This window comes from Oncorhynchus clarkii, chromosome 16, assembly GCF_045791955.1.
Source record: "Oncorhynchus clarkii lewisi isolate Uvic-CL-2024 chromosome 16, UVic_Ocla_1.0, whole genome shotgun sequence".
NCBI lineage: Eukaryota > Metazoa > Chordata > Actinopteri > Salmoniformes > Salmonidae > Oncorhynchus > Oncorhynchus clarkii.
The window spans coordinates 50740619-50873017 of record NC_092162.1 but is presented as its reverse complement, the minus strand read 5'-3'; the positions used below and the strand labels follow the sequence as shown (position 1 = coordinate 50873017).

At 41.2% G+C, this 132399-nt stretch overlaps 4 protein-coding genes across 9 annotated transcripts; all 4 read left to right on the top strand.

Moving 5' to 3' along the window:
* The first annotated feature begins 12376 nt into the window (after window positions 1-12376).
* LOC139368665 (succinate dehydrogenase [ubiquinone] iron-sulfur subunit, mitochondrial-like) lies at window positions 12377-16958 on the top strand. The gene is made up of 8 exons (XM_071107832.1): window positions 12377-12539; window positions 13705-13838; window positions 13971-14056; window positions 14254-14390; window positions 14566-14682; window positions 15054-15155; window positions 15393-15515; window positions 15740-16958. Exons 1-8 carry the CDS (start codon window positions 12474-12476, stop codon window positions 15842-15844), a joined length of 870 nt encoding a protein of 289 aa, XP_070963933.1. The 5' UTR covers window positions 12377-12473; the 3' UTR covers window positions 15845-16958.
* An 87-nt stretch (window positions 16959-17045) lies between these two features.
* On the top strand, window positions 17046-54574 carry LOC139368663 (ATPase cation transporting 13A2). Of its 2 annotated transcripts, none has more exons than XM_071107831.1 (29): window positions 17046-17220; window positions 26533-26615; window positions 26760-26927; window positions 27012-27070; window positions 27339-27411; window positions 27536-27615; window positions 27754-27831; window positions 28013-28082; window positions 28368-28502; window positions 28731-28797; window positions 28996-29127; window positions 29359-29520; window positions 31026-31136; window positions 31305-31351; window positions 31507-31695; window positions 31958-32164; window positions 32286-32396; window positions 33068-33224; window positions 33407-33518; window positions 33671-33795; window positions 35609-35793; window positions 38476-38568; window positions 38711-38790; window positions 39064-39216; window positions 39347-39443; window positions 41328-41551; window positions 47873-48024; window positions 48364-48536; window positions 53560-54574. In XM_071107831.1, the coding sequence occupies exons 1-29, from the start codon at window positions 17193-17195 to the stop codon at window positions 53725-53727; spliced, it is 3519 nt and encodes a 1172-aa protein (XP_070963932.1). In that variant the 5' UTR covers window positions 17046-17192; the 3' UTR covers window positions 53728-54574. The 2 variants fall into 2 exon arrangements, with proteins under 2 accessions (XP_070963932.1, XP_070963931.1); XM_071107830.1 differs by having other exon boundaries at window positions 17062-17220; window positions 32289-32396; window positions 53560-53963.
* A 12523-nt stretch (window positions 54575-67097) lies between these two features.
* Window positions 67098-75021, top strand: LOC139368662 (transmembrane protein 82). Its single transcript, XM_071107829.1, has 6 exons — window positions 67098-67501; window positions 67667-67739; window positions 68175-68376; window positions 68504-68918; window positions 69086-69270; window positions 69394-75021. Exons 1-6 carry the CDS (start codon window positions 67417-67419, stop codon window positions 69475-69477), a joined length of 1044 nt encoding a protein of 347 aa, XP_070963930.1. The 5' UTR covers window positions 67098-67416; the 3' UTR covers window positions 69478-75021.
* A 2418-nt stretch (window positions 75022-77439) lies between these two features.
* LOC139368660 (spen family transcriptional repressor) lies at window positions 77440-126800 on the top strand. 5 transcript variants are annotated; one of them, XM_071107827.1, is made up of 15 exons: window positions 77440-77732; window positions 86468-86788; window positions 93243-93836; window positions 104955-105112; window positions 105910-106110; window positions 106283-106434; window positions 106551-106676; window positions 106808-106921; window positions 115134-115247; window positions 115377-115477; window positions 115585-123412; window positions 123583-123921; window positions 124081-124275; window positions 124473-124631; window positions 124810-126800. In XM_071107827.1, the coding sequence occupies exons 1-15, from the start codon at window positions 77650-77652 to the stop codon at window positions 124939-124941; spliced, it is 10617 nt and encodes a 3538-aa protein (XP_070963928.1). In that variant the 5' UTR covers window positions 77440-77649; the 3' UTR covers window positions 124942-126800. The 5 variants fall into 5 exon arrangements, with proteins under 5 accessions (XP_070963928.1, XP_070963926.1, XP_070963927.1 ...); XM_071107825.1 differs by having other exon boundaries at window positions 105910-106125; XM_071107826.1 differs by having other exon boundaries at window positions 104952-105112.
* Window positions 126801-132399: the final 5599 nt, after the last annotated feature.

Here is a 132399-nt window from a genome sequence, read left to right as displayed (position 1 = left end):
TAGTCAGAATAAGGGTAAAGCAATAGATCTGTCCAAATGTCTTTATAGTATCTTAAACACAGGCTGTCTTAGCAGAATCCGGTGCCGACCTGGCTAGGGGCCTCTGAGAGATTGGGGAAAGGACGGGAAGTACTTCCCACGGTCTCCCTATATTGAGGGAGGACGGGGAGGGATTCTCATGGCCTCCCCTAATCTTTGTCGGATGGGTAGTGGGACAGTATGTGCGTAGGATACCTTCTGTTTGGGTGTGAAAGTATTTGTGTAAGGAGTCTGATTGTGTGCAAAAGTATGTGCGTAAGGAGCTAGTATAAAATGAATGGTTTTGTACAACGAACCAGCGTTCTCGCATATAAACATTTTGACTATTTAGCTGGGCCTCTGTCTGTTTCATTCAACCAGTATCTTACAAATTCTGGGTTGCAGACCGAGTAGTTTAATTGAATTGGGTTGTGAACATTAAGAACATAATTCTCGTGATAGGGCTTTAAAGGGATATTTAAAAAAAATTCAACTTCATATTCATTATCTCCACCCAAACATCAACATGAGTGAAAATGGTGTGTTTCTATGATTTGTAGTAAAAAATATAGAGGAAGATAACTGTTTCCAATAACATCATCAACCAATTAGTAGACAATTAGTAGGCACTGCCTACTCATAATTGGTTAAAATCACACGATACACACCGTTGATGTCATTGGAAACACTTATCTTCCTCTATCTTTTTTACTACAAAACATATAAATGCACAATTTTCACATGTTGGGGTGGTGCTGGAGATGATGAATATGAAGTTGAAAAATTGTGACATTTCCCTTTAATATTGCAACTAGATTGTGGGTTCTATCAATTTAATTGTCTGCATCATTTCACACCCATAGATCTTTACATATGGCTCTGATTTGTGTCAATGAGTATTCTGTAGATTTAACTGTAGATTTAACTTTTATTTATTTATTTATTATTATTTATTATTATTTATTATTATTATTTTATTTTTTTTACCCCCTTTTTCTCCCCAATTTCGTGGTATCCAATTGTTGTAGTAGCTACTATCTTGACTCATCGCTACAACTCCCGTACGGGCTCGGGAGAGACAAAGGTTGAAAGTCATGCGTCCTCCAATACACAAGCCAACCAAGCCGCACTGCTTCTTAACACAGCGCGCATCCAACCCGGAAGCCAGCCGCACCAATGCATCGGAGGAAACACCGTGCACCTGGCCACCTTGGTTAGCGCACACTGCGCCCGGCCCGCCACAGGAGTCGCTGGTGCGCGATGAGACAAGGACACCCCTACCGACCAAGCCCTCCCTAACCCGGGCGACGCTAGGCCAATTGTGCGTCGCCCTCAAAAGGAGGTCCTCCCGGTCGCGGCCGTAGATTTAACTTTTGACATTTAATATGACACAGTGCTAAGTGGATGAATGTCCTACCAAGCCGGCTTGTGCTGGTCAAGTCAAAGACCTTGTGCATGGCCGTGGCCCTGTCACAGCCTTTGGGGGCTACGTCTCCACCTGTCATGATGGCGTAATCCATCCCAGAATGGAGGGCCAATTTCTGCAGGGCAACTTAACGTAACAGACCATCGGTCTGCATTCATAGTGGATGTAGAAAGTGTAACCCTGTTGACAATAGACCACTCTTGTGGTGACTGTACTGTATGTTGCCGTGAAGTTAATATCCTGCACCTAACCAATACCATTTAAGAATGTTAAACAATTTTTCAGTATTCTAGTAAAGCACATATTAAACTATACTAACAGGTTTATACTAAGTGTCATTCAAAAGCATTATAAAGCATATAAATAGGTCTATGTCTGGATTTGATTAGAGCTTTGATTGAAAATTCAAGCCTGATGATACCTGAGCCGGATAAGCCATTAAATACATTTTATGAGCCCTATATGAAATACATTTAATGAGCCCATGCCCACAAAAGCCCAAATGATTGTGCCGTTATCCAATACACATATGATATAGACTACTGCACAGAAAAAAACAGGTCTCTATTTTACGAAATTTACTTGTACAAAGATTTCTGATTGAAATGCCGTTTTTTCTGCCTTGAGCTGCTCGTAAACTGTAGCCTACATCTTTCTGGAGTTGGAGCTCGCCGAGTCATGAGCGTCTGTCAAGGCCATCTATCTACTCGAGCGCAGTTGCGCACTGAAGGCCAGGAGCGGAGAAGCGGTTGCCAGATAGAAAAACCTGATGCACTACGTCTACTGGTCGCTGCGCACCTGTGCTGAAATACCTCTAAAAACCGGCATTGTGTATCTGTTACTGTGCCTGCTCTTTACGCAATGCCACCCTAGATTAAATATGCTGAATGATCAATGGGTGAGTGAATTATCTTTGCTTTATGCCCCCTTGGTATTTCTCTTTGCGTTTGTACCACTCCCAAACGCAATTGGACCCACACTTGATGGCATAGCCTACTTCCAAAATATTAAACTATTGAATTAGTTGTCTTTGTGGAAAGCCTTTATTGACAATGGTGCTGGCCCTGCCTAGTCCTCACGCATTGGGCAACTGAGATATATTGTTATGTTTTTATTGTTGATCTCTGGTAATGTGCGACCAAACCCTGGGCCGGTGGATACCATGCAATCTCTACCGACTCCCTATGATTTTAAAAACAGAGCAGGTTTTGGCCTCTTGTATGTTAATGTTAGAAGTCTATTTAACAAAAATATACATTTTTAGAATATGGGCCAATACGAAAAATGCAGACCTAATGGTTTTATCAGAAACTTGGCTAAAGAAATCTATGTCAAATAACTCGATTTATATTGATGAGTACACGTCTTTTTAGAACGAATCGGAAGTGTAAAGGAGGAGGAGTTGCAATTGATGTTAAATCCAAGTTTAACACCTCTGAAATTATCTCAATTACCAAAACCAAACATTTTGAATTGCTTGCGGTTAAAATGAAAGTATATAAGGACTCCCACATCACTGTAGTCGGCTGCTACAGACCGCCCTCGGCTTCGGGAGACGCACTAAACTATTTCTGATGTCCTGCACAAGCTAAATGACTCTGAATTCATTATTTTAGGAGATTTGAACTGGGACATGCTTACATCTGTATCGGACTCTTTTAAATAACTGTGTGACTCTCTGAATCTCGCGCAATTAATGAATGCGCTTACCAGACCGAATCCCAGAGCACCTAACAAAAAACGCCATTGGACATTCTTCTAACAAAACCCCTCACAAATACACATCGACTGGGATATTCTGTAATGATGTCAGTGATCACTGTGCAATTTCTTGTGTTAGAAGTACAAAATGGCCAAAGCCAAACCCCGTTATATTTCTAAAATACATTTTAGACAGTTTGATGAGCAAGCGTTCTTACATGATCTGTACCATACAATGGACAGAGTAAGTCTCATTCCCGATTTTGACACTGCCAGGGAGTATTTTTCTATGCAATTTGTGTCCATTTGTGATAAACATGCCCCTGTAAAGAAATTTTGAATCAGTGGAAGGGGCAATCCATGGTTTTCAGATAACTTGGCAGAATTATTTAGAAAGAGAAATGTCTCTTGTGCTCAAGCTAGACATACAAATGCTCCTGTTGACTGGGCCTCCTTCAGAGTGCTAAGAAACACATGTCCAGGATTTACCAGGAAGTCCAAATCAGATTTCTATCTAAATGCAGTCACAGAAAACCTGAACAACCCTACCAAGTTCTAGACGCAATCAAATCAGTGTCAGGTTCTAATGAATCCTCTGGCGTTCCTGACCATTTAATGAAGTGAAGGATAAAGCTGATAATGTAGTTTTTAAAGCTGATAAGCACTTCATATCTGCTGGTTCAGTTTTTGATAATGGTGGTGCCCAGGCCTATAACGTAAACTCTGTTACAGTAAACTACGGTATATAGGTCCTTATGTGAACCATTTTATCATTGAGCCTGTTTCTTACACGCTGACTAGACCGGACACGTCGCGTGCGCGATCGTCGCAAATTAAATTTAGAAATCCATCCATTCAATTATTGCACCCACACTGCTCGCGCGCGCCAACGAGCGTCTGCGACACCAAGGGCTAAAATAGAACTAATTCCTATTTCTGACGCAGGCGCTGAAAGTCATGCCTCTCCCATCTCCTCATTGGTTTATAGAAGCAGGTACCCACCTGTCATCTCCTCATTGGTTATACCCATGTGGGTGACTGAAAGACGAAATGTTTTGCCTGTAGTTTAGATGCGATCTCCATATAAATTAAACAATGAAAAGGCCTGGAAGGAGGAGAGATGACTAGAAACGATTCGGTTGGCTGTTTTATGTGTGGATTAATTGTCGGAGTAGAGGTCCTTGTGCATTTCAGGTAAAATTACAACTCAATGTTTATATCCCAGGACAAATTAGCTAGCAACAGCAAGCTAGCTAAATAGGACAAATTAACTTTAGCTAGCAAGTGCAAGCTAACAAGCTAAATTGCCATACATGTTTAATGATTTTCGACCTGTCCCCAAATTAATGGCAATGATTCAATTCAGAGTTTGTTTTGATATTTTAACCTGCTTGTCGTGAACGTGTTTGGTGTGGGGGGGGGGGGGGGGGGGGGGGGGGGGGGGGGCAAAATAAAATTATGCACGACGGCGCACGATGGCGCACACACGCAGCCGGTTTGGGTTCCGTGTTATGCTGAGGTATATAAAGCACAAAAGGCAATAGACAACTCAAAAGTCTGCAGTTTCAGACAACCTGGATCCCTACCTCTTAAAGATAGCAGCTGGTATTATTACTGAACCTCTGGTTCACATTTTCAACTTCAGTCTCTTGACCAATTCCACACCCAGCATTTGGAAATCAGCTCATGTCCTCCCACTGCTAAAGGGTGGAGATCCCTCAGATGCCAATAACTGTCATCCTATCTCCAAACTCCCTATCCTGGCCAAGGTCTATGAATCCCTAGTGAACTTCTTAATTGAAAAGAACATACTGAGCGTGGTTCAGTCTGGCTTTAGATCGGGGCACAGCACCACAACTGCAAATATGGCAGTGGCAAATGCACTTGATAAAAAGCAACGTTGTGCTGCTCTGTTTGTTAATGTATCAAAGACATTTGATTCAGTTGACCATGAATTATTGTTGCTAGACTCAGTAACATTGGTTTCAGTGAAGGGGCAGTAAATTGGTTTAGGTACTATCTTTCTGACAGAACACAATGAGTATATATACTTACGATCACAAATCTAGCTTTCTTGAGATTAATAGAGGTGTGCCCCATTTTAGCTCCTGTGTTGTTCTCAATTTTTATGAATGAGTTGGGAAATGGGATACAACCATCAAAGTTACATCTCTATGCAGAGGATAGTCATATATTCATGTGCTCCTTCTCTGGTTCAGGCTGTTGAAGAGCTCCAGACTGCATTTCTGTCACTCCAGGCCTCCCTTTATGGTTTCTAACTGGTCTTGAATGTACAAAAACATCATACAAATACCTAGGTATATGGTTGGATGACAAGTTGTCCTTTAAAGTTTATATGGATAATCTTGTGAGGAAGCTTAAATTGAAATTGGGTTTTTATTTTCATAATAAGGCTTGCTTAGGGAAAGAAATAAGCTTGTTCAGGCCACTTTTTCTCTCTGTAATTGATTACGTTGACTTGATATATATGCATACAACCTCCTCCGTCTTCCAGGGACTGGACTCTGTTTATCATGCATCATTGCGCTTTATTACAAATGCCAAGTCACTCACCCACCATTGCACCTTATACCAAATAGTAGGTTGGCCCTCACTTTATATGCACAGTAAGCTACATTTGTATGTGTTCATCTACAAAGCCCTTTTGGGTAAACTCCCTCTGTAGTCTGGTCTCCTTCACCACCAGCAGTAACTATACCTGGTCTACTAGGTGGTTTCTACCTTACTTAAAGTCCCCAGGATATTCACAGTATTAGTTAAGACTGCCTTCTCTTCTTGTGCACTAGAGGCATGGATTAGTCTACAATCCATGCTTCATCTAGATATGTTAGTGCCACTGAATGAATTTAAAATATTGATTGGAGACTCTGTTATGGAGGATTGTAAATGCTTTTTTTTAGTATGGATCATGTTGTATGTTTTAATTCTCTAATGTATTGATTGTAGCTGCCTATTGGCAAGGTCTCCCTTGAAAAATAGATTTTCCTGGTTAAATGAAGGTTAATAAAAATTTAAAAAAGAACCGTTGCACATTTTGAATGGAGTTGATGGCGAGATAAAGCCTGCAAGAGAGTGCTCACATGTGCACAGATAGGCCATTTTAAAACAATGCAGCTGCAATTTAAAAATATATTATTTTTACAATTAAATAGTGACCCCAAAAGACAGATGGAGATGGGTAAATTAGATGAGCATTCTGTCTTTATATTACTGTAGCATAGACTATGCTGCACCAAATGTTGGCCTACCTGTCACAAGAAAAAAAAGTTCCCATGAGATGATGGTTCTACATCCTGAGCATTGCTGATTCATTATGGAGAAGATGTATAGAAGCCAGACATTGTATATAATTTAACAGTTCCATTTCATGCCAAACTTTATAAAAATAAAGTTGCTACTCAATATATGCTCCCTACAATTTGATGGATAAACCTAATAACCAGACATTTTGAAAGTGACCCACCTTCACTTTACTCTAATGCTCCAGTTGTACCAACTGCTCTCGCATGCTTGCCAGATCAAGTGCCTCTTTCCCATGGCCTATAGAGTTGAGGTGGAAACATGATTAAGACACTTCTCTTTCAGTTTGTAACTTGATACTACGAGTTTGGCTGTTCCTTTGGGGAACAACATTAATTATTTAGCTTCAAGATTTATGGCAACATTTTTGCCATTAATTCACAAACAATACCACTTTTTCTGTAATGAGTCGCAAGCTTTGGACATTTGTTCCTCAAAAGTACTGATTAATGTACACTAGTCTCATTAGCTGGGGGACAAGGTTAATGTACACAGGATGACCGTATGTGCCAAACTGACATTTATTGGCTTAATATACACCCCCATACAGTGGGGCAAAAAAGTATTTAGTCAGCCACCAATTGTGCAAGTTCTCCCACTTAAAAAGATGAGAGGCCTGTCATTTTCATCATAGGTACACTTCAACTATGACAGACAAAATGAGAAAGAAAATCACATTGTAGGATTTTTTATGAATTTATTTGCAAATTATGGTGGAAAATAAGTATTTGGTCACCTACAAACAAACAAGATTTCTGGCTCTCACAGACCTGTAACTTCATCTTTAAGAGGCTCCTCTGTCCTCCACTCGTTACCTGTATTAATGGCACCTGTTTGAACTTGTTATCAGTATAAAAGACACCTGTCCACAACCTCAAACAGTCACACTCCAAACTCCACTATGGCCAAGACCAAAGAGCTGTCAAAGGACACCAGAAACAAAATTGTAGACCTGCACCAGGCTGGGAAGACTGAATCTGCAATAGGTAAGCAGCTTGGTTTGAATAAATCAACTGTGGGAGCAATTTATTAGGAAATGGAAGACATACAAGACCACTGATAATCTCCCTCGATCTGGGGCTCCATGCAAGATCGCACCCCGTGGGGTCAAAATGATCACAAGAACGGTGAGCAAAAATTCCAGAACCACACTGGGGGACCTAGTGAATGACCTGCAGAGAGCTGGGGCCAAAGTAACAAAGCCTACCATCAGTAACACACTACGCCACCAGGGACTCAAATCCTGCAGTGCCAGACGTGTCCCCCTGCTTAAGCCAGTACATGTCCAGGCCCGCCTGAAGTTTGCTAGAGAGCATTTGGATGATCCAGAAGAAGATTGGGAGAATGTCATATGGTCAGATGAAACCAAAATATTACTTTTTGGTAAAAACTCAACTCGTCGTGTTTGGAGGACAAAGAATGCTGAGTTGCATCCAAAGAACACCATACCTACTGTGAAGCATGGGGGTGGAAACATCATGCTTTGGGGCTGTTTTTCTGCAAAGGGACCAGGACAACTGATCCGTGTAAAGGAAAGAATGAATGGGGCCATGTATCGTGATATTTTTGAGTGAGAACCTCCTTCCATCAGCAAGGGCATTGAAGATGAAACGTGACTGGGTCTTTCAGCATGACAATGATCCCAAACACACCACCCAGGCAACGAAGGAGTGGCTTTGTAAGAAGCATTTCAATGTCCTGGAGTGGCCTAGCCAGTCTCCAGATCTCAACCCCATAGAAAATCTTTGGAGGGAGTTGAAAGTCCGTGTTGCCCAGCAACAGCCCCAAAACATCACTGCTCTAGAGGAGATCTGCATGGAGGAATGGGCCAAAATACCAGCAACAGTGTGTGAAAACCTTGTGAAGACTTACAGAAAACGTTTGACCTCTGTCATTGCCAACAAAGGGTATATAACAAAGTATTGAGATAAGCTTTTGTTATTGACCAAATAATTATTTTCCACCATAATTTGCAAATAAATTCATTAAAAATCCTACAATGTGATTTTCTGGATTTTCTTCCCTCATTTTGTCTGTCATAGTTGAAGTGTACCTATGATGAAAATTACAGGCTTCATCTTTTTAAGTGGGAGAACTTGCACAATTGGTGGCTGACTAAATAATTTTTTGCCCCACTGTATATGCAACAGCAGGCCATAGGTCTAGATCAGGGATGGGCAATAGATCAATCAGCCGAGGTCTCAACTTACTGTTGCACGAGGTGCAATTTCGAAATTTGGTTGTGCATCAGCAGTTTTTCTCTTTATGTTAGTCACTGACAGTTATTCAATTCGCCCATTGAGTAGCAATTATTTTTTTTATTGGTAAATGTGTCTAGCGGCCTGCTACCTAAACTTAATCAAGGAGGAATTACTGACCGGAGGGTCCCTATTGATTTTGTTAGTCACTCTTACTCAGATATCATATTCAAAACTGCAAACATTTCTCTCCACCCTATGACAAAATGTGTAGAATAGCAGGAAATTAGCTTTGAAATCGTTATTTTTTAAGCTACATTCCATGGCAAAATGTGTAGAATTCCAGGAAATGTACTTTCAAACTTAATTTTTTTTCTGGCTGCTGTCAAGAGAGGGACCACTAAAATGTTTTGCTTATTGGGGTACGCAGACCCTCAAGCCTATGCGGCCACTCAGTGGTCTAGATGCAGGTCACACATGCTATTTTGCACACATTGACAGGAATGTGTCTTGAACAAGTGGAAGGACAGACAACATCCCCATGAAGAACACCTTTGTTCTTTCAATCACTGACACGCCCATCAAAGCCTGTCGCAGATAGTATGTTGATCCAGTCGACTCTAGTTCATGCCATAGTGTATATAGTTGATTGACGTTAGCTGTATATTTGTTGAGGTAGTCAGTTGTTTCATTGTTCATTTTCTGCAACGATATCGCAATGGTATATTTGCATTAGATTGCAAAATGTACCTCACGCAACACAGTCTGCACGTTACTCATGACATTACTCATATGGAGTCGTCTTCTTGCTCCTCGTGTTGAGGTTGCCTGACGGGTCCAGTTCTTCTACCGCCACTATTCTTCACAGGATCCTATACAGTACACACCTCCACCACTATAGCTCCATGTGTGTCGGGACGAGTCTTCCAGGCAAACGCGACGTGGTGGGCAGGGTTGTCTAAAATACTGCATCCTTATTGGTTAGTAAAGCACTGACGCTCTCTCCCGCTCAAGATCATCAATGTGCAGTGCTGCAACCATACTATATTCGAAATCACTTGGTACCTCCTGAGTTGTATCAGTAACACACCGGGTTCTACTAATCCAACCCTTGATTGAAAACTCTGATTTGGTGATTAGTATGAGATATCTCTCTGCAAGTACACAGAGGGTAAGATTACCCACTCCTCCTAAACTCTTAACAGCCTTAGATTGTATAATTATGTGTATACATAAAAAAAACAAATATCCAGTGCTCTCAAGTCTGATTAAAGATCTAGGCTTGCCATAGCGTCTTTGGATAACTTCACATACACGAACAAGCCTTTGGAACTAGTTTCATCCTTGAGATAAGCGTGTTATAGAGCTCACAGGCTTGTAGTCCTAAAACAATGAAATTATTTACCTCTAGTTCATTCAGCCATTCATATGGGCAAAATTAATGGAGAAAGCATAGGGTTTGGGAATAAACACAGGCTTATGACATGTAATACCTTTTTGTTCTATGAGATATCAGTCAGTTAACATGACCTTTATGATTTATTAAATCTTTGTGCGTGATTACATATCCTTAAATTCAGCTGATTTTAAGATTATCATAGAACAAAACGTTTAAGATTTCCGAAAACTGTGTTTACCACAGACCTAATATTCAGCGTTTATCCAAAAACTACATTTTCCCATAAGCTTTGTTCAACGAACCATAGCGGAGTTAGTGCCTACAAAAAGACGCCATTACTATTGCTCTTTCTGTATCTTTGCCCTTCATTGAGACTGTAACCTTACACTGTGACGTGGTAAGGTTGGACCAAGGTGCAGAGAAGAGACCAGATGAGGAATCAGTGGTTAAGGATAAACATAATACATTACTAAGATTTGGTAGCCACCGGATCACAGTACACTTGAAAAAACAGCAAACACTAAGTCTCAAACTCACTCAGGAAATGAACGCACACAGTAAACAATTCAAGCTTCTGCAAAGGACCACAAAAAGCACACTTATTTTAACAGGGACACAATCATGAAATATGGTGCCAGGAGGAACCATGACACACACTGTTCACTATGTTCATGCTTATCTCTGGTGGTGTGTGGCAATGGCTCTCTCCAGACCAGCCAGAGTGTAATGGGTATCCTTTAAGTAGGCTCTGTTGACAAAATGGTATGTCATGGGGTTTGGGCACAGCATGCCCATGCAAGGAGATGGATAGATGGTTGTTATGCAACCGCATGTAATACAACTAAGTTCATCCCAATGAAAATATTATAATAAGGCACATATTACATTGTCAACCATTTAGGCACAGTGGGCTGGGGAAGTGGAATAGGTCTACCTTCTTGAGGAGAGATTATGAAATTGTCTGAGCACAGCAACACACATGCAGTGATGGTGGTGACCACCAATATAATACAATAAATAAGAATTAGGGGATAGATAGATTTTAGGATGTCCATAATCGCAGGCTCTTTAAACATCCACGATAACCTGAATATGTACAGTACCAGTCAAAAGTTTAGTTATTTTTACTATTCTCTACATTGTAGAATAACAGTGAAGACATCAAAACTATGAAATAACACATAGAATCATGTAGTAACCAAAGAAGTTAAAAGCAAATCAAAATATATTTTATATTTGAGATTCTTCAAAGTAGCCACCCTTTGCCTTGCTGACAGCTTTGTGTATTTTTGGCTTTCTCTCAACCAGCTTCACTTTGAATGCTTTTCCAACAGTCTTGAAAGAGTTTCCACATATGCTGAGCACTTTTCCTTCACTCTGCAGTCAAACTCATCCCAAACTATCTCAATTGGGTTGAGGTCGGGTGATTGTGAAGTCCAGGACATCTGATGCAGCACTCCGTCACTCTCCTTCTTGATCAAATTGCCCTTACACAAGCCTGGAGGTGTGTTGGGTCATTGTCCTGTTGAAAAACAAATGGTAGTCCCATTAAGCGCAAACCAGATGGGATGGCATATCGCTGCAGAATGCTGTGGTAGCCATGTTGGGCCTCCCGAGTGGCGCAGTGGTCTTAGAATTGCATTGGTATACATTTTATATGCATGTGTAGGCTATATGCTTAAGAGGGCAACAAAGTTACCAATGCAAGATATTTTCATTACCCTTGATTCAATTATGTGATTTCAAATTTGACAATGAATGCAGTTAGCAATACATATATATTATATCTGACAATAATAACCTTCTACGGTGAGCTCAAGGTATTAGGACAGACACATTTTCTGTTTTGTCACTGTTCTCCAGCACTTTGGATTTGAAATGATGCAATGACTAGGAGGTTAAAGTGCAAACTGTCATCTTTTTAATTTGATCAGTTTAGAAATTATAGCAAGTTACAGATGCACAAATATCATACCCCCAAGACATGCCATTTCAGAATGTCCCCAGTGAAAGTTGTGTCCCTGAGTTTTTATTTTATTTTTATGGTTCACCGATATGGATGAAAATACCCTCCTATTAAAGCTGACAGTCTGCACTTTAACCTCAGTCATTGTATCATTTCAAATTGAATGTGCTGGAGTGCAGAGCCAAAACAACAACAAAAAATGTGTTACTGTCCCAATACTTTTGGAGCTCACTGTATATAACCTACACCCCGTCTAAGCAATGAGCGTTGTAAAAGAGTCTGACATAATAGCCTGCAGTGAAACGCATAGCTGTCAGTAAGTAGGCTACTCCTGAGTCGTGACATAAACTGACGTCATGCTTGGGGCGGGACAGCGACAAGATACATAAACTGGAACAGGCACCGCGCTGTATCGGTTAGAATATTCAACCTGAAAATATAAGCATGTCGGTCGTGTGCACCTCTTTAGCCCGAAACGCCGTGGCATTACGGAACACCGGGGCGATGGTGGTAAGTAAAGGAGAAAAATAATGAAGTTGGGGAATGGAAAGGAAAGACCTATGACTGGGATAGGTAGACTCATATCAATAGGGTAGTCGTAGACCACCTTCCTGCCTGGCCATGCAACGTGTTTTTACTAGCTGTCAATAGATCCATGTCTGGTTTATGGCATGGCTTCAAATAGTATGATGTTGTTCATATAGCTTACTAGACAGTTCCTCTAAAAGGAAAGCTCACAAACTGTTGTCAATTGGAGGTTTACCTTACATCAGAGTAAAGCACAGTAGAACAATCAAAGAGAAGCTATTCCTTAATTTGAGTGACTTTGTTAAAGTAAATAATATATTCAGTTACGAAATATGATTTGCCTAATCGATTTTGAAATGGAGCATGTTTCAGTTAGGTTTATAGGCCTATGCATCTTTTGAACGACTGTTGCGCAAATTGTGTTTCAGATTAGAGATTTTTTTTCATGTAATTGTTAGTTTTCTTTCATAATTTAGTTTTTATTTGTATTTTTAAGAACAGTGTTACTCTTAACTTAAGGTTTATTTATCCTTATCGAATGTATTGTGGCCAAAATGTTAGTTATGAAACTTGAAATTGAGGGTGATATAACAACTCAGAGCAGTACATATGTCCTACCGCTAGAGGGAAATGTCTACCTTGTTATGAAAGTAGATATTTTCCTTTAGCTTAAAACCCCCATATAAATATACAACTCTGTCTTTTTGACATACGGTAGATATTTTTTATTTCCGACTGAAATACATTTTCATTTCAGTTGATCTATTGTGTAAATCTGGTGTAGTATACTTTCACTCACCCCATGTCTTGCCTATCTATTGATATCAAAGCAAAGCCCATAAACAGCTGTATGAATCCAAATCAAATTGTATTTGTCAGATGCTTCGTAGACAACAGCTGTAGACTAACAGTGAAATGCTTACAGGACATTTTCCAACAATGCATAGTTAAAGATAAGATTAAGAAATATAATAAAAAATGTAAATAGTGAATAAGGAATGAAAATAACATGTACAAATAACATGGCTATATATAGGGAGTAGTATTAGATAATAAAACCAGCATTTAACACCAAAAACAATGTAAGCCTAATTTTAACATTTAAATCCTCCTACATTGATACATGTTGTCTATGTCTCGTCTCCAGATGGTGCGCTATGCACAGACCGCAGCCGCCCCGGCATCTGAGCCCAGGATCAAGAAGTTCCAGATCTACCGCTGGGACCCAGACACAATGGGGGATAAGCCACGCATGCAGACATATGAAATTGACCTCAACAAGTAAGTACAACGACAGAAAGGGTCTTCAGTTGTTTAAAACCTATCAATGTCAGCGTATAGTCTGCATTGATGGAATTGCTCTCATTGATTAATATCTGCATTGTTAACAAATCCTTCTCCCTACTATTACAGCTGTGGCCCCATGGTTTTGGATGCCCTCATTAAAATCAAGAATGAGATGGACCCCACGCTCACATTCAGACGCTCCTGCAGAGAGGGTAAGGCATGAAGAGCAATTTGCAGAGTGGAGAGAAGTGGGTGTCATCATTATAGGTAGAAAGTAGAAATCATAAAATATAGACCTATAGATATAATGTATCCTATTCTACAATGATAGAGCGTCATGAAATATGAAATGAGCCTTGGTGTGGAGTTGTCCTTTTCAGTGGTGTGATATACATGCATCTTGCTTTAGGTATCTGCGGCTCATGTGCCATGAACATCAACGGAGGCAACACACTGGCCTGCTTAAACAAAATAGACATCAATACCAGCAAACCGATCAAAATTTACCCACTCCCACATATGTACGTTGTCAAAGATCTGGTGCCGGTGAGTATTATGGTTACATTTTAGAAGTAAATGAATACTGATTATTATAGCTGCATTAAAAAAGTAACAAATCTAAAAGACAAACACTGAATAAAACAATGCAATGTTTAGTCACCATGTGGTAGCCTATATTTTGTTGACTAAGGGTGTACATGTATTGTGTGTGCCTCTACAGGACATGAGTAATTTCTATGCCCAGTACAAGTCCATCGAGCCCTTCCTGAAGAAGAAAGATGAGTCTCAGGAGGGCAAGGAGCAGTACCACCAGACTGTGGAAGACCGGCAAAAGCTGGTACATATTTCATCTCCTGGCCATTGGCAGCATATTTCAGTAGCTATACTATCAATGCATCATATGCAATTTCCATGTCTAGTCTGAAAAACAAGTACATATACCCATTTGATTAAGCTATCAGAAAGGAACAAGGTACTATTTTGTAGGGTTGAAGTAATCTAGTCAGTTGAACCAATTTAATTTGTTGCATTGAAACCTTGTCTCGCCCTTGAGAAGGAAATAATTTTATACACGTGAACCACACTTTGCCACACCTTTCTGGCATTTCAACTTACCACTTTGTATATTTGAACATATGTTATATTGTTAGAGCGCAAGGAGTTTTCATGACAAAATAAATCTGATCTCTAATTGTCCTCCTCTCCCAGGATGGTCTGTATGAGTGCATTCTCTGTGCCTGCTGTAGCACCAGCTGCCCTAGTTACTGGTGGAATGGAGATAAGTATCTGGGCCCTGCTGTCCTCATGCAGGTATGTATTGGGTTTTTAGTCAATATATGAATCTTTTTTTTAATGCTTTTACTTTTTTGACAGGGAGAACCGATGTCTGAAAACAAAGTAAAGCTGACGTATGAATGCATTTTCAACAGGCATGTAATTGGATGATTGATTCACCTAATGAGTTTTTCTGGCATCTCCATCCCAGAGATTTATGATATTGCTGTATGAAGTAAATTAATCTGATTAATGTGTTTCCTTCCTCAACAGGCCTATCGTTGGATGATTGATTCACGTGATGAGTTCACAGAGGAACGACTGTCGAAGCTCCAGGACCCCTTCTCTCTCTACCGCTGTCACACAATCATGAACTGCACTAAGACATGCCCCAAGGTACACTCAACATCTGAATAGAGTGCATCTGGTTTAGCCTTCATTTGCTAAACCAAACCACCATTTCTAAATACAGTAATAAGACTAGTGTAGAGTTCAGCACAGTGGACTTCAGACCATTTATACAACTCATGCAGCTTAAAGGTAGTTATTGCCGATCCCTTTCTGTCATGTTACTCATCATTCCATCTGTATTTACCTTTTATTTTCTATTAATTCCACAGGGACTCAACCCAGGAAAGGCTATTGCTGAGATCAAGAAAATGATGGCAACATATAAAGAGAAAGTCATTAACCCTGTGAACATTGTGGATAACCACCGGACTTGAAATCCACTAGTAATGACTCTAATGCTGAACTTTCGATTAAACATTAGCCTTTCAACAGTGTCTGCCCCTTTTATTAGACTTCGCACATGAAAAAAGATACAGGCAGCCTAGAAGATACTGCTGATTTTATATATGTGAGAGTGGAATAACTGCTCCTCCTTCTAGAAATGTTTTTTTTTCTTCTAAAAATACATACAAAAGTAATGTTTGATGTGGTGATAGAGCTTATTACTCAGTGTGTGTGTGTAGATTGTACAGCAGAGGTTGGCACCAGGTACTGGCCTATAAGTATTTAAGATTTTGGGGGGATTTTAGTTTTGGGAGAAAAAAATACTAAAACCACCAGGAATTCAGCAAAAAATGTGTTTCGTTTAGGAAATCTGTTCAAGTATTCCCATTAATAAAAAAAGATGTGATCGTGTCTCAATGTAATCAGGGTCTGAAATTATTGCTATTTCAAATTCAATCTCTTTTGGGGCTTAGTTGTGGTCAATTTGCAGTGTGTAAATTATTTTGAATTATGTTCCGGCACCCCCGACTATCCACTCCTACAAAAATCAGCCAACAGCTGATTCTAGTTGCCTACCCATGTTGTGCAGCCTTATAACCACATTATGGGATGAGCTCTGGACCACAATTTGATGTTTGTTCATTGGATATACTGTATGTATATACATAATATTTTAAGGAAAACCAGTTAAATGTTATTTAAATGCTTATCAATAAAGGAAGTAGAATTAAAACAGGCTTTGGAGATGTCTTAATTTACCATTGTAACACATCGATAGGTTTCATGAACGAAACTGAAATGTTTTAGTTGATTTTTAAAAGGATTGATACTTTATCTGGTTAATGGCTGTAAGAATAGTTTTGGGGCCAAAGATCTACTCAGAATGCAAGTATGTTTTCAAAACTATGATTTATCATTGTCCCATGGGGAATGGAGTTGGGAAAAATGTATGTTACATCTCGTAAATATTGTATGGCGAAATTTGATTTCATGTCTAGGTGTGGGGCTCTATTTTGGTGGCAAAGCCCCCGAAAAGATCTCCCCTGTCATTTTCAGATTATATACACTATGCTGACTGATCAAAATAAACAAAAACAAACCCCATTGCATACCAACGCCTATTTATTATTAACTTTTTTTGTTGTTGAATAAACTCTGTTTTATTATTGTCAAACTATTCGTGGGCTTCCGTAGAAATGCGTTTGGTGTCACATGACGGGATAGAGAGGCAAAACGGAAGATAACGGTTTCGCTAGTATCGGGTACTTGTGCTAGTCAAAGACAATTTTGCCAGTTGTATGACTGGCAACTAATTATGGTATCGATTACTAAATTATCATGACTAAAGGAAGGATGGACACGCTTGGTGAGTTTTGCAGTATGGCCGTTACGCCACCCCCTGACAATCCTGCTTGGGGAATGAACATTGAATCTAACGTTAATGTATGTAGCTACCAAATTTAGCCGATTAAACTCAACGATTTATGTTGGAGTTGAGCGGTACCTAGCGTGGGCGGACTGAAGTGCAGACGTCACATAAAATGCATTTTAAAAATATATATTTTTAATGATTTCAGCATCCAAAAAATAGCCCGAAATTACACATAACATTGTTCTGGGAGCTGAAAGTAGTTTCAGATAGAAACGGAATTGTATGACGTCAGAGCTCCGCCCACACCAGTCGCCGCTCAACGCCAACATAAATCGTTGAGCTGAGTCGGCTAGTAACTAGCAAACTCTTGAATTTCTGGCTCCAGCAAATATCTTCTCATACAGACTCAATGAGACAGGATGTGGACTGGTGCCAGATAGGATGGTGCGTTACTTTCACCAACAGAAGAGGTGGTGAAATCACATTTAGAATTAGGAGCTAGGTACTAACGTTAACTAGAATGCTAGATACTAGAATGCTAGATACTGTATGCTATAGCTAGCTAAAGTAGTGACGTGAACCAGCTAGCCTAGCTCGTGTGTACTAGCTAGCTGCAATAGCAACCGTGGTTAATATAACGCCCTGGACCAGATCTGACACCACAAGAGTTTCTAAACCTTGAGCGCATCTGTTTTGAGGTTCGCAGACCACACGGAGTTGGCACCCATAATAAACACTGGTGTTGAGCTACAAACTAATCCAACATTTTGCTTTTGGGAAATGTGCAAAGTCGGTGTTGACCACCTGTAGCAACCGTAGCTGAACCATTTATTGTGAACACAGTTGTAGCTAACTGACACTGCAGCAGGTTGTTTACCTCTGTGTTGTCTAGCTATGTGAGTTGCCGACAACTCACCTGTCAAGGCACAATCAGTTTTATAATAATTAATTAATTTGGAATGAATAGGATTTAGCTCAACAAAATTCAACTATGATTATGATCGAATTATGATTATTTTTAAAACTGCAAGCACAACTAAATCTTTCTCTCATGATGAAATGATCATGGGACATGGTTACAACAGCACAAGCTGAATTTGCTAACATGTGACAACTTCAGCCATGCCTCTCCAGTAAGGGCTGAATCATGATCTAGTCCTGATTCCTTGAACCCTCTCAGTGTAGTGATTGTGGGAACGACCTGTGCCAATTAGCCTGGGCCTCTTGGCAGAGGTAGTAGCACACCTGCAGGGAAGTTACTGACCAACACTTTGTCAGGTCTCCGTGTGGCAATCAATATTTGTTTGCTTTTGACCTACTGTAAGGCACGTGCACAAGACAAAAGTACATTTTATTTATTTTATTTATTTACTTCACCTTTATTTAACCAGGTAGGCAAGTTGAGAACAAGTTCTCATTTACAATTGCGACCTGGCCAAGATAAAGTAAAGCAGTTCGACACATACAACAACATGGAGTAAAACAAACATACAGTCAATAATACAGTAAAAAATAAGTATATACAATGTGAGCAAATGAGGTGAGATAATGGAGGTAAAGGCAAAAAAAAAAGAGGCTATGGTGGCGAAGTAAATACAAATAGCAAGTAAAACACTGGAATGGTAGATTTGCAGTGGAAGAACTTGCAAAGTAGAGAGAGAAATAATGGGGTGCAAAGAAGCAAAATAAATACAGTAGGGGGAGAGGTAGTTGTTTGGGCTAAATTATACATGGGCTATGTACAGGTGCAGTAATATGTGAGCTGCTCTGACAGCTGGTGCTTAAAGCTAATGAGGGAGATAAGTGTTTCCAGTTTCAGAGATTTTTGTAATTCGTTCCAGTCATTGGCAGCAGAGAACTGGAAGGAGAAGCGGCCAAAGGAAGAATTGGTTTTGGGGGTGACCAGAGAGATATACCTGCTGGAGCGAGTGCTACATGTGCAAATGGTGCATAATAAACATAGTCTTGCAGGTGTTTACATGATTTTGTGCATGTGCCAGGTGATTGTACTGACCTGTTGCACCCTCTACAACCACTGATTATTATTTGACTCTGCTGGTCATCTATGAACGTTTGAACATCTTGAGAAACAATCTGGCCTTAAATGGCCATGTACAGTGGCTTGCGAAAGTATTCACCCCCCTTGGCATTTTTCCTATTTTGTTGCCTTACAACCTGGAATTAAAATATTTTTTTTGGGGGGGTTAGTATAATTTGATTTACACAACATGCCTACCACTGAAGATGCTAAATATTTTTTATTGTGAAACAAACAAGAAATAAGACAAAACAGAAAACTTGAGCGTGCATAACTATTCACGCCCCCAAAGTCAATACTTTGTAGAGCAACCTTTTGCAGCAATCACAGCTGCAAGTCTCTTTGAGTATGTCTCTACAAGCTTGGCACATCTAGCCACTGGGATTTTTGCCCATTCTTCATGGCAAAACTGCTCCAAGTCCTTCAAATTGGATGGGTTCCGCTGGTGTATAACAATCTTTAAATTACACCACAGATTCTCAATTGAATTAAGGTCTGGGCTTTGACTAGGCCATTGCAAGACATTTAAATGCTTCCCCTTAAACCACTCAAGTGTTGCTTTAGCAGTATGCTTAGGGTCATTGTCCTGCTGGAAGGTGAACTGCCGTCCCAGTCTCAAATCTCTTGAATACTGAAACAGGTTTCCCCACAAGAATTTCCCTGTATTTAGCACCATCCATCATTCTGTCAATTCGGACCAGTTTCCCAGTCCCTGCCGATGAAAAACATCCCCACAGCATGATGCTGCCGTGGGGATGGTGTTCTTGGGGTGATGAGGTGTTGGGTTTGCACCAGACATAGCATTTTCCTTGATGGCTTAAAAGCTCATTTTTAGTCTCATCTGACCAGAGTACCTTTTTCCATATGTTTAGGTTCTTATATAACTCACGGACACTGGAGAAGCTTAACCAAGTTGAATTCTTCTCAAAAGGTTGACACAGCTGTATTCAGACAAAAAACAAGTATATATACCCCACTTTAGACACTCCTTCTCTCCAATCCTTACATCCTATGGTTCCACAGTAAAAGGGTAACAGGATAATAAACCCTTATTACTCCCTTCAAGGGATCTGGCCTGACCTCTTGACATCAACCCCTCCATCCGCTCCCCTATAGCAATCCTGTGATCTCCTCCCGTCCACCCAACACATTCCAAAGCCATCTGTCTTTCTACAGTAAACCATTATCTTCTGACATAAAACCCAGTCTCTTCCACTCCTTATATTCTATGCTTCTGATCTATCACTTATTTAATATCTCAATGTTCAAAGTTTATCCCGAATCCAATAATATGTTTGGGGAGTCTTCCAAATGCCTTTTGGTGAACACCAAACATGTTTTCTTATTTTTTTCTCTAAGCAATGGCTTTTTTTCTGGCCACTCTTCCATAAAGCCCAGCTCTGTGGAGTGTACGGCTTAAAGTGGTCCTATGGACAGATACTCCAATCTCCGCTGTAGAGCTTTGCAGCTCCTTCAGGGTTATCTTTGGTCTCTTTGTTGCCTCTCTGATTAATGCCCTCCTTGCCTGGTCCATGAGTTTCGGTGGGTGGCCCTCTCTTGGCAGGTTTGTTGTGGTGCCATATTCTTTCCATTTTTTAATAACAGATTTAATGGTGCTCCGTGGGATGTTCAAAGTTTTTGATATTTTTTTATAACCCAACCCTGATCTGTACTTCTCCACAACTTTGTCCCTGACCTGTTTGGAGAGCTCCTTGGTCTTCATGTGCCGCTCGCTTTGTGGTGCCCCTTGCTTGGTGATGTTGCAGACTCTGGGGCATTTCAGAACAGGCGTACATGTAGTGAGATCATGTGACACTTAGATTGCACACAGGTGGACTTTATTTAACTAATTATGTGACTTCTGAAGGGAATTGGTTGCACCAGATCTTATTTAGGGGCTTCATAGCAAAGGGGTGAATACATATGCACGCACCATGTTTCCTGTGTTTTTTTTGTAACAAGTTGTTTTTTCATTTCACTTCACCAATTTGGACTATTACACTATTACATGTCCATTACATGAAATCCCCCAAAAATCGATTTAAATTACAGGTTGTAGCACAACCAAATATGAAAAACGCGAAGGGGGATGAATACTTTTGCAAGGCACTGTACTCTTATAATCTCCACTCGTCAAAGCCAGAAGAGGACTGGCCACCCCTCAGAGCGTGGTTCCTCTCTAGATTTCTTTGCTGGGTTCCTGCCTTTCTAGGGAGTTTTTCCTAGCCACCGTGCTTCTACATCTGCATTGCTTGCTGCTTTGGGGTTTTAGACTGGGTTTCTGTAAATAGGGCTTTTTAAATACATTTGATTGATTGAAATTTCAAAGGCAGTACCGGTGCTCTAAAAAGTTGGGCAAATAATACTTAATAATACCTGTGGATATTCTATCTCAAATTTTGACCAGCTGAAGGACCAACTGCACAGACAACTGATAGAGTAAGTTCAAATGTAATTTTATTCAATATTCTGTCTTGTAAGGAAATAGGAATTGGTATCACAGTCTGATTTATTCGGCAACTGATCTGCAAGCTTTGCCAAAGGAAAAGTTGGCTGGACTGCCTTTTCATTATCTTCAACTAGAGAAGAGGCTTTGGGTCAACTTCTAAAGGCAAGGAGTTGCACAGATGTGCATATCATTAGGCTAATGAGTACGCTAGGATATTTGTTTGGAATGCAAGGTGATAGATCAGTGAGTCTGCAGTACTTTGCTCAGGCTGATCGAATGTACAGATGAGGCATAAATGAGACAAAGATTACCCTCCCCAATCCTAGTTTTAGAACCATTTTCTCCAGTGAATGTAAGTTCCAAATGTCCTGACTCTCAGCTGACACTACAATACCACTAGTCAGCAAGTCCAACAATGTCACAGAGGTCTCAAGTTTATTTTTTTGGTTTTGAACTTTACCCCTTTTTCTCCCCAATTTCGTGGTATCCAATTGTTTTAGTAGCTACTATCTTGTCTCATCGCTACAACTCCCGTACGAGCTCGGGAGAGACGTAGGTTGAAAGTCATGCGTCCTCCGATACACAACCCAACCAAGCCGCACTGCTTCTTTATACAGCGCGCATCCAACCCGGAAGCCAGCCGCACCCATGTGTCGGAGGAAACACCGTGCACCTGGCAACCTTGGTTAGCGCGCACTGCGCCCGGCCCGCCACAGGAGTCGCTGGTGCACGATGAGACAAGGACATCCCTACCTGCCAAACCCTCCCTAACCTGGACGACGCTAGGCCAATTGTGCGTCGCCCCACGGACCTCCCGGTCGCGGCCGGTTACGACAGAGCCTGGGCACGAACCCAGAGTCTCTGATGGCACAGCTGGCGCTGCAGTACAGCGCCCTTAACCACTGCGCCACCCGGGAGGCCCTAGATGTCTCAAGTTTTGAGGGAGCGTGCAATTGGCATGCTCACCGCAGGAATGTCCACCAGAGCTGTTGCCAGAGAATTGTATGTTTATTTCTCTAACATAAGCCGCTTCCAACGTAGTTTTAGAGAATTTGATAGTATGTCCAACCGGCCTCACAACCGCAGACCACGTGTAACCATGCCAGCCCAGGACCTCCACATCCGGATTCTTCACCTGTGGGATCGTCGTGAGACCAGCCACTCGGACAGCTGATGAATCTGTGGGTTTGCACAACTGAAGAATTTCTGCACAAACTGTCCGAAACCGTCTCAGGGAAGCTAATCTGCGAGCTCATCGTCCTCACTAGGGTCTTGAACTGACTGCAGTTCGGTGTTGTAAACAATTTCAGTGGGCAAATTCTCACCTACGATGGCCACTGGCAGGCTGCAGAAGTGTGTTCTTCACGGATGAATCCTGGTTTGAACTGTACCAGGCAGATGGCAGACAACGTGTATGGCGTCGTGTGGGTGAGTGGTTTGCTGATGTCAACATTGTGAACATGGTGGGTTTATGGTATGAGCAGGCATAAGCTACAGACAACGAACACAATTGCATTTTATCTTTGGCAATTTGAATGCACAGAGATACCGTGCCCATTGTCTTCTGCCCATTGTCTTGCCATTCATCCGCCGCCATCACCTCATGTTTTGCAAGGATCTGTACACAATTCCTGGAAGCTGAAAATGTCCCAGTTCTTCCATGGCCTGCATACTCACCAGACATGTCACCCATTGAGCACGTTTGGGATGCGCTGGATCGAGTGTTCCAGATCCAGTTCCAGACAATATCCAGCAACTTCGCACAACTGTTGAAGAGTGGGACAACATTTCATTTGTAGACTGCAAATTAACTGCAAGAAGCCCAATCCGATATAATATTTGACTAAAACATAATCATTTCAAACCTTGCTTACATTCGTATAAAATCACTTCTCTCTATTATGCGTGGAAATACTTGAACAGATTTACAAATTTAAAATCACTTGGAGCTGATTTTCTGGTGTTTTTAAAAGTATTTTATGTCCAACAATGAAAATTCAACAACAAAACAACTTGAGGGGCCAAATAAAACCACCCTCAGCAGTTGGGCCTAGTCTTATGCAAGGAGCATTTTTTTCTCTTACCCTGGATTTACGAGTTCCTGGGTGTGGGAGATAGAGATCGTATCCGATTTAACATTTGCTGAGGGCTTTGGAGGAATGACTGGTTTTACCTCTCAGTATTCGTAGGTCTCGTGAGCTCAGATTTCTGCCCAGTGCTGTCACTTTTAGCACTAAAATTTCCTGTGTCTTCAACTGGAAATTAACATCTTAGGTTTTACTGAAGAAGTGGAACTTAGGGGCATTCATTATGAGCTACTTAGTGTGAACATTTTATTGAAGAAAAGATGAGCAATGGTAAGATAAAATAGAACGAAATATCAAACATTTAATTGGTTCAGTCAATGGTGTGGAGGAACAGGATTATGTTAACATTGACCTAGATGACACACACTATAATAAACTTAACAGAATAGCCTAGTTCCTCTTTGCGTTAGCCCTGAAACTACTGTAGGCAGCATGATCCAGATGTTTAGGATTCTTGTGCAATGTCAATTGAATAGTTACTTGAAGCCAGGAGAACTCTAGTTTATAGGGACTGGTTTGGGCTTCATATGTTTTGAATGAAACTAATATTACTACATTAGCCTACACTGGCACCAAGAGGCCTATTGCTTTATGTCAGTCAGCCCGTTGAGTTGCAGTTTCCGCTCTGTAAAATCCTTAAAGGAATGTGGTTTTATAAGAAAATACTACTACGCTGTGGTTTCTGTACCAACAAAAACATCAGCTCTAAGAGCACCACCACAGGCCTTTTCATTTTAGTTGACTGAGAACACATTCCAGCAACAACCTGGAGAATAGTTACAGGGGATGAATGTGCCAATTGTAAACTGGGGATGATTAGGTGACCTTATGAGGGCCAGACTGGGAATTTAGCCAGGACACTGGGGTTAACACAACTACTCTTACAATAAGTGCCATGGGATCTTTCAGTGACCGCAAAGAGTCAGGACACCTGTTAACATCCCATCTGAAAGACAGCACAGGGCAATGTCCCCAATCACTGCCCTGGGATATTTTTTAAGACCAGAGGAAAGAGTGCCTCCTACTGGCCCTCCAACACCACTTCCAGCAGCATCTGGTCTCCCATCCAGGGACTAACCAGGACCAACCCTGCTTAGCTTCCAAAGCAAGCCAGCAGTGGGATGCAGGGTGGTATGCTCTTTTCAGGTTCCCTATAAACAAGTTTGGGAGCTAGCCAAAAGTGGTGTGTATGGAAACAAAGTGGTCATTGTGAAGGCGATTCCAGATATTGGCAGTATTAATTTGATGACAAATGTATATTAGCCCACACATAGTGACTTTGTTTCTATATAAAAGCAATGTAGCCTAATAATGCAATATCATTCCATAAATCTTTCTCAAAGGAATCAATCAGATGACAATTAATTCAATACTTTCCCAGACAGGCTAATACCCATGTGTGTGGCACCTGATAGGACCTCAGAAGTTGAAGCCACTACTGTGTGCCAGTATTACAAATCAAAACATTTTAAATGAACGAGGGAAATACAGTATGCGTAGGCCTACATGTTATTATTAGTGTGTAGGCCATAATGAATGGCGGAACTCGACAGTGAAACTGGACAGACATGCGTATCGGAGCATTGCTACGTAGACAGGTAAACACAGGTGCGCTTTTGACACGCGACGCAAAAATAGCATTGCCAACTACTCTAATCACAGTTTCGGATATAATTATGACCAGATAAATAAGGTAAGTACTACTTTCGTTGATATTTCAAATAAATACAAAGCCAACATCTGTGATGATATTTACATCGTAACTAAAACAGGGTACTGATACGTGTATACCCGGAAGCCAAAACATCTTCAACATTGTCAACATTTCTATTAATATATTATTTATTTCGATAGGCTATTCGAGTCGATGAAATCAGTTTTACCCTCACCTCGACCGCACTTATGGTGATCTATTCAGACGGGTCTCTTTTTCATCGTTTACCGGGTCGTAGCTGTTGAAATGAGAGAGGGGTCTTGTCTTTCCAAGGGAATAATATATCTGTTGTCAGATGACTTTTTCTGGTATAAACTGGTAATGATAATATCTAGGCTAGTGTTAGCTTATCAAATATCCTATTTTCGCTGTGTATAGACCTTAACATTGTGCAAGCAAGCACGAGTTGGATAGATTTAACTAATTTTAGGCTATCCACTGTAACTGTATAGTTTATTAACTGAATATTTGCCCCCAAAAATGTTTGTTCTATAACCTGAATAAGTATTGTAACCCCTTGGTCTTCCTTGTTTTATTACAAAAGCTTTATTTTGACAAATTGATGAGTTTGTTAACTTGTAGAACCAAATAGATAAACCCTACTGCATTTGAAACTAGGCATGGAAAAACACCCTCTTATTTGTTTGAGTATCTAGGCCACATCAATCATATGCCCACCCGTGTCAATTAATGTGTAAATGAAGGATTACACCGATATATAAGAATTTTTCTATTAATTAATTTTGTTTACATTCACCTACTTGAGCTGATTGAATGAAAAGTGGAATGGGCCCCCTACACTGATTCCCAATTGGTTCATTCATTCATACTGCTAGTGTAATACATTTGCCTTTCTTTCATGTGAGCTGTGTGTGACATTGGTGGCTTTTACAGCTTATGTGTGCCTTGTTAATGTTAACATAATGGGTGTGTACATGCAGTGCAGTGTTATGTTGTGTTTGCAGTGGCGTCACTTTGTTGACTGTGTCTGTTGACTAACCTCAAGCCTGTTCCACAGGTTGTCCGGAGGAGGAGCCACCGGGAGGGTTCTGCTCCCCTAGTCCAAGGAGAGAACCCCACTGCAAACCCGAAACACACATGGTAGGAGCCTTTAATTTTGTGCTGCAAGCTAAACAATGGGTTCCATATCAACTTGTCTGCAATGCAAAATGACAGCTGGAAATCAATGTGCTGCTTTTGAATGAATGACATCTAATCTGATTGCTCTCTCTGTCTGTGTGTCAGGATGTCCAGGGGTTCAGATGGGTGCGCTGGCGTGTCTGGCTGTGTCACATTGGGTCCGTGTTGTCCCTGGGTCTGTTGCTGGTGCTGTTTCGCTGGCGCCCTCGTCTAGGAGTCCTTGCTCGCTGCAACTCCTGTCCCCTGGCCTTCGCCAATATTCTGCTTCTGAGGGTAATGTCATTGTCATGATTCAGTGTTTTTTGGTAGTTTGGGAAGCAGCACTTGGGTTAATGGTTTTATTCTCTCTTCTCTCAGGACAGTTTCGGACAGCAGTATGTCGTGGAGGTCCTCACAGAAGAGCTGGAGGAGGGCAGGTTAGATATACGTCTTTATCATCAGACCATCTGTTGTATGTTGACATGAAAGATTTTCCATATTATTAGCCATAATAGAATTGCTCTGTCAGTGCTACCATAAAAAAACACTGTCATTTTCAAATGTTCAGTGTTTGGATGTTGGTCAGCTGGAATGCACTGACTCCTGTACAATGACTCCTGTATGTAGTTGAATCTGTTGCTCTGTAACAACTCATGTTGGTCGTCCTGACTTCTGATGTAGTGTTTCTCCTTGTGCTCTCGGTAGTTTGGAGTCGGCAGGGAGTGAGGCGGAGGACAGTTCAGACTGGAGAGATACTGTCCAGCTGCACAAAGAGGAGGTAAGGAAGGGGTAGTAAAGTTGTATGAACAAAGTTGAATTGAATTAAATTGTATTGAAGGTGCAGCTAGAGAGCCAATGGCTAGAGAAGTCTGCAGCTTTTATGCATCCTGAATGGCTTTCAGGTACCGCTGCTGCATTACTACCTGTTTGAGGGGCTGCGCTACGTATGGATGGCCAGGAAGGGAGCCTTCTGTCGTGTTAGGTACTGTATGGGGGTGTAAACAGGTGTGGGCTATTGGGTTGGACTGGAGTCAGTGGCAATTATTTATTTATTTATTTATTTATATATATAGATAAACATAAAATGTTGATGTAAAGACAGTTGCCTCTTCGTCCACAGTGTCCTCAATGAGGACTGGACATGTGCCGACATTTATCGTTTCCGGGAGGGCCTGAGTCGCCTAGAGCAGAACACCAGGTACACTGCTCCACATGATGGTATCACACCCTTTCCTCAAGGGTCCTCTCTTGGACCTAGCTCTTTTTGAAGGCTTACCTCAAACGCTTACGTCAAACACTTTAATTTCCACTCACTTCACCCCCCCCCCCCCCCTTGCTGCCTCATCCAGTGTCTGACTCCAGTTCTCTCCATCTTTCAGGAGGAAGATCTACGGGACCAATCTCATCGATGTGCCTGTGAAGTCCTTCATGCGACTACTGATTGAGGAGGTGATTGGCTTGAACAACGATTTACATTTTCTCATTGATTTACATGTACAGGACTAGATTTACTGACTATTTGCAGTGGTGCACTTGTTTATATTCATAAAGGAAATATACATTCACAAAAGCCGAATCATGAAACTTAGGCTTAAGGTCTCATTGTTCCATGTAAACTTTCATTTACCAACAGTTACATACAATAATACAGGTTTAAGGCCTGCTCACTCTGTACCCCTCTCTCTCTCTCTTTCTCCATCCATCCCTCTATTCTCCCTCCCTCCATCTCTGTAGGTGCTCAACCCATTCTACGTGTTCCAGGTGTTCAGCATTGCTTTGTGGCTGACAGATAGTTACTACTACTATGCTGCTTGCATCGTCATCATCTCCCTTATCTCCATATGTGTGTCTCTCTACGAGATCCGCAAGGTGAGTGACACCAGGAGGCTCCTCCCATGTCTTCTGTGCTCCCATGAAAGCTTTCAGATAAATTTACCAATAGGTATTTTTGAGATTGTTATGGTTCTGTTATAGTGGGTGATACATTATGCAACACTCCTTTTTATATTCATATTTTCCTATTACCTGTTATAGGGCAGACTATCATCTAGCTGTCTACATGTTCACCACTGAATTGTCGATTCTGTGGTTCCACAGCAAAGCAACACGATCCGTAGCATGGCTCAGCAGATAACCAATGTTACCGTGCGCAGAAGCTCCGGGGGTGAGCTTTCCCTCCATTTTTGACTTCCACAGCCAGCGTACACATTTGAAGCAGATGTTATCGTGGGTTTAGCGAAATGCTTATGTTCCTATCTCCAACAGTGCAGTAATACCTAACAATACACGCAAATCCCCAAAACAAAAGTCTGCATCCTCTGCTGTAGTAGGAGCCAATTGATGCCCTGGCCCTGTCTTTCAGAGGAGGACAGTTTGAGCTCTGTGGAGCTGGTCCCGGGGGACTGTGTGCTGATCCCTCAGGAGGGGCTGCTGCTGCCCTGCGACGCTGCTCTACTGGCCGGGGAGTGCATGGTCAACGAGAGTATGCTAACCGGTGAGGCCAAACAGAACTCGATCACAAAATGACTTCAGTCATGAACTACACTGAGGTCTGGCTGAAATGTGCATTAAGTTGAAACTTTCTCAACTCTCGTCACAAAATGTCTAGTTGAACTTGCCAATGATCAACTCGTTAAATGTCTCCTCCGTTGATTGTGGAACCTTTTGAAGCTCTTAGTAGTGAGCAATGTGAATCCATTGTAATAGCCACCTGCCTTACCTCTAGGTGAGAGTGTCCCTGTGATGAAGACCCCGCTGCCGGCTGCTGGGGGGCGTTACAGCCCTGAGACTCAGCGCAGACACACCCTCTTCTGCGGCACGCAGTGCATCCAGGCCAAAGGGGGCCGGCCAGGAAGGGGCGGGGCCATTGCCGTGGTCACAAGCACAGGTGAGACGGATACTTTTACACTACCAATATGAAAGGTCAAACAACAGACAATTAAATCATGCATATGTACAGTGTATGTATCTATGTATGTACAGTACCAGTCAAAAGTTTGGACACTACTCATTCAAGGGTTTTTCTTTATTTTTACTATTTTCTATATTGTAAAATAATAGTGAAGACATCAAAACTATGAAATAACACATATGGCATTATGAAGTAATCAAAAAAGTGTTAAACAAACGTAAATATATTTGGGATTCTTCAAAGTAGCCACCCTTTGCCTTGATGACTGAGTGGCGATCCTGAGTGGAGCAACTGTCTAAGGCACTGCATCACAGTGCTAGATGTGTCACTAAAGACCCGGGTTCGATCCCGGGCTGCATCACAACCGATCACATCCGAGTCCCATAGTGCGGCGCAGAATTGGCACAATGTCGTCTGGGTATGGGATGGGTTTGGCCGGGGTAGGCCGTCATTGTAAATAAGAATTTGTTCTTAACTGACTCGCCTAGTTAAATTAAGGTTTAAAAAAAATCCTGGAATGCTTTTCCAACAGTCTTGAACAAGTTCCCACATGTGCTGAGCACTTGATGGCTGCTTTTCCTTCACTCTGCACTCCAACTCATCCCAACCATCTCAATTGGGTTGAGGTTGGGTGATTGTGGAGGCCAGGTCATCTGATGCAGCACTCCATCACTCTCCTTCTTCGTCAAATAGCCCTTACACAGCCTGGAGGTGAGTTGGGTCATTGTCCTGTTGAAAAACAAATGATAGTCCCACTAAGTGCAAACCAGATGGGAAGGCGTATCGCTGCAGAATGCTGTGGTAGCCAAAGTGGTTAAGTGTGCCTTAAATTCTAAATAAATCCCTGACAGTGTCACCAGCAAAGCACCATCACACCTCCTCCATTCTTCATGGTGGGAACATCACATGCAGAGTAGCCACCCTTTGCCTTGATGACTGGGTGGCGATCAGTTAACACTTTTTTGGTTACTACATATGTGTAATTTCATAGTTTTGATGTCTTCACTATTATTCTAGTAGAAAATAGTAAAAATGAAGAAAAATCCTTGAATGAGTAGGTGTGTCCGAACTTTTGACTGGCACTGTATGTACAGTGGGGCAAAAAAGTATTTAGTCAGCCACCAATTGTGCAAGTTCTCCCACTTAAAAAGATGAGAGAGGCCTGTAATTTTCATCATAGGTACACTTCAACTATGACAGACAAAATGAGAAAAAAAAATCCAGAAAATCACATTGTAGGATTTTTAATGAATTTATTTGCAAATTATGGTGGAAAATAAGTATTTGGTCACTGCACCCAAGTTCCAGAAATCTTGCTTGTTTGTAGGTGACCAAATACTTATTATTACTTTTTTGCCCCACTGTACATGCATAATAAAGTGCATGTGTATTTTGTATGTACATAATTAGACCTCATCATATTACGTTATAAAAGGACTGTGTTTGTCCTCCACTCAATGTTGTTGGTTTTTGTCCCTCAGGGTTCTTCACAGCCAAGGGAGACCTGGTCAGCTCCATCCTCTACCCCCAACCTATCAACTTCCGCTTCTACCAAGACGCTATTAAGTTCTTGCTTTTCCTGGGGGGTGTAGGTAAGCCCTGACACACAGTAGAGTTGCACGTCGTAAAATAACTCACTTTTGAATTATTTTAAATGGGTGCTAGACAAGTTTTGAGAAGTATAAAAGTATTACCAATTAGCCCCTTGTATTGTGTAAGCATATAATTTCAGCATGAACCAATATTTAATTGTGTTTCAGCATTGTGTGGCACAGTATACAGCATCGTGATCCTAAGCAGAACCAACGTAAGTATTTGCCATACCAACCTTATTAATACCGTGAGTTCATTTCCACCCTAATTGGTTAGATAAACAAACAACAATGTGGTGATCTTGGACCTGGGCAAAAATATTTGACCCTCTGAGGATTATTTCTTAATAAAATGTAATTGTGTCTCTAGACCACGTGGTGGGAGCTGGTGATTCGGGCTCTGGATATTGTGACCATTGTGGTGCCCCCTGCCCTCCCCGCTGCTATCACCACCGGTACCATTTACGCCCAGAGTCGTCTGAAGAGAGAAGGGGTCTTCTGCATAAGCCCCCCGCGCATCAACATCTCTGGGAAGGTCTCTCTCTTTTGCTTTGACAAGGTGAGGCCCCAAACCAGTATGCCCTAGTGTGTGTGTTTTGGGGCGGACGCAGCTAGGAGGACTGACAGCAGTTGAAATCATATCTTGGTCGTGTTCTGTAAGCACACAACAGGAGAAAACATTTTGAAACGGAGCTACTACCCAAGTTTTTGTTTTTGTTTGCAAAACGCTCTGCTACGTTACGCTCTACTGAACATGACCCTAGTGAAGAACTATTTTGAAGAAGGAAGTGTGCCTCTACTCTCTATTCCTCTCTATTCAGACAGGCACTCTAACTGAGGAGGGACTGGACGTGTGGGGGGTGATGGAGGGTAGTGGAGCTGGGTTCTCTGAGCTGGTCCCTGACCCACGCCTCCTGCCCCAGGGGCCCATGCTCTCTGCAATGGCCTGCTGCCACTCTGTGGCCTTGCTGGGGGGACAACCCCTGGGAGACCCTCTAGAGCTCAAGATGATTGAGTCCACTGGCTGGGTAAGACTGAGAAACCAAGAACCATATTTATGGAGTGTTTGTACTAGGTGCAAAGTCAGTTCTTCAATAGGGGCTTCAATAGAGTATTTCATCTATGTGACTTACTGACTTTTCCTGCCAGGAGCTGGAGGAGCCTGCAGGAGATGACAAAACGTTAGACTCAGAGTTCGGAGGTCACAGGGTTCTGGCAGTGATGCGACCCCCTGCCTGTCCGCTCCAATCTGAGAGTGTAGTGAGTATCCCACGTGGTCATGGCCCCTGAGGTGTTCACAGATCTGAAATAATTGAATAAGTGAAAGAAGCTCTTAGCTTTTATTGTCGACCCAGATCTGTGGACACCAAAGGGGTTGGCACTATGAAAAAGTTAGCACTATCTAGGCCTAGGGCTATGTGGGCCTGTTTCCATAGTGACAGACTTCGAGTCTGGCTCACAAGGTTAATAGTGACCTACCTAGCCTTCCCCATCTACTGACAAGGTTTTCTTTGTTCTTGGGTTCTTCTCAGATTATTAATTCATTATTCATAGGAACTCTGCAATGTTTGTGTCAATGGGTACACTTGAATCCCTTTACCCAGATCAGCTTTTCCCAAACTCGGTCCTGGGGACTACAAGGAGTGCACATTTTGGTTTTTGCCCTATCACTACACAGTTGATTCAAATAATCAAAGCTTGATGAGTTGATTATTTGAATCAGCTGTGTAGTGCTAGGACAAAAAACCTAAATGTGTTTGGGAAACACTGACCTACAGTAGATAGTGGTTTGTGTTAAGGCCATTGTCATAAACTGACTTCCAGTTATCATGACATCTGTGAAATCGCTTTAACACTGTTATGAAAGCCTTATGATGAAAGATTCAAGCCAGGGAGTTTAACCATGCTTTTCTTCTCTCCTGTCCCATCAGTCCATCCATGAGGCGGTGGCCCTCGTGCAGCGTTTCCCTTTCTCCTCGTCCCTCCAGCGGATGAGTGTGGTGACGGTGAATCCTGAGGGACAGTCGTCCCTCGCCTTTATCAAAGGGGCCCCAGAGATGGTGGCCAGCCTCTGCCTGAGAGAAAGCGGTATGGAAGAGAGAGGGAGACAGAGTGAAGAGAGCTATGAATTGAAATAGATATTTCACAGAAAGAATAAGTTGCTGTAAGATTAGCATTGGCACTGGTTTGTGATGTAATTGTGTTTTAAGTCTGTCTTTTTTTGGTTATTGTTTACTTCTACTGTCTTTCTTTTAACCCGTGACTTGCAGTGCCTGCACAATTCTCAAACACCCTGCGTACTTTCGCAAGTGACGGCTTCAGGGTGCTAGCTCTCGGCTACAAAACACTGTATGGGCAGACTGACTTGAGCACCATTGAACGGTAGGACATTTTTATGAAGAACATCAAATGGGGTTATGTCCCTTCTAGCTACTACCCAAGTCCTCAATTACTTATTCTAAACCTGTGCCTATAGCTCCGCTGGTGAACTATCATGTCAGTAGGTGTTGATGGAGCTGTGTTGGTGTCCACAGGGGAGAGGTAGAGCGAGACATGCAGTTCCTGGGTCTGCTGGTGATGAAGAATCTGGTCAAGCCGGAGAGTGCCGAGGTCATCACTACCCTCAGATTGGCACATCTTCGTACCGTCATGGTCACTGGTATGAATAGCATATCTCTTTTCTGTCTTTGTAACCCAAACATAATTAAACTATTATAAATATCAGTCATGGCCATAGAGGACCGCAGTGTACAGGATTTTTTTTCCCCCCAGGAGGGTTAGTGCTGGTGTCGTGACGTTGTATTAGTTAATGTGACGACTGTTGTTCATCGAATGATTACAAGTTTCTAATTGTGTGATTATCTGAATCAAGCAATTATTAACTCATTAACCTGGGGCACCATGGGAAAACTAGTTTTTATTGAGTTTCTATTTCCCAGATTAACTCAAAGAATATCAGAATATCGATTTTACAACAGCCGCTAATTAACCAGTTACCTCTACCAATCTCATTCTGAACGTCGTATAGCCCGTGAATCTGCACGGACCCGGGTCTCACCAATGAGTTCGTACCACACCAATCTTAGTGTAATATTTATTTACTAAAAAGCTAAAATGATGATAAAAGATACACATAGACAAAACACATTATAGGCTATTGATTAGAACTTAGTATAACGGGTCAACACACTATGGCGCGTGTTACCCAAAATGGGGATTTCAAAGAGGGAGAGAAAAAAAATGAAGTACATGAGAGAAATATACATTTGGGTGAATTTGTCAGCTATGCTTATTCTAACCCTAGCCCTGCCTCAAACTGTCACTCTTATGGGTCAGAATATAATGATGTAATTACGTGGGGTAGACCTCTGAGGATGCTCTGCGTGGACCGTTAAGGGGACCGTTCAGCTGCTCGATGACGCACTTCTCCTGCGCACCTCTCTGATCGCCCTCCCGTTGTCAGTGTCCTTTTGGCTTAGGAGTCTGTTCTCTCACCCTTGGAAGGGGTCTTCTGAGGACAGACAGCTCTGTAGCTCAGAGCTCAAAGCATAGGAATGAAACCTTTTAGATACCACGATTCGATGGGAGATGGAGTCTAGGTGGTTTGACTTGAATTCACCCGCTTAGACACATCTACTCATCCGTAGCTTGGGTAGAAAAGGATATCTTTGTCTTCAAACTTGTGTTGCGTTCTGGGTTCGTTGCCTTTTTAGACCTTGGCTGCAGCTTGGGTCACGTAGTCTTCTCTGTGAATTCTTTACTCACAGGTTTTTTACCCTTGGGTCAGAAGTGGGCGTAACCACCTTTAGGGCAATTCTCTGGGCGTACCAAGTTAATGAGGGCAAGTTCTAGATTTCACTCAAATCCAATTTTAGACAACTAACTTAACATTTCATCTTTACCAAAACATTCCCTTTGATTTGGACATTTTCCACACAACGTACGATGTATAAACATCAAACATATACTAGGAAAACTCTTCACGTTTCAATGTTTTCGTAATAACGTCATCTATTAACCTTTAATAACAAAAATGACATACATTTTCATATTCCATCTATTGTCATGACCACCATTGTGGCTGACGGAAACCATTGTTCCAAAGTCCCTTTATTTCATGTTTAATGTTCTGAGGCTGGTTCTCCATAGTAACAGGACAAAGGAATTTGTCTGTGGCCTGAGATTTACCAGGGGCGTGAGGGGTCATAAAACCCCCCATATCTTCAGACCCCTAGATCTCTCCTCCTCTGTTGGGGTTGAGAGATAATCTGTATGGTTGTGGTCTCCTGTAACCTGAGCTGATCAGGACAGGCATGACACTGGGCTAGAACAAAACATGCACATGCTATGGCCCTCCAGAGCAACCCACTCTAAGGCATACACTCTTAAGTCCAATCCTCTCACTCAAAAATATTACAGTATGTCCCACAGCAGGCCATCTAGTCTTAAGTATTTCCTTTCCTACTTCACAGGTGACAACGTTCTGACTGCAGTCAATGTGGCTCGAACCTGTGGGATGTTGGGCTCAAACGAGAGGGTGATTTTTGTTCACGCCACCCCCCAGACGGCCCAGTCTCTGCCCTCACTGCGCTTCCACCTTGGGGAAGGAGGGACGGAGGACACAGCTACACAGAGCTCCATAGACATGTACACTCAGGTTTGTCTTTACCTCATGCTAGGGCGATTCGTAACTTCCACTTAAGTCAAAATTTCACTTGGTCATTCATAAGGCTGTTACGGTGACCGTATTACCGCCACACCAGCGGTCACGAGTCATGATGACATTAAAATTCCATGTGACCGCTGAGTCACGATAATTAGGCTTCTGATAGTCATTAGTAGCCTACCAAACTTTCTAACTGCCTGGTATTCAGCACTCTATTGTCCCTTTAATCACTCTGACATCAATATAAATGTAATCAAAAACAAATTGAGAGCCCATGAGCTCTTGTTGTGCAACATTTCTATAGGCTATGCACTTGCATGAGAAAACAGAGTGATGGCCTCTATTAAAAATAGGAGGATCCCATAAGCTTTCTATAGGTTAGCCCTACTATATTTATTTCTAAACTTTCCTAATATTAAGCACATTGCTTATCTTTACAACAGGAGTATAGCCTATCTGGCTGGCATAAAAATTAACCACGGGGAAAGCATCCTCCATTTGCTATTTAAGTGCATAGATGACATGTATTTTTTGCCCCTGTTTTGAGACAGGTGCATGATAATCGTCCATTCGAAATCAAAATGAATTTCACACACATAATTTAGTATGTGTAAAGATGAGATAAAATCAAGAACAATCTAATGGGTAACAATATTGGCCTATCATATATATATATATATATATATTATATATATATTATCACTTGAGAAATATGCCCAGTTTAAGGCAAGAAACAGGCATAACTATTTTTTTTACTTTTACAAATCATCGTTGCACACCTCATGTTGCCTGGCCTATACGTTTTGATTAGGTTTGTATTGCAACTAAAGTGGCCAAATAACTTCTTAAAATGAAACACATTAATCGGCATTACAACTTGTGTAGAGCCTTAACTGGCATGCATACGCAGCATGTGAGTTTCAAGTTTGGGGAAGATTATTTTCACCATAAAAATGCACTACCTATTTGAACATTTGCGCTTATTGCCGTGTCCACATTGCTGTGCTTATAATGTGAAGAAATGGCCTAATAGTTTATCAACATTTTGAGCTAAACGTTCTGAATTGTTGTGTCAGCCTCATTGCTTAAAACAGTTTTTTTTATGCTAGTGGTTGTATTAATTTGGGATCCATCCCATCCCACAACTGTCCCAGACTATGTTTGAAATATTTATTTCTTGCACAGAATAGAATTGGTCAACTTTTGTACAATGGAGGATAGTAGATTGACATAGGCTAATGCTTTTGCTGTTTCATTAGGCCTACTCATCTTGTGAGCTGACAAAAATTAAATGTGGACAGTTCTTCCAATATCTTCAATATGCACCTCGGAATTGGATAGGTTTCCTTCCCGACGTGTCAGGCTTCACTTGTAGCCTGTGAGAAAGATCCAATCATGTGAGTTAGAGGTGCTTCGGCACACAGTCGGGAGAAGGGAATTATTATATTCAGCCCAAGGGCACAATGGCCACTGGCCGTAAAAGGCATGGCTTTTCTTATTGGGCATTACTGCCACACAATTATATATTTTTTATTTTACCTCTATTTAACTAGGCAAGTCAGTTAAGAACAAATTCTTATTTAGAATGACAGCCTACCCTGGCCAAACCTTAACCCGGATGACGCTGGGCCAATTGTGCGCCGCCTTATGAGACTCCCAATCACGGCTGGTTGTGATACAGTCTGTAATCGAACCAGGGTCTGTAGTGATAACTCTAGCACTGAGATGCAGTGTCTTAGACCGCTGCGCCACTCGGGAGCCCAAAGGGGATGCAGCCGGGAAATTCGAGGCATTATCAAGTGCTTTTAAAATTGTGAATGAGAGACTGATGAAGTGTGTACAGCCTGCGCATAAACAAAAGGCAGAGCTCATGCCTTTTATGCAACTTTTGTCAAATCATCATTAGTCGCATCATGCAGCCTTAGAATGTATTAAAAAATCATAACATATAGGACAATATTTGTATCACAACTAAAGTTACATAAATAACTAAATTAAGCATATAGGAGTGCCTGTTTCTCTCCCTCAAATTGTTTGGAGAATATCCTTTCTATTTTATTCAGCTATGTTCAGTTGTTTTCTTCGTACTATAAAATAATGCCACAGAATTCTAAGCAAATCTTGTCTGCTAAAGGAACCAGTGTAGCCCACAGCCATATGGCATAGCCAAATCAGGGCTTAACATAAGGACAACTTAGAGTATGATATTCTGTTCTTCTGAAATAGACTACATTTTCTTCATAACATGTTTCTTTAGACCTGTTTAAAATAAGTAATGGCTTTATTGTGATGGTGTAGGCTATATTACATGGATTTATTAGACGTTTTAAAATGTAGATGTTCCAAAGGTCTGCAACGGTGGTTTGTAGGCTATGCATGGAAGCCAGGAGATGCTAAATGTTTTTATGTTAATTAACGGTCAATTACAGTGAGACCGGCAGTTATTTGCTTGACATTCACCGGCTGACAAAATTTCATGACTGCCACAAGTCTAGTCATGCATTGATGTCAATGGGAGACTAAGTGAAACATTTTAGGAAGTGGAAGTTAGGATCCACCCCACTGTTCTTTCATGTTATAATTTTATTTTGAGACAGACCTATGCCTTGTGCCATACCTATTACGAAAGGTACTGTTTGTAATACTCCAGTTCACCGCCCCTTGCTTTCTCAGGGTCTGTACCAGGGTGTTATCAACTATCACCTGGCCATCAATGGAAAGTCCTTCTCCGCGCTGTGTGACCACTTCCCTGAGTATCTGCCAAAAGTGAGGCCACCTTCCCATTGTCCACTCAACTCAACAGCCACCCAGTTAGCTGAATAGTTTTAACACATACTGGGGAAATGGTTCTGAATGGTCAGTTATTGTGTAGAATAGACAATGCATTATGAGTGCGTTGTGTTTTCAGGTGTTGATGCGGGGAACGGTCTACGCACGGATGGCCCCTGAACAGAAGACTCAGCTGGTCACAGAGCTGCAGAAACTGAAGTAAGAGAGGGGGAGCAGAGGTGGAAAGAACAGAGGAAACCAGTCAGGGAAGAAGAGACCAGCCTAGAATGAGAGAGATGGAGGGTAGAGTCATGCATAGGGAAAAGGAGGAAGACACAAAGGAACTCGGTAGCAAATTAAGGTACATGAAAGGATAGATGGACAGACAGGCAGATTCTTCCATTGATTGGCTCTTTTCGGCACAGCTCGGTAGTGTGAAAAGGGAATAGTCCTAAGTTCTCACCCATTCACCCTCTCTCCTTCAATGTGTAGCTACCGTGTGGGCATGTGCGGAGACGGGGCCAACGACTGCGGAGCCCTAAGGGCCGCAGACGTAGGCGTGTCTCTGTCAGAGGCAGAAGCATCCGTGGCCTCTCCCTTCACCTCCAAGTCAGACAACATCAGCTGTGTGCCTCTACTCATCCGGTAAGGACACCACACTCTGTTCAAGAGTAGCCTGACATCCAACAGTAATGAGTACTGTAATGTCAAAGGAAAAATAATATGTGCCGTTGTCATTCTTTTTAACAAGGGTGATTCTTCCTCTGTCTCACAGGGAGGGCCGGTGTTCTCTGGTGACATCATTCAGTCTCTTCAAGTACATGGCCTTGTACAGTCTCATCCAGTTCTCATCTGTGCTCATCCTCTACACTGTGAGTTCTGCCAAGCTTATAGTGTTTCTTTACCCCTGGAAAGAAAGACAGGAGATATGCCAGATAATGTGTGCAGTAGTTTGGAGGGGTTCATTGTGCATACGTTCTCATGTTTCATCACTTTAGCAAAAACATGATATTGTCTTTTAAACTGAATTATTGTATGTACAGTTGAAGTCAGAAGTTTACATTAAAACTATTTCAACCACTCCACAAATGTCTTGTTAATTAACAAACTATAGTTTTGGAAAGTCGGTTAGGACATCTACTTTGTGCATGACACAAGTAATTTTTCCAACAATTATATACAGACAGATTATTTCACTTATCACAATTCCAGTGGGTCAGAAGTTTACATACACCAAGTTGACTGTGCCTTTAAACAGCTTGGAATATTCCAGAAAATGAAGTCATGGCTTTAGAAGCTTCTGATAGGCTAATTGACATAATTTGAGTCAATTGGAGGTGTACCTGTGGATGAATTTCAAGGCCTACCTTCAAACTCTGTGCCTCTTTGCTTGACACCATGGGAAAATCTAAAGAAATCAGCCAAGACCTCAGAAAAAAATTGTAGACCTCCACAAGTCTGGATCATCCTTGGGAACAATTTCCAAATGCCTGAAGGTACCACGTTCATCTGTACAAACAATAGTACGCAAGTATAAACACCATGGGGCCATGCAGCTGTCATACCGCTCAGGAAGGAGACACATTCTGTCTCCTAGAGATGAACGTACTTTTGTGTGAAAAGTCAAATCAAATCAATTCCAGAACAATAGCTAAGGACCTTGTGAAGATGCTGGAGGAAACAGGTACAAAAGTACCTATATCCACAGTAAAACGAGTCCTATATTGACATAACCTGAAAGGCCGCTCAGCAAGGAAGAAGCCACTGCTTCAAAATCGACATAAAAAATCCAGACTACTGTTTGCAACTGCACATGGGGACATAGATCATACTTTTTGGAGAAATGTCCTCTGGTCTGATGAAACAAAAATAGAACTGTTTGGCCATAATGACCATCGTTATGTTTGTAGGAAAAAGGGGGATGCTTGCAAGCCGAAGAACACCATCCCAACCGTGAAGCACTGGGGTGGCAGCATCATGTTGTGGGGGTGCTTTGCTACAGAAGGGACTGGTGCACTTCACAAAATAGATGGCATATTGAGTAAAGAAAATTATGTGGATATATTGAAGCATCATCTCAAGACATTAGTCAGGAAGTTAAAGCTTGGTCGCAAATGGGTCTTCCAAATGGACAATGACCCCAAGCATACTTCCAAGGTTGTGGCAAATTGGCTTAAGGACCACAAAGTCAAGGTATTGGAGTGGCCATCACAAAGCCCTGACCTCAATCCCATAGAAGATTTGTGGGCAGAACTGAAAAAGCATGTGCGATCAAGGAGGCCTACAACTCTGACTCATTTACACCAGCTCTGTCAGGAGGAATGGGCCAAAATTCACCCAACTTATTGTGGGAAACTTATGGAAGGCTACCCGAAACATTTGACCAAGTTTAACAATTTAAAGGCAATGCTACCAAATACTAATTGTGTGTATGTAAACTTCTGACCCACTGGGGATGTGATGAAAGAAATAAAAGCTGAAATAAATCATTCTCTCTACTATTTTTCTGACATTTCACATTCTTAAAATAAAGTGGTGATCCTAATAAAGTGGTGATCCGAATTTTTACTCGGATTAAATGTCAGGAATTGTGAGAAATTGAGTTAAAGTATTTGGCTAAGGTGTATGTAAACTTCCGACTTCAACTGTATCTAACAGGCACAACATTTGTCTAGATCTGTAGAATGCCTTGGAATGTTATTTTACCCTCCCCCACCTATAGCATGTGTTGATTCTATTTTGTGTACCCCATTCAGGAGAAGACTAACCTGGGCGACCTGCAGTTCCTGTTCTTTGACATGGTCCTGGTGACGCTGCTGGCTATCGTCATGGGGAAAGGGGGCCCAAGCACAGAGCTGCACCCCCAGCGGCCCCCAGCCAGCTTGCTGGCGCTGCCAGTCCTGGCTAGCCTGACGCTGCACACCCTGCTTCTCATCCTGGGCCAGGTGTCTGCTCTGCTGATCACCACCTCCCAGGACTGGTAAGAACCATTTATGAATAGTGATTATGATCAGCTAGATTTGTATAGCACCTTTTAATACTGTGTAATATTTAGGGCTGTCCCCGACAACAACACAAAAAAAATGTTAGTCGACCGAGAGCCATCTGTTCGATTGGTCGACATTTTAAAACATGTATTTTTCCATATTTAGACACAGCCTATGTTTGAATGAATCAACTATATGTAGGTTACTGAGCTTGTTAAGACACAAATTACTAAAGAGGGCGCCAGAGATCAATATAGCCTAACCATTAGAAAAATAACCTGTTCCCGGCCATCCTCCCACGCTGCAGATTTTGCTGTTATGCTCCTGAAGTTGCCGGTAATAGGCTACACCAGCAGACGGCAACCTTTTGCATTTGGAGTGCCAAGTTATCGTACCAGTTCTACTAATCTTTGTGCCAGTTATGATTTTCATATGCACATTTCCGTGGAACAGTTTAATTTATAAAGTTTTCATATTTCAAAATCAATGTCATGTGGTTCATTCAAATTCTATCTAAATGAAAATTTTACCAATGTAAAAGTAATTTCTATTGCCATTGCCAATATGTGAAAATAGCCTACATAAAGCCAACTAATAAAAAACGTGCAGCCCGCAGGTAGAAAATATTCTGATAAATATCCTATAAATCACATTGGCTACGCATGGCCTGTCTGCAAGAAACCTAAAACATTGTATCAACTATTGTATTAACTTGGTCTGGTGGGAAGCTTGTGCTAGCAAACTTGCAACATTGTAGAAAATATTCTGGGCCCTTAGTTTCCAGCGCCAGTGAGCTTCGGACAGACAGTGCAGTAGGCATTTTAGCACAAGGGATAAGAAGTAATCTGGTATGCCTATTTTATGACATTTCCACCAGATCACAGCACAACCTTTTTTCCCCTTTCATGCTGAGTGGTATTCGAAAGGGAGAGTTGGAAAGATTTTTCAAATAGGCGATGTTGAGGAACTATTGTCAACAGGGCCGGCAAAAATCTGCCACCCCCCCCAATAGGTTTGGCGTTGGGCCAATTTATTTCTCAGCTAAAAGTCGGAGGAACAGAAAATAATAGCAGCCCAATTAATAGGCCTATGCTACAAATTAAACACAATTTTTAACACATCTGGTTAGTAGGCTATATAATCAGTTCAATGTCAATTACATAGCCTAATATCTTCAATCTGATTACATTGATAAAATCACCAATGCCCTGGACGTTCTGCCGCCCTAGGCCAGACAAAAATAATTACATCTTAGACATCCCTATGAATCTAAGCATGGCACCTTTCTACCCAGACAGAGGCTGTACTGACACAGAAAACTGTAAGATTCAACTGCTGGCTACTCGTCCATTGTATAACCCCAAAACATAAGTGCTTCCCTTAAAGCTGCCTGGATTTAAACAAACATCTTCTCTTTCCAGAAAGAGAAAAGCTCAATTAATAGGGTCAATTTTATTTTTCTTGTCTCCTCGATTATTATAGGCTGCAGTTTTAGCTTCAGATTGTCATAGAGAGGAATCAATATATCCCCATATGCATCAGTCACATCTTTCGCGGGCATTTTAGAGCTTGTTTCTACCATAAGGCATCTCCGAGTTAAGCATAGCTATAGAACGCTTGATATAATCTGGATACGTTTTATGATTTTATTTCGACAGTATTTGGCTATACAGACATCTATGAATAGGATAATTGTGTCTGTCAAACAGGTAGGCTTACCACTTATTTTTTGGAAGATGAAGAAATAGGCTCCAATTATATATGCAATTCTATGTTTATGCCCATAAAAATGTTTGGTGCACGCGTGCACATATAGGAGGTCCCTTACCAGGCAGAAGATAATTTTACTTTAACCTCTGCATTGGGGAGTTACAATGTTGCTATCACTATGCAACCTACTACCTATAGTAGGAAACCGAGTTTCTTAATAATAATATCCCACATGTTATCTTGGCACGACCCCATAATTGTTACAATTACAATAAAAAAGAACACTTTAATATAACATATTTAACATACAGTTGAAGTCGGAAGTTTACATACACCTTAGCCAAATACATTTAAACTCAGTTTTTCACAATTCCTGACATTTAATCCTAGTAAAAATTCCCTGTCTTAGGTCAGTTAGGATCACCACTTTATTGTAAAAATGTGAAATGTCAGAATAATAGTAGAGAGAATTATTTCAGCTTTTATTTATTTCATCACATTCCCAGTGGGTCAAAAGTTGACATACATTCAATTAGTATTTGGTAGCATTGCCTTTATTTTTTTTTTAAACTTGGGTCAAATGTTTAGGGTAGCCTTCCAAAACCTTCCCACAATAAGTTTCCTCCTGACAGAGCTGGTGTAACTGAGTCAGGTTTGTAGGCCTCCTTGCTCGCACACGCTTTTTCAGTTCTGCTTTTCTATAGGATTGAGGTCAGGGCTTTGTGATGGTCACTCCAATACCTTGACTTTGTTGTTCTTAAGCCGTTTTGCTACAACTTTGGACGTATGCTTGGCGTTATTGTCCATTTGGAAGACCCATTTGTGACTGAGCTGACTGATGTCTTGAAATGTTCCTTCAATATATCCACATAATTTTCCTCCCTCATGATGCCATCTATTTTGTGAAGTGCACCAGTCCCTACTGCAGCAAAGCACCCCCACAACATGATGCTGCCACCCCAGTGCTTCACGGTTGGGATGGTGTTCTATGATCTTTGTTCCTATGTGCAGTTGCAAACCGTAGTCTGGCTTTTTAATGGGGGTTTGGAGCAGTGGCTTCTTCCTTGCTAAGCGGCCTTTCAGGTTACGTCGAAATAGGACTAATTTTTACTGTGGATATAGATACTTTTGTACCTGTTTCCTCCAGCATCTTCACAGGGTCCTTTGCTGTTGTTCTGGGATTGATTTGCACTTTTCGCATCAAAGTACTTTCATCTCTAGGAGACAGAACGCGTCTCCTTCCTGAGCAGCATGACGGTTGCGTGGTCCCATGGTGTTTATACTTGCGTACTATTGTTCGTACAGATGAATGTGGTACCTTCAGGCGTTTGGAAATTGTTCCCAAAGATGAACCAGACTTGTGGAGGTCTACAATTTTTAGATTTTCCAATGATGTCAAGCAAAGAGGCACTGAGTTTGAAGGTAGGCCTTGAAATACATCCACAGGTACACCTCCAATTGACTCAAATGATGTCAATTAGTCTATCAGAAGCTTCTAAAGACATGACATTTTCTGGAATTTTCCAAACTTTTTAAAGGCACAGTCAACTTAGTGTATGTTAACTTCTGACCTACTGGAATTGTGATACAGTGAGTTATAAGTGAAATAATCTGTCTGTAAACAGTTGTGTCATGCACAAAGTAGATGCACAAACTACTTGTGTCATGCACAAAGTAGATGTCCTAAGTGACATGCCAAAACTATAGTTTGTTAACAAGAAATGTGTGGAGTGATTGAAAAACAAGTTTTAATGACTCCAACCTAAGTATATGTAATCTTCCGACTTCAACAGTATATATTTTAATATTCCTGTAGAACTGTAAAACAGAGTAAGATCATTTGAGCTTTGGAAACAAGTGCTTTCATAAATGCATGGTGGGCGTTATTTTGCTGGAGCATAAGCTTTATGTCATTGACCCAGCCTTAACGAATTGAGTTTATTTACATATTGAATTTGATTGTCCAACATCCGTTTCAGCATTTATTTATTTTGCCTCCGCTTAATTGGCCTCTTTCCTCTGCTGCATTGCAGTCAGTGATGTTTTTTCTCGGTAGCTGTCCATGGTCCTGAAGTCAAATCATCAGAGTTTGCTTAGACACCAGCCTGATCACCTGCTCCTTCTACCTCTGGAAGCTATCTAGGTGGTCATGCAACTTCTCATGCGAGCTGAGGAGGCGGAAAGCTTCTTCCAGTCCCTGGTTGCATCCCTGACCAGCGTAGATCTCCGTGAATGGCCGGGCCTTTTAGGCTTGTCATTCTCCACTCTGGTGGATGTACATTGCTGCACACTGATACATTTCACCAGCGAATTTCTTTGGTTTAGAGATTGTGCCTCTTTTCTCATTTTTATTTTTATTTTTAATATTTGCTTCCTGATAGTTTTTTTTTCTTAGACATGGTAGCAAATAGTTTAAAATCTCTATAGATGACTTTTAGCTAAAATTATATCCACTAGTAGTAGCTAGCTAACGTTAACAGGCTAGGTTATGCTACTGCCTTAATCACTAATTGTTTGTCACACACAACACCCCCCCAAAAATACAATAATTTAATTGGCAGATTCATTTTTAATATTTCACATTTGGATAATCCCATATAAACATACACATCATCATAGCTACCAATGATAGTGGGAGTGAACTTCTGGAGAAGCGGGAATGGGGTGGGGACGGGAACGGCAGCAACGCTATGTTGGTGGCTGGGGTGCCGCGGGCGGTGTAGTGGCAGCCAATTGTCAAATTGCCAATTGTCAAACTTCCACCCCCGCCTCACGGGTGGCGCAGCGGTTAAGGGCGCTGTACTGCAGCGCCAGCTGCGCCATCAGAGTCCCTGGGTTCGCGCCCAGGCTCTGTCGTAACCGGCCGCGACCGGGAGGTCCGTGGGGCGACGCACAATTGGCCTAGCGTCGTCCGGGTTAGGGAGGGATTGGTCGGTAGGGATCTCCTTGTCTCATCGCGCACCAGCGACTCCTGTGGCGGGCCGGGCGCAGTGCGCGCTAGCCAAGGTTGCCAGGTGCACGGTGTAGCCTCCGAGACATTGGTGCGGCTGGCTTCCGGGTTGGATGCGCGCTGTGTTAAGAAGCAGTACGGCTGGTTGGGTTGTGTATCGGAGGACGCATGACATTCAGCCTTCGTCTCTCCCGAGCCCGTACGGGAGTTGTAGCAATGAGACAAGATAGTAGCTACTACAACAATTGGACACCACGAAATTGGGGAGAAAAAGGGGTAAAAAATAAAATAAATAAATAAAATAAAAACTTCCACCCCAAATTCAAGTGCCGCCATAAGTGTCCGCCTAATGGGAGGGCCGGCCCAGATTGTCATTATCAATGGATGTAAAAACAGACTTTGTTTACTTGCTGTTTGATGCAAAGAGAAAAATACTTTGAGAAGCTCCACAGTGATGGTGAGTTAAGAAAATCAGAAATAGTATCAGATCCCCAAATGGATACTTTTTATAGGCCTACATTTGCACTCAGGCCAGGTAGACTAGTCCTACTTCTATATGCGTAATCAGTTGCGTGTCCTTACTCAAGATTGACAAGAGCACCCCAAACAAAAGTCAATGAATACATTCACAAATGGAATGAAATAAACAAACTTTTCTCACAAGTGTAGCCAAGGTTGTGCACTCTGCAAACAACGTGCCCACTCCGACAATGGCAACGGTAAGACTGTAATAATAATATATTGAATGCATTAACAGAAATAAACCAAACAAACATTGTAGATTAGGAATTAACGGTTAATGTTCTACTGGTGATACTGGTGTGCCATCACCGCGGCCTCCGCAATAGATTCTGACAAGCGTGAATGAGACAGTTGTTGTCTCGTGTGCCATAATTGTTTTTATAAACATTTGCCACTGCTCGACTAAAAACAATCTTTATCGACCAACAACCTATCAATTAAACAATCAACCAGTCGACTAAATGTGGTCAGCCCTAATAATATTAGTAATTAGTGTTGGGGGATCAAAACAGTATCTCAATGTAATTTTTGCCGATTTAAAAATATATATATATATGATACCGACTCCACTTATCGATTCTAAAAATAAAATATTTGTTCTAATAATTGGTAGGTAGTTAACGTTAGCTACCTCTAGTTTAGTCGGCTGTACCTGCTCCAAAACTCGTCCTATAGCTTGTTCTCTATGTTATTATTAAATGGTGAGCCAACATGTTTTTAGCACTTATTTCCATGGCTGGAAATATTTTTAAAACAATTTTTTTCATGGCTCTCTCTTGTCCATCTGAAGCAGACATAGTGTGCAATATGTTTGGAACATAGAATCCCAATAAAATCCTAATACATATTGTATCAGCACCGAAGTATTGTGATGTCCCTGACAAGTCCCAGCCCTATTCTTAATGACACAGAATAATGTTCTGATGTTTTGAGGAGTTCTCATTGTAATAGATCCTTGAGAAGGACCAAAGGAATAATAAGAAGGGTTTTGGGTGTGACTCAGTCACATTGAGGTTTAAAATGATGTATCAAAAACACAGCAGCTCAATGACTTTCAACAAATGCAGTGCATTGTGGGGGAATGTCTAGGTAAATTAATATGAATGATTCCTCTCTTCATCCATCCTTTCAGGTTTGTTCCTCTCAATTCAACAATGTCAGGAGCAGCGAACCTGCCCAACCTTGAGGACACCAGTGTGTTTGACCTGTCAGGGTACCAGTACATCATCATGGCGGTGGTGGTGACTAAAGGATACCCCTACAAGAGACCTCTGTACTACAACGGTGAGGCACCAACCAAGGTGCTCCAGACATATCACATCATTCTTTGTGGGGTTCGGTAATGTTGTATGAACGTGCTTTGCAAATCAAAGCCACAAAAAAAGCACCTGTTGCTGGGTCTCCTTTCCCCTCCTTGACGTTCATTCAGTGTGCTGTAACGGATAGTTTACTTGATTGGTCAATTTAAAAAGTGGTTTTAAATCCACTTAACCAATGTTGAGGTACTTAACCATCTGACACTTAGATTTGAGTGAACTATCCCTTTAAGCAGTAAACTCTGATAATCACAGTAGCTGCCAAGGTCTCTTACATGATGCCCATCTTTTCTCTCTCTCCTAACAGTGGTTTTTGTGTGTGTGCTGCTGGTCTTGTTCGCTCTGATGAGTTGGCTGGTGCTAGCTCCCGTGCCTTTCCTGCGCAAGCTGCTGAAGCTTTACTACATCCCTGATATGAACTTCAAAATCCTGCTGGTGGCCCTGGCCGCACTCAACTTTGTCTTCTGCTTCCTATTGGAGGTAATGTATGCAGAGCCAACTCTAGGGCCCTGTTCTAAAAATTGTCCTTCCTTCCTTGAGGTAATCTCATGTTAGGATTCAGCGCTTAGTGAGTATGGTTACATGCACACAATAATGCGATTTATTGTGGATCGTCAGATTAATATAATAGTTTTATTAAAACACTTACGAACGATTTCCCCAAAAATCCTGTTTACATGGACACATCTGAAATCAGGCTACTTGATGGCACTCTGATAAATTCAGAGAAATCGGCAATCAAAATAAACTTCCTACCACATTGACCATGTTATTTTTCGGAAGCACATTTTATTTTGAGTTTGGACATATAAAATGTGAATGTGAAAACTACTTCAAAGAGGCATACATTCAGTTGTTCCGAACTCACTTCACTTGTGCAAAAGCGGGAGACTCACTCGGCTGGAGCTAGCACATGCGCAGGCCAAATACACTGCAGCAAGACCGATTTTAAGGTGTTTACTTGTCCTAATAATTAGACATTTGCTTAGAAAACCAGGGGCCTCTTTTATCAATATTGCGTAGAAACTATTCTAAAATACTACTTAAGAACAGAATAGAGAATATTCATAACATAGGAAAAAGTGTGATGTGGTTTTGGAAAACGATATCTGATGAGCCGATCTGTACTTTCTACAACAAATAAATCCCACCCGTCTCCAAAAACCGCACTCTCTGCGAAATGCAGTGTGTGCCAAATCTAATACAAATTTCCCATTATCGCAGTCTTTTATAGTATTTCAACAGCGGTTTCATTTTCACACGTGCCTCTAATTGAACAAATTACTGTACTTTATATGGATTGTTATTAGGGCTGTCCAACAAACAAAAAAATATTGGTTCACCGGAAGGGCATTCTTTTGAACATTTGATTTGTTTAAAAAAAAATATATATATTTTTTTTTATAGAATCAACTATATATGCATTGAGCTTGTCTGATGCTTTAAGCATACTGTTTGATGAAGTAAGACACAAATTACCCAGAACATTAAGGAAGTTATATACAATTTAAAATACGACATGACATTACATTTTTGTATTTATTAGGGATCCCCATTAGCTACTCTTCCAGGGGTCCAAACACATTAAGGCACTTACATCACATAACATTATTATACCACTACATATCTACAATGTATGTGTGTGTAGAGTGTGTGCTAGTGCTTGTGTGCGTATGCGTGTGTCCGTGTGTACCTGTGTGTATCTTCACAGTCCCCGTTGTTCCATAAGGTGTATTTTTACCTGTTTAAAAAAGAAAATGATTCTACTGCTTGCATCAGTTACCTGATGTGGAATAGAGTTCCATGTAGCCATGGCTCTATGTAGTACTGTGTGCCCCCCATAGTCTGTTCTGGACTTGGGGATTGTGAAGAGACCTCTGGTGGCATGTCTTGTGTGGTATGCATGGGTGTCCGAGCTGTGTGCTAGTAGTTTAAACAAACAGCTCGGTACATTCAGCTTGTCAACACGTCTTACAAAAACAAGTAGTGACGAAGTCAATCTCTCTTCCACTTTGAGTCATGATAGATTATTATAGACGTATTATTAATGTTCGCTCCCTGTGTACTTTTCCTAAGTCCCTCTTTGTGGCATCTGACCACACTACTAAACAGTAGTCCAGGTTTGACAAAATTAGGGCCTGTAGGACCTGCCTTGTTTATAGTGTTGTTAAGAAGGCAGAGCAGCGCTTTATTATGGACAAACTTCTCCACATCTAAGATACTGTTGTATCAATATGTTTTGACCATGACAGTTTACTATCCAGGGTAACTCCAAGCAGTTTAGTCACCTCAACTTCCTAAATTACCACATTTATTATAAGATTTAGGTTTTAGTGAATGATTTGTCCCAAATACAATGTTTTTCGTTGGAAATATTTAGGAAAAATGAATTCCTTGCCACCCATTCTGAAACTAACTGCAGCTTTTTGTTAAATGTTGCCGTGATTTCACTCTGTAGTAGCTGACGTGTATAGTATTGAGTCATCCGCATACATAGACACACTGGCTTTACTCAAGGCCAGTTGCATGTCATTAGTAAAGATTGAAAAAAGTAAGGGGCCTGATTCTACCAGGATTATGTTGGAGATGCTTCCATTAAAGAACGCCCTCTGTGTTATATTAGACTGTTAACTCTTTATCCACAATATGGCATGGGGTGTAAAGCCATAAAACATATGCTTTTCCATCAGCAGACTATGATCGATAATGTCAAAAGCCGCAAAAACACTCCCTCAATCTTTCTCTCAGCCAATCATCAGTCATTTGTGTAAGCGCTGTGCTTGTTGAGTGTCCTCCCTATAAGCGTGCTGAAAGTCTGTTGTCAATTTGTTTACAGTAAAATAGTATTGTGTCTGGTCAAACACCATTTTTTTCAAAAGTTTATTACGGGTTGGTAAAAGGCTTATTGGTCGCCTATTTGAGCCAGTAAAGGGGGCTTTACTATTCATGGTTATCGGAATTACTTTTGCTCCCCTCCAGGCCTAAGGACACACTTTCTTATAGGCTTAGATTGAAGATATGGCAAATAGGAGTGGCAATATCAGCCGCTATTATCCTCAGTAATTTCCCATCCAAGTTGTTAGATCCCAGTGGCTTGTCGTTGTTGATAGATAAACAATAATTTAACTTCTTCCACACTCACTTTTATGGAGTTCAAAATTACAATGCTTGTCTTTTTCATAATTTGATCAGTTATACTTGGCCCCCCCAAAAATGAAATGCTAATGTGGCTATCATAAAGAACTACAAATGCCATGTTGGTCTGGACGAGACTGCCGAATCGAGGCAAAGGTAAGAATCTCTGGATTAACTATCTAATGTTACCTAAATGTAGTAATGAATAAATTGGCAAAATGTCTTTAAATTGACAATTCTGTGAATGGTCTTGTGCAAGTTATGTATTTTTGTTTACTTTGATGCTCATTAGCATTTTCGAATCAATGTAAATAGAGCCAAATATATTGACATAAGTCGATAGACACTGCCACGGTGAGCCTACATGAAACACTGCCCTTATTTTAAGTCTTTCTAAAAAACAATTAGAACCATTTCCCTGTTTGACAGCTAGGTTTTATGCGTATTATGACACACACCTCCACTGTGGGGCTCTATAAGCTAAACAAGGAGTCAGCAAAGTTTTTTTTCTCATGTGAAATGTCAATTTCTCTTGCCAGTTATGGTTTTCATATGCACAGTTTAATTTAAATGTATAATGTCTTCGCATCTTAAAATCATTGTCATGTGGTTATCTAAATGAAAATGATAAAAGTAACTTCTATTGCCAACTATGTAAAAATTGCCTATAAAGCAAACAAATACGATCATTGCAGCCTGTAATTATAAAATATCCTGATAAAAATAAATATCCTATAAATCACATTGGCTATGCATGGCCCTGTCTGCAACGAACTTGAAATGTTGTTTCAGCTATTTTGGGCCGAAGGATCAGAGAATTACATTTTTCCCTTTCACGCTGAGTGGTTATCGAAAAGGAGAGAACTGTAAAGATTTTTCAAATGCATTGAGGACCTATTGTCATTCTCAATGGATATAAAAACGGACTTTGTTTGCTTGCCGTTTGAGGTAAAGAAAACATTAGCCTACTTTGAAAAGCTCCACAGCTCATTAGTGGTAGTGCGTTAAGCCAATCAGAAATACTATCAGATCCCCAAATGGAAACATCTATATGCATACATTTGCGAGCATATAGGCCTACTTCTACCTGATTGTGAACGTCCTTACTCAACATTGACAGGAGCACTCCAAACAAAGACTGACTAAGTTGACTTGTTTCTCAAAAGTGTAGCATAGCAGAGCACACAACCTAACAATATAATAATATATTGAATGCATTAACAGAAATTACCGTAGACAAACAAACAGATTAGGAATTAACAGTAAATATACTACTGGTGATATGTAATGGGGAATTGATAGATGCAAACAATTCACACAACGATGTGATGAAACAATGAATGTACACAAATTGTCGGGAGAGCGCGGATTCTGGAGAGAGAGGTGCTTAGTGCATTTTAGCCACACTACACTTCTTCTTGTACTGTGCCATCCCCGTGGCCTCCACAATGGATTAAAGACAATTTATGCTTGAGACGTAAATATGGTTGGTGGCTTCGTTGGTGTGACGCAATTGCGGAACCTCTGGAGGCCAAATCAAGGCGGAGGGCTCCTTATAGCCCCGCATTGACATGATTGGTTGATGGTAGGTGTGGTGTGGGAGGTCCTGTATGAACACGAACTCACTTCTTTGACAATAGCTCTACTCCGCGATGTGCAAAATGTATGTTTGCTCAGACTTCTGCGGAGGCCTCATCACAGTAAATGCTGCACGGCCACTGCAGATGTCAAATTGACCATGCAGAGCCTTTGTCTCAGTCTCCGCTATGGATTAGTTCACAAAGATGGGTGCAAATAAGACAGGTCTCCCGTGTGCCATGAAAAAAAATATATTTGCTTGGTCAACTGACCAGTCGACTATTTGGGTTCAGCCCTAATTATTATCGTAGCAAATCCACTGTGGTCAAATTATGTGATATAGCCTGACCAGATACAGTATGTTGCATGAATTCACAATGTAAATGCAATGAAGTAGAAAAAATGTATATTATTACTCACAATTTCACACATTTTCCCCATTCTACGCTTGACAAATAGTTCCCTTATTCCACCACTTGGCACTGTGCCTACGCATGGCTGTGCGTGAAATGTATGCACACAAGCAAATGTTCATATTGATAAATCACATTTTGTGTGGAAATGATTCCAGACATGGTTTACGCAGATTTGTGCCAACGCATGATTGATAAGAGACCCCATATGCTTACTTTGAACTTGACCTTAAGCCAATTAAGATAAGCAGAGTAAGGTGTTTACGTGACTATTGCATAATCTGCATACTGCCATAATCAGTTTAATATCAAATTATTACTATGCATTTAAACGTACTCAATGACTGTGTGACTATATCCTACTGGCTCTCCTGTAGATGCTGATAGACCGAGGTATGCTGAACTGCCTGCGTCTGCTCCGAGGGAGGCGCCAGTCCAAGAAGCAGTACAAGCGCCTAGACGTCCTCCTGTCAGATTCTCCCTCCTGGCCCCCCCTGGACCAACCACTAGTCCCTTCCCAGTGCACAGTCATTGGCCTGAGCTAGCATCAGCCTCTCCTCCCATTGCACAATATTGAGAGATTTGATTATCTGGCCCAGGTTGCCTCGGTGGGAGGAATCTAAACCGATAGCATTCGTTTTGGAACCCTGCTGCCTCCTGGGGATGAGTCAGCCAAGAGCCCAGCTCTGTCCGATGGCGAAGTCGGCTCTAAACAAAAGTGATGTAGGTGAAGTAATGAGTAGGATTCTGTGTTCACATGTAAAAGTGATAGCTTTAGATTAACGCTTTCTGTCTTCCCAATGAAAGTTAGAAAATTCTAACATTTTATCGATAAACCATGCTCCATTGTTGACATGACCGAGCGGTGCAGATTACTCTTCAATTTGATAAAGGCGCTCCTCCCTCACTGCTTTCGCCCATTTACATCACAAGCCATAGACCGGTGAACCGTGGTTCATTTTAATCGAACTCTCTCAATATTTCCCCAGCCAAAGAGTGCCTAGGATCTGAGCCACATCCACAATGTCGCAGTGAGGACAGTGAACAAACCTCTGAAGTCTGTTTCACACATTTTTCCTTTTCAACAGCAGTGTGAAGTACAATACTGTGCCAATGGGCTGCCGAGTGGTGCAAGGCACTGCATCTCAGTGTTAGGTGTCACTACAGACCCTGGTTCGATTCCAGGCTGTATCACAACTGGCCGTGATTGGGAGTCCCATAGGGCGGCGCACAATTGGCCCAGCGTTGTCCGGGGTAGGCCATCATTGTAAATTAGAATTTGTTCTTAACTGATTTGCCAAGTTAAATAAAATAAATACCAGCCAGTGATATAAGATTATGAAAAGCTCAAATGTTCAATAGTATTAGGAATAAAACTATTTTTTAAATGTCCTTGTCAGGTTGTATTAATGTTTCTCAGAGGTAGGTGGTTGCAACACTTTAGAGAAAAGTGAAATGTGGATTAGAGAGCTAATTTGATCCCATCAATGTGTTCAATACGGGGACACCAATGGACAACAAATGTGGATGCTATACAGTGGGGCAAAAAATATTTAGTCAGCCACCAATTGTGCAAGTTCTCCCACTTAAAAAGATGAGAGAGGCCTCTAATTTTCATCATAGGTACACTTCAACTATGACAGACAAAATTAGAAAAAAAAATCACATTGTAGGATTTTTTATGAATTTATTTGCAAATTATGGTGGAAAATAAGTATTTGGTCAATAACAAAAGTTTATCTCAATACTTTGTTATATACCTTTTGTTGGCAATGACAGAGGTCAAAACGTTTTCTGTAAGTCTTCACAAGGTTTTCACACACTGTTGCTGGTATTTTGGCCCATTCCTCCATGCAGATCTCCTCTAGAGCAGTGATGTTTTGGGGCTGTTGCTGGGCAATACGGACTTTCAACTCCCTCCAAAGATTTTCTATGGGGGTTGAGATCTGGAGACTGGCTAGGCCACTCCAGGACATTGAAATGCTTCTTACGAAGCCACTCCTTCGTTGCCCGGGCGGTGTGTTTGGGATCATGAGGTTTTCACTCAAAATCTCACGATACATGGCCCCATTCATTATTTTCTTTACACGGATCAGTCGTCCTGGTCCCTTTGCAGAAAAACAGACCCAAAGCATGATGTTTCCACCCCCATGCTTCACAGTAGGTATGGTGTTCTTTGGATGCAACTCAGCATTCTTTGTCCTCCAAACACGACGAGTTGAGTTTTTACCAAAAAAGTTATATTTTGGTTTCATCTGACCATATGACATTCTCCCAATCTTCTTCTGGATCATCCAAATGCTCTCTAGCAAACTTCAGACGGGCCTGGACATGTACTGGCTTAAGCAGGGGGACACGTCTGGCACTGCAGGATTTGAGTCCCTGGCAGCGTAGTGTGTTACTGATGGTAGGCTTTGTTACTTTGGTCCCAGCTCTCTGCAGGTCATTCACTAGGTCCCCCCGTGAGGTTCTGGTATTTTTGCTCACCGTTCTTGTGATCATTTTGACCCCACGGGGTGAGATCTTGCGTGGAGCCCCAGATCGAGGGAGATTATCAGTGGTCTTGTATGTCTTCCATTTCCGAATATTTGCTCCCACAGTTGATTTCTTCAAACCAAGCTGCTTACCTATTGCAGATTCAGTCTTCCCAGCCTGGTGCAGGTCTACAATTTTGTTTCTGGTGTCCTTTGACAGCTCTTTGGTCTTGGCCATAGTGGAGTTTGGAGTGTGACTGTTTGAGGTTGTGGACAGGTGTCTTTTATACTGATAACAAGTTCAAACAGGTGCCATTAATACAGGTAACAAGTGGAGGACAGAGTAGCCTCTTAAAGAAGAAGTTACAGGTCTGTGAGAGCCAGAAATCTTGCTTGTTTGTAGGTGACCAAATACTTATTTTCCACCATAATTTCCAAATAAATTCATTAAAAATCCTACAATGTGATTTTCTGGATTTTTTTTCTTCTAATTTTGTCTGTCATAGTTGAAATGTACCTATGATGAAAATTAAAGGCCTCTCATCTTTTTAAGTGGGAGAACTTGCACAATTAGTGGCTGACTAAATACTTTTTTGCCCCACTGTACGTATCATTTCTGTGGTGAAATCAATATCTCTCTAAAATGTCATGGCCATTTTGAGATATAAAAGAAACGCAGTAGATTTTTTAATATATATTTTTTATAAATAATTTTAATTAAATGGTAAAATTTACCGGCAGTTTTGTTCTCACTCAGAGCTTCACAAATCACCCTGTTGATCCTGTCTCCCCCTCTTAGTGCGGACAGAGGACTTTCAGAAAAACCTTAATATCCAGGGTTACCCTCTGCCATGTAAAGCTTTCACAACCAACATCGGATGAAAACTGAATAGTCAGTTGGGAGGTGATGTTACTGAACACTAGGTGAATGGTTGATAGATACAGTACTATGAAAAAGTATTTTCCCCTTTAATTTGCTCTACTTTTGAATAGAGAATCAGAAAGGGGGCAAATACTTTTTCACATTTCTATCTGAAGCAGTAATGTTAGAGGCAACTGGACTCACCTGAGTTCTTTGGAATAGTGTGCTGATATTCCTCCCATTCAAATATCATCATGGCATACTGAAGAGGCCAGAGGCTGACCACCTGACAGACTTGGGCTGACGCTCATGGATTCCTTTCATTCCAAACATACATTAGTTTAACATTTGGGCACACTTTCAAATATCGGTGTAGCATTAAGTTTAAAGTAGGTACTCACTAAAGCTTTTATGGACATCAGTTTTTTTGCACTCGATCCCTCCCCAAAATACAGTCTGACATTGCACCCAAGTTCCTACTTCAGTGAAGTACATTAGAAGAAATGAACGCAGTTGACAGTGTGTGTGTGTATATATGATTAATCGATACGTATGCTACGAGGCTGGTAAAGTTGTATCGCACTTAACGTTACAGTGCTGGTCATAAAAAAGCAAGCTAGCTCATGGATGCAAACAATGTAGTTCTTCCCCCAAAACATAGCAAAACGACTATCTGTTTCAGTACTGTAGCTATAGTTAGCATCTAAAAATAGCCCTAATTTATAAGACAGTTCTTATTTGATTAATGGTGTTCGGACCCATCTGAAGCTAGCCACAATAGTGGACTTTCCGGTTAGCCTTCAACATAAAAGTATGGCATAATTCTACTATTCATATTCATTTGCATCACTGTCATGCAAACAGCAAATTCCACTATTGTGTCTAATCCTTATTGTGGCTATCTTCATAACCCGGTCCGGTCGAGCCTCTAGTCAGATGAAGCTAGCTGGCTGCTTATAACGTTATCTTTTGGCAACAGGGTTCAGTAGCTGCCTATGTATTTTCATGAACTGAAGTTCAGTTTCAATAGGCGAACAACAAGTGGCTACCTAGCTAATACTTACAAGAATTCCTAAATCATTGCAAAGAGTAATGAAAATGACTGCAGTTTCTACTGGTCATTGTTTTCAGTCTGGTTGTATTCGTGCTAGCTATCCCACAAGTTGCGGTCGAACAAATTAAGCTTTATTACTAACGCGGTATTGTAAACACATCGTTTGTGGCCGGTGTTTGCAGACTTATTTAATACAACTTTGACAGTGCAACTGTATTTTTGACACATAAAGACCCAAACGGAGTTCCATAGTATGTATGTCGTGAAGCTAATTGCAGTGACGCCATTACTGTGCAACTCCGGTAGGGCAACATCTGAAAAATAGCCACTTGGTAGTGTGTACCAGTGCTCGACCAGTTGGCAAAAGCCAACATCACCCATGACAGTGAACGGTTGATTGTCAAGGGCAATGAATTCCATTATCGTGGCTTTAATGAATTTCGCCTTGGAGTTGTCTCGCTGAAATTCTTACACTTTCCAATGACTGCTCGACTTATTGACTGCTCGCTCGATCCACACAGCAGACATTGTGGGCTATGTTAGGAATGCTGTGCAGCGCCAAATTTTACGTGGCATCATAATGTCATGTACCTACGTTTATATAGGGTATATGCACGGTAGCGTTGACATCAGTTTTTAACATTGGCTTTAAACTAGACATCGGGCTGATACTGATGTTGGCATTTTTAGCTAATGGCCCGTTACGATATGTGCACCCCTAGTCCTGAGCAACAGGCAGTTAGATTTGGGTAAGTAATTTTAGGCGAAAATTGAGAAAAAGGGTTGGATCGTTAACAAGCTTTGTCGTATGTTTTTTAAATGATTGACCTCAATCCATATACTAAGGTATTTGTATGCAGGGACTCGTTCGATTATAGAACCATCCGATGAGTAAAGATGTAATCCATCTGAGACAATCTTATGAAGACTTAAACAACATGTATCTAGTTTTGCCCATATTAAGTATGAGTTTTAAGTCAAAGGGCTTCCTGCAAAACTGGAAAATCGGATTGTAGCTTTGTCACAGCAGTCTGGGAAATTGCATACATAATAGTATAATCCGCTTATAGATGAAGATTAGAATTAATATATTGACCAATAAAATGTATATAAATAGTGAAAAGAAAGGTCTTAGTATCGATCCCTGCGGAACACCTTTATGTACTTCAAGAAATTCAGACTTAACCCCATCAATCACGATGGCCTGAGTTTTGTCACTAAGATAATCATGAAACCATGAACAGGCCTGAGCTCTGATGCCTATCAAGGACAACTTATTCAATAAAATAGCATGGTCAACAGTATCAAAAGCTATTGACAGGTCCACAAACAAAGCAAACAAATGTCATTTTAGTGTCTAAAGCATTGACAAGAACATTAACAACTAAAGTGGTTGCTGTAATAGTGATGTGCCCAGGCCTAAACCCTGATTGGTTTACATTCAAAATTCATTTATCAGATAAAGAGCAAAGTTGTAAATTTACCAAGGATTTGAGAATCTTAGCTAGCCAATGAAGCCTTGAAAGGGGGCAAGAACGCAATCCAGACCAAACACAGGAAAAGAACCAGAGTCACACAGCAGGCCTATTATTGGTTATTTGACTATGAGTATTTGATGAAATACAGCATCATAACTTTATCTCTGAAACATTGAGTATAGCAGCACATTTATGAGCATATCTTATGCAGATTAGTGGAGACGGGGCTATACCGGGGTTATAGGCTACTGAATAGCAAAAGTAATATGAAGATCGGGACACAAGTGAAGCTTCATTATATAGATTATTTAACATTAGCATTTTTGTACAATAAAGAAATTGTACAAAAACTTTTTTACATTTGGCAATCTGAAACCAACCAGACCAGATTAAAAAAATACAATGTAACAAATAACCGAACTGCACCCCAAAACTGTGTGAAAACGCCCTAAGTCATACATCTGACTTCCCCTTTCCCTCCCGAGCAACCATTTCGAGTTTCTTTTTTACGTCTTCCGCATCCATTATGCTGTCACGTGCTATGGTGTTGGAGCCTGTAAAAACAAATTTATTGCTGTGATTATGCTATAGGTCAGGCCCTATTGGTCACGTGCATGCGATGCATACGTGTCACGTAAAGAGAGCAAGGGTTGAGGGAAAATGGAATGTTTTTTCTAAACAAATGAGGGATGTTGGTATCAGAACTTTTCAGTCAGAGAAACAACAAGTAAGAAACTAGAAATGGATGAAATTATGTTGTAGCTTTAGCACCACAGACAGCGCAATAAACACTGTTGCTGTGCTGTGGTGCCTGGTTACTCTAGCAGGGAGGCGAGAAAGACAACGTGCGCTAGTCACAGGCACTCGCTGTGTTTATTTTTTTTAAACAGAGCGGTAAGTCTGAGCCCGGTCCGGTCCAAATCAATTGCCATCGAGCTCCCGCTGGGCTGCCCTCTGTGTCATTGTGTCTTAATTATTTAATCAAACAGTGCGCTTAAAGCATGAGACAAGCTCAATAGTTAGTGTTGATTTTATTAATACACATAGGGTGTGTTTATATAGGGAAAAATAGAAGTCAAACAATTGACTCTCAGTTGACCAATATTTTATTTTTTTGCGGGGACAGCCCTACACATGTTTATATAGATTGGTATCGATTAAGTGACTAGCACTTAGGCAACTGGTCAGTAGGTCGATCAGATTTCAACCAAAAAACAGATATCAACCAAAATGTGATTTGCTTATAAGACGTCCCGACCAGATTTCAACCATAAAAAATGTCTTTATCATGTTGTATAGATGTTTTGGTTGTTTGGCAACAAAACCACTGTGTGCAACTATGTGGCAAAACAGACATGCATCCAGAATCGCGCACATGTTGATTTTTGTGCTCCACACCAGATGTGATAAGGACACAAAGGTTTAATATCAAAATGAACTCTAAACGAACTAAACTCAGCAACAACAAAAAAACGTCCCTTTTTCAGGACAGTCTTTCAAAGATAGTTCGTAAAAATCCAAATAACTTCACAAATCTTCATTGTAAAGGGTTTAAACACTGTTTCCCATGCTTGTTCAATGAGCCATAAACAATTAATGAACATGTACCTGTGGAATGGTCATTAAGACACTAACAGCATACAGACTGTAGGCAATTAAGGTCACAGTTATGAAAACGTAGGACACTAAAGAGCACTTTCTACTGACTCTGAAAAACACCAAAAGAAAGATGCCCAGGGTCCCTGCTCATCTCCATGAACATGCCTTAGGCATGCTGCAAGGAGGCATGAGGACTGCAGATGTGGACAGGGCAATAAATTGCAATGTCCGTACTGTGAGACGCCTAAGACAGCGTTACAGGGAGTGCTCAGACAGGATGGCAACAACAACTGCCCGAGTTCCACCAGGAACACACAATCCCTCCATCAGTGCTGAGACTGTCCGCAATAGGCTGAGAGAGGCTGGACTGAGGGCTTGTCGGCATGTTGTAAAGCAGGTCCTCACCAGACATCACCGGCAACAATGTCGCCTATGGGCACAAACCCACTGTTGCTGGACCAGACAGGACTAGCAAAAAGTGCTCTTCACTGACGAGTCGCGCATCATCAGACTGAGCTTGTTGTCATTGCAGGCAATCTCAAAGCTGTGTGTTTACAGGGAATACATCATCCTCCCTCATGTGGTACCCTTCCTGCAGGCTCATCCTGACATGACCCTCCAGCATGACAATGCCACCAGACACTGCTCATTCTGTGCGTGATTTCCTGCAAGACAGGAATGTCAGTGTTCTGCCATAGCCCACGAAGAGCCCGGATCTCAATCCCATTGAGCACGTCTGGGACCTGTTGGATCGGAAGGTGAGGGCTAGGGCCATTCCCCTCAGAAATGTCTGGGAACTTGCAGGTGCCTTGGTGGAAGAGTGGGGTAACATCTCACAGCAAGAACTGGCAAATCTGGTGCAGTCCATGAGGCGAAGATGCACTGCAGTACTTAATGCAGCTGGTGGCCACACCAGATACTGACTGTTACTTTTGATTTTGAACCCCCCTTTGTTCAGGGACACATTATTCAATTTCTGTTCGTCACATGTCTGTGGAACTTGTTCAGTTTATGTCTCACTTGTTGAATCTTATGGTCATACAAATATTTACATATGATAAGTTTGCTGAAAATAAATGCAGTTGACAGTGAGGATGTTTATTTTTTGCTGACTTTATATTGAGTTGAGGACAGGTCGAAACACATGAAACACTCATGGACATTTAGCTAGCTAGCTTGCTGTTGTTAGCTAATTTGTCCAGGGATATAAACATTGGGTTGTTATTTTATCTGAAATGCACAAGATCCTTTTTTCTGGATCTTTGTATAATTTTTACCCATTTTGAGTCACAAAATTGTGTGTTCTCTCCTCAGACAACTAATCCACAGATAAGGGGACATCTACTTCGTTTCTAGTAATCTCTCCTTCGGGCTTCTTCTTCTTTGGACTTTACATATGGTGGTTGGCAACCAACTTTAAGGTGCATCTCCACCACCCACTGGACTGGGGAGTACCTCAATTCATCTTTCCATCCCCCACATGGGTATACGCTCCTAAAAACCAATGAAGTGATGGGAGAGGCAGGACTTGCTTCTCGTCAAGCGTCAAAAATAGAACCAAATTCTATATTAGCGCCTGGCTGAGCAGACGCGCGTGAGCAGTTTAGATTAAATTATTGAATAACTTCTAAGGGATCGGTGACCCTACCCCCCACGGGACGACTGAGCTAACGTGCACTAATGTGATTAGCATGAGGTTGTAAGTAACAAGAACATTTCCCGGGACATAGACATACCTGATATGGGCAGAAAGCTTCAATTCTTGTTAATCTAATTGCACTGTCCAATTTACAGTAGCTATTACAGTGAAGGAATACCATGCTATTGTTTGAGGAGAGTGCACAGTTATGAACTTAAATGTATTAATAAATCAATTAGGAACATTTGGGCAGTCTTGATACAATATTTTGAACAGAAATGCAATGGTTCATTGAATCAGTCTAAAACTTTGCACATACACTGCTGCCATCTAGTGGCCAAGATGCGCCTAACTTGGAATATTACATTTTGGCCTTTCTCTTGCATTTCAAAGATGATGGAGCAAAAACAAAACAATAAAACTCACGTTTTTTTCTTGGTATTATCTTTTAGCAGATCTAATGTGTTATTCTCCTAAATTAATTTCACATTTCCACAAACTTCAGTGTTTCCTTTCAAATGGTATCAAGAATATGCATATCCTTGCTTCAGGTCCTGAGCTACAGGCAGTTAGATTTGGGTATGTCATTTTAGGTAAAAATTGAAAAAAAGGGTCCGATCCTTAAGAGTATAAAATGTATGTGTACATTTATTTTGCAACACTCGCGAACGCAATGTGGGCAGTGTGGTCAGCATGTTAGATTGCTGACATTAATTGACCTAATTAGTCAAAACATCTGAAAACAAGACATGGTATCAAAAACAGGATTAAACTAGCTGAAACAAGTCAATAACAATTTCCCACAATGCAATTTCTTGTCATTGCTTGTAGCAATCTGGCCAACCCTAATCACTACTCACAGACTAATGCTTCATTGAAGCGTGTGCATCGTTTGTGACATTGTCAGCTAACCTAAATATGCCCACAGAGTCATCCATCATAGTCTTCCCAGACTTGAAGTGCACATAAAATCAAATTTATTTATATAGCCCTTCTTACATCAGCTGATATCTCAAAATGCTGTACAGAAGCCCAGCCTAAAACCCCAAACAGCAAGCAATGCAGGTGTAGAAGCACAGTGGCTAGGAAAAACTCCCTAGAAAGGTTAAAACTTAGGAAGAAACCTAGAGAGGAACCAGGCAATGAGGGGCCATCCCTCTTCTGGCAGTGCCAGGTGGAGATTATAACAGAACATGGCCAAGATGTTCAAATGTTCATAAATGACCAGCATGCTCAAATAATAATAATCACAGTAGTTGTTGAGGGTGCAACAAGTCAGCACCTCAGGAGTAAATGTCAGTTGGCTTTTCATAGCCGATCATTAAGAGTATCTCTACCGCTCCTGCTGTCTCTAGAGAGTTGAAAACAGCAGGTCTGGGACAGGTAGCACGTCCAGTGAACAGGTCAGGGTTCCATAGCCGCAGGCAGAACAGTTGGAACTGGAGCAGCAGCACGGCCAGGTGGACTGGGGACAGCAAGGAGTCATCAGGCCAGGTAGTCCTGAGGCATGGTCCTAGGGCTCAGGTCCTCTGAGAGAGAGAGAAAGAAAGAAAGAAATAATTAGAGACAGCATACTTAAATTCACACAGGACACCGGATAAGACAGGAGAAGTGCTCCAGATATAACAGACTGACCCTAGCCCCCCGACACATGAACTACTGCAGCATAAATACTGGAGGCTGAGACAGGAGGGGTCAGGAGACACTGTGGCCCCATCCGATGATACCCCCGGACAGGGCCAAACAGGCAGGATATAACCCCACCCACTTTGCCAATAGCATTAGGCCTATGTCTACATAAATGGCTTAGCACCCCAGTGTTGAAGAAAATGTGTTTTTAATTAAAATCATTTAAGTTGATATTTACAGTTAAAATATATATAAATACTGTAATTTAATTCATTGCTGACAATTTTGGGGATTTTCTGGCCCGGAAAATTAGGCTACTTGTGTTTCCATACTGTAAAATCTTCGACGTACTGTCACCCATTGGCGGTATTATTCCTTACGTCATAATTATGGAATATTACCACCATCTGGCGGCAGTCGGGCTAGTAAAATATTTTATGAACAGCGCTGACAATAACCCTTTTCACGGCTTTCTGCCTGACATCCTCATGAAGACAGTTGGCAATAATTGTAACATTTGGAGAGATCTCGAGTACATTTAAGTACAGCTACAGCATAGGCAACCTCAACAGACCAATATAGTCACATATCATTAATCTTAGCTCTCTGATAGGTAGGAAAGCCCGACAATCAAAGACACCAAACAAGGATGGTAGACAAAGATCAAACTAAGTTAAGAGGCAAGCCACACTTGTTTTGAACAACTAAGAAACTGTCTTTTCAAGAATAACCATTTGACATAGACTACTGGTTATAAACTACATGCATAAATCTGTCGTTGGCTATTTTATTGCTATAGTATATGCTCAATGCAAGCTTGTGCTGATTTGTAGACTACAGAAAGTACAGTAGGGGAGAGTGGGGTAAGTTGAGCCAAAGGGGTAAATTGAACTTGAGCCTCCCTTATTTCTAGGAAACCACACATAAAATGTATTATTTATCAGTGAAGGAAGAAGCATGAAAAAAGTGGTAAGCAAGTTAGGTAAAAAAATAAGAAGATTTTGACCAAGTCAAATTAATTTGTGTTAGAGGTATCGTGATGCTTGTATCTAAACCAAAGTAGTTCATTTTAAGATTGTTCTATGCACCAGTTGGTGGTCTCTATAAGCTTCAATATGAGGTCCTAAACCTAGCATTAAAGTGCATCATTGTGGTTGTGTGGGCTAATATAGTCAAAATGTTTGCCATTGGGTAAGTTGAGCCAATGGCCATGGGTTAAATTGAGCCAGTGTTTGAGACAATGGCCAGTTAAGAAAATTCAAATGTTGTCTTCCCAAGTGTAACGCAAGTATTATTGCTGGGATATGAGGTAACAGGACCTGGCCTATGTTAGGTGTTTAAAAAAGTACAAAGTGTTTGGTAGTTGTCAAGCCTGTGTTAAAAGATGCTTAATAAAATGATTAAAAGACAACAACAAAAATTGTGATTGTGAATATTGTGTTTGGGAAATAAAGATTAGACATGGTTTTAAAAAGTAGTGGTAATATTTTATTCTGCACAAAAATGTGTAGGTTGCTTAACTTACACTGTCCCGCGGCTCAACTTACCACATTCCTGGGGTAAGTTGTGCCAAGAGGCCACTTTATATGGACAAGCTATGTTTTCAAAACTGTATAATGTTTACATTTAATTATGATTATTTCCAGGGATACACAACATCCTGAAATATATGTACTGTAGATGTTTTCAAATGGTTGAAACTGTTATTTAAAGGCTCAAAGCAGCTGTTTTTATATCAATATCAAATCATTTCTGGGTAACAATTAAGTACCTTACTGTAATAGATTTACATTCAAATGGGAAAAAATTGCTTTTTAGCAAAAACTATTTCTCAAGCAAGAATTTTGCTAGGACTGTCGGAGTGGTCTGAAAGGGGAGGGGAAAAATGAAAACTAGGTTTGGAAATCTCTTTGTTATTGGTCTATTAACCAATTTACGCATGTTGAAACTCTCGTCCCTGCAAACGTGCCGATTAGAAGGTCGTGTAGATTCTATTTTCAACCAACAACTATCAGGAATTAACACTGATCAAATTACTTTTTACAGTGTTAATTGCATCACCTGTTGTACAATATGATATAAAACACAGAAAAAAATCAAATACATTTTTTACTAACTAGGCAAGTCAGTTAAGAACAAATTCTTATTTTCAATGACGGCCTAGGAACAGTGGGTTAACTGCCTGTTCAGGGGCAGAACAAAATATTTGTACGGTTACTAGTCCAACGCTCTAACCACTAGGCTACCCTGCCACCCCATTGATGATTACACATGAGCTACACTGTTAGAATTTAAGTTAGAATTTATTTAAGTTTTAGAAGAAAATTTGAACGCTCACGAAATGCCTCTGAAGTCGTGAACTCAATGATATCACAACATATAAATAAAATAAAATTGTATTCGTCACATGCTTCATAAAACAACAGGTTTGGGCTAACAGTGGAATACTTACTTATGGGCCCTTCCCAACAATGCAGAGAGAACGGAAATAGAAAAATAATAGAAAAGTAAAACAAGTAATGAGCTCTAGTCAATGAACAGCATTCTCACGTAGAATAGGTGTTCCTTTTGTCCAAGTGGGAAAGGGCAGTGTGGAGTGCATAGAAATTGCGTCATCTGTGGATCTGTTCAGGCAGTAAGCGAATTGGAGTGGGTCCATGGTGTCTGGGATGATGGTATTGTGAGCCATTACCAACCAGCCTTTCAAAGCATTTCATGTCTACAGATGTGAGCTCATAGAAGGCATTTAGCTCATCTGGTAGGCTTGTGTCACTGGGCAGCTCATGGCTGGGTATCCCTTTGTAATCTGTGATAGTTTGCATGCCCTGCCACATCCATTGAGCATCAGAGCCGGTGTAGTAGGCTTTGCCTGTTTGATATAGGTGACTTAGTTATGCTACTGGGACAATCACCGGATTTTTGATACTCTTATACAGAGTGAATTACAGTAGTGAGTTTTTGTTGTACTTCCAAACACATTATTTACACTATTTTCTCTAGTGAAGGTTTATTTTATTAAAATATAACTTTTACATTTAAGGTATTTTTGCCACACATTTTTGGTTGTAGAGTAATTACATTGGTTGTTTCTACAACAATTAAACGTTGTTTATTTAAAGACACCTTTTTAAAAATGAATTTTACATACATTTTTGTCTCAGTTTTTGTCTCACAATGACTGCCCACGACTGACCTTTGAACGGCACAATGACTGAGCAAAGCGTAGTTATTTAATCACAGAGAAATAGACAGAGATAGTCATTTAAACTTTTGAAATGATTCAATTATTTTGTCAATTGACCAACTGGCATGGTCTTATCTTTTATCGAAATATAACTGTTGCAATTAAGTGACCCATTTCTGAAATTAGCCTATTTTTCAATTCAAAGTGTATTGGTCATGTGCACACGATAGGGTGTAAACCGGCAATAGGTTTGATATCGAAACTAGCTATAGCTTTAGGGAATCATTAGTCCAATATTCTAGCGATTTAACGAAAATGTTATCTTTAATTACATCGTTTCTTCCGAGTTTACCTGGATGGCTGACGCTCGATGCAACCCCCCTGGACAGTCTACTCCAAGGTGAGATGTTTGTATCGTTCTAGGCTACTCCGGGTAAAGGGCCTTCTCCTTGCTTGGTTTGTGCCGAATGCCTTTTTTTCAAGTTGCTACTCATGCTGTACATTTATTTTAAGAACCGATATTTTATAATACAATTCTGTTGATTACATGTTTTGTGTGACACAGGACTTATCGGCGCATGTGGGATCTCTGTTCTCTGTAACCTGTTGAGAGTACACGTATTCTTAGAGGCTGAAAGGTGAGAAACGTATACAACTATGGACAACTCCCAAAATATGACATTGGAAGATATGATTTCACTTGGGTCTCAGGCTACACTTCTTGTTATTATCATACCTTTTTAATTACATTGTAGTTAGGCTACATTGTTAGTTGTAATAGCGTTTGATAAATAAACAAACTGATTGTTGCTATACCTGTTTCCCTATAATTAGAATCTGGATGCAATTACCATATTATAGACAGGGACATTTAAAAACACGTGAGAAACAGGACCAAACCATATAGGCCTCTTGATGTAGTTTAATAATTTGTTCTATTGAATATTGTGCTTGATTTCGTCTCTATGAACAAAGACTGTAATGTGATTTACATTGTCAATAGTAATCAATGTATCCTTAGAAATCATTGATTTGTATTTCACTGCTTTGAAATTAATACTTTCTCTACTCAGTTCAAGCAACAAAAGCAGCAGTAAAGAGACATCTATGCAGAAGAAATCAAGGCATCAAGCCAGTGCTACATTTGGGCTGAGTGGAACTCTCCAGTTCTTGTTCCTGTCAGTGATGCTGGCTATAGTGGGCTCTCGGGTTGCCTCCCTGGTGGTTCTAGAGTTCTCCCTCAGAGCAGTGTCAGCTTGGGTCACAGCTGGACCAGTGAGGCACTTGCAAGATAATAACATAAATGTCACTTATAATTATATGAAAATCTCTCTCACATCTCCCATTCATCAGCCTTGATCCATCTCTAAATTAATTTCCCTCCTGCTCTCTGAATCTGCAGGAGTCCAGTAGGTTCCTACAGCAGCTGCTGGTCCAGTGCCAGTTCTCCCTGGGTTGTGCCCTCAGCTGCAGTCTCCATTTCCTCCACGAGGGGGCGCCGCAGCGCTGGCTCTGCCTCCTCCTAGCTGCAGGACTGAGCTGGTTCCTGGCCAGCCAGACTGGGCGCCTACGGCTCCATGTCACTGCACTGTACAAACTACACAGTTCCCAGCGCTACTGTGGAGTGTGCATTGCACTGCTCACATCAGGTTGCTCTTTGTTACCACACCTGACCAGGGCCCTTATGCTCAGCTTTGCAGTGGCTGCCATTTCCGCCATATCTATAATAAACAAACACTTCCTCTCAGCTACAGAAGCCCTCAGGTTCTGGACTCCACTGACAATCTGCTACACACTGCTGGTGGTGTATATGCAGGGTGAGAGACTGAACATACTGTATCCTGTATGGGGAAACGTTTAAGCAGCAGATTGTCAGATACTTGTTTTGTGGTATTTACAAAATACCCAAATAGTAAATGACAAGCATAGTGTTGTCATTCTCATTGAGAAAGCGTTCAACTGATGATAATTATTTTCTACTCAGAGGAGCAACATCGCCAGCCAAGTGGCCAAGCTGTTATAAACACAGTGGTGGTGCGTCTGGGGGGGCTCATGGTCCTGATGCTGACTGTCGGCCGCTGGGCAGATGTGCTCCATATCCTTCTATGCTTCCTGGGTGAGGCTGGCTGTCTGATACCCTCCAGAGACCTGTTGGATGCTACAACACAGGTGAGAATGATTCTCCTTCAATTTACCGTGCTGTTGCAGGTTGCCCTGCATCCATCAATCTATGTAAATATTTCTGTCATTTCAATTTATCTAACATAATATAAAATGTGTGTTTGTATGCAGGATATGGAGGAAGTTCCCAGACATTCCCAGGGTAGTGAGAACCGTAGGAGACACCTGACACCTGGCAAAGACCACCAGAGTTAAGTCATGGGAAGAAACTATTCGTGCTGGGAATCTTTCTTAGCAATAGTCTATTATATTCTATGATTATAATCATATGAATTATTGACAAGTGTTGCCTTTTATACCTAGGAAGGATATAATGAAAATAATAGTAAAATTGTATTATGACACATCTACTAACCTTTTGAATAAGGTACCTTGCAATAATGTTATTTTCACATAGAAATGCAGAGCTTTTGGGAGATAGAAATGATGCTCTTGCCTTTGTTTTCAAATATCACTGCCATTAAATTAAGCCAGAAGCTGTTTAGAATGCACAGAATGGACCTTATCAGCCCTGAAGTAATCTAACAAATACTGCTTTAGTGTAAAGCATTGGTTAAGGCTACATCATGTCATGTAACAGTAGCAGCTGCTGTAACAGTATCACTTCACACCAGAGATGTGATCATAATCCCCTGAACACAGGATGTTTATGGTATACAATTTCCTCTACTTTCTTTGGGTAGATTGTATTTCATCACAGGCAGGCTCTCCAGCGCAAGCTATGTCATATTATGTTAAAGTGGCAAGGAAAAGTATGTGAACCCTTTGGAAATACCTGGACTTCTGCATGAGTTGGTCATAAAATGTTATCTGATCTTCATCTAGGTCACAACAATAGACAAACACAGTCTGCTTAAACTAAACACACAAACAATTATAAGTTTTCATGTCTTTATTGAACACACCGTGTAAACATTCACAGTGCAAGATTGAAAAGTATGTGAACCCTTGGATTTAATAACTGGTTGACCCTCCTTTGGCAGCAATAACCTTAACCAAACGTTTTCTGTAGTTGCGGATCAGACCTGCACAACGGTCAGGAGGAATTTTGGACCATTCCTCTTTACAACACTGTTTCAGTTCAGCAATATTCTTGGGGTGTCTGGTGTGAACTGCTCTCTTGAGGTCATGCCCCAGCATCTCAATCAGGACTCTGAGGTCAGGACTCTGACTGGGCCACTCCAGAAGGCGTATCTTCTTCTGTTGAAGCCATCTGTTGTTGATTTACTTCTGTGTTTTAGGTCGTTGTCCTGTTGCATCATCCAACTTCTGTTGAGCTTTAAATGGCGGACAGATAGCCTTACATTCTCTTGCAAAATGTCTAGATAAACTTGGGAATTCATTTTTCCAGCGATGATAGCAAGCTGTCCAGGCCCTGAGGCAGAAAAGCAGCTCCAAACCATGATGCTCCCTCCACCATACTTTACAGTTGAGGTGAGGTTTTGATGTTGGTGTGCCTTTTTTTCTCCACACACAGTGTTGTGTTCCTTCCAAACAACTCAACTGTAGTTTCATCTGTACACAGAATATTTTGCAAGTAGCGCTGTGGAACATCCAGGTGCACTTTTGTAAACTTCAGACGTACAGCAATGTTTTTTTTGGACAGAAGCGGCTTCTTCCGTGATGTCCTCCCATGAACACCATCCTTGTTTAGTGTTTTACGTATCGTAGACTCGTCAACAGAGATGTTAGCATGTTCCAGAGTTTTCTGTAAGTCTTTAGCTGACACTGTAGGATTCTTCTTAAACTCACTGAGCATTCTGCGCTGTGCTCTTGCAGTCATCTTTGCAGGACGGCCACTCCTAGGGTGTAGCAACAGTGCTGAACTTTCTCTATTTATAGGCAATTTGCCTTACCATGGACTGATGAACATCAAGGCTTTTAGATATATTTTTGCAACCCTTTCCAGCTTCATGCATGTCAACAATTCTTAATCTTTGGTCTTCTGAGATCTCTTTTGTTCAAGGCATTGTTCACATCAGGCAATGCTTCTTGTGAATAGCAAACTCAAATTTTGTGAGTGTTTTTTAGGTCAAGGCAGCTCTAACCAACATCTCCAATCTTGTCTCGTTGATTGGACCAGGTTAGCTGACTCCAATTAGCTTTTGTAGAAGTAATTAGCCTAGGGGTTCACTTTTTTTCAACCTACAGTCGTTGCCAAAAGTTGAGAATGACACAGATATTAATTATCACAAAGTCTGCTGCCTCAGTGTCTTTAGATATTTTCGTCAGATGTTACTATGGAATACTGAAGTATAATTTCAAGCATTTCATAAGTGTCAAAGTGTTTTATTGACAATTACACGAAGTTGATGCAAAGAGTCAATATTTGCAGTGTTGACCCTTCTTTTTCAAGACCTCTGCAATCCGCCCTGGCATGCTGTCAATTAACTTCTGGGCCACTGATGGCAGCCGATTCTTGCATAATCAATGTTTGGAGTTTGTCAGAATTTGTGGGTTTTTGTTTGTCCACCCGCCTCTTGAGAATTGACCACAAGTTCTTAATGGGATTAAGGTCTGGGGAGTTTCCTGGCCATGGACCCAATATATCAATGTTTTGTTCCCCGGACCACTTAGTTATCACTTTTGCCTTATGGCAAGGTGCTCCATCATGCTGGAAAAAACATTGTTCGTCACCAAACTGTTCCTGGATGGTTGGGAGAAGTTGCTCTCTGAGGATGTGCTGGTACCATTCTTTATTCATGGCTGTGTTCTTAGGCAAAATTGTGAGTGAGCTGAGAAGCAACCCCACACATGAATGGTCTCAGGGTGCTTTACTGTTGGCATGACACAGGACTGATGGTAGCGCTCAACTTGTCTTCTCCGGACAAGGTTTTCTCCGGATGCCCCTAACAATAGGAAAGGGGATTCACGAGAGAAAATTACTTTACCCCAGTCCTCAGCAGTCCAATCCCTGTACCTTTTGCAGAATATCAGTCTGTCCCTGATGTTTTTCCTGGAGAAAAGTGGCTTCTTTGCTTCCCTTCTTGACACCACTCCATCCTCCAAAAGTCTTCGCCTCACTGTGCGTGCAGATGCACTCACACCTGCCTGCTGCCATTCCTGAGCAAGCTCTGTACTGGTGCTGCCCCGATCCCTCAGCTGAATCAACTTTAGGAGACGGTCCTGGCGTTTGCTGGACTTTCTTGGGCGCCCTGACGCCTTCTTCACAACAACTGAACCGCTTTCCTTGAAGTGCTTGATGATCGATAAATGGTTGATTCAGGTGCAATCTTACTGGCAGCAATATCCTTGCCCGTGAAGCCCTTTTTGTGCAAAGCAATGATGACGGCACATGTTTCCTTGCAGGTAACCATGGTTGACAGAGGAAGAACAATGATTCCAATCACCACCCTCCTTTTGAAGCTTCCAGTCTGTTATTTGAACTCAATCAGCATGACAGAGTGATCTTTAACCTTGTCCTCATCAACACTCACACCTGTGTTAACAAGAGAATCACTGACATGATATCAGCTGGTCCTTTTGTGGCAGGGCTGAAATGCAGCTGATTTTTTTTTTTTTGGGGGGGGGGGATTCAGTTCATTTGCATGGCAAAGAGGGACTTTGCAATGAATTGCAATTCATCTGATCACTCTTCATAACATTCTGGAGTATATGCAAATTGCCATCATATAAACTGAGGCAGCAGACTTTGTGAAAATGAATATTTGTGTCATTCTCAAAACTTTTGGCCACAACTGTACACTGTGAATGTTTAAATTATGTATTCAACATATACAAAAATACGATACATTGTGTGTTTATTAGTTTAAGCACACTGTTTGTCTATTGTTGTGACTTAGATGAAAATCATATGAAATTTGATGACACATTTATTCAGAAATACAGGTAATTCCAAAGGGTTCACATACTTTTTCTTGCCACTGTATATTAATGTGAACCATGCCAACTCATCTTGAAAATAAACTTGTACAAAATGGCTGAAGCATAATGTTGGCACTTGTAAGTCACACAAAATGGCGTTATACAAAATTACTCTTCAGGCTATTTTCAGAAAAGAGGAACAAACCAATCCCATAACTCACTGCATAGAAAGTGTCAAATCTAATAGTTTGAATTCTGATTGTTTTGAGTGTCTTCAGACACTCAAGTATATTACGTGTATGAATAAATTGACAATAATTACATCGAATATACCGAAACACTAAAATGTCAATTATGCCTCCCACAAAAAGCCTATTCGGCACAGTTTTCCTTGCTGTATGCAGTTCTCGTTTAAATCCGAAATTTATGGCACCCACAAACCAGATTTTTATCAGTCCTTTATCATTTGATAGCTGTTTTGAGAAACTGTTTATATGCGCCGATTTTATTTGACAGTGGGTGACTTATTTGCCTGCATCCAAAATGGGGCTTTGTTTATTCCGTTAATTTATTCCATGATCTGTTGAAGAAATGTGGATAATAAAACGGTGCCGCATTTTCAAAATAATCCAGGGTCGACCAAGACCGAAGTTGTAAAGGACATTGGCATGGTATAGGTTCGGTAGTTCCACCACAATGTTTTTAGGCAATACGAACATTTTACAATCCACGATGTTATGGTAGACTATTAAGCTGTTCCTTTTTTCATCAGAACGATGAATTCGTTGAGTTTACTGGAAGGACACGATTATTTCCAACAGCGCTCAAGTATGGATTTCTAAAAATAAAAATAAACTGTGGGAATTATAATTTTCCTGTACCTCCTCTGACGGCTGGACTCTACTGTAGCTTATTTCTAGAAATGTCTCTATTGACCCCTTGGTAGCATGCCATACGCATGCGTCCTTGTTCCAAAATGCAGATCCTTTTTTTACCGCATTGCAGCGCATGCCTACGTAGGCCAACTCGTTTTCAAAATTCGTTATCAATCTTTATTCAAACTGTCCATTAGATTTCATGAAACCTTCACTGTAAACTGTATCATTCCTTCAAGCAATTTGATATTTAACTAGCCTACTGCACTTGCAAAACCATGGACGTTGACCTATAGGCTATCATATCTTATCACATTGTATACTTGGTTTTTTGGACTTGTTGTGCCTGATTTCTGCTGGCAAAAGTGTTTAATTACTGACATTGTGGTATAGGCACTAAATTGAAATGGCATTGCAACTCATTTACTTATTCAAAAGGGAAAATATATATTTTGTACACTGCTAGGTATGTTATAGATTCAATGGTAAAAAACGTTGAAACAACAACTTAAAAATAGGTTGGGGACACCATATTCACTAAATACAAAGGTGCTGGATGAAGTTCACCCTCCACTATATAATTGGTTGTCATAAGTTATGATCCTTGAGGGGCAGTTGAGCAGTACAATGATCACTGTTATAGAGGTATGGGTTAACCATTCTCTCTCGTGACAATTGTGTGATATATTTCTCTTGTTTTCACTCTGTGTTCCTCATGTGGATTTCAAACTATGTTCTGCTCATTCAGAAGAACAGATATGTTTAGTTCTTGCAGATATGAAAAAAGTATAGTCTGTTTGTGCTTGCTCCAATACTGCATTTTTCAGGTATAGCCTGTCTTATTCACGGTTCAAATCGGGGTTTGTAGGTGATGGTACTGTCCACCAAATTGGTGGCCCTTCCATTGTGGTCTGTTTATTTCCTAATGTTAAAGGTCCAATTCAGCCGTTTTTATCTCAATTTTAAATAATTTATTTGTAACAATTAAGCACTTAACTGATTGTTTTCAGTTAAAATGGTAAAAAAATAAATAAATAAAGCTTCTTAGCAAAGAGCAATTTCTCAAGCAAGAATTATGCTAGGACTGTGGGAATGGTCTGAGTGGGAAGGGGACAACTGAAAACTAGCTGTTATTGGTAGAAAGGTTTTACTCTCTTTGTGGGTTTTTAACAAATTTACCGCCATGCGCATGCACGTGTGTCTCAGAGGGTATCTTTGTGTCTCAGTTGCTATGTGTGCAACCTGAACTTGTGACGTGTTCCAGGGCATCAGTATTAACACGTACATTTGAAGTCGGAAGTTTACATACACCTTAGCCAAATACATTTAAACTCAGTTTTTCACAATTCCTGACATTTAATCTGAGTAAAAATTCCCTGTTTTATGTGAGTTAGGATCACCACTTTATTTTAAGAATTTTGAAATGTCAGAATAACAGTAGAGAGAATGGTTTATTTCAGCTTTTATTTCATTCAGACCCATTTGCGACCAAGCTTTAACTTCCTGAATGATGTCTTGAGATGTTGCCGCAGTATATCAACAAAAAATTTCCCCCCTCATGATGCCATCTATTTTGTGAAGTGCACCAGTCCCTCCTGCAGCAAAGCACCCCCAGAACATGATGCTGCCACCCTGTGCTTCACGGTTGGGATGGTGTTCTTCAGCTTGCAAGCATCCCCCTTTTTCCTCCAAACATAACAATGGTCATTATGGCCAAACAGTTCTATTTTTGTTTCATCAGATCAGAGGACATTTCTCCAAAAAGTAAGATATTCGTCCCCATGTGCAGTTGCAAACCATAGTCAGGCTTTTTTATGGCGGTTTTGGAGCTGTGGCTTCTTAGGACTCGTTTACTGTGGATATAGATACTTTTGTACCCGTTTCCTCCAGTATCTTCACAAGGTCCATTGCTGTTATTCTGGGATTGATTTGCAATTTTCACACTTTTTGCACCAAAGCACGTTCATCTCTAGGAAACAGAACATGTGTCTCTTTCCTGAGCGGTATGACAGCTGCGTGGTCCCATAGTGTTTATACTTGCGTACTATTGTTTGTTCAGATGAAATTTGTACCTTCAGGTGTTGGAAATTGCTCCCAAGGATGAACCAGACTTGTGGAGGTACACCCCCAATTGACTGAAATTATGTCAAGTAGCTTGACAGAAACTTCTAAAGCCATGACATAATTTTCTGGAATTTTCCAAGCTGTTTAAAAGGTTCTTTCTTGCAGATTTTCTCAAGCTCTGTTAAATTAGAAGGGGAGCAGCAGTGAACAGCAATCTTCAAGTCTTTCCACAGATTTTCAATGGGATTCAAGTCTGGACTTTGGGCACTCAAGGTCTTTTACTTTCACATTCTTGTTCTGAAGCCATTCCAGCTTTGCTTTGGCTGTATGCTTGGGGTCATTGTCCTGTTGGAATGTAAATGTTCACCCTAGTCTAAGGTCATTTGCACTCTGAAGCAAGTTCTCATTAAGGATTTGCCTGTATTTGGCTCCATTCATTGTTCCCTCTATCCTTACCAGTCTCTCAGTCCCTGCCGCTGAAAAGCATCCCCATAGCATGCCACTACCATGCTTCAGAGTAGGGATGGTATTAGATGGGTGATGAGCTGTGCCTGGTTTTCTCCAGACATAGCGCTTTGCATTCAGGCCAGAGTTAATTTTTTGTCTCATCAGAACACATAATCTTTTGCCTTTCACATGCCTTTTTGCAAACTCCAGGCATGCTATCATGTGCCCTTTTCTCAGGAGTGGCTTCCGTCTGGCCACTCTCCCATAAAGTCAAGTTTGGAGGAATGCTGTAGAGATTGTTAAGGAACTCTGTAGTTCTGTCAGAGTGTTCATTTGGTTCTTGGTCACCTCCCTGACCAAGGTCCTTCTTGCCCGGTTGCTCAGTTTGGTCGTAAGACCAGCTCTAGGCTGGTCATTTATTTATTATTTTCAATAATTTCTTGAAAATAATACATTTCTATAAACTTATAAATACCGTATGAGCTTAGTACAAATGTCTAATAAATGTTTTATTCTCCATTGTTTGTTTTTGTCATTTGGGTCTTTGAATAGCAACTGAAGCCTACAGTTCTTTTTTTTATTCTAATACCACTTCTTATGTATACTTTGTGACACTATTCAATGTCACAAAGTAAAACATTATTCAGTGGCCTGTTGTAGGACTGCTTGCCAGGTGCTATCTGTCTCTGTGAAACATTCTATTCACACCCTCCTACCCAAACCCCAAACTCACACATCGATACCCACGCATGCGCAAGACGAAAGGCGATCTCGTCTGAAAGCGAAAAAAATAGTTCTCACACAGTGCCACGCGTGCGCTGTGTGCGCCTCATTACGAGCAAGGTTGCTGCATCTTTTTTAGGTAGCTACAAGCGTTCTTTCGACAGCCAAAGGGTCGCATGGTGTCAGGGACGCGCCTAGTCACGGGAACAGTAATACAGCGCGTGCTCGTAAGCCCGGATCGCGCTTAGACAGCAAAGGGAATCAAACAGCGTGCAAGAATTGAACCCCAATGGTTACATTGGGCCAGAACATGCAGTCGATGATCTACGCACAATACTTCGCTGCGCTCAATTTCACAACGTATTTGACTTTGTATCGGAGAAGATAAGGACATCAAACTCATCTGTATGATCGGGGGACAGGAGCGCACAGTATGGTCCGGGAAACCAGACATTTATGGGTGGGAAATTTACCCGAAAATGTACGAGAGGAGAAGATCATTGAACATTTCAAACGGTGAGTAACGCCAAATATTTCACCGAGTAACGTTATCCCACAACTGTCAGCATCTGTCTGCCTGATTCCCCTTAAATCAGAGGGAGATCAATTCTGGATCGAATTGCCCAGGCAAGTGACAGCCTGGCTAACCCACTGCCAACAAACCAGCAACCCAATGCAAACAACTCGGGTGAAGAGGAAGATAGATATTATAACTAACTAAATAACATGAGTTTACCAATTGCTATCTTATGGCCCATTTACCTGGATTTCGAGGTCTTTTGCAAGCCACTTCTCACACGCGGTGGACTTAGAAATAGCTTAGGTAGCTAGTTAATTACTTTAGAAAACAGCTAGCTAGCGCCACTGAACAATCGTGCCACTGTAGCAGCCTGCTGGTTGTGGTGTGTTAAGACCGAGCGACTTGGCTTGTTTCAAAGTTATGCCATGGTATAGCCTAATTAAAACTTGCCAGTTGTGGAGTGTCTCCAGCAATGGAATTGTAACGAACCATGCAGTGGCTAGAAGTCTGTCAGCAATCAATCATAGTTCTAAAATCAAAACATACTGCCCACGTGCAATGTACTCACACCTTCGAAGCATGTTAATCACTACTTCGCATCAATGTTTTTCCTTGATGCAACTGCTCGCTGTTCAGCCAAGTGATGGTTCATTGTGAGATCAACTGCCATTGCTGGGCCCCACCGCAACATTTGTTGCAAATTTCAAGTAGTTTCAAAGTGTCAAGTTCCGCTGAGGCTCTGCAACGTAAAAAATATTGAGGTGATGCAGAGCTGACTTGCCAGCAGCATCATACTGTGTGTGACTATTGGCCTCAATCAGCCAAATAATGGAATTAAATGTCAGTTGACAATCAACATGTTTTTCAAAATAAACTGAAATGATAATTGAATGCATGTATGGTTGCCTGATTTGTTATTCAAATGAGTAATATAGCCTAACATTTCGTAGGCCTATAGGTAACAGCCTACAATTTCAAGATTGTCCCCTTCTTTACATTGGTTGCATTCATAAATTGTGTAAACAAACGACAATAATGACGACCATAAGCCCTAATTAAACTGTCAACGTAGGAATCAGAATCACGGTGATTATAAGGCACTGATCATATTCCCTATTGGTAGCCTACATGATTGTCGATATAGTTAACCCTATATAAACTATAGGCTATTGGAACATTATGTTTCACTTCTGAAATGTAAAGGGCGATATTGCCATCGCTCCATTATTATTACTTCACATTTTTACATTTTTTGTCAAATCTGACTGTGTGATGGATGGTAAACTATATAGCTTTTGTGCATTTAACAAACATTTCCCAACATCTGAATTGGGCTAAATTTGGTTATTGTCTTGACACTGTGCGCTCTAGTTCCTACTGGCTGTCAAAGAAAAAACAGGCCGCCTATCTGTCGAGCTAGGCAGGAGGAGTAGCCTAATTAAAATACGCGATATCCGTATTATTTCTTTCCGTTAGCTGAAGTGCTGCATTTTTAAGTTACAACATTATGGCTGTATGTCCTAAGTGGCCTATTTCTGCCACGGTTTCCAGCGCAGGTTTTGCTAAAGAGACAAACAGCGTATTCTCATCAGACCATTATGACTGGCAATTTCTGACTGTATTTTGTAGGTTAATCTCAAACGGATGTTCATTTAGGCCTAGTTTCATTGAATTTAATCCTTAATCTTTGATGTTATGTTCAGATGCATGCATGAATTCTGGTAACCTATCTGCTTTTCAAATCTTGCGGTGCATTTATGTCATCCTTATGATTTTCATGCATTATGTCATAGAAATGTAATATGCATAGACTATTAAAAAATTTGACAATTGATCACAGACATTTTGATTTTGTTTTGAAGATGAGGCATTCGAGGTAATGAGTGCGCATGGAAAAACATTTCGGGTGCTCACTGCTCGTCAAGCAGCTTCTGGTTATATTGTAACAAACAAAGAAGCAGACAGCGTATGCAGGTGCATGACAGCTGAGTGTGTGATAGGAGTCATTGAAGATGGGGGACGGCAGAATGAGTAAGCAGTGTGAACGGGTTTCTAAAATGGCGTCGGAGGCTATTCAATGTGGGAACTGGCATACCTTAGAGTCTACACTTATGAGCATTCTCTGGGTGTCGGTCGGACATTAAGCAGAAATAGATAGATGTGTGTTCTGTGGTTTTCATTTTCTCCCTGAATATAAAAAAGTGTTGTATTGAGTAGTCTAAGCTTCCCAAGACGTTGGCAAATAACTCGAATCAGAAATAACATCGTAACTGTAATATTCCAGTTGTTTTATAGACGCCATAGGCTACAATGGAAATACATTTTAAGGCAATAACCCATTTTAATTATAGGCTATATCCAGGGAAACGATTGAAATCACTTTTTCCTCTGTGAAATAAACTTGAATTTTCCTTGCATAAAACAGTTGCACTTTCCGTATTAAAATGTAGAAGCCCATATAGCTATATTTCTCTTTAGCAAGCCTTATTGGAAGGACAAGTGAAATGATCCCATATTGCGTAATACATCGGGTTTGCACCCACAAGCAAGAGGAGGGCTCCACAGTGCGACCATTTTACTCTTATATGCGCCAAAATACATATAGCTTTCAGACCTGATATTTTAATTTAGGAGCACCAGTGCGCTTAGACAAATGAAGGATTCAAGCATTCATTTTTTATTGTGCATGTATTTGTTTGCGCCTACGTTTTTCAATTTACGCGCATACGTGCTCCTTGTAACAACAACAACACTCAGTGTAGAGCCCTGGGTCCTCATTTATAACCTTTAAGTAAATTAACACGAAATATCTGAGCACAAAAATATTGAGAATTGTTTACATGGCGCACGCCATACATCCCCATGTTTCCCGTTATAAATCAAACCTGTCATAAAAAAGTGCGCGCGTTAACGAGCATTATAACGCTGCCTGAAACACGCCCATAATTAATATTTTGTTGTGACAAAACCAGCCTGTATACTTTGGAAGTATTGGAACTAGACCAAGACCGTATCTAAAGGAAATGGCAATGGATTGATTAAAATTTATTTGGAGGTGTTGGCAGAACGTTTTTTTTTTCCAGTGACATTTGCTGTATTCAATTAATCAATCCAATGTATTTATGAAGCCCTTTTTACATCAGCTGATGTCACAAAGTGCTGTACAGAAATCCAGCCTAAAATCCCAAACAGCAAGCAATGCAGGTGTAGAAGCATGGTGGTTAGGAAAAACTCCCTAGGAAGAAACCTAGAGAGGAACCAGGCTATGAGGGGCGGCCAGTCCTCTTCTGGCTGTGCTGGGTGGAGATTATAACAGAACATGGCCAAGATGTTCAAACGTTCATAGATGACCAGCAGGGTCAAATAATAATCACAATCATCACAGTGGTTGTAGAGGGTGCACCTCAGGAGTAAATGTCAGTTGGCTTTTCATAGCTCATCATTCATAGTATCTCTACCGCATCTGCTTTCTCTAGAGAGTTGAAAACAGCAGGTCTGAGACAAGGTAGCATGTCCGGTGAACAGGTCAGGATTCCATAGCCGCAGGCAGAACAGTTGAAACGAGCAGCAGCACAACCAGGTGGACTGGGGGACAGCAAGGAGTCATCAGGCCAGGTAGTGGGGAGAGGGATAGACACTTAAATTCACACCGGATAAGAAAGGAGAAATACTCCAGATATAACAGACTGACCCTAGCCCCCTGACACAAACTATGGCAGCATAAATACTGATTGCAAATTGTTGTGGACCTGTTAACAAATCGTTTGAATGCAGCAATGTTTGCATTCACTTTTTCCCTAACCTAAATATGCTGCACTGTCTGAGAATTCTGAAACATTTTCCGCTTTGAAAAAAATGAACTACGGTAGGCCTAGTTAGTTTGCATTGAAGTGTGTAGGCTACCACTATCTGTTCACCTATTACATTCTACTGTATACTATAAACTGTGCTCCCTGCCCAATGCATAGAGCAAAAGCTTGAAATTATAATATCCTTTCTAATAGGCACAATTTAAATGAGAGATGAACATGGTCATTTGTTGTATGGCTACTTCGGGAATATGAACTCTGCTGTCTCAACATGGCCAGAAAAGGTGAGGAATTTATTCTGCAATGGTTATGAAAAATGTACATGTTTCTAAATTAAATATTGTCTACTCGAGAGATTTGACTTGCCAAGCGTGTCAAGGCAAAGGGTGTCTACTTTGAAGAATCTCTAATATGAAATATATTTTGATTTAACCTTTTTTTGGTTATTACATGATTTCATGTGTGTTATTTCATAGTTCTGATGTCTTCACTATTATTCTACCATGTAAAGAATAAAGAAAAACTGAAAAATGAGTCGGTGACCAAACTTTTGACTGGTACTGAATACTGAACAAGAATATAAATGCAGCATGCAACAATTTCAAAGATTTTACTGAGTTACAGTTCATATAAGGAAATCGGTCAATTTTAAATAAATTAATTGGGGCCTTTTCTATGGATTTTACATAACTGGGCAGGGGCTCAGCCATGGGTGAGCTTTTTCTACCACAAAAGGACTTTATTACAGACAGAAATACGCCTCAGCGTTAACTTGAAACGTATAAATGCCAACTTTTGCGTGAAAACAGGCGCACACATATTTTGGGGCATATTTTGTGCGTACCCAACATTTATAAATGAGGCCCCGGAAGAGCAAACCAGAATTTCACGTGTGTGTATATATGCTGCATTGTGCAGACCTCAGAGTTCCATCTTTGAATAACTTAAGGGACCTTTCTCATAACTAGAATACATGATATTGAATGTACAGTATATCGCAAAAGTGAGTACACCCCTCATATTTTTGTAAATATTTGAGTATATCTTTTCATGTGACAACACTGAAGAAATTACACTTTGCTACAATGTAAAGTAGTGAGTGTACAGCTTGTATAACAGTAAATTTGCTGTCCCCTCAAAATAACTCAACACACAGCCATTAATGTCTAAACCGCTGGCAACAAAAGTGAGTACACCCCTAAGTGGAAAATGTCCAAATTGGGCCCAAAGTGTCAATATTTTGTGTGGCCACCATCATTTTTCAGCACTGCCTTAACCCTCTTGGGCATGGAGTTCACCAGAGCTTCACAGGTTGCCACTGGAGTCCTCTTCCACTCCTCCATGATGACATCACGGAGCTGGTGGATGTTAGAGACCTTGCACTCCTCCACCTTCCGTTTGAGGATGCCCCACAGGTGCTCAATTGGGTTTAGGTCTGGAGACATGCTTGGCCAGTCCATCACCTTTACCCTCAGCTTCTTTAGCAAGGCAGTGGTCGTCTTGGAGGTGCGTTTGGGTTCGTTATCATGTTGGAATACTGCCCTCAGTATGTCACAGTACATGTTGGCGTTCATGGTTCCCTCAATGAACTGTAGCTCCCCAGTGCCGGCAGCACTCATGCAGCCCCAGACCATGACACTCCCACCACCACGCTTGACTGTAGGCAAGACACACTTGTCTTTGTACTCCTTACCTGGTTGCCGCCACACACGCTTGACACCATCTGAACCACAATTTTATCTTGGTCTCATCAGACCACAGGACATGGTTCCAGTAATCTATGTCCTTAGTCTGCTTGTCTTCAGCAAACTGTTTGCGGGCTTTCTTGTGCATCATCTTTAGAAGAGGCTTCCTTCTGGGACGACAGCCATGCAGACCAATTTGATGCAGTGTACGGCGTATGGTCTGAGCACTGACAGGCTGACCCCCCCCCCCCCCCACCCCACCCCACCCCACCCCACCCCTTCAACCTCTGCAGCAATGCTGGCAGCACTAATACGTCTATTTCCCAAAGACAACCTCTGGATATGACACTGAGCAAGTGCACTCCACTTCTTTGGTTGACCATGGCGAGGCCTGTTCTGAGTGGAACCTGTCCAGTTAAACCACTGTATGGTCTTGGCCACCGTGCTGCAGCTCCATTTCAGTTTCTTGGCAATCTTCTTATAGCCCAGGCCATCTTTATGTAGAGCAACAATTATTTTTTTCAGATCCTCAGAGAGTTCTTTGCCATGAGGTGGCATGTTGAACTTCCAGTGACCAGTCAGTATGAGGGAGTGTAAGAGCGATGACACCAAATTTAACACACCTGCTCACCATTCACACCTGAGACCTTGTAACACTAACGAGTCACATGACACCGGGGAGGGAAAATGGCTAATTGGGCCCAATTTGGACATTTTCACTTAGGGGTGTACTCACTTTTGTTGCCAGCGGTTTAGACATTAATGGCTGTGTGAGTTATTTTGTGGGGACAGCAAATTTACACTGTTATACAAGCTGTACACTCACTACTTTACATTGTAGCAAAGTGTAATTTCTTCAGTGTTGTCACATGAAAAGATGTACTCAAATATTTACAAAAATGTGAGGTGTGTACTCGCTTTTGTGATATACTGTATGTACAGGTAACTCCCAAAATACAGGAAACACTTGAGGTCATGAGGGATAGGCCTACAAAGTATATTGAATGCAGGTGCTTCCACACAGGTGTGGTTCCTGAGTTAATTGAAACATTTCAGCTTTAAAGTCAATGCCAAACAAAGTTTAACAAACCATACAACTCGATGCACAAGGACTACGTTGAGCAATTTAAACAGGACATTTCACAAAAACACTTTTAGTGGAGGAACTTTGCAGATGCAAAGTTTGATAACAGAATTAAAGTAAAATCTCCCTCAGTTTATGGGACTAAGTTTTCCATAAACTCTTAAGTATCTAATTAAGATTCAGAGATGTCTGCAGAAAGAATGGGGTGTCAGCTATGACGTGACACCTTGGGTTTCATTATTATTATTTTTGGCTATTGAACTATGGTAGGTGAAGTGGATTCACATCCGGTAACGGAATTACATCATGGGTCTCTGATCTGTATTATACAGAAATGCCTAATTACGGATATGAATATCATTCTCTTACTTCATGGTAATGTATCATGGTACACTAAGGTAGAAATATGCAATATTCTTCTTTTGCATATCTGGGTATTATTGTAATGAGTTCTGCCACAAAACAAGAACACTTTTGTTAGTTTCAGATTTGGTCTGGTCAGGACCAATCATAGACATCTATGTTTCTCAAGTTTGGACATCACAGTAGAGTACATTTAAAGTCTATCTACATTATACTGTACTGTACTGAACTCTGCTCTACTGTACTGTTCTCTACGGTGCTGTCCAAACTTGTGAAACATAAATGTCTGTGATTGGTTCAGATTTGGTCTGGCCAGGGTGGACTGGCCCAAACTACTTTTTGAAGTCCAGCGTTGGTTGGTGCTCAGTAGTTGAGGATGTTTGTTACAGTACATGTAACTAGGATAGGTGTCATGGTAGGTGCCAGTAAGAGCTGGGTGAGGTAACATTTAACTTGAAAGTGAAAGAAGGGAGAGATTGTCCAGATGGTTTTCACAGTCTTGCTTTGGCCACCAGTAGACAGAAAGAGAAACAGAACAGTTATGACTTGAACATAACAGTATGCCAGTGGAAGGGAGTACAGTAGCAGGTGACCCAACTGTGGTTTGTCTCTAGTATGGTTTCCCATTGTAGCCAATTAAATTGCAGTAATTCCGATACTGATTTGGTAACAATTCCGAGTTTTAATCACTTAATTCATAAACTTGATATCAGTAAAATCATTATAACTAATCGGCAGTCTACCTTTACTTGTTGCTTCTATGAACTTTCATTATCCTCCCCCTTGAGGGAGAGAAATGAGAAAATATCTTAAAGATATGTGCACAAGGCAATGTTTCTTAAACTTACAGAAGGCAAATAATTTCTCAAACTAAATAGAAGTGTTGATATTAGTTGTCAGGGGTCTTCAACATTTATTGTGTTTTGATGTATTTCTAATACCGTAAGACTTTTTTTGGTAGGTGTTGTCAAAGACCCCTTTTCCATCTGTTTGACCAGAAATTAAAGCTGTTGGTTGTTATATAACAAATTATATATATTTTTAAAACATACTCTTAGCTTTCGTTTGACATTCTCCTATGAACTTCACATGTTAGTGCTCATGGGTCAAACGCATTCTATGGAGAGCCTAGTGTCTGTGGGTTTTCCTTTCAATGAAGACAGACAACCAGGTTAGGGAAGTTCCTTACCAATTAGTGACCTTATTTCATCAAACAAGTACAAGGGAGGAGTAGAAACCCGCAGACACTCGGCCCTCCGTGGAATGAGTTTTAGAAGTGTTTTGGATGGAAATGCCCTTAAGCAATTAACATAACATCATGCTTAAGGTCATGAATAAAAATGACCAGTTGCCCATTACTTTGGCTACCATGGCTAGAAGAAAACAGCTCAGTGACTTTGAAAGAGGGCCTCGAAGAGCATAGGAAGTTTAAACTACGTGTGCTTGTCACCAGATCTCAAAGCAAATGAGGCCCAACATCCTATTTAGACACTATGTTGGTGTTTCCTTTATTTTGGCAGTTACCTGTATATCGTGCTATGTGCCAAGATTTGTAGTTGCTTGGTTACTGTTGCCTGGTGAGGTTAGGAAATGATAGTGGCCTAACAAATATTTTGTAAGGACACCCCTTTGTGGACCCCCCTGCACGCACATACACACCTTGACTCAATTTTATAAAATGCATAGGTCTACTTTACCTATTGACTTGTTTCCATTTCCACATTCCAATTGGTATACAACTTAAATCAATAAATAAACCGTTTTCTTTTCATTCTCCATTTCCTCCCTAGATATGGACGGGTGGAGAGTGTCAAGGTCCTTCCAAAGCGGGGGTCAGAAGGTGGAGTCGCAGCCTTTGTGGATTTTGTGGACATTAAAAGTGCTCAGAAGGCACATAATTCAATCAACAAGATGGGGGACAGAGACCTGCGCACTGATTACAATGAGCCAGGCACAATCCCTAGTGCCGTGAGAGGGCTGGACGATAGCCTGTCCTTAGGCTCTCGTGGACGGGATGTTTCAGGGTTCATAAGGGCGGCAGGGGGCCCGGTGTATGGGCCCCCTGCATCTCTCCACAGCAGAGAGGGACGCTATGAGCGCAGACTAGACGGGTAAGTGGACAAAGTTTCTCTGAAGGCAGGGGGAACTTGGTTTCTGATAACTCCTTACCCCCAAGCATTTTTCCATCTATTAATTTATAAGCAGGTTCATAAACAGGATTAAATCAGTAGGCATCCCTTCTAAAGTCCTCAGAGCGTTGCCATCGCTCATGGATTGATATGGTAGACACCAAGCTACACTGTAAATGAGCATGTATGTACATTATGCACACAATTGTACTTCTATGTGTGTGGTAAATAGCGTATTGGCTGTTGGGGATTATCTTTGTGAGTTTAAACATTCCTGTGAGGTGGATATCCCATTTGCGGAGAGTACGGGGCATATTGGATATCGTAACATTCCTGGGATTAATGGATGCTGGAGAGAGTTTGTTCCAGCGGCCTTCCCTGGGATCTCCCTGATCTGGAGTACCGTGCCCTCCTTGGTGGATTAATGGGTCACCCTATTTTCGTATAACGACCAAGAATACATATTTACACATTTTAAGACGCATTAACTAGTTTTTGGATTAATAGAAATTGGGTTCTCGATCATTCTGCAACCCTTCCAGTGGTGTTTTCAAGTGCAGCGCTTTCCTTGTGGTCCGGAGTCATGTGGATAACCTAACCCGGATATGTATTCCCCTATTGGATTAAAACTGGCCAATCACAAAAGGATATTCTATCATTCGATAAAGGTATGGGTTTTCTGGTTTTGTGATGGGATTATGTTTGATATCAGGGTTTAACAATTAAATGCTGGGAGACCTCAACTGTTGATCAACTTTGTAGAGAAACGACAAAGGGTGAGCAAATTATACACTTTTTTTTTTATCCAAACAAATTTTTGTTGGTGGTTCAAATAATTTATTATATTTTGCTCTTGAACGAGTGAGACTTTCCAATGGATGTAGGGGGAAGCATTAAACAGAATCGCGTAGTAGAGGATTGGATTATTTTGGAATCATACAAAGCAATACAATTACATGGAAATATGGGGCTGAAGAACATGGTACTGGATGTCAGTGGAGATACCTGCCTTCTGTCAGTGGATTACCTCCCATCTGAATGTGGAACTACATCTGTCCATCCTTGGATACAATTATTCTCAGAATCAGAAAAGACAACATCCTGTCAACATCAAATAATTAGGCAACTGTACCTATGAGGGAGAATCATGGAGTTTAAGACATGGATTACTACTGACAAATAAACTGTTATTACAAGATCATTTTTGCTTCAATGGATCTAGTTGGACAATTTCTCAATTTTGCACATAGAATGTGGCGGACTATTAAAGATTAAATACTTTTTTCCCACTAGTTGTGTGCCATGATGTTCCAGACTCATTGCTCATGGGGAATCAATAGAGCACGGTTTACAGAAGCTGGACAATTGTATATAGATCATTGATTTGACTGGACTATGTTGCCTATTTTCCATGAACATTTAAAAATGGATCCGTTACGTTTTATGTAACCATTTTTGAAAGAATTGTTTAGTCTGACTTCCTATGACTATTTTCCACCACAGCAAAATCTTGTTACAATTGGATTAGATTTTTGGATTAGTTGATATTCCAGTCCCTCAAAGCAAGTGACGATTCCCGCCATACTGATGAGGATGACTATTTTGAACATAAACCTGCCCGGGATATATATTTTTTTATACCAACCCTACAGTTTTCCTTTTTGCTCACAAAGTTCTGTCTCCCTAGATTGTATTTGGAATTGTAGATCGGGTTACCGCTGTTTCAAAAGGTTGGTATATCCTGCCTTGTGTATTTTAGCTGTTCTCTCTAACCCCTAGTTTGAACCCCTGTCTCTCTCCATTTTTCCTACTAACAGAAATGGCTGTTGAACAGACTGTTTAATTGCTTCTTGTTGTTATTTGCAGATTATGTACCTTTTTCCGGCTGTCCCGCTCACCCTGAACCTACTCGACCCACTTCCCAGCTCCTAATCCCCTAGTCAATAGTACCTTGTTACTTAGGCATTTTTCACATTAAGTGAAATGAGAGTGAAAAATTGACACAGATCAAATGTTTTTTTAAAACCATGAACGATTACATCATATTTAATAGTTGTGTTAGTTAACAAAAATAAGATTTAGATTCAACCTAATTTGAATTGCTACTGTGCATACCATTTTCATGTCTCCGTGTCCAGTATGACGGAAGTTAGAAGTAGTTTTACGAGCCAATGCTAACTGGCGTTACCCATAGACTTCCAGTCATTGGGCAATCTGCTAGCATGCTTTGCCCAAGATTATCACAAGACGTGAACAAAATGCTTCAGTGATTTGTATTTTCCTTAAACTTTCTGAAGAGGCAAAGAAGGGGAATGCCCCCTTCTGTTTGTTTACCACTTTGTGTAGCTGTTAGGGATAATGCTAATGATAACCGTCTTCTGGTAGATGGAAAAGCTTTCTCAATTAAACGTTAACTACAAAGTAGCCTATGCCTGCCTGGTAGAATTACATGATTATTTGCATCAATCCAGTGGCAATTTATTTTTGTTGCTTTTAGCAAACTCCGTAATAACGTGCACTACAGAAACTCCCCAAACCAAACAAGTCTCTTGCTGGTGCAGACTTGAATTAAAGGGTATCTACACCCCCAAAAATTGTACATTTTTCTTAGATTTTTCCCAGACCTCTAAAGTGGTCTCCTGATGTCGTTTGAGCGTTGTTGTGGACTTAGGACATCCAATTTTGTTATTATTCTATTAAAGTGATTTCTAGAGAGAGAACCTGAAAAAACTAAATGGAATTTGGGGAAAAAAAATCAATAGAATTACGCAAGAAATAAAACTGAATTTATAAGGCCCTACCAATAGGTGTTGTTTTGATACTTATCATTAAACTTCCATCATACTCATCACTGTATTCAGAAAGGAAGTTATGGTAAAGGTTTATTTTACAGATGGCTTATGTACCAGGTAGTTATTTTAGTCATTATAATTTGGTTTCTTTGAGATTCATGGACTTAAGTGTCACTATCTACCATTTAGTACCAGGCAGTTACCAATTGTTTTATTCCTTCAAGTGCAAAAAGTACTAGAAAGACCGAATCCCATTGTTACCACAGTTTTTTTTTTTAAAGGTACCATCTTAAACTAGGCTGTATAAAGTGTTACCGAGTTAGATCCAGCACCTTCTAAACTGCATCTCATACGTATGAAATGGGTAACTAATCATCTAACATGCTGGCCACACCGCTCGTGTCACGTGCGCGGGCGTTACAAAATAAATGTACATGTTATTCAATCATTGCACCGACACTTGCTCGCGCGCGTCAACGAGTGTCTGCTTAGCCAGGCACTGAAATAGAAGCAAGTTCTATTTGTGACGCGCTGCAAGTCCTGCTTTTCCCATCCCCGCATTGGTTTTTCGGCGCAAATATCCACACGGGTGATTGAAAGATAAGCTCCCAAGCTCCCAGAGGTCCCAACTCCAGTTCAGTTGGTGGCGGTAATGCACCTTAAAGTTGGTTGCCAACCTCCATATAAAGTCCAAAGAAGAAGAATTCTGAAGGAGGAGAGATTACTGGAAACAAACTCTGTTTACCCTTTTATTTGTGATTTAGTTGTCGGTGTAGAGGACCTTGTGCATTTCAGGGCAAATAACAAACCAATGTTTATATCCCAGGACAAATTAGCTAGCAACAGCAAGTTAGCTAGCTAAATATTTTCAACCTGTCTCCAAATTAATATAGTTGGTTCAAAGTTATTTTTGAAAGTTCAGCCAGCGTGTCCTGATCGTTGTCTGGTGTGGGTGGACAAAATCAACATGCGTGCGGTCTGGTCAGCATGTTAGTGTGATTCTTACATTTTATTCTCAGTGGAGACGACTTGTTTTGTGTTCAATTTTTAAGTAGGCATGACATTTTTTTTTAAATGTGTTCCTCCCCCTCTAATATTTGTTGATAAATCGCCACCTCGTTAAGTCACACATTTTTGATAGACCCCAACTGCCTCTTTATTGAAGTGGTGGTGTACCTGCTGTAAGAACATACATTAGTATTCATCAGCAGAGCAGAGCATATGATTACATTTCAGTGTACATAAAATCTTAAAAATTGGAATTGTGTTTTTACTGTTTTAGGCATTCCAACAGATGAAGGCTCTCGCACCTTGACAATCTACCAGTTAGGAGGTCTGGTGATTTTTGTAGTTGATCCTGCAAGATAACTTGCTATCTAATCTTTAGAAACTGCTGCATTTTTGTAATGATTCCAGTAATTGAATATGGATCAGTGCAGTATATTTCTAGCTAGCAGCTACCGCTGCGCAATTCCCTAAAAGCTAAAATAACTAGTTGTGCAATAACATTATGATCTTATTTGCACAATACAGTGAAAACCCTAAAAAATAATCGCAATTACACAGTTATCATAGTGTCAAAATCTTATTCTCGACATCCCTAATGGCAAGCTCAGTAGATTATTATTTATTATTATTATTATTATTATTATTATTATTGAGCTTTCGTCAAAGAATCCTCCATTTGCAGCAATTAGTCTTGCAGACCTTTGGCATTCTAGTTGTCGATTTGTTGAGGTAATCTGAAGAGATTTCACCCCATGCTTCCTGAAGCACCTCCCGCAAATTGGATTGGCTTGATGGGCACTAGTTACGTACCATATGGTCAAGCTGCTTCCACAACAGCTCAGTAGGGTTGAGATCTGGTGACTGTGCTGGCCACTCCATTATAGACAGAATACCAGCTAACTGCTTCTTCCATAAATAGTTATTGCATAGTTTGGAGTTGTGCTTTGGGTCATTGTTCTGTTGTAGGAGGAAATTGGCTTCAATTAAGCAACGTCCACAGGGTATGGCATTGCAAAATGGAGTGATGGCCTTCTTCAAGATCCCTCTTACCCTGTACAAATCTCCCACTTTAACACCACCAAAGCACCCCCAGACCATCACATTGCTTCCACCATGCTTGACAGATGGTTTCAAGCACTCCTCCAGCATCTTTTTATTTTTTCCTGCGTCTCACAAATGTTCTTTGATCTGAACACCTCAAACTTAGATCTGTCTGTCCCTTGTCTGTGTTCTTTTGCCCATCTTTATCTTTTATTTTTATTGGCCAGTCTGAGTTATAGCTTTTTCTCTGCAACTCTGCCTAGAAGGCCAGCATCCTGGAGTCGCCTCTTCGTTGTTGACGCTGAGACTGGTGTTTTGCGGGTACTATTTAATGAAGCTGCCAGTTCAGGACTTGTGCGGCGTCTGTTTCTCAAACTTGACACTAATGTACTTGTCCTCTTGCTCTGTTGTGCACCGGGGCCACTCACTCCTCTTTCTATTCTGGTTAGAGCCAGTTTGCGCGGTTCTGTGAAAGGAGTAGTACACAGCATTGTACGTGATCTTCAGTTTCTTGGCCATTTTTTGCATGGAATAGCCTTAATATTTCAGAACAAGAATAGACTGACGAGTTTCAGAAGAGGTCTTTTGTTTCTGGCCATTTTATGCCTCAAATCGAACCCACAAATGCTGACGCTCCAGATACTCAAGTCAAAAGAAGGCCTGTTTTATGGCTTCTTTAATCAGAACAACAGTTTTCAGCAGTGCTAACATAATTGCAAAAGGGTTTTCTAATGATCAATTAGCTAATCCAAGTTGATCATTTTAAAAGGCTAACGCAACGTGCCATTGGAACACCGGAGTGATGGTTGCTGATAATGGGCCTCTGTACGCCTATGTAGATATTCCATAAAAAATCTGCCGTTTCCAGCTACAATAATCATTTACAACATTAACAATGTCAACACTGTATTTCTGATAAATTTTGTTATTTTAATGGACAAAAAATGAAATTTCCTTAGTTTCTAAGTGACCCCAAACTTTTGAACGGTAGTGTATACATTTTTTTGCGTTTAGGTTTTAGCGTTAAATCCATTGGGAATGCCCCAGACTCTTGTTTTTCCAGATCAGGGTGTGCTCTATATTATGGGCCATAAAAATATATCAACTTTATTTCTGCTTTTCAGTCGAGTACATGTAATACGGTGTCTAAAATATCTACTCCTTTTAATTTAGGTTCTTACCAGTTTTCAATACATTTCCAAATATTTGATATAAATTGCCATGCCTAGTTAGTAGCAGTTAAAAATTTTCATTTAGATAATCTGAAAGTATCTAGACAAATATAGGTGACAAATTCTGCAGAAATTAATGAGCGATATGAATTCATTAGAACATTTTACAAATATTTTAAACTAAATATATTGCTAATGTAAAGTATGATATGTCAATTGAAATGTTTACTGTATACCGTTTCAAACAGATACCCCATTTGAACACTCAAATTGACTGCTGTCTTAGTTATTTGATAACCTGATATACTTTTATTTACCACCATGTGAAGCTCAACTAGTTTTGTATTTAGTGTCAAAAAGCATAATGTGTATCTCTTTGTCTCCTCACCATTTTCTCCTTCCATCCCTATCCCTGTCACTCAGGACTGCTGAAAGTCGTGATCGAGCATATGATCACAGTGCCTATGGTCATCACGAGCGTGCTAGCAGCAGCTTTGACCGGCAGCGTCACTACGACACAGACTATTACCGCGATACCAGGGAGAGAATGCTTAACTCTGTGACTGGAACTGCCTGTGGAGGTGGTGGGGCTGTCTCTGCAGGGATCGGTGGAGGTGTTGTAGGTGCTGGCATCAGTGGAACAGGTGGTGGGGCTGTGGCTGGAGGAAGTGGAGGATCTTCATCTGTTGGTGTGGGATACTATCGTTCACATAGCCGAAGCCCTAGCCACTTTGATACACCAGAACCTCGATATGAGCCTCGTGCCAGAGAACCATTTATACTGGCCAGCGTAGTTCACAGGGATTTGTACCAAGAAGAGGGAGGTCGACGTAGAGATCGGTCTTACCACGACAGTCGCAGCCGATCTCCACACTCTACACATTCACGTAACCCCTCTCCACAAAGGTTGTCGACTCAGGCATCCCGGCCTCCCCGCTCCCACAGTGGCTCTGGCTCTCGTAGCCGTTCCTCCAGTTCCGACTCAGCCAGCAGTACCAGCAGCAGCACCAGTGGCAGGTAGGTAGAGCGAGTGCTCATTAGTTTCACTTTCATGCATTCTGTCCCCTGCAGTTATCACATGGTGTCTGTGCCCATCTTTCTGCTTTACTCAGAGTACAACTTGCTCAATGAAATAATGAATCTAAAATGTTTCTTAAACAAGAAGCATAGTTAGCCACCCAAATTTAGTACTTAGCCACCCACATTCAAAGTTATGTTAATCTCAAAATGCAACCCAAATGTCCTTTCACTGTCAACTGCATTTATTTTCAACAAACTTAACATGTGTAAATATTTCTATGAACATAACAAGATTCAACAACTGAGACATTAAACTGAACAAGTTCCACAGACATGTGACTAACAGAAATTGAATAATGTGTCCCGGGAACAAATGGGGGGTCAAAATCAAACGAAACAGTCAGTATCTAGTGTGGCCACCAGCTGCATTAAGTACTCCAGTGCATCTCCACCTCATGGACTGCACCAGATTTTCCAGTTCTTGTGAGATGTTACCCCACTCTTCCACCAAGGCACCTGCAAGTTCCCGGACATTTCTGGGGGGAATGGCCCTAGACCTCACCCTCCGATCCAACAGGTCCCAGACGTGCTCAATGGGATTGAGATCCGGGGTCTTCGCTGGCCATGGCAGAACACTGACATCCCTGTCTTGCAGGAAATCACTCACAGAATGAGCAGTATGGCTGGTGGCATTGTCATGCTGGAGGGTCATGTCAGGATGAGCCTGCAGGAAGGGTACCACATGAGGAAGGAGGATGTCTTCCCTGTAACGCACAGCTTTGAGATTGCCTGCAATGACATCAAGCTCAATACGATGATGCTGTGACACACCGCCCCAGACCATGACTGACCCTCCACCTCCAAATCGATCCCGCTCCAGAGTACAGGCCTCGGTGTAACGCTCATTCCTTCGACGATAAACGTGAATCCGACCATCACCCCTAGTGAGACAAAACTGTGACTCGTCAGTGAAGAGCACTTTTTGCTAGTTGTCTGGTCCAGCAACGGTGGGATTGTGCCCATAGGTGACGTTGTTGCCGGTGATGTCTGGTGAGGACCTGTCTTACAACAGGCCTACAAACCCTTAGTCCAGCCTCTCTCAGCCTATTGCGGACAGTCTGAGCACTGATGGAGGGATTGTGCGTTCCTGGTGTAACTTGGGCAGTTGTTGTTGCTGTCCTGTACCTGTCCCGCAGGTGTGATGCTCGGATGTACCGATCCTGTGCAGGTGTTGTTATACGTGGTCTGCCACTGCGAGGACGATCAGCTGTCCATCCTGTCTCCCAGTGGCGCTGTCTTAGGCGTCTCACAGTACAAACATTGCAATTTATTGCCCTGGCCACATCTGCAGTCTTCATGCCTCCTTGCAGCATGCCTAAGGCACGTTCACGCAGATGAACAGGGACCTTGGGCGTCTTTCTTTAGGTCTTTTCAGAGTCAGTAGAAAGGCCTCTTTAGTGTCCTACGTTTTCATGACTGTGACCTTAATTGTCTACCGTCTGTAAGCTGTTAGTGTCATAACGACCGTTCCACAGGTGCATGTTCATTACTTGTTTATGGTTCATTGAACTAGCATGGGAAACAGTGTTTAACCCCTTTACAATGAAGATCTGAAGTTATTTGGACGAATTATCTTTGAAAGACAGGGTCCTGATAAAGGGATGTTCATTTTTTTTTTTTTTTTGCTGAGTTTAGTTATGGGTGATTCCTTATGAAACTAGAACAGAACAAGACCATACATTTTTTGATTTTCATATAATATTATCTATAGAAGGGACATTTAGAGAAAGGATTGTTTACATATTTTTGACGTTTGTATCTTAAAGCATAATTGAGACATTAAGTTAAGTTGGAATATTTGTGCCATTTTGGCCTTACCAAGGCCTCCTTTATGACCAAATTTTGAGCAAAATCAAAATGGTCTATTTTCAATATTCATTCATTTTTAAGAAATGTGCTATTAAAATGTGCAAACTCAAAAAAAAGTTCTGGGACACTGAAGTCCATGGAGAATAAGAGCACCTCCTTCCAGCTGCCCAGTACAGTGAGGCTAGGAAACACTGTCACCACTGATAAATCCACTATAATTAAGAATTTCAATAAGCGCTTTTCTACGGCTGGCCATGCTTTCCACCTGGCTACCCCTTCCCTGGTCAACTGCCCGGCATCACCCATAGCAACTCACCCAAGCCTGGCCCTCGCTTCATACTCGTCGCCAAACCCACTGGCTCCAGGTCATCTACAAGTCTCTGCTAGGTAAAGACCTGCCTTATCTCAGCTCACTGGTCACCATAGCAGCACCCACCCGTAGCACGCACTCCAGCAGGTATATCTCACTAGTCACCCTCAAAGCCAATTCATCCTTCGGCCGTCTTTCCTTCCAGATCTCTGCTGCCAATGACTGGAACGAACTGCAAAAATCACTGAAGCTGGAGACCCATATCTCCCTCACTAGCTTTAAGCACCAGCTGTCAGAGCAACTCACAGATCACTGCACCTGTACAAAGCCCATCCAACTACCTCATCCCCATACTGTATTTATTTATTTGTCTTGCTCCTTTGCACCCCAGTATCTCTACTTGCACATTCATCTTCTGCACATCAATCACTCCAGTGTCTAATTGGTATATTGTAATTACTTTGCCACCATGGCCTATTTATTGCCTTACCTCCCTTATCTTACCTCATTTGCACACACTGTATATAGATTTTCTTCAACTGTGTTATTGACTGTATGTTTTGTTTATTCCATGTGTAACTCTGTGTTGTTGTATGTGTCGAACTGCTTTGCTTTATTCTTGGCCAGGTCGCAGTTGTAAATGAGAACTTGTTCTCAACTAGCCTACCTGGTTAAATAAAGGTGAAACATTTTTTTTAAATCAAAATACTACTCCTATTACAGAGCAAGCAGTAAAGCTTTATATGACACCAACTTGTGCTTTGTAGCACTTACAGATTAAACATTATTGAGTCTTAAAGGAGGCCTGGGTGCGGCCAAAATAGTACAATTATTCCAGCTTCATTTAATTATTTCTAAAATTATGTTAAGGATCGAACCCTTTCCCCCCCTAAATTTTCACCTAATATGACACCCTAATCTAACTGCCTGTAGCTCAGGACCTGAAGCAAGGATATGCATATTCTTGATACCATTTGAAAGGAAACACGTTGAAGTTTGTGGAAACACGAAGTTAATGTAGTTGAATATAACACATTTAGATCTAGTAAAAGATAATACAAAGAAAAAAACTTGTATTTTAAATGTAATTTCTTTGTAACTTCTTTGAAATGTAAGAAAGGCCATAATGTATTATTCCAGCCCAGGTGAAATTTTGATTTTGGCAGCAGTGTGTGCAAAGTTTTAGACTGATTTTTGTATTATGAACAAATTCTTATTTTCAATTACTGGCTAGGAACAGTGGGTTAACTGCCTTGTTCAGGGGCAGAACGACAGATTCTTACCTTGTCAGCTCGGGGATTCGATCTTGCAACTTTTCCGTTACTAGTCCAACGCTCACCACTAGGCTACCTACTGCGCCAATGATCCATTGCATATCTGTTCAAAATGTTGTATCAAGACTCCCCAAATGTGCCTAATTGGTTTATTAATACATTTTCGAGTTCATAATTGTGCACTCTCAAACAATAGCATGGCATTCTTTTCACTGTAATAGCTAGTGTATATTGGACAGTGCAGTTAGATTAACAAGAATTTAAACTTTCTGCCCATATCAGATATGTATATGTCTTGGGAAATGTTTTTGTTACTTACAACTTCATGCTAAACATATTAGCCTACGTTAGCTCAACCGTCCCGCGGGGGGGTCACCGATCCCTTGGAGGTTAAAGGGATACTTCAGGATTTTGGCTATGAGGCCCTACTTTCCCAGAGTCAGATGAACTCGTGGATACCATTTTTATGTTTATTGTGCAGATGGAAGGAAGTTGCTAACTAGCACTAGGGCAAATGCTCACTAGCGCTAGGGCAAATGCTCACTAGCGCTAGGGCAAATGCTCACTAGCGCTAGGGCAAATGCTCACTAGCGCTAGGGCAAATGCTCACTAGGGCTGGAAGTCTATAGTATCTGCTATAAGGAAACTACCTCCAACTTCCTTCATACTGGATGCAGAGACATGTAAATGGTATCCATAAGTTCATTTGACTCTGGGGAAGTAGATAAAGGGCCTAATTTGCCAAAATCCCGAAGTATCCCTTTAAGATATAATCCTTCCTCCAAAGGACCATTCTATAGATAAAATTGTGAAAATTCCCAAAATCATGGTGGTGTTTTGTTCTAGAGTTGTGAGGAATCACCCTTATGTAAATGCTTTATGATAACCAATTGTTATGAAAAGCATGCCCCCGCAAGAACTTAAAAGGGCTAGCTTATTTATCTTGCTTGTGTCATATGATTTGAATTCACTCAACTCAAATTGGTAGTAGTTTAAGCGCCTCTGGCTCACAAACGTCTGAGTGAAATTAAAGCTAGTTAGCGTTATTCGCATCGGAACTCCTGTTCAGTGTGCACCAACTTGGCTTTGACGAATGTAATGCAATGAACTCAATAGTAGAAAATGGTTCTAATTTGTGTTTTTTAAAAATTGTACAATACTATTTCCACTTGCTTATTCGGTGTGAATTTCTCAGACCCACTAAATTCCTTAAAGATTTGGGTGTGAAATGCTAAAACAAGGGTATTCAAATCTTACCCTGGGAGGTCCGGAGTACTGCTGGTTTTCTGTTCTACCTGATAATTATTGCACCCCCCTGCTGTCCCATGTCTAAATCAGTCCCTGATTAGAGGTGACAAATTAAAAAGCAGTGGAACTGGCTTCGAGGTCCAGCTTTGAATTTGAGGGGGCTAGAATTTAAAGCCCCACTAATCTTGAGCCGAAGTAACTCCTTGGAAATCTGGTATAAATGTCATGACAAATTCCAAAAACCGTCTTCAAAAAGGAAATTGATATGGTATGACAGTGAAAATATGCAAGGAGACTTCTTTAGCGCGGCAAGAATAAGTAGGTTATGTAATTTAAGCAGTTTCATTGGTTATTTGAGAGCATTGCGATCTGACACACCAGACTGTGTAGCTTGACATGCTTGGTGGTTTCAGGAAGAAATGCTACAGGGAATTTTTGGAGACTGCTGGTGTATTTTCTCACTGCCCACCTCTGTGTATGGGTAATGCCCCCCCCCCCCCCCCCCCCCCACTCCCTCCCACCCTGAGATCCAGTTAGAACTGGACATTTCTAGCCACTGCTGGCTCCCTGCCCACTCCCACAGGCCAGGCTCCATAAGCAGCACTTATGGGAGTGTCTGAGGGAAGGAGGAGGAGCAGAGGCAAACAAATAGCAAAGGGAAGGCTGGAAAATTGAGAAGGGCATGAGAATAGTGGGGTGTACTACTAAAGGGATGCACGGCTAATGAAATGTCTATTGCAAGTGTGAACATATATGGTCATGTTTACTACTGTGGGACAGTATACTGTGATATTAAAAACTATTTGAGCATAATTTAGCAAAGCAAACTAAATTACCATCTCACAAGAGATTGAAGTGGAATGGTAGAACTGTACAATGAAAATACGAAGGTAATTGTTTCATTTTTATGCCATATGAGGGTTGCGGCTCATATATTTATTTTCTAAAACATTTCCTTTTTTTGCTCCCTTTGTTACTTCTGTTGTAAAATATATTATTCCATCTAACAACACAAGCAGTATAATTTCAAAACTGCTCTCTATTTGCTCTATAAAAGCCAGTGTCTTTCCGTTTTGTCATCTACCTGGTGAGTCATTGTTTTCTAAAATTGGAATCTATGCACTTGAGATCTATTGTAGTTCTCAGCGGCTCTCAAACCTTGGTTGTTAGTCATGGTGATTTGATTCAAATCCATATGGGCACGATCTGCTGAATGGACTCATGGATAACTCATATATTCACAAACACGGTGAACAGATGTACAGAATATTCTGCTTCAACAAATAAATAGAAAAAAACAATCTCAACAGATTTGATTCCATTTGTATGAATTGTGAGAACAGTGCCACTCAAAGACAGGTAATGGTATTACATATTCCTTTATGCTAGGGTAACTTTCATTATTTCCAACTTCATATAGAAGTTTGTTCAACATGATTGTTGAGTGTACTGGGTGATTCTCACAACTGGCACGTGACAAAAAATGCTTTACCAAAAAAATTGATTCTACACCATAATTCCTCTTGGATCAATAATAGCTTCTGTAGTTATCTATTTCATAATTATTGTTATGTTTATTGTTCAGATATTATGCATTTAACCACAATTTCCACAACTATCAATACAAAAACTATCATTACTACAACAGTTGTTGAAGTCCAACAAAGTGGGAAACAAATCTAATTTGTAAAATTTAACATTGCTCACCTAATGAAAAGGCTTAAGTTAATGTATTTTGTAATATATCTCATTACCGCAACACAACCTTCTTCTGAATCTTGTTTTTTGTCATAATTACTTGTGTATGTAAAGTTGAAGTCGGAAGTTTACATACACTTAGTTTGGAGTCATTAAATCTCATTTTTCAACGACTCCACAAATGTCTTGTTAATTAACGGGAAGTCCGTTATGACATATACTTTGTGCATGGCACAAGGAATTTTTCCAACAATTGTTTACAGACAGATTATTTATCTTATAATTCACTGTATCACAATTCCAGTTGGTCAGAAGTTTACATGTGTAACAGTATAGCTTCCGTCCCTCTCCTCGCCCCAGCCTGGGCTCGACCAGGGACCCTCTACACACATCAACAACTGACACCCAACGAAGCATCGTTACCAACCGCTCCACAAAAGCCGCGGCCCTTGCAGAGCAAGGGGAACAACCACTTCAAGTTCTCAGAGCGAGTGACGTCACCGATTGAAACGCTATTAGCGCGCACCCTGCTAAATAGCTAGCCATTTCACATTGGTTACACATGCACTAAGTTGACTGTGCCTTTAAACAGCTTGAAAAATTCCAGAAAATTATGTCATGGCTTTAGAAGCTTCTGATAGGCTAATTTACATAATTTGAGTCAATTGGGGGTGTACCTGTGGCTGTATTTCAAGGCCTACCTTCAAACTCAGTGCCTCTTTGCTTGACCTCATGGGAAAATCAAAATAAATCAGTCAAGACCTCAGAAAAACAATTGTAGACCTCCACACGTCTGGTTCATCCTTGGGAGCAATTTCCAAATGCCTGAAGGTACCACGTTCATCTGTACAAACAATCGTACACAAGTATAAACACCATGGGACCACACAGCCATCATACTGCTCAGGAAGGAGACGCTTTCTGCCTCCTAGAGATGAATGTACTTTGGTGTGAAAAGTGCAAATCAATCCCAGAACAAAAGCAAAGGACCTTGTGAAGATGCTGGAGGAAACAGGTACAAAAGTATCTATATCCACAGTAAAACAAGTCCTATATCGACATAACCTGAAAGGCCGCTCAGCAAGGAAGAAGCCACTGCTCCAAAACCACCATAAAAAATCCAGACTACGGTTTGCAACTGCACATGGGGACAAAGATCGTACTTTTTGGAGAAATGTCCTCTGGCATGATGAAACAAAAATGGAACTGTTTGACCGTAATGACCATTGTTATGTTTGGAGGGAAAAGGTGGAGGCTTGCAAGCCAAGGGAACACCATCCCATCCGTGAAGCATGGGGGTGGCAGCATCCTGTTGTAGGGGTGCTTTGCTACAAGAGGGACTTGTGCCCTTCACAAAATAGATGGCGTCATGAGGAAGGAAAGTTATATGGATATATTGAAGCAACATCTCACGACATCAGTCAGGAAGTTAAAGCTTGGTCGCAAATGGGTCTTCCAAAAGGCCAATGATCCCCAAGCATACTTCCAAAGTTGTGACAAAATGGCTTAAGGACAACAAAGTCAAGGTATTGGAGTGGCCATCACAAAGCCCTGACCTCAATCCTATAGGAAATGTGTGGTCCGAACTGAAAAGCCGTGTGCGAGCTAGGAGGCCTACAAACCTGACTCAGTTACACCAGCTCTGTCAGGAGGAATGGGCCAACATTCACCCAACTTACTGTGGGAAGCTTGTGGAAGACTACCCAAAACATTTGACCCAAGTGAAACAATTTAAAGGCAAATCTAACAAATACTAATTGAGTGTATGCAAACTTCTGACCCACTGGGAATGTGATTAAATTAGTAAATAAAAGCTGAAATCATTCTCTCTACTGTTATTCTGACATTTCACATTCTTAAAATAAAGTGGTGATCCTAACTGACCTAAGACAGGGAATTTTTACTAGGATTAAATGTCAGGAACTGTGAAACTAAGTTTAAATTTTGATCAGGTGTATGTAAACTTCCGACTTCAACTGGTATGTATGCTATTTTTATGTACACATTTTTGATAGTGTCCCTTTTGTTCTTTATGAATTTTTGATAAATCTGATAAAGTATACGTTTTACTTTTCGTGATATTTATTAAATATTGCTGCATTATGGTAATGATGAGCAGTTTTCAGAAATTAGTGTTGCATTGTTTGCCATTGGAAAAACTGTACATTTGTAAATCGCAAATGCTTTACGTAATAGTAAAATCAATGATCTTAATGCGATTGTGTAAAATAACTCTTTAGCATAATTATAAGTACTGTAATTATGTGCATGTGTTTTCAAAAGTGGACTTAAGTATAAGGTTAAAAAAAATAGTAATTTCTCCAAGGTCTTTAGGATGTGGATATGTGTGATTCTAAGGTATTTTAGATGCATTTCTAAATTGGCATACCACCCTTTTTTTTTTACATACCACCACAGTCAGAGGCTGGCACTAAAACCGCATTGAATGAGCTGTATTCCGCCATAAGCAAACAAGAAAACGCTCACCAGAGGTGGCATTCCTAGTAGTATTCCTCCAAACCATTAGAGTACAAAGGGAAGCACAGCAGAGAGCTGCCCAGTGACACGAGCCTATCAGACCAGCTAAACTACTTCAATAATCGCGTCAAGGCAAATAACACTGAAACATGCATGAGAGCACCACGTTCTCCACAGCCTATGTAAGACCTTTAAACAGGTCAACATTCAGATGGATTACCAGGACGTGTACTGCCAGCATGCGCTGACCAACTGGCAATTGTCTTCACTGACATTTTCAACCCCTCTCTGTCCGAGTCTGTAATACCAACATGTTTTAAGCAGACCGCCATAGTGCTTGTTCCCAAGAACACTAAGGTAACCTACCTAAATGACTAACGACCTGTAGTACTCACGTCTGTAGCCATGAAGTGCTTTGAAAGGCTGGTCATGGCTCACATCAATGCCATTATCCCAAAAACCCAAGACCCACTCCAATTTGCATACCGCCCAACAGATCCACAGATGATGCAATCTCTATTGCACTTCACTCTGCCCTTTCACACCTAGACAAAAGGAACACCTATGTGAGAGTGCTCTTCATTGACTACAGCTCAGCGTTCAACACCATAGTGCCCTCAAAGCTCATCAATAAGCTAAGGACCCTGGGACTAAACACCTCCCTCTGCAACTGGATCCTGGTCTTCCTAACTGGCCGCCCCCAGGTACTAAGGGTAGGTAACATTCTGGGGCCAAGCTTCCTGCCACCCAGGACCTCTATATCAGGCGGTGTCAGAGGAAAGCCCTAAAAATTGTCCAAGACTCCAGCCACTCCAGTCATAGACTGTTCTCTCTGCTACCGCACGGCAAGCGGTACCGGAGCGCCAAGTCTAGGTCCAAGAGGCTTCTAAACAGCTTCTAACCCCAAGCCATAAAATTCCTGAACACCTAATCAAATGACTACCCAGACTATTTGCATTGCCCCCCTTCCCCTCTTTTTTTACACCACTTCTTCTCTCTGTTATCATCTATGCATAGTCACATCAATAACTCATGTACCTACATGTACATACTACCTCAACTAACCGGTGCTCACACACATTGACTTTGTTCCAGTACCACCCTGTATATAGTCTTGCTATTGTTATTTAGCTGCTGCTCTTTAATGACTTTTGTTTATTATTCTTATCCGTATTTTTTAAAACTGCATTGTTGGTTAGGGGGTCGTAAGTAAACATTTCACTGTCAAATTTACACCTGTTAGATTCGCCGCATGTGACTAATAAAATTTGATGTTTTACAAAAATATATAATCAATAGTTGTAACAGTGGTCCTAGTAAATAAGAAACACCCATTGGCTATACATTAGAATTTAATTATTATCATTACCGAAAAAGACCTGAAAAATGATTAAATAATGAGATGTGCGTTTCGGTAATGAAAGCTCAATCTGCAAGTAATAGGAGACAGACATTGAGTTAGCAAACAATTGACCATCACTAAAGCCCATTCATGCCTCCATGTTGGTAAGGTAATGGTTTTCTAAGTTTTTCACAATTGGAGCTTTTTTGTCATTTCGGTGAAAGGTCAAGTGTCTTAAAGGGATGTTTGAGAAGAAGATCCTCATTCTGAAGGCATATAAATTAAAATAACTTGTGCTCATCTAAGGACTACTCCTCTAGATGATGCATCATGGGTGAATTAAACTTTATTTTTTTTAAAAATTGGCATTTTTATAGCAACTTGAAAAGTGTTACGGTAATGAGAAACATCCACAGACACTGTTTTAAGTAATAAATATAACTTGTATGATTTATGGACAAACTACAGCAACATATTTTGTTTTATTCAACATTTTATAAAGTTACCTGAAAATTTAATTGGACTAATTTCAGTAAAAAATGTACAATTTATTTCAAATAAGACACTGTGCCATAAACTAGGAATCTTAGTCTTTAGAATGATAATTGGTTGTTGGAGATGCATCAATTTGTTACTGCCATGGTTAAAACTGGTTTCGTGAGAATCACCCGTATAATGGATTGACGATGATTCCGATATATATCACATCTGTGAGCTATATCTTTGTGCATAGAGATGTCTTTTAAATGTAACATTTCAGACAAAAGCACACAATATCTGAGTCATCAGTTCTTTACAGTGATTTTACTCATCTTCTTATGACGGATATATGAGATTCTGTGACATGCACACTAATCTATTTCTCATTAAGCCTCTGTGTTCCTCTTTGGCAGCAGTGATTCCAGCAGTAGTTCAAGTGATGGCTCCCCAGCACGTTCAGTTCAGTCTGCTGCCGTCCCTGCACCTTTATCTCTGCCTTTATCTGCCCTTGACAAGGATGAGCCTCGAAAAAGCTTTGGTGTCAAGGTCCAGAATCTTCCTGTGCGTTCGACAGGTGAGGATTTGATCCCTTAAGCTGTGCAGCGGAGGGAATAAGTACCCAAAGTTCATACTTGAGTAAAAGTAAAGTTACCTTAATAGAAAATGACTAAAGTAAAATTTAAGTCACCCAGTGAAATACTACTTGTCTAAAAGTATTTGGTTTTAAATATACTTAAGTATCAAAAGTATAAATAATTTAAAATTCCTTATTAAGCAAACCAGACAGCTTAATTTTCTTGTTTTATAAATGTACGGATAGCCAGGGCCACACTCGAACATCATTTATAAATGAAGCGTTTGTGTTTAGTGAGTCCGCCAGATCAGAAGTAGTTGGGCTGACCAGAGATGTTAAATTGATAAGTGCTTCAATTGTACCATTTTCCTTTTCTGCTAAGCATTCAAAATGTACCAGATACTTTTGCGTGTCAGAAAAATGTATGGAGTAAAACTACATTATTAGTCTTTAGGAATGTAAAAGTTGTCAAATATATAAATAGTGAAGTACAAATACCCCCAAAAATGACTTTATTTTTATTTAATATTTTATTTAACTAGGCAAGATACCCCCCAATGTACTTTAAAGTATTTTTACTTTAGTAGTTTACACCACTGCTGCTGTGTATATACCATATATTATCTACTCCACGCTACATGTGGGCAATACACTGCTAGGTTTTGGTAATAATATAATTTGTTGAGTTAATTACATTGTTGATGATTTTTGTACTGCAGATAAGAATGAGTCACTCTGTATGCATTTGAAGGTATTTAGTCAACGTTTATTTTAGTATTTGTTCCCTCTGCTTTCAGATACAAGTCTAAAAGATGGCCTGTTCCATGAGTTCAAGAAGTATGGGAAGGTGACGTCTGTGCAAATCCATGGAGCTTTAGAGGAGCGCTATGGACTAGTGTTCTTTCGCCAGCAGGAGGACCAGGAAAAGGCCCTGGCTGCATCAAAGGGGAAGCTGTTTTTTGGCATGCAAATTGAGGTCATTGCCTGGAACGGCCCTGGTGCGTCCACAACTGGTATATAAAGGGGCTTGAGTTTTTCCTAACCGTGTAACCTGACCAGGAAAATCTCTGGGTTCTATTAAGATTATGTAAAAAATATATATATATATATTTTATATATATTTTTTAATGATTTGTACAGGTTCATGAAAAGATGTATTTCTCTTTTCAGAGACTGAAAGCGAGAATGAGTTCCGGCCTCTGGATGAGAGGATAGATGAGTTTCACCCCAAAGCCACACGGACTCTGTTTATTGGCAACCTGGAAAAGACCACCAGCTACCATGATCTGCTCAATATCTTTCAGCGCTTTGGGGAGATAGTGGTAAGTGAAATACGTTATGAATCTGCATGCTGCAAATGAGATTTTATGAGGAACACATTTCCTAATTCGAAACTGCCTCTCTTAATTCAGTGTTGCCTTTCTTTCCATTCACATAGGATATTGACATCAAGAAAGTTAATGGTGCCCCTCAGTATGCCTTTCTACAGTACAGTGACATTACCAGTGTCTGTAAGGCCATAAAGAAGATGGATGGAGAGTACCTCGGCAACAATAGGCTAAAGGTGAGAAGAGCATAAAACTAGAATTTCACGAAACACATCTTTTGAATGTACAACTGAGATTTTTTGTTGTTGACTGGAGTGATGTCAACAGGATAATATTGTTGGTATGTTAATTGTCCATCTTTCTACAGCTTGGATTTGGAAAAAGTATGCCCACAACTTGTGTTTGGTTGGATGGTTTAGCCTCCAACATCACAGAGCAGTATCTCACTCGTCATTTCTGTCGTTATGGACATGTTATCAAGGTAAGCCTGCTCCTTATTCATGTTTAAGCCTTTCTCTTGTGACACATCCCCATGTCATTATTTTGTATATATCTAGTTGGAGTCATTAAAACTCATTTTGCAACCACTCCACAAATTTCTTGTAAAAAAAACTATAGTTTTGGCAAATCGTTTAGGACATCTACTTTGTGCAAGACAAAAGTAATTTTTCCAATAATTATTTACGGACAGATTATTTCACTTATAATTCACTGTATCACAATTCCAGTGGGTCAGAAGTTTACATAAACTAAGTTGACTGTGCCTTTTAAACAGCTTGGAAAATTCCAGAAAATGTCATGGCGTTAGAAGCTTCTGATAGGCTATTTGACATCATTTCAGTCAATTGGAGGTGTACCTGTGGATGTATTTCAAGGCCTACCTTTAAACTCGGTGCCTCTTTGCTTGACATCATGGGAAAATCAAAAGAAATCAGCCAAGACCTCAGAAAATTAAATTGTAGACCTCAAGTCTGGTTCATCCTAGGGAGCAATTTCCAAATGCTTGAAGGTTCCACTTTCATCTGTACAAACAAACAATAGTACGCAAGTATAAACACCATGGGACCACGCAGCTGTCATACCACTCAGGAAGGAGACACGTTCTGTCTCCTAGAGATGAATGTACTTTGGTGCGAAAAGTGCAACTCAATCCCAGAACAACAGTAAAGGGCCTTGTGAAGATGCTGGAGGAAACCGATACCAAAGTATCTATATCCACAGTAAAACGAGTCCTATATTGACATAATCTGAAAGGCCGTTCAGCAAGGAAGAAGCCACTGCTCCAAAACCGCCATTAAAAAAGCCAGGCTAACGTTTGCTGCACATGGGGACAAAGATCGTACTTTTTGGAGAAATGTCCTCTGGTCTGATGAAACAAAAATAGGACTGTTTGCACATAATGACCATCGTTATGTTTGGAGGAAAAGGGGGAGGCTTGCAAGGTGAAGAACATCCCAACCATGAAGCACGGGGGTGGCAGCATCATGTTGTGGGGGTGTTTTGCTGCAGGAGGGACTGGTGACATCACAAAATAGATGGCATCATGAGAAGTGAAAATTATGTGGACATATTGAAGCAACATCTCAAGACATCAGTCAGGAAGTTAAAACTTGGTTGAAAATTGGTCTTCCAAATGGACAATGACCACAAGCACACTTCCAATGTTATGGCAAAATGGCTTAAGGACAACAAAGTCAAGGTATTGGAGTGGCCATCACAAAGCCCTGACCTCAATCCTATAGAAAATGTGTGGTCAGAACTGAAAAGGCGTGTGCAAGCAAGGAGGCCTACAAACCTGACTCAGTTACACCAGCTCTGTCAGGAGGAATGGGCCAAAATTCACCCAACTTATTGTGGGAAGGTTGTGGAAGGCTACCCAAAACGTTTGACCCAAGTTACACAATTTGAAGGCAATGCTACCAATTACTTATTGAGTGTATGTGAACTTCTGACGCACTGAGAATGTGATGAAAGAAATAAAAGCTGAAATAAATAATTATCTCAACTGTTATTCTGACTTCACATTCTGAAAATAAAGTGGTAATCCTAACTCACCTAAAACAGGGAATTTTTACTAGGATTAAATGTCAGGAATTGTGAAAAACTGATTAAATGTATTTGGCTAAGGTGTAAGTAAACTTCCAAATTCAACTCCTATGTACATACATACAGTGGCAAGAAAAAAGTATGTGAACCATTTAGAATAATCTGGATTTCTACATAAATTGGTCATAAATTGATCTGATCTTCGTCTAAGTCACAACAACAGACTGCTTAAACTAATAAAACGCAAAATATTGTATTTTTCTTGTCTTTATTGAACACATTCACAGTGTAGGTTGGAAAAAGTATGTTAAGCCCTAGGCTTATGACTTATCCAAAAGCTAATTGGAGTCAGCTAACCTGGAGTACAATCATTGAGACGAGAGTGGATATGTTGGTTAGAGCTGCCCTGCCTTTTGAGTTTGCTATTTACAAGAAGCATTGCCTAATGTGAACCATGCCTCTAGCAAAAAAGATATCAGAAGACCCAAGATTAGGAATTGTTGACTTGCATAAAGCTGGAAAGGGTTTCAAAAGTATATCTAAAAGCCTTGGTGTTCATCAGTCCACGATAAGACAAATTGTCTATAAATAGAGAAAGTTCAGCACTGTTGCTACTCTCCCTAGGAGTGGCTGTCCTGCAAAGATGACTGCAAGAGCACAGAGCGGAATGCTCAATGAGGTTAAGAAGAATCCTAGAGTGTCAGCCATAGACTTACAGACATTTCTGGAACATGCTAACATCTCTGTTGACAAGTCTATGATACGTAAAACACTAAACAAAAATGGTGTTCATTGTAGGACATCACGGAAGAAGCCACTGCTGTCCAAAAAAACCATTGCTGTACGTCTGAAGTTCACAAAAGAGCATCTAGATATTCCACAGTGCTACTGGCAAAATATTCTGTGTACAGATGAAACTACAGTTGAGCTGTTTGGAAGGAACACAACACTGTGGAGAAAAAAAGGCACAACACACCAACCTCATCTCAACTGTAAAGTATGGTGGAGGGAGCATCATGGTTTGGAGCTGCTTTACTGCCTCAGTGCCTGGACAGCTTGCTATCATCGCCCAAAAAATGTATTTCCAAGTTTATCTAGACATTTTGCCAGAGAATGTAGGGCTATCTGTCTGCCAATTGAAGCTCAACAGAAGTTGGGTAATGCAACAGGACAACAACTCAAACCAGAAGTAAATCAACAACAGAATAGCTTCAATAGATGAAGATACGCCTTCTGGAGTGGCCCAGTCAGAGTCCTGAACTCAACCTGATTTGAGATGCTGTGGCATGACCTCGAGCAGTTCACACCAGACATCCCAAGAATATTGCTGAACTGAAACAGTTTTGTAAAGAGGAATGGTCCAAAATGCCTCCTGACCATTGTGCAGGTTTGATCCGCAACTACAGAAAATGTTTGGGGTTGAGGTTATTGCTGCCAAAGGAGGATCAACCAGTTATTAAATCCAAGGGTTCACATACTTTTTCCACCCTGCACTGTGAATGTTTACACGGTGTGTTCAATAAAGACATGAACACTTATTGTTTGTGTGTTATTAGTTTAAGCAGACTGTTTATTGTTGTGACTTAGATGAAGATCAGATAAAATTTGATGACCAATTTATGCAGAAGTACAGGTATTTCCAAAGGGTTCACATACTTTTTCTTGCCACATACACACATACATCATACATACATACATACATGCATACATACATACATACATACATGCATACAGTACCGTTCAAAAGTTTGGGGTCACTTAGAAATGTCCTTGTTTTTGAAAGAAAATCACTTTTTTTGGTCCATTTTTAAAATAACATCAAATTCATCAAAAATACAGTGTAGACATTGTTAATGTTGGAAATGACTATTGTAACTGGAAATGGCTGATTTTTTTAAAAATTTTATTTTTAATCATGAAATATCTATATATAGGTGTACAGAGGCCCATTATCAGCGACCATCACTCCTGTGTTCCAGTGGCACGTTGTGTTAGCTAATCCAAGTTTATCATTTTAAAAGGCTAATTGATCATTAGAAAACCATTTTGCAATTGTTAGCACAGCTGAAAAGAAGCACTAAAACTGGCCTTCTTTAGACTAGTTGAGTGTCTGGAGCATCAGCATTTGCCGGTTCAATTACAGGCTCAAAATGGTCAGAAACAAAGAACTTTCTTCTGAAACTCATCAGCCTATTCTTGTTCTGAGAAAGGAAGGCTATACCATGTGAGAAATTGCCAAGAAACTGAAGATCTCGTACAACGCTGTGTACTACTCCCTTCACAGAACAGTGCAAACTGGCCCTAACCAGAATAGAAAGAGGAGTGGGAAGCCCCGGTGCACAACTGAGTAAGAGGACAAGTACATTAGTGTCTAGTTTGAGAAACAGACGCCTCACAACTCAAATAGCAGCTTTTATTTTTTACATTTTATTTCACCTGTATTTAACCAGGTAGGCTAGTTGAGAACAAGTTCTCATTTACAACTGCGACCTGGCCAAGATAAAGCATAGCAGTGTGAACAGACAGCAACACAGAGTTACACATGGAGTAAGCAATAAACAAGTCAATAACACAGTAGAAAAAAAGGTCTATATACATTATGTGCAAAAGGCATGAGGAGGTTGGTGAATAATAACAATTTTAGTGATAAATGATCAGATGGTCATGTGCAGGTAGAGATACTGGTGTGCAAAAGAGCAAAAAAGTAAATAAATATAAACAGTATGGGGATGATGTAGGTAAATTGGGTGGGCTATTTACCGATAGACTATGTACAGCTGCAGCGATCGGTTAGCTGCTCAGATAGCAAATGTTTAAAGTTGGTGAGGGAGATATGAGTCTCCAGCTTCAGTGATTTTTGCAGTTCGTTCCAGTCACAGGCAGCGGAGAACTGGAAGGAAAGGTGGCCAAATGAGGTGTTGGCTATTAGGGATGATCAGTGATATACACCTGCTGGAGCGCGTGCTACGGGTGGGTGTTGCCATCGTGACAAGTGAACTGAGATAAGGCGGAGCTTTACCTAGCATGGACTTGTAGATGACCTGGAGCCAGTGGGTCTGGCGACGAATATGTAGCGAGGGCCAGTCGACTAGAGCATACAGGTCGCAGTGGTGGGTGGTATAAGGTGCTTTAGTAACAAAGCGGATGGCACTGTGATAAACTGCATCCAGTTTGCTGAGTAGAGTATTGGAAGCCATTTTGTAGATGACATCGAAGTCGAGGATCGGTAGGATAGTCAGTTTTAATAGGGTAAGTTTGGCGGCGTGAGTGAAGGAGGCTTTGTTGCGAAATAGAAAGCCGATTCTAGATTTTATTTTAGATTGAAGATGTTTGATATGAGTCTGGAAGGAGAGTTTACAGTCTAGCCAGACACCTAGGTACTTATATATGTCCACATATTCTAGGTCGGAACCATCCAGGGTGGTGATGCTAGTCGGGCGTGCGGGTGCAGGCAGCGAACGGTTGAAAAGCATGAATTTGGTTTTACTAGCATTTAAGAGCAGTTGGAGGCCACGGAAGGAGTGTTGCACGGCTTTGAAGCGCGTACCCGCAGAACACGAGTCTCAACGTCAACAATGAAGAGGCGACTCCGGGATGCTGGCCATTTAGGCAGAGTTCCTCTGTCCAGTGTCTGTTATTTTTCCCATCTTAATCTTTTATTTTTATTGGCCAGTCTGAGAAATGGCTTTTTCTTTGCAACTCTGCCTAGGAGGCCAGCATCCCGGAGTCGCCTCTTCACTGTTTAAGTTGAGACTGGTGTTTTGTGGGTACTATTTAATGAAGCTGCCAGTTGAGGACTTGTGACACACACACACACACAGTACCAGTCAGGTTTGGACACACCTACCTACTCATTCAAGGGTTTTTCTTTATATTTACAATTTTCTACATTGTAGAATAATAGTGAAAACATCAAAACTATGAAAAAACACGTATGGAATCATGTTGTAACCAAAAAAGTGTTAAACAAATCAAAATATATTTTAGATACTTCAAAGTAGCCCCTCTGCCTTGCTGTCAGCTTTGCACACTCTTGGCATTCTGTCATCCAGCTTCACCTGGAATGCTTTTCCAACAGTCTTGGAGTTCCCACATATGCTGAGCACTTGTTGGCTGCTTTTCCTTCACTCTGCAGTCCAACTCATCCCAAAACATCTCAATTGGGTTGAGGTCGGGTGATTGTGGAGGTCATCTGATGCAGCATTCCATAACCCTTACACAGCCTGGAGGTGTGTTGATTTATTGTCTTGTTGAAAACAAATTATTGTCCTGTTGAAAACAAATTATAGTCCGACTAAAGGTGGTAGCCATGCTGGTTAAGTGTGCCTTGAATTTTAAATAAATCACAGACTGTGTCACCAGCAAAACAACCCCACACCTCCTCCATGCTTCACGATGGGAACCACCGATGCGGAGATCATCCGTTCACTTACTCTACGTCTCACAAAGACACAGCGGTTGTTACCAAAAATCTCATATTTGGACTCATCAGACCAGAGGACCGATTTCCACCGGTCTAATGTTAATTGCTTGTGTTTCATGGCCCAAGCAGATCTCTTCTTATTGGTGTCCTTTAGTAGTGGTTTCTTTGTAGCAATTCGACCATGAAGGCCTAATTTATGCAGTCTCCTCTGAACAGTTGATGTTGAGATGTGTCTGTTATTTGAACTGTGAAACATTTATTTGGGCTGCAATTTCTGAAGCTGTTAACTCTTAACTTTTCCTCTGCAGCAGAGGTAACTCTGGGTCTTCCTTTCCTGTGGCGCTCCTCATGAGTGCCAGTTTCATCATAGCATTTGATGGTTTTTCCGACTGCACATGAGGAAACTTTAAAAAAAGTTATTTTAATTTTCCGCATTGACTGACCTTCATGTCTTAAAGTAATGATGGACTGTCATTTCTCTTTGCTTATTTGAAGTGTTTTTGCCACACTATGTACTTAGCCCTATTTGGAAAAATAACATCTTCTGTATACCACCCCTAACTTTTCACAGCACAAATGATTGGATCAAATGAAATAAATTCCACAAATTAACTTTTAACAAGACACACCTGTTAATTGAAATGCATTCCAGGTGACTACCTCATGAAGCTGGTTGAGAAAATGCCAAGCATGTGCAAAACTGTCAAGGCAAAGGGTGGCTACTTTGAGGAATCTCAAATATAAAATACATTTTGATTTCTTTAACACTTTTTCAGTTACTAGATGATTCCATAAGTGTTATTTCATAGTTTTGATGTCTTCACTATTCTAAAATGTAGAACATTTAAATAAATAAATAAAAACCCTTGAATGAGTAGGTGTCCTAACCTTTTACTGGTACTGTGTGAGTGTGTATTTGTAAAGTGGCTTCAGAATGTTGTCAGACCCATTCCTCTTTCATTTTTTTGTTACGTTTACAGCCTTATTGTAAAATGGATCACATTTTTTTTTTAAATCTCAACCTCAATACCCTATAATGACAAAGTGAAAAAAGGTTTTTAGAAATGTTTGTAAATTTACTACAAATTTTAAAAACCATCTTATTTACATAAGTATTCAGACCCTGGGCCAGTAACCGAAAGGTTGCTGAATCAAATCCCCAAGCTGACAAGGTTACAACTGAATGCCCCGTTCTGCCCATGAGCAAGGCAGTCAGCTCACTGTTCCCTGTGCACCGATGACATAGATGTCAATTTAGGGCAGCTCCCCGCACATCTCGTATTCAGAGGGGTTGAGTTAAATGCAGAAGACACATTTCAATTTAATGCATCCAGTTTTAATACTGACGAGGTATCTCCCTTTCCCTTTGCTATGAGACTCAAAATTGAGCTCCGGTTCATCCGGTTTCCATTGATCATCCTTGAGATGTATCTTCAACTTGATTGGAGTCCACCTGTGGTAAATTCAATTGATTGGACATGATTTGCAACGGCACACTCCTGTCTACAAGAAGGTCCCACAGTTGACTGTGTATGTCAGAGCAAAAACCAAGCCAAGAGGTTGAAGGAATTGTCCGTAGAGCTCCTAGACAGAATTGTATCGAGGCACATATCTGGATAAGGGTTCCAAAACATTTCTGCAGTAATGAAGGTCCCCAAGAACACAGTGGCCTCAATCGTTCTTAAATGGAAAAAGTTTGGCACTACCAATCCTGTTCCTAGAGCTGGCTGCTCAGCCATACTCAGCAATCGGGGGAGAATGATCTGGGTCACCTCCCTGACCAAGAACCCGATGGTCACTCTGACCGCGCTCCAGAGTTCCTCTGCAGAGATGGGAGAACCTTCTAGAAGGATAACCATTTCTGCAGCACTCCACCATTCAGGCCATTTACGGTAGAGTGGCCAGACGGAAGCCACTCCTCAGTAAAAGGCACATTGGAGTTAGCCAAAAGGAACCTAAAGGACTGTCAGCCCATGAGAAACACGATTCTCTGGCCTGATGAAACCAAGATTGAACTCTTTGGCCTGCATGCCAAGCATCACGTCTGAAAGAAACCTGGCACCATCCCTATGGTGAAGCGTATTTAATCAATTTTAGAATAAGGCTGTAATTTAACCAAATGTGGAATAATTCAAGGGGTCAAATACTTTCCGAATGCACTGTATATAAGAAAGATCATTTTGTTTTTTACTAAATATGTTTCTTCTCTCCCCTCCCACCACAGGTTGTATTTGACAGACCCAAAGGAATGGCCCTTATACTGTATAATAACATAGAATATGCACAGGCAGCTGTCAAGGAGACCAAGGGGTGGAAGATTGGTGGCAACAAAATTAAGGTAGCAAAAAAATGTCTTATGAATTAGAATCCCTGTTGGTTGGGGAAATAGGCCAGGTGATTGAAGACCATAGTCCAAACAATGATATTTGTCTCTGATTTATCAACTTCCATGTGTTTTTGCTTGCAGGTGGACTTTGCCAATCAGGAAAGTCAGATGGCTTTCTATCACTCAATGCAGGCATCTGGGCAGGACATTCGCGACTTCTATGAAATCCTATCTGAGCGAAGGTTTGTATCATTTTTACTAGATTAATTTTGTCACATATCCCCATTTGAAAAATTCCAATGACATTGAATAATATGAATTTGGTTCCTCTTTTTTTTGTGTTTATCAGGGATGAGCGCAGGCCGCAATATGACTTTACAGCTGAACGGCCATTCTTTGACAATAGTGTACGAACACCTGGAGGAACCTTCACAGAAGATCCCCGTCGCAAGTTACCTGACAGAGGCCGCGAGTTCTACACAGAATGGGACTCATACCAGGGGGATTTCTATGACCCGCGTTACTTTGATGATCCGCGTGAGTACAGAGATTACAGAGACCCCTATGAGCAGGACATCCGCAAATACAGTTACTTGCAGAGGGAACGTGAGCGTGAGCGCTTTGAAACAGACCGTGAACGTGACCATGGGCGGAGAACAATGGAACACAGCCAGAGCCCTTCTCACCCTCATCGCCCTGCCAGTCCTACAGCGTCCCACTCCCTCTCTGAGCGTCTACCAAATGACACTGATCGCCGCATTTGCTGTAGATCCTCAGAGCGAAGTGCCAGCTGCAGTTCACTCTCACCTCCAAGATTTGACAAGGCACGACCCGATCGGTATAATAAGAGTGATAAGCCAGAGAAGGATAGACCATTTGAAACTGAACATGGTACTGGGGGTGATAAGGAAAAGTGGTCTGGGCGCAAGGAGAAGGGTGAGAAACAGAAGCTGAGAAAGCTTAAATTGCAATCTCCCAGCGTTCCATCGCCTGAGACAGTGCCTAAACTGGAAAGAGAAGTTAGTCCAGATGCAGTCCTTCGAAGCAAAGTCAGCAAGTTTCCCCTTAAGGAAAAAGAAGGCTCAGGCAAAGGACGGCTAGACCTACCACCTTGTGTGGTGCAGCTAACACGTGTGAAGGAGAAGGAAGTGAACTTGCTTGGTCATGCTGTCCTAGAAAAACAAAGAGTTAGAGGTGGGAATGACAGTATCCGGCTTGCATCACCTTCAAGGGATCAGAAAAGTCCTCCCTTCCGCATAGATCACCAAAAAGGAGATATAGTCAAGCATGGGAAGGTGCCAAAAGACAACCACCTTGAAGTTGTTGACAAGGATGGTAAAATGAAAGCCAAAAAACATATGAAAGCTGACCCTAGGTATGATGGTTCTAACTCTGTGGATGTTGACCGTCTAGCTGCACGAAAGAGGCGTTTTGAAGACTCCATGGGGAAGACCGATCAACTGAAGAGGGAAAGTCCGGAAGAGGGCAGTAGACTGGGACTTAGGAAGACACCTGACAGTGCTATGGCAAAGGAGAATGAGGGTGAAAAGAGCCTATTGCGCAAAGTGGTGCATAAGATGGAGCATTGCAAGGCTAAATCTGAGAGACTTGTTACTGTTTGCAGTCCTAAAGATGAACAAGAGTCTGAAATAGTCTCCATGGGAATGGGGCTTGGACTCAGTTTGGAACTTCAGTCACGACTTGGAGAACCAACAGAAGAGGCAACAGATCCATTAGACCCAACCTGTCTGAAAATTCAGTTTTGGGGTTCAAGTCTCACGAAAATCTCTGATGGGAGTCTTGACCAGGACGCATTCACGCAACTGCCGCAACAAGACAATGGCGAGCAGGGTGTAGGACTATACAAAAGTAGAGGGGAGACTGAGGAACGACTTGAGTCTGACCTTGACCACTCTCAGACCTGCAGAAAACAAATGGAACAGAGCCGACAAGAGCCTGACAAATCACATAAATCAGAAAGCCCACAAGACGGCGACACAGAGGACTTTGAACAGTGCAGTCTGGTGCATGAGGTAGGAAAAACACCTCAAGATGTTACAGACGATTATCCATCTAGCAAACGTAAGAAATCCGAGAGTTTTGACTTTGACTTGCTAAGTGGTAAGAGAGACCGCAACTACAGGTCTTCCTGTGAATTAAATGAAGACCTTGACCTGAGTGTCATATCTTTTTCTGGCTCTGGTCCCTTTCCTTCAAATGAAGAAGAGTGTGCTTTCCGGTTAGCACAATCAGTTACCAATAAAAATACTAAAGACTCTCCAAAAGAAGAGGACAAAGTCTACTCGCATGTAGATTCATTGAAATACAGCTTGGACATGACACCTAATCGTTTCCGTTCCCCTATCACAGAATTTCCTAAGCTTAAAACAGCATTGCTTGGGTGTAACGAGCAGTTACTTCAACGATGGGAGAGTAGAATCAAATCTGACTGCCTCCGAATGGACATGACCTTCCCCAGTAGCATTGTGAAACAAGAAAGCATTTGCAAACGTCTTGTGTGTGAACTAGAGCCTGGAGAAGTATCATCAGATTCAGATGATGATGGTGGGAACAAAAACCACTCCCCTAAGCCCAACACCTCACTGTCCTCTATCCTTGGGGAACGTGAAGAAAGGTTGACAGGCCTCAAGCTCTCATGCTCCCTGGAGAAGAACAAGTTCTATTCTTTTGCATTAGACAAGACTATCACTCCAGACACACAAGCCCTTCTTGAGCGAGCCAAGTCATTGTCCTCCGCAAGGGAGGATAATTGGTCTTTTCTTGACAGAGACTCTCGCTTTGCCAGTCTTCGCGGTGGCTCAGACAAAGAAAAGGTAGAGTCTGTACCACGACCTATCCCGTCTTGGTACATGAAAAAGAAGAAGATTCGTGCTGACTCTGAAGGTAAACTGGATGACAATAAGAAAGACCCCAAAGCAGAGGATCTGGAACGGCAGGAGCTGTTTGCATCTCGTTTTCTTCATAGTTCAATCTTTGAGCAAGATTCACGGCGTCTACAACATCTTGAGCGCAAAGATCCTGAGTTGGGAGTTGGCAGACATCCTGCCAAACAAGATGCTGTCAAAGGACAACCTGGGCCATGGGGAGGGGACCTTCAAGAGCCCATAGTTCTTTTTCATAGCCGCTTTCTGGAGCTTCAACAACAGAAGGAGACATCATGGGGCCACTTTCCACAAGAAATTGAAAGTGTTGATGAGAGTGAACAAGACGCGTCTCCCAAGGTTTTAGAGTTCATGCAGAAGGCTGATATTAAATCAGTCAGCCCTGCTCTCATCTTGCCAATTTCACAGTTTCTTTCTTCACCGAGAGAGATTTCTCCACAGCAGGAGAAAGAGGTTGTTTTAACTACTTCATCCTCTGAACAGACTCTTTCACTGATTGAAGAGGAAAAAGTAGAACATAATCTTGAAGTGTTCCCATCCCAATCTCCTCTAGTAGAGATCCAACCCCCTGCCTCAATTTTAATCACACCCTTATCACCTTTCCTTTCAGATGCTGAGGTTAAAGTTGAACCTAAAGAGGTATTATGTGAACCCAGAGTTACAACTGAAGGCAATCTTACAGTGGATCATACATCTTTCCTTGATAATAAGCCTCCCACTCCTGGTGCCTCATTAAGTAGTTTTGAGGCAAATGCTGCTGAATTCACCTGTTCTGCTTCCCCCAAGGTTGACGAGAATATAGAAATGGTAAAGATAGAGACCCAACCAGAGAAACCATTTTCTAAGGACTTTGACAAACCTCAGAAATCTGACAATTCCCAAGAGGTTCACATACCAGTCTCAGAGGCTGGAATCAAACCAGCAAAGCCAATTCGCAAACAACCCAAGAGTAAAAGAGCTAAGCCAAATGTGTCAGTAACACAAATCCTGGAGCACCCCAAAACCGCTGTCTCTGAGAAACCAGTAACTCGAAAGAGTGAGCGAATTGACAAAGAGAAGCTGAAAAGGTCTTCATCTCCACGAGGAGAAGTATTAAAGGCATCATCAGAACCTAAAACCATAGCCAAGTCACCAGTTAATGTCCCTGACTCTGAGAATGAATCAATCCTAATCCACGGAAGGAGCAGACGACGAAATGTACGGTCAGTTTATGCCACACAGTCTGAAGGGGATGCCCAGCCACCATGTAAAGAGGTGGTGGAGTCCTCCTGCTCCACCCGTAAGTGTGGTGTCGACAAGGATCTAGTGCTGCAGCAGGATGCATTGAACACATCTACCTACACAAGGCGAGGTCGCCCACCCAAGTCACGCAGGCGAGGGGAAGATGTGTCACCAGTGAAAGGGGACTCGCAGAAATCATCAGAGGAAGACAGTGACGTGAAAGAGCCTGCGAACACTGGACAGGGTTCCAGAATGTCTGAGGGGTGGTGTTCACCCCGTATGCAGAAAGTGCAGACAGCTCAAGTGTCTTCACTTGCTGGGGCTTCAATTGGTAGGAAAGCAAGTAGAGTAGACAAACAATCCAAGAGTGAAACATCATCAGGAGAGAAGTCAGTTGATAGTACAACTACTGAAGAGCCTGAGGCCAAAATAAAAGATGAGTCCGAAGAAGCAGGGGAATTATTAGAGGAAGCAATGCAATGCTTGCCAACACAGAAAGACGAAGGAGACAAAGTGCTAACTGATCAAATTGAGAAAAAGTATTCTGAAGGGGACATTGAGAGGATAGAATCTACCCATGTGGAGAAAAGACAACAATCTGAAAAGAGTGGGAAAGTAAAAGCACCAAGGTTTACACGAAATGTAAAATTGGTGACAGAGGATAAATCGCATGGCTTGAGAAACCTTGAGATTCGTGTAAGCGTAGATGATGTGAAAGGGTTGCTTTGCTCTGAGGAGGATGAGGCTGTATCTTTTGAGACCACTGCTAAAAATGCCAAACCAGGAGTACCAGATAAAGAAGAAGCAAGGACTCCGTGTTATCTGAAAGCTGCTGCAGAGTTCAGCCCAGAGGAAAGGGAAGATGTTCTGTTAGACCCTGAACAAACGGTAGACCCAGCAGCCGCTATTTTGGCACGTCAGATGGAACTGGAACGGGCAGTGGAGAATATTGCCAAACTTACAGTTGTGCAACCTCTTCAACCCTATAAGGAACCACCTGCAGAGCCACCTACCCTGCTGCCCCCTGTCACTGTAGAACCAGAGAATGAAATGGAGGGGGAGAAGTCAGCTATTCCTGCCAGTGAAACCGAACTAGCTGCTGCTATTGATTCCATTACTGCTGAAGACATATCTACTGATACAGATGGTTTCACAGCTCCTTCCACTTATACTGCAATTGTTCCTACCCCAGAGCCTCTGGTCTTACCCTCTGCCAATGATGTCTTGGAACCAGAAACACACATGGCTATCAGCAACATTATTGACCCAGACCCAGAGATGGGAGTTTTGATTCCCAGTGCCAAACCCCTGATGACCGATGCTAAAGCCTCTGAATCAACAGTCTCTGGGACCTCTGCCGAAGATGAGTCTCTTCCATCAGAAACACACGCAAAAAAAGGGAAAGCAGTCAGACCTAAGACTCCAAAGAGGTCCAGAGGACGAAAGGCTGTCAACCGGAAGGGAGAGACTGCTGAAGAGGTATCAGAAGCTGAGACCTCCCCCTTCAAGCTACCAGAGTCCATTCCTGAAGAAATTGAAGTCATCAACTCTAAGGCAGCTACTGCTACAGCAACAGCCACTGTTGTCACCTCAGCTGCTACCTGCAAATGTGATATCACATGCACCATGACTGTGAACACTCCCAAGGAGGCAGAACAACCTGCTGTGGAACAACCCGTACCTGAAGAATCAGCCTTTCACTCTGGCACCAAGAGACTTCCTCATTTCAAAAAGTTTCAAATATCCGCAGTAGCCCCTGCTCTCTCTCCATCCCCTGCTCTCACACCTTCTCCAACCCAATGGAATGTCCCTCCACCCTGCCAAGGCAAGATGCCTGTTTCACCAGACTGGCTTCACAGATCTGAAGAAAGTATAATACATGCTACTCCTGCAACTCTAGTTTCTGTATTGACTCCCTCTGCACCAGCAGTAACAGCGCTTGGAAGCCAGTCGGCAAATCCACTTATGCCTCCTGATACTAAGGCATCGGATATTGACCCTAGCTCCAGCACTCTCAGAAAGATCCTCATGGATCCCAAATATGTGTCAGCATCAAACTGCAATGCCATTCCTACTACAGTGCTAACCACAACACTGGCAGATCCTTGCATGTCAGAGAATGAAAACTCATCTGACACAATGGCTGCTAGGCACATGCATCCTGAAGACAGACCCTTGCCTTTCACTCTTCAAAAACCATCCCCGCTCACCGAGACCCAGCAGAACTTTGGAGAGAAGATGGTGCATTCAGTCATTTCTTCCCCTACTACCTCTGTCATCAGCCGGATTCCAATGCCCTTTGACACTGAGGAAGCACCTCGAATCTCCCTAAGTAACCGTAATGCTGGCCTATCTCTAACCAAACAGAAATCCAGATCAAGTATGAACGAGAACAACTGTTACCATGGAGTGGATGTGGCAGAGGATGTAAACTGCAGAGGACGGTCTGTAGTTGAGAGCACACCCTACAACACAGGCTCCAGTCGTGGCCTCAGGGTAAATACATCAGAGGGTGTGGTAGTACTAAGTTACTCAGGGCAAAAAACAGAGGGACCTCAACGGATCAGCGCCAAAATTAGCCAGATCCCACCGGCCAGTGCAGTCGACACAGAGTTTCAGCAGTCTGTGTCTAAATCTCAGATTAAGCAAGAACCATTTGCCCCATCCCAGCTTTGCACCCCCAAGGGACCCCTGACACCCACAGGGTACGGACACCCGGGGGTACTCTTAACTTGCCATACATACAATCCTCAGCCTGTCATCTCCACCATTAAGCAGGAGAGTCCTGGTTCTGAAAAGTCAGAGTCGTCATATCACACTGGAGCCCAGGGTAGCGCAGTAAAGATGTTTCAACAACCAGTCACTAGTCCTCAAATATTGATGTACAATCGGGCTGTGATGCAGCAGCATATAAAGAAAGAGCCTGGAGCAGAATCCAAACCAATGATGGTGGATATGGCAAATGCACACCAGACATCCAACCTCAGCCCAATCATGAATCCACATTACCCATCTTTGACTGGAAACCGCATGAGTCCTAGTCCCAGTACCCCTTCTGATCGGTCAGTCCCACACCTCAAGCAAGAGCCTCATTCCCCTCGAGCAACGGGCCACTCACCTTTACCCTTTGCGAAAGTTTGCTCTCCCAGAAACTCAATGTCCCCCCATGCCAACTCTATGGTTTTGCATCCTGGCATGCCTGAGATATCTCCATATGTTGCCAGTATGCACCATCCCCACCCAGAGCAGTCTGTTATAATGACCCCGGTGTCACACAGCGTCACCCAGTCAGTGTCTATATGTCACCTCTCGCACAGCGATGTCAGGATGAATACCCCACAGCTCTCTGGAATGAGTCATGGAAGACGGGCGAATTCCCTGCCATCTCCCCGCACTGGACCTCCTCAGCACGCCAACACCATCAGAGAAATGGTGCTGCAGTCACATGCAGGCCCCACTCGGGGAGCCTCAGACAGCTGTGCCGAAGAGAACATGAAGCACTACCACCAGGGGCTGTGCAGACCCTCTGCACCCCAGCTCAAGTCAGATGTGATGATGATGCAGGCAGAGCAGCACAGAGGGCTGCATCATGCAGGCCTACGTCTGGACCAGTACAGCATGGCCTCCCGAGACATCAGAGACATGCGCGACATACGGGACATGCGCATCCTGATGCACCATCAGCTAGGAGAGCACACCATTGCAGAGGGACGTCGGTCACAAACTCCTGAGGCAGGAGCAACCTCAATCACCAACCTCTCTGCTGCCTCTAAGAGTCCAAAAGGAATGACGCAGATGCGGAAGGAGATTCCTAAAACATTGGAGGCAAAGATGTCTCACCCACCTCATACTGAGAGCAGCAGGATCATGGGGGTACATCCATCTGTCCCTGTTATGGTGTCTCCTCATCATCCTCAAGGTGTTCAGATGATTCATTCAGGTGGCACTGGCTCCTTCCCAGTGTACCGGGATATGCAGGGCTTCCACTCCCAGTTTTCCAGTCACTCTTCGATGGGATTGAACTTGGCTCCCCGCGGCATCACACCTTCCCAGGTCAGAGAACTATGCATTCATGTTACATTTAGTTCATTCGTTTATCAGATGTTTAGTGTTTTTGCCAGTGTTTTCAGTTGGGATTGACTTTGACAATTATTTTAGCGTTTCTCTCCTACAGTACATTTACTTCTATGTAGATAGCACTGAAGTCTTATTTATTTCCTCAGGATGGTGATCTCAGCCACAGGGGCAAGCCATCTCAGTCACTCTCTGCTGGGTCACTTGGTGGAGGAAGTGAAACCAAATTGGACAACTCCCACCTCCATCACACAGCCTCCATGGACTTATCCCACATGCCCCGGATGCAGAGGGACACCATTTCACCCTCTTATACTTCTCCCATGGCTCTCTCCCACAAGCAAGAGCTAGCTCTGCAGAAGGGCCCACCACCAGTCTTCATGCCGAGCCCTCCAGTAGCACCCCTCGCAAGTTCCTCACAGTGGCACCCTGAGAGTAAACTGGGGCACTCAGGATACCGGTCCGTCGATATGGTGCAGCTTTTAATGGTAAGGAGGCTGATCATGGGAATTAAAACAATCCTGAAGATTTTCAGTCATCATTAGTAAGGATAGATTAGAATTAGAAATCAGTTTAGATAATATTGCTTATACTTAAAATATCACATATTTCTCTGATCTGTCTTTGCTCCACTTTTGTTTGTGCAGAAATACCCCATAGTATGGCAAGGCCTGCTGGCACTGAAGAATGACTCGGCTGCTGTGCAGCTCCACTTTGTCTCTGGCAACAACGTTCTGGCCCACCGTTCACTGCCGCCATTGGAGGGAGGGGCCCCGCTCCGCATCGCACAGAGGATGAGGTTGGAAGCGTCCCAGCTTGAGGGCGTGGCTCGCAGGATGACGGTGAGTTGCTAGTTGTCTCTCATTGAAATTATGCATTTTAGCACGGTTCTTGTAGAATGTTTTCAAACTAAGACACTCTTTGGTAATGTTTTCTTTGCAGCAACTAGTTCTCATTACAGCTGTGAATGTAAACATGCTTAATATTTCAGTAACATTTCAGGTGAAAGCACAACCGATTTGATGATTGTTGTTTATAGGTGGAGAGTGACTACTGCCTCCTGCTAGCTCTGCCATGTGGACGGGATCAGGAGGACGTTCTCAGTCAGACCCTTCTCCTGAAAGGAGGCTTCATCACCTACCTACAGCAAAAACAGGCAGCTGGGATCATCAATGTCCCCAACCCCGGCTCCAATCAGGTATGTGGTGCGTTCTGACTGTTAAGCCATATCAGCATCCATTTCAAATGGACCTGTAATGATGGCCCTTCTGTATTCAAGTAAATATTAGGTGGAGATGGGAGTATGGTACTGAACTTATTTCAAATAATGAGGTTGGAAACCCAACTGACACGTGTCTGGTCTCTTCCTTCCCCAGCCGGCATACGTGGTGCAGATTTTTCCGCCATGTGATTTCTCTGAGAGCCACCTGTCGCGGCTCGCCCCCGACCTTCTCAACAGTATCTCCAGCATCTCCCCTCACATCATGATTGTCATTGCCTCCGTGTAATACCTCCAATAGAAAAACTCCATTCTCTAGAACCCAACAGAATCAAGCCAACACCAGCCTTTTTGGACTTTCATCCAGGTTAGAAAACTGGAAATGCCTCCGTTTGGATGGGTTTGACCTCTTTTTGTTGTTTTTAAAACATGCACTCACTCTTACTTCTCTTCACCAAGTCCTTAAGTCATCCTTCCACCTCTGATTCCACAACTCCCTGCCTTTACGGAGAGCATACGGAAGGGTGGATTGGGGGTTTTCATGATCAATTCTATGATCATACATTTCACTTTTGCAATCGTTGGAAGTAAACGGGATTGCATCTTGATTTTGAAAGCATTCGAGGAGACGAAGGAACGAAAAAAGAGAGACTGCTAAGGGATGTTTTTACTCTCATTGAAATAATGATTGTCATTTTATTTACATCTTTTGGGAATTTTCTTAGAAAACAGATCAAATCAGTCATTGCATTATGTTGAGAAAAAAAACATGATCTTTGTACCGATTAGAGAATAAAATGCTACCTATTATAATAGACATGCACCAGTGACCAGCTTTACTTGTGCAAGAGAAAAATAGAAAAAGGAATAATGTCTGCTTCATCAATCTTCTGTACTGCTTTTACTCTTCTACCATCGGCCAACTTGATTTCCTTCTACTTCATTTCCAGAGTCAACTCTATCCTCAGAGGTTACTATTTGAGTTGTACAGTTTGCACTTAATGCCTCAACAGGCATATATATATATATATATATATAATTTGTTTATTTTTGTTTGTCTTATTTACAAGTCAAGGTGTCGTAGACAATTGCAAAACTGTAAATATTATAAATATTTAAAGATTAAAAATATGTAAGGAGGCCAAGTGGATTATATGACAACTCATCACTATCAACCTTTTGGGGGTGGCAACTGGCAAGGACCCCTACAAAACTCCTAGGAGTGACATTTACAAGCTTTTGTTATTAGAATTGATTCTGTGCCAAAATCTCTTTTTCAATGAACCCCCAGAACCTATTTTCATACTTGACTTTGTATTTGTCACTCAGATCTACTGTACCAGCCTCTGTTTGTACTTTGTTTTTTTAAATATATTTTCTTTATCAGCCAAACCTGTTACAGCATACATACTACTACTCCATTGTGAAATCCTGTCCTCATTTCCATGGAGGGCCATAAACTGTTCTATTTGATGATGGTGAACATAGTCCTTCTGTCTCTCTCCTTGTGTCCTCCACTGCCCTCTACCATTCCTCTGAAAATACTCCTGGATACCAATATGTGCTCCCAAAGTCAAAAAGCAAATTACTCAATGACAGCTGTAGCATGCATAACTTGAATAAGTAAAGGGTAAATAGAATCCGTAAGGCAACAAATGTGACTAAAACTTTAAACAATGCTGGGAATGGATGTGTAAACGGTCTCTTTCCTTTCCCTGAACTAGTGTCTCCCTGAGCCAATTTTGTAAATACTCATGTTCTCAATATGTGCTCTTGTGTACTTTCCCTTATTACTGTCTCTGTTCAGGGTCCTCATGTTTTGTGTGACAAAACAAAGCAGTCCGAAAGACGAAGCTAGTTGTGAACCGATGCAGGAAGTAAACCCTGATTCTCAGTTTTTGTGGTGTAAATATTTCTATGACTGCAGGCTGAATACTTTCATGGTGATGTTGAAGGCACTTATAATTTTTGTATACAAATTACAAGAAAATACCCCCCAAAAAAATTATTTATCTTAAACTGTCTTTTGATCAATCTTATTTCATAATTTTCAGTGTATTTTGCTGTTCCTCCATGAGGACATTTTTAAACTGTAAAATAAATGGTTGTTTAACATCTACAGATCATTAAATGGTCAGTCACTCTTGATTTGTGTTTGCTTGCTTTTGCCCGTTGTCTTGGTATGCCTTGTTCCACTGCAGATACATTACTGTATGATATATTACCAACAGTATTATCTAGTTGTTACTCCGATTATGCAGAACATTGTTTTCAGGTTACTACTTGTTGTGAAAATATGCAGCGTCTTCAAGTTACTACTTGTTGTGAAATATGTTGCAGTTCACCTTAAAAGTCACAAGATGTCAGCATAGGATAATACCCACTGGGCACAGACATCAGTTCAATGTTTAGTTTTGATTTCCATTTTGCTGAGTTATCAACTAATGTGAATTAAACATGTAATCACCCTGTCATTGGATTTAGGTTTAACATTGGGTGAAAAGACAACTCCTTTACGTTGATGACTTTTGCAAATCCAATCAGTTTTCCAAATTAATTTAATGTCATTACACTGTTTTGTTGTTTAAATTTCTGTTTGTACTTCTATAGTGCCTGTAGCCTAAAGCTTACAAATCAAATCAAATGTATTTGTCACATACACATGGTTAGCAGATGTTAATGCGAGTGTAGCGAAATGCTTGTGCTTCTAATTCCGACAATGCAGTAATAACCAACGAGTAATCTAACCTAACAATTCCAAAACTACTACCTTCTACACACAAGTGTAAAGGGATAAAGAATATGTACATAACGATATATGAATGAGTGATGGTACAGAACGGCATAGGCAAGATGCAGTAGATGGTATCGAGTACAGTATATACATATGAGATGAGTAATGTAGGGTATGTAAACAAAGTGGCATAGTTTAAAGTGGCTAGTGATACATGTATTACATAAAGATGCAGTAGATGATATAGGATACAGTATATACATATACATACATATGAGATGAGTAATGTAGGATATGTAAACATATTAAGTAGCATTGTTTAGAGTGGCTAGTGATATATTTTACATCAATTTCCATCAATTCCCATTATTAAAGTGGCTGGAGTTGAGTCAGTGTGTTGGCAGCAGCCACTCAATGTTAGTGGTGGCTGTTTAACAGTCTGATGGCTACCATGCTCATTTTATGTTTATTTTTGAGTTAGAGTCCTCTAACTGCACTATTAGTTGACAATCCTAGTTTATGTAGACAAATGGCTATCATAAATGAGTTTTGGAAAAAATACCACTAATTCATAAACATAGCAACTGCAGTGAAAAATCCACAGTACAGCTGTGTGTACATGCATAGGAGAGAGCAAAGAGAAGTTGATTTCTCCAGACATTTATCTGATAGTATGTGCCCATATTTTGCATTTATGTGAAGCAGTCTGAAGATAAGTGACTATGGAGAAGTATGTCTAAAACTGGGATCGGCACAAGGGAAGGGCAATTAAAGTTGCACTTTTGTACTTATCCTCCCCGAGGCTATAGGGCTCTATAGCTTAAAAATGTTAAGACTAATGCCTGAACATTAGGGTGTCCTGCTGCTCCTGTACATTCAAAAGCACACCGAAGAATCCTCAGAGGGATGCCGATTGGGAGTTATTGGTGAGGAATGTTTGGCGGACAGGCCTGTGTGGACTCTCATCACATTTGGAGGTACTGAAAAGGCTAAAATGAATGTCCTCAAACGGGGACTGCCTGCAGCGAAGAGACCCCAAGTACCCCAACTGTACATTATGGTTTTATAACCCTCAATTTCAGCCATCAAAGGATGTTCTAGAGTTCCGAAATGGTGGCTTCTTCCTGAAATGTCAACTGTGGTTTTCGCTTATTTAAACACTCATCCCACATGCTTAATGCAATAATATAGCATTTTTCATAACAGTATTTTATATCAGAGAGAAAACAGCTACAAAGAGAAGTTGTGAAAATAAATGTTTTCAAACTGAGAGGCCACTGGATATCTGAGGGAGAGAAAGAGGATCATGCTGGAACTCATCAAAGACACATCACGCCTCTCCTCTCCTTCTCTTTTCATTACAGGAGGAAGAAGGGAGTGTGACCATGGAAAAGAGGGCAAGCGATTTATAGTGCCTCGACAGGCTAAGACAAGGAATGTTAATTGAGACCCAGCATGAGAAGAAGCAGAGATGGTGGAACACAGTGTGAAGAGAGAACACAGAGAGCAAAGGGGAAACTCAAGATGCTGTTCCTCTCCTCACTTTGTCCCCCCCTCCTACCCTGCCCTCTGAAATTACAGACCTAGCCTATGACAAAGGAGATGGGGAAGCAGCAGCAGGAAGAGTACGAAGGAAAAAAGTTATGCGTCCTTCATGCTTGCTCAACCACCTCCATCTTTCTGTAATTTTAGTCTGTCTTTTGAAGTCTTAGCCCACAACATTACATTCCAAAGGCCACATTGAGCTATTAAAAGAAGATGCAAAGAACTTTGAAAATACTGATTTTGGCTTTTTCTGACAATGATAAGTGCTTGTTTTCATGTTTTGGGTTTTAGGCTTTTTGCTGACATTCCATGCAGACGTTGCTCTGAATGTATTATCCACAGACACATTTCAACACATGATAAACACAACTAGATGGGAAGCATTACAATTATGTAATGCATTTTTTTTATTCTTTCTTCTGGGTCTTAGAGATACCCTAAAGTTACATAATGTAGGGGTAAAAACACTTCATCTATGTCAATGTGGAGCATCAACCTGGGTGGATCCTCAAAAGGTTCTACAGCTGCACCATCGAGAACATCCTGACAGGTTGCAACACTGCCTGTTATGACAACTACTCGGTCTCCGATCGTAAGGCACTACAGAGCGTACGGCCCAGTACATCAGTGGGGCCAAGCTTTCTGCCATCCAGGACCTCTATACCAGGCGGTGTCAGAGGAAGACCCTAACATTTGTCAAGACTTCAGCCACCGGTACCGGAGCACCAAGTCTAAGTCCAAGAGGCTTCTAAACAGCTTCTACCCCCAAGCCATAAGATTCCTGAACATCTAATCAAATGGCTACCCAGACTATTTGCATTGCCCCCCCCCCCCCCCCCCCCCCCCTCCTTTTTACGCTGCGGCTACTCTCTGTTATTATCTATGCATAGTCACTTTAATAACTCTACCTACATGCACACATCACCTCAATTACCTCGACTAACCGGTACCTCCGCACTTCAACTCTGCACCGGTACCCCTGTATATTGCCTCACTATTGTTATTTTACTGCTGCTCTTTAATTATTTGTTACTTTTATTGATTTATTTAAAAAGAAAATTTAGTTTATTTCTCTTAAAACTTAATTGTTGGTTAAGTGCTTGTAAGTAAGCATTTCACTGTAAGGTCTATACAACACCTGTTGTATGTGACAAATTACATTTGATTTGATTTGAATCTGGATGCAACAGCAAAATCATAAAGACCTCTTGAAGACTCTTACATGTTCTGTTTATATTGTTGCAGATTTTGTCACATTGGCATTGGAATTGTCTGAACAATAACCTTCGCTGAACCATTCGGAAGAGGTCTAGAGTGGGGGCAGCAGTTGTGCCCTGGAGAGCATTGTGACTCCAAATGATGAATGGGAGGATGTTCACTATTCAGTAAGCTCTTCATTTGGGAGATTAGACCAAAGAGGCCTGTGTTTTACATATGGTTGGTGGATACTCTGGGTTGGGAGATTTTAGCGGCATGTCTCGCCTCTCCCTTAACTGTGTGTGGGAGGACTTGATAATAGGGTGGTGTGAAGAGTTCCAGGTCCTTGTCAAAAACAGCCTCATTTGGTGGAGCAGTTATATGGAATTGTTTTAAGGTCTTACCAATGATCATTTTGCTGTTTGATTTAGAATTTTAAAACCCCTTGAAGTATCGAAAACAAATGTGAAAAAATTATTTGTTGAAATGCATTGAATAACAGATTCACTACACGGAACAACAGATAGTCCCCCAAAAATCAAATGGAGTTTTTTTTCTGAAGTGTCTGTCCTATATTTGAGAGATATAATAAAGATCAGATTTTTTTTTTTGTAATCTTTATTTAACTAGGCAAGTCAGTTAAGAACAAATTCTTGTTTACAATGACGGCCTACAAAAGCCAAACCCAGACGACGCTTGGCCAATTGTGCGCTGCCCTATGGGACTCCCAATCACAGCCAGTTGTGATACAGCCTGGATTCAAACAATAGTGTCTGTAGTGACTTCTCTAGCACTGAGATGCAGTGCCTTAGACCACTGCGCCACTCGGGTGCCCAAACATTTATTTTTTTGGACATGTATTTAACCAATTTAATCAATTTTAGAATTAAGACTAACGTAACAAAATGTGTAAAAAGTCAAGGGGTCTAAATACTTTCCGAATGCACTATACTTACATACATTTTTTCAACTGGTACCGGGGGACCTTCAGATGAGTCTTGTGAGGCCTGTGGGCGTCCTAGAGCAAAACAACCCACGTGTACGTGTTTGTGATAGTCTCACCTTTACACAGAGGGGTAATATTAGGCGAAACCGTATTGACTCTACAGACGATTTTGTGAGCAGACCGATTTTCAGGATGTCTCATGGTCTGACAAACACTGCACTAGCTCTGTCACCTTTCAGATGCATCCAATGCAAAAAAACAGATACCGCATGTCTATCTTAAATGTATGAATTTTTATGGGGTTTATTTTATTATGCTTATTAGATGTCCCCGGGGTCATGAACATCGACCTTAGGGGGCTAATCCAAGAGCCTAGATAAGGAAAAGGAAAGAGACAGATGAGAGGCTGCTTGTGGTAGCAGAAAAATAACAGAAGCAGGAAGTACAAGGGAGCAAAGGTCATGTGTATACATATTTATTCAGTAACACACAAAATGTACAAAATCACACAGCCCAATAGGCCTACTGCTAATACTGCATTTGGTCTCTGACTCAGTCTTTCTAAATCCTGATTTTGGCCGATTTTTCTCAGTAGAACATGGCTATACCTCCATACACTCTTCTATGTACAGTCTAGTACCTCCCAGTCCTCTTTTGTCCCTATTACCTGGTTATAAGAGAAAGGTGTCAGCCCACCCAAGGTGCATACTACATGTATGACCCATCCCACACACTTCACAATAAGTGAGCTCACGTCCGGAGGCCTTGTTGTCAGAAAGGTCAATGTTGTCATGCTAACACGATAGAACCAGTGAAAGGATGAGTATCCACCTTTTCCAGTCTCCAGTATTTATTTTTATTTTTATTTTATTTCACCTTTATTTAACCAGGTAGGCTAGTTGAGAACAATTTCTAATTTACAACTGCAACCTGGCAAAGATAAAGCAAAGCAGTGCAACACAAACAACAACACAGAGTTACACATGGAATAACAAACATACAGTCAATAATACAATAGAAAAAGTCTATATACAGTGTGTGCAAATGAGGTAGGATAATGAAGGTATGGCAATAAATAGGTCATAATGGCGAAATAATTACAATATAGCAATTAAACACTGGAGTGATAGATGTGCAGAAGTTGAGTTTACAAGTAGAGATATTGGGGTGCAAAAGAGCAAAAATAAAGAAAATAGATAACAGTATGGGGATGAGGTAGTTGGGATGGGCTATTTACTGATAGGCTATGTACAGGTGCAGTGATCTGTGAGTTGCTCTGACAGCTGGTGCTTAAAGCTAGTGAGGGAGATATGAGTCTCCAGCTT

Bases quoted from the DNA above. Each gene is read 5' to 3' on its own strand.
- LOC139368663 (XM_071107831.1), top strand. From the start codon at position 17,193: ATGACTAAAGGAAGGATGGACACGCTTG. The intron at 33,519-33,670 runs GTAGGACATTTT...TGGTGTCCACAG, and splicing joins GACTTGAGCACCATTGAACG to GGGAGAGGTAGAGCGAGACA. The intron at 48,025-48,363 runs GTGAGGCACCAA...CTCTCCTAACAG, and splicing joins GAGACCTCTGTACTACAACG to TGGTTTTTGTGTGTGTGCTG.
- LOC139368662 (XM_071107829.1), top strand. From the start codon at position 67,417: ATGTTATCTTTAATTACATCGTTTCTTCCGAGTTTACCTGGATGGCTG. The intron at 67,740-68,174 runs GTGAGAAACGTA...TTCTCTACTCAG, and splicing joins GTATTCTTAGAGGCTGAAAG to TTCAAGCAACAAAAGCAGCA. The intron at 69,271-69,393 runs GTGAGAATGATT...GTTTGTATGCAG, and splicing joins TGTTGGATGCTACAACACAG to GATATGGAGGAAGTTCCCAG.
- LOC139368665 (XM_071107832.1), top strand. From the start codon at position 12,474: ATGTCGGTCGTGTGCACCTCTTTAGCCCGAAACGCCGTGGCATTACGG. The intron at 12,540-13,704 runs GTAAGTAAAGGA...TCTCGTCTCCAG, and splicing joins GGAACACCGGGGCGATGGTG to ATGGTGCGCTATGCACAGAC. The intron at 15,516-15,739 runs GTACACTCAACA...TTAATTCCACAG, and splicing joins GCACTAAGACATGCCCCAAG to GGACTCAACCCAGGAAAGGC.
- LOC139368660 (XM_071107824.1), top strand. From the start codon at position 77,650: ATGGTCCGGGAAACCAGACATTTATGGGTGGGAAATTTACCCGAAAAT. The intron at 106,435-106,550 runs GTAAGTGAAATA...CCATTCACATAG, and splicing joins AGCGCTTTGGGGAGATAGTG to GATATTGACATCAAGAAAGT. The intron at 115,478-115,584 runs GTTTGTATCATT...TGTGTTTATCAG, and splicing joins GAAATCCTATCTGAGCGAAG to GGATGAGCGCAGGCCGCAAT.